This window comes from Stegodyphus dumicola, chromosome 8 (assembly GCF_044657685.1).
Source record: "Stegodyphus dumicola isolate Sdum_Otavi_A_Nest chromosome 8, ASM4465768v1".
In the NCBI taxonomy this organism is placed as follows: domain Eukaryota; kingdom Metazoa; phylum Arthropoda; class Arachnida; order Araneae; family Eresidae; genus Stegodyphus; species Stegodyphus dumicola.
Window position 1 is genome coordinate 5,517,947 of NC_140775.1, and position 142,263 is coordinate 5,660,209.

General features: G+C 33.2%; 1 protein-coding gene, 1 long non-coding RNA gene, 1 other non-coding gene and 2 pseudogenes across 5 annotated transcripts; 1 reads left to right on the top strand and 4 right to left on the bottom strand.

Annotated features, from left to right (window-relative positions):
* Nucleotides 1–2,632: 2,632 nt before the first annotated feature.
* LOC146995621 (insulin-like growth factor-binding protein-related protein 1 pseudogene) lies at nucleotides 2,633–13,314 on the bottom strand (annotated as a pseudogene). Its single transcript, XR_015042466.1, has 3 exons — nucleotides 13,164–13,314; nucleotides 11,595–11,771; nucleotides 2,633–3,223 (listed from the first exon to the last, which is right to left on the bottom strand). The product of XR_015042466.1 is annotated as an insulin-like growth factor-binding protein-related protein 1 pseudogene (transcript).
* A 6,582-nt stretch (nucleotides 13,315–19,896) lies between these two features.
* Nucleotides 19,897–30,587, bottom strand: LOC146995622 (insulin-like growth factor-binding protein-related protein 1 pseudogene; annotated as a pseudogene). Its single transcript, XR_015042467.1, has 3 exons — nucleotides 30,437–30,587; nucleotides 28,864–29,040; nucleotides 19,897–20,487 (listed from the first exon to the last, which is right to left on the bottom strand). The product of XR_015042467.1 is annotated as an insulin-like growth factor-binding protein-related protein 1 pseudogene (transcript).
* Nucleotides 30,588–37,158: 6,571 nt separating this feature from the next.
* On the bottom strand, nucleotides 37,159–77,902 carry LOC146995623 (insulin-like growth factor-binding protein-related protein 1). The gene is made up of 4 exons (XM_085821530.1): nucleotides 77,391–77,902; nucleotides 47,697–47,840; nucleotides 46,124–46,300; nucleotides 37,159–37,749 (listed from the first exon to the last, which is right to left on the bottom strand). The coding sequence occupies exons 1-4, from the start codon at nucleotides 77,818–77,820 to the stop codon at nucleotides 37,709–37,711; spliced, it is 792 nt and encodes a 263-aa protein (XP_085677656.1). The 5' UTR covers nucleotides 77,821–77,902; the 3' UTR covers nucleotides 37,159–37,708.
* A 42,283-nt stretch (nucleotides 77,903–120,185) lies between these two features.
* LOC146995624 (U6 spliceosomal RNA) lies at nucleotides 120,186–120,292 on the top strand. The gene has a single exon (XR_015042910.1). It is a non-coding gene; the product is annotated as a U6 spliceosomal RNA (small nuclear RNA).
* Nucleotides 120,293–129,884: 9,592 nt separating this feature from the next.
* On the bottom strand, nucleotides 129,885–135,751 carry LOC146995625 (uncharacterized). Its single transcript, XR_015042468.1, has 4 exons — nucleotides 135,622–135,751; nucleotides 134,436–134,545; nucleotides 132,214–132,256; nucleotides 129,885–130,109 (listed from the first exon to the last, which is right to left on the bottom strand). It is a non-coding gene; the product is annotated as an uncharacterized LOC146995625 (long non-coding RNA).
* Nucleotides 135,752–142,263: the final 6,512 nt, after the last annotated feature.

Below are 142,263 nucleotides of genomic sequence, written 5' to 3' on the forward strand. Positions count from 1 at the left end.
TTTAGATCATAATTGTTCTTTATTTCGTAAATTACGGTTTCGTATTTTTAATTTTATAATTTCTGCATGCCATTTTACCAGATTTAAACTGATGATCTATAATCCGGAAAAATCGATAATCCGGAATCGCCGAAGTCCCGACGAGTCCGGATTAACGACTTTTGACTGTAATTTTTTCTGGATGCTTTATAAATAAATATCTCATGTATAATTTTTTTTTTCAGATGCAAATGGTGGATTACAACATTAAAAAACTAAAACAAATGATAGAGTATACACATTCACCTCAGCAATTTTATGAATTATTTCATGTGAGTTTGCCTGCATTTTTGAGGATGAGAGATATTCTTTATAAGCAAGATTTAGAACCCAGTGGATGGATACCAGAAATAGAACTTCTTTTATTTCTTTTTTGGTTGTCCAGTGGATCATCATTCAGGAAAACTTCTTCATTTTGTGGCATTTCTGTACCATCCCTTAACAAAATATTTCAAGATATATTTAATAAATTTCTTGCAAATTTATCCAATGTTATTCAATTTCAAAAGACAGACACAGAGTATCTATGTGCAGGCTTTCAGAAACTGACATCATGTCATATTTTTGGACTTGTTATGGGCTGTTTGGATACATATCATGTTCCAATAAATCTTAAAAGTAAGGACAAACATTACATTAATAACACACAGAACACATCAATTCAGGTTCAAGTTGTGTGTGATTATAATGGAGCTTTTATAGATATTGCAATTGGTTTTCCTGGTGGCATGTTGAAATCTCATGTGTTACAGTGTACTCCTTTGTATTTGGAAGCTTTAATGCCAGCCAAAGGATTTGTTCTTCTAAGTGGCTCTGGTTTTCCTTGTTTACAACAACCCATTTGTCTAATACCACCCTTTAGTAATGCTGATGATCCTGTTAAAGAAAGATTTAATTCCTGCCAACAGAAAGTTCATTCAGTTATCAAAAAAAGTATAGGTCAGATGCATGAAAGATGGAATAAGTTATTTTCTAAACCATTAATTCTTAGTTTACCTCTTGTAACAAAAGTGGTTATTGCTTGCTCTATGATTCATAACATATGCATAGAAATGGAAGATATTTGGCCAAAAGAAGCTTTTGTTGATTTTAATGTTAATGAGGAAGATACAAACATTTATGAAGGCCAAATTAGTGGTGAAAATACGCAAAAACAGATGGCAGTTTCTTTACTTTCTGAACATGAAATGCAGAAAATTATGAATGATTATTCTGTGTATGAAATATAAGTATGTCAAATTATAGAAGCTTGAATAAAATTATCCGATATAATTTTTATTTTATGTGTCTTATTTCAAAATATTTTAATATAAAAAGGAACTTGTGATACTGCAAAAGCATTATCTGGCAAAAAAATGCATTAGTAATATGATTTAGGACAGGCTGTATTTAATTTAAACAATCATACTCAATTTTATTATTTATTATTCTTTTCAAATACAAAATAAGATCAGTTAATATTTTATAAAACTTTACATACATCATGATTATTTAGTCTGATATCAAATAGGTGCAACATCTGGAAGATTTCTTAATGACTATGTTAATAATGTGTTGCGTAGAACTGTAATGTAAAAAAGAATGACTTTAAATTTTATTATAGAACACATAGTAAATGACAGAAAAATTATTTTTAAACTGTGAAAGTAATTGTATCAATAGTTGCATTATACTTATTTAGACTTTTTATATGTTCACATAGAAAAAAGTGCAATCTCTTCATAAAATTATATGTGTTTTCTTTATATAAAAATTAAATCATTTAGATAAAATGCATAATTTTAAATTTAATGCTATTAAATAGTATTTTACCATCAGCTTCATGCATAGAATAGTTTCTAGTTTAAAACGAAAACTCATATGTATATACATTTGGGAATTCAGATTTTTTAGTTTTACGTTTACAAATGACAGTGAAAGTTCTGTACTTAAAGTAATAAATTTTAAAAATCAAATCAGAATTTAAAGTCATATTCAGCTATGTTGCCATAACATGAAAGATATTTAACACAATTTAAAAGTCATGTAGTGTGTTCAGTTAAATAAACTTCATCACTTCACTATTAAACAAAGTTGCATCTAAACGAAACTTGCTGTAGACTGTAGCAGAACCTGTACTTTTAATTTCAATACTGTGTGCATCAACCACCATGGAAACAATTCAGAAATATATTTCCAAATTTATATTTTGTTTTCATAGGCTTCATAAATGTATCTGTGAAACATTTATGAATGTATAATAAATGCTAAAGCAAGATTAATCATAACAGCATAAATGTGTCAGTATTTGATTTAGATTAATAAAGCAGGGCATTGGCCACTCCTAAGGCCAGAAGTGGTGGCCATTTCATTGTGCATGGTAATTTAGATAGAACTAACAGGTGGCCACCATAACCTCCTATGAACGGACAGACAATTTTACATACTTGCCTTCCCCGGGATTCGAACCCATGCCCTTCGGCACCGCAGTCAGGTTCCCCTAACTACTATACTGTCTGGTGGCTCATTGTTTATAATTTAGTACAAATAAAATTATGTATCTGAGATGTAAGTATTCCATAAAAATAAAACTGAAGCACACACACAGTGAAAATATTGGCACTAAAACATTTATATTTATTAAAATTATAAAGTTTTCTAAAAGTAAATCATAATGAATAAAAAAGTAAGCGCTTATAATATAAAAGTCACATATTTTGGGGCTTTATTTTAATCATAAAATCAATTTTCCTTTCTCCTACATATGAACTGTTAATAAAGTTCATATTTTATCAATCCATTTCCCCATAAATATATAAAATAGCTTTGCAAGAAATAGTTAATTCCTTTTATGGCTTTATTAATTACTGCCAATATAAATCTTATATGGCACTTGAAGATTATTAAATCATTATTTGTAAAAAGAATTAATTAAAAAAGGCCTTTTCTATAAGAATATGATATATAAAGCAATCTGAAGGCAGTATTATTGCACAGTGTTACAAACAGTACATAATTACACAAATTATGCCCTATATTTCAAAAACTAATATATCTTCTCATTGTAGGCATCAACAATGAAGTATGTGAAAGACCTATTACTTGTCATCATGAATAATAAAAAATGGCAGTAAGGAGGCACTAGTAATTTCAGCTCTTCGTTTTCACAAATCATTCAGCCTCTCAGAACCTAACGCATGATCCCCTGCAAGAAAAATAGTAATGTAATAATATAATATCAACAAAATAAGAAATAAAGGATATTTGTTTTATTTATGCATCATACAAAAAATAAGAATTTAAATCTCTAAACCAAAATAAGTGAGGTTATTAAAAAAGATTTTCACATAGCAAAAAATTACGTGGATGCTGGAAATGCTTGTAAAAATGTTGCCAATGCAGGTTTTTTTTTTTTTTTTTAAGGGTAATAAATAATGTTCAATCAACTGTTTCTCATTCAATCCTATTAAACTTCTTCTCTGTTGAGTTTTTTTAAAAGGTGAGTGAAAAAACATTATGAACACTTTGTATATGTACACTGTGCAAAAAAAAAAGGTGGGACAGTCTAAATCTCTTATTCTACTGGGCCGATTGACGAAATTCGAATTGTGTTTTTCATGTCTCGAAAGCATGACTTAGGATATGCATTAATGCATTAGCTTTATATATAGCATTGTTATAATATATGTATTTTGACAAAAAATCAGACTTTTCTGAAATGACATGCAATTTTTTTTCCATATTTCGATTCTACGATTCAAATTATGCCGAACTGCCATGTTTTGTAAAAATCGCACGCGTAGTTTTTAAAAAATTAGCTCTCAAAATTTTAACTCTTCGGTGTTAATTGAATTTGATATATATTTATTAATATCTCTTTTTCTAGTAAACTTACTTGATTCCTTCTTCCAGAATTCATAATTTAGGCTTAATCCAAATATAATTTGCACATTTTTTATGATTTATTTTTAAAATTTGTATTTTTAAATACTTTTTATAAATTTCTCGGAAAAAATTTGTATTATAACCTATACAGTTTTTAATATTATCTTAAAGAAGATGTATTTATAGGCGCACCTGCAAAAAATTAGAGTTTTTTATTCAATTTTCTTTTAAGATATACATGAATTTACATATTGGAGCATTTTGAAATTTGGCATCTTTTGTTTTTAGCGATAGTAACGCCAAACGATAATACGCACTTTGTTAAAATTATTTGAAAGTATAAACGATGACTTTTTCCCCCACTCGTCTACAATGAAAAAAAGAAAAGGAAAATAGGTTGTAAAATGAAGAAGTTCGCCAAGTAAATTATTCTTGGCAAAAACTGAAAAAGCCAAGATAAATTTTTGAATTTCTCCTTAAATTTCGCATTAAAATTTAATATTTAGGCATAATTTGAGTCGTAAAATCAAAATATGTAAAAAAATTCGCATGTTATTTCAGAAAAAGTCCGATTTTGTGTCAAAATACCTATGCTAGAATGATGCTATATATAAATCTAATATATATCCTAAGTCGTGCTTTCGAGACATGTCAAAAGCAATTTGGATTTTGTTAATTGGTCCAGTAGAACAGGAGATACAGAGCTGTCTCCATCCCCCGGTAGTGTACATTCTTTTTTTAGGTGACTAGTTAAGAATTTCTAGTAATTATCACCAAAATATGACTTTGCTAATACAAAAAATCTTTAAAAAACAGAGTATGATAATATTCATTCACAAATATTCATTGAATTTCATTTTCATTCTGATCTTAAAGTATAGGATTAAATGCAATGTAAAAGGGTGACTATAATTTTTTTGGCTAATTAAGCTCAGTACAGAGAGAACATAAGTATAAGAAAGCAGTAGGCAACTCTGTTATTTTAAAAGATTTCTACCTTTGGGACTGTGGTGATTTATCAGTAAGCTTCATATACTTCTGTTGTTTAAAATTCAGTCTGTACTTCATTTCTCTGCTAAATTTGGATTATGAACACTGCGTTTTTCATTATACAGTCAAAAGTCATTAATTCGGACACCCATAATCTGGAATTATCTATAATCCGGACCTCAAAGCTACAAACTTTCTGCGATTGCGTCGCGTTGATGCATGCGCGTAAGACCTTTACGGCTGCAAATATGCGTGTTCGCATGCGCAAAATACGTTTACGAATGCCCGTTTAATGTATAACGGACGGTATAAGCTAAGCTAAAATTATCTAATTCATTTAATGTTGCAGATTGCGTTGTTCCTTAATCTTCGAATTGGATCCGGCTTATTATTTTTTTCAGACTGTTAGAGCAATTTTACAAAAGTAAGCTTGAACTTTCGATTATGTCAAATAGAATTTCTGATATACAGTGTTATCCAAATTAAACTTCCCTAACTCAGAGGACTGTGCAGAGTGTTGTATGGGTCATAATGTGATGAAATTTTAAAAACAGACACTTCAGATCATGCGCTCGAGATTTATTACACAAAAAAAATTAGTACAAGAAGTTGTCGATAGGTGGCGCAGTAAAACTACCAATGTGCATATTGCAGCAACGTGATTTGCAGAAAAAAAGCTTCTGCGCAACGTATCCAAAAGACGAGCCCTACAAAAGTGGAAGACAGGCCTTGCACAGGCAGTTGTTTCCAGCTATAAATATTCAGTACATTTACACTGTCAATGCCTTTACCCGAGCACTGGCATTCTAGCTACGCCATTGCTTGTATGTTTTGAAAGTATGTTTCGAAGTCCATTAAACAAAAAGTGGAATTGCTGCAAAAAATGGATAAAGGCATATCCTTTGTTTATCTAACCATTCCGAAATCTGTTTATCAATTTCACGCTGCTCTGCAGCGGGGGGCAATGAATTGGAAGTTGATCTGTCAGCACAATCCTTATCTTCAGGGCAGATGTTTTTATTTTATTTGGCTTATAATTCCTTACTAAATGTAGTATTTCATCTCGATGTACTCCGTCTTTGATATGATTTAAATCAAATTCCTCGTCATTAATTCGCTTCTGATAGCGAAGAAAGTGACACAGAGTTTATTGAAAACGAAAAAATTTCGATTGAAAATTAGTCGGTATTCTCGACACAGCAATTATAGGACTTGAACAGCAGAACTTTGTAACTGAACAAGAAATTATGTCTGTTTATAGAATTAAGGAGAAAGTATTAGCACATAAAAAACGAAGCAATCTAAACAACTTACATTGAAAGAAATGTTTAACAAAGTAAACAAATAAATATTAAGCTTTTTTTTTTTTTTTTTTTTTTTTTGGTGTAAATTTTGATACTCTTTAGATCATAATTGTTCTTTATTTCATAAATTACGGTTTCGTATTTTTAATTTTATAATTTCTGCATGCCATCTTACCAGATTTAAACTGATGATCTATAATCCGGAATCGCCGAAGTCCCGACGAGTCCGGATTAATGACTTTTAACTGTAATTGTCATTTTTATCTATATGCTTTGGACGCTGGGAATGCTTGTAACAATGTTGCCTAGTACAGGGGGGGAGACTGAGTTATTAAATAATGTACAGTCTTTTTCAATAATTTCTTCTCTACTGCTTTTTTTAATATAATGAATAACGAAACATTATGGACACTTTGTACATTTACACTGTCAATGAACATATTGGCTACTACATAAAGTTGATTAATGAAAAGTTATTCTTATTATGCCTTTTAAAAATTCTAAATGTAGGTTTGCAACCAAACAGTATTTTGAAAAGAAAGTCAAAAGAGTGATTTACATATTACCAAACTCCATATTATGTATTACTACATTAATATTCTAAATCTTGTTTTGACAATGCATTAATTACAGTAAATATTTATAACTGAACTGAAATGAAGTTTAAATGAAACTACGAATTAGTTTTAAAAATTATATAAAATACATATTATCTGCTGAAATGTACCTTTTGTAATTATATGACTTTCTTACAGCAATTTTTAATTATTAATTTATTTACAATCTTTTATTTTCATGGAAAATCTTTTAGAATTTTAAGAAAAACTGTTCAATGCTTTACTATTTCACTCAATGCAAATATAGATAGTTACTGTGCCATAGGTTAATGAAGGCACTTAAAGTATAAATATTATACAATGAGAACAACTGAAATTAATTAATTTTCTTAATAAAAAATCTATGTATACAGCAGTGTGATTTTAAACTAAAGTACTAGATGATTTAAATTTAACTTACTTGGTTCATCAATTTCTGTTGCTATAATGAGAAAAACACCATCAGACTTGGCACGAATGTATTTTAGGTTATGGGGGAATTCAAAATAACTCCTATACATTACAATCTAGTGAAATTGAATATGAAAATTTGTACAACCCTAGACTCTGGTAAACAATGGCCTAATAAGTGATAGCTCAAGTATTCATTTTTACAATCAAGCATAACATTTGAAATTGATAATATAGCTATCGTACTTCATACATGCAATATCTAGACGTTTCCTGAAGAATCTCTGCGCCAGAATCAGTATATGTGTTTCACTACTTTATATGTGTTTCACTACGTTAGAGGGAAGACAAAGAACATTATAAATATTCAGCTAGGACATGCATGTGATTATTTAATAAATCGTAAATTGTGAAACAAACCGAAACAGGTTAGAATGCTGTACATTCATACACTAATGTATACTGTATCGTGATGGTCACAAATGCCATGTTCATAGGGGTAGACTTGTTGGCAGTCGTGTAGCTGGGGGGAGGGGGCAATCTATCCCCGGGTACAGCATCCAGGCGGCGCTAAATTCATGCTACAAAGTTTTTTAATGAAATGTTTTCCATTCTTGTCACACAGAAAGGGGCGCAAATTCGTCAGTTGTACCCGAGCGCTGACATTCTAGCTACGCCACTGCTTGTTGGCTATATTTCCAAACAATCCATTTTTGTAGAACAGTCACGAAGCTGACCACCTATCAAGACTTAATCACCACTCAGCCCGCAAGGCTCAAACTAGGAAGCCCCGAATCATCATATAATTCTTAATAATAATTTTTTCTTCATGAAATTAGGAAAAATGGGAACTACGGACTTCTGAGAGGGTGCTGGGCACAAGGTACCCAACTCGTCTAAATGATATTCTGGCAGTTACTAGTAGGATATATTGGAACACATTGGGTTGTTCCAAAAGTAATTTCGTTTTTGCCTAACAGAGGGCTTAATTGTATTTTTTCACAGCCAACTTCACACTTAAGCCGCATAATCATTATACATTTTGAAACAAAGGCACTAAATGATGCAAACTGGCGAATAACAACTCGTGAGATTGCTGACAGATTAAATTTATTGAATTCGACTGTTCATGGTCATTTGAAACGCCTAGGTTTAATGTCAAAGCTCAACGTATGGGTTCCTCGTGTTCTTAAAAAATAAAAGCTCTCCATCTTCAAGATCGTAATTTTGTAAACCCGTTTTGGCACTGCCGTTCTGTCATTACATCTTTTCCATAAACATTGTTTAATTTTTTTCTTGTTTGAATAGCATTTTTATCTTTTCGTTAGTAAAAAAGCAAAATATGCCGAAAATGCTGCTTTTCATTTTCCATATTTGAAATTGCACCAATCAAAAACTGCTGCGTAGAATCAATCGGAACTTTTTCACAAACAAGCCTTGCTATATCAGCTATCAAAATATGTAATGATTTTGCAGCTTAAATGTGAAATTGGTAGTGAAAAAATACAATTAAGCCCTCTGTTGAGAAAAAACGAAATTACTTTCCGAACAACCCAATATATGTATTCTGTTAACTGCAATTGCATGTACTTCTTGAAATATGGCTCAGTTCACAAGGATGGAACATCCTTCAATATCGAATAAACTGTGGCACAATTTCTAAAAGAGTAGTTCATTGAGGATACACTGACATATCATACAATTCATTGAGGTTCATACAATCATACAATTCATTGAGTTCATTGAGGATACACTGACATATTATACAATTGCTCCTTCAGCTGTCATTGCATTAATGGACTTAAACTAGTGTTTTACTTTTACTCTAAGATCATATAAAGAAACTTGGTATTAACTGTCAACAGAAACTTTGTATGATTCCTATCAATAACCCATAAAAGCATTGTTTTAACAGAAGATTTCACTTAGGAGTAACCATCTGTGCTGACAAATTCTGAAGTTGTTTTGAGCCTACTAGGTATCTCTAAAAGCAGCGAACACAACTTTGATCAATCGATTTGTAAATATATAAGTTCTGAATATTACAAATATTTAAGAACTTTATTCATTTACAAATGTTAATAGATAAGACACTGCATTCCAAAGAGAAAGTTTAAACACATACCCCCCCCCCCAAAAAAAAATAAAATGGAGGTTAGATTATTTTGCTTGCCTTATTTTTATACAGAAAATGTTAGTGAATAGAAAATCAGAATATGAATGAACAGAGTTTAAGACACTACTACACAATATACGTATGTTAATTCTTATAGAAATAAAATTTTAAGAAATTACAAATAACGCATATCCAGTGACGTAGCGAGAGGAGGTGGCACTTTTCGTGTGAAACTTATAGGGGTTAGTTACATGGAACTTCAAGAGCAGAAAATACTAATTGAGATTTATTAGATTATAGAGAAGTTAACTTCTGTTATCTGTATAAACTGTGGAAAACTAAAATTCTCTCTGCAGGTCTTTAAAAAAATCGGAATTGGTTCATATTTCAGTTATGAAACGAGTACTGTCTTATATTCACATCAATTTATATACCGTACGTTACACATAAAGTAAACTACATAAGGCAGCCAGCTCGTCGTTTGGAATTGAGCCACAGGCCGAACTACCAGTATTCGGACATCTTCCCATTCAGTCATTGGTGAAGTAAAGAATCACGAGATGCTGAACTGTTACATGAAAGTGAACTGAGTAGAGAATTGTTTTATACTGTACAGCTTACACTAAGAAATTACACTGGCTTACTTGCTAAAACCACCCTCACTTTGTAGAGAATATGCCTATAATTAAATGTAACTTGTGGCAAACCCTCGAACAGACGTGTAAGCGCTATGTCTAAGATGTAACAGAACTCAAGAAAGGTGTAAAAGACCATTTTACTACAGTAAACTGAAAAGAAGTCATACCTGGTGCTTACAAATCAGCAAGGATTAATGGCATGAGCTCAAAAGTATAATTTTAAACTAAAATTAAGCATCTATTGCCAAGGGCTGCACAGAGATATTTAAGAGCGAAAGTGGCTCTTAAGCCTACGCCAGCTTGACAAGCACTATCGGCAAGAATAAAGGAACGCTTCCTTATAATAATGAGTGTTAACGTGGTCTTCAACAGGCAGAAAATGTCTGCAGAAAATGTCTGACAAAAACAATCTCAAACTCTCACTTAAATACACACGAGCTAATTTGTATTCCGGCAGGAAAATGGAAAGAGAGAAGTGACAGTAGAGATTTGGAATATAAAATAACTGGTTAATTAACATAAATAAACCTCACGACTTCATATAACGTTTCGAATGGTGTAAGGATCCATTTAGTTTCATTAAGCAATTATTTTATGTTAATTTGCTTTCCTGTACTTCTCTTTTCTCGTTTTCCTGCGAGAATGTAAATTTCTAGCTTGCGCATATTCAAATGAGGTAGAAATGGGATAGTATTTAAACGAAGGTTTTAGAAGGTAGAATTAGAGCGTGTTCTGCCTACTGAAGACCACATTGCTAATTTGATTCTCATGACAGTAGTATTCTGCAGCATTGCGTTAGTTTCGCCATTAGGCTTGTCACGCTGACTTTAGGTCAGAGCCAACTTGCGTGTTACTCTATTTGTGTAGCCGTTAGGCTAACTTACTGTTACTTAGTTAAGTCAAACTCGATACCTTTGATTCAAGCCATAAATGCTGTCTATTCTGTAAGCATGGGTGATGCCTTCTGTTCAACTTTTATTGCAGTTAATAAAGCGGTCCTTTACACCCTTTCCCAGTCTCTGTGATATTTTACAAGATATAGTGATAATTTACTTAAGGTTGTTAGAGGTTTCGTACACTTGATGCTACCAACGAATAGCAGAAATGGAAAATACGAAAGATAATTAAATTATAATTCTAATGACAGAAATAAAGAGAAGTTCCTCACTGAAAGAGAAATATTTCAGAAATTTGTTTTTTTCTGTTACTGCCTGAGAAGACATAACCCAAAGGTGGAAAGACACTCGCTTTGAATAATTTATTCTAAAATATAGATTCCAAAACAAAATTCTAAATGTCGTACGTATTTATATTTCGAATTTTCGTCAGAGAAGAGCAACTGGAGTAATGAAGCAAATTTCTAGAATATCATCAACAATTCCATTAAAAGAAACGCAAGCAAAATAGAACTCTGAAACGCCGGAATGAAAAGTTTTATTTCAAAAATTAATACAGAGAATTTATTTATTTCTCTATATGTTATTTCAATATCTTATAGATTTGATTTTTTAGTGTGATTTTTTTAGTGTGCCCTCAAAAGCTCTAGCTACACCACTGCTCGCATCTGAAATTCAGTTACTTAAAAAGAATCTCACGTACATTAATGCCTGAAAATATTACCAGGGATTTCATTTACCTTTCAAATTAGTGACCTTTACTGTAGCTGATGCAGACGATTCGCCTAGTTCATTTTTAGCTATGCACCAATAAGTAGCCTGATTTTCTGGAATAATGTTTAAAAATTGCAACCAAGATGTTACTTCATATCTGCTTGGACCGCCACGAGACTGAACTGCTACTTTAGGATCGTCACCTGTAAAAATATCAGATGTTTGATTAGAAATTTACAAATAAAAATGCCATAAATTATACAATCGTCAAAATTACAGATGTTCTTTACACGTTTATTGAACCATTTCCGGGCCGTTTAGTTCATGTTTAAAATGTAAAAAGTATTTTATTAAATGTTCGATCGAATGGCATTTCTTCTGGGCTATAAATCTGCATCGTGACTCGCGTGATAGAATACCTTTTTGTAAAATTTCCAGGGGTATTGATTTCCATTCCCATTCCACTCCTTTCCAGAGTCCATCGATCGTGGTGGATTTGCGCTTAAAAAGAGTACTTTTCATAGGTGAAACAGGTCACCACAGTCCATGTGTGAAACGTCAGGGGACTTCGAGGGAATACACAGAAAAGGTACGTATGCAGTACTTGTATCAGTCTTCATTTTTTCAAGGAATGCAGGCGTACTTTCCGACGTGTGACTTGTTACTTAGGCTTGATGAAGTTTCACTCTTTGAAAGTCATTAGAAGATATAAAGAAATAGAATTTCTTCTGTAAATACCAGACGTTAATCTTTCTCTTGATAGCACGATGAATTGATTTCAACATTTTTTTTTTCCCTCTTCGTACTGTTTATTTCACATTGTAAGAGAAACCTGGAGCAATCATAAATTCTTTACTGACACTTTCTTTGCATTGGCGGAACCAGATGTGCTAATTTTTTTCTCTTGGTTCTTGATAATAAATAGACATTTTATTGTTGCAATTATTTAGGTAAACCCATGCTTCATCACAGATCATAGTATATTTTTATTTATCTCCTGCTAAATAGGTTTCATACAGGGTTTTGCAAATTATTTTGCATTGAGCCACATGCCTCGGTGAAGGCTAGTGAACATTATTATTATTTTTTTAAGCGTTTATAAATTGTAAATCTTGGTTTCTTATTTTACTTACATTGTCGTTATAGATGTATTTAAAGATTTTGCGATTGATTTCTGCATCGGCGAATTCTCTTGTTACTAACGGTTTCACTTTAGAAACATTAGAAGCAATGCGTACCTTTTTCGGGTATTTCCTTGGAGTCTTCTTTTCATGTAGAAGGAACGATTCATGGTTTCTCCCTTTCCGATTGATAATATTGCTTATTTTGCACTAAGAAATTTTAATAACATGTCTTTGACAATGTTTTTGAATCATGGAATAGGAATATTTCTCTTTGAAAAGCTCAAAAACGCATCCTTCAATCCACAGCTTGTTTGCACGCGACATTTTCAGACAAGAATAAATTTAAAAGTAGCAGACGATATTTCTCGTTTCCAGTACTTCTGGCATCAATAATTCATTTTTAATTATTCACATTCTATATGTTCAGAATAAATGCAGATAAAAAAGTACACAGGTATTTAACTTGCTTACTAGGTAGGGGTTCTGTGTCACCATTGCCTTTATCAACTCTCCACTCTACGACGGGAATCGGCCAACCCATAGCTTCACAGGATAAAGCTACATGACCTCCAGTGTAGTTGGCAACGTCTTCCGGTGGGCTGACAATCTTTGGAGCTAAAATAATAATATGAATTAATTAAAGAATGCTATTAAACATTAAACAAACACTGGGTTACGTACCCTAATGTCTGTCTACAAGGCAGGTGAAAATGACAGTAAGAATTTATTAATTTCTTTATTAGTGTATAAACAAGATCACTAAAGTGGCATGTTTGAATCATTATAACATGCCACCCATACGTACGTACAACAATCAGATATACGGTAGTGTTATTTAAATAAAATACGATCCAGATACAAACTATAATGTGTTAGGATGAATACTTTCTTTTTAACATAGCATTTCATAAAGACGTTATATTTTAAGTTGTAAATTTGTGTAAATATTTAAACTCATTTGAATACACTGTTTTTGTTGTTTTTATTTATATATTTGTTTTTTTAAGGTTTGTTTTGTGTTTATTTGAATCTGTGGCCACACGTTCTGTGTATAAGTGTTTAATTCTTATATAGAATTGTAGATCTTTCAGTTATTCGAAGACTCATTTTCATCGTATGTAGCCGCGACACCAGATCTTTGGTAACTATCCACCTGAATAAGCGAACCAGTCGGATTTTCCAAGTCTCGATTCCGACTCTGTCACGTTGATAGTAGACTTAGAATTCAGTTAAAAGGTCATAACAACTCAGTCATAGTCTGTGGTGTCTTCTTTTGGCGATGTTTTGGACTTAGTACTTGCACCAAGCACCCTCACTACATCTAAACACGAAGATCTGCTGTGTGTGTGTGTGTGTGTGATTATGGCAAAGCCTCGAGGGCTATCTGCCTAAAGGGAGGGATGCTTTCGTGGAGGACTTTCTAAGAGAAACTGGCTCGTATACACGTTACACATGGGGAAAACCACGGAAACGCCTATGCAGCCAGCCCGTTCGCGGGATTCGAACCTCGGACCGAACTACCAGTGTTCAGCGACTTTACCGCTCGGCCGCTGGTGGGCCGAAGATCTGCTGAGAGACCACTTCCATCCCTTCAAGAATTTTCTACCATCCAGATGGAAATGGAATATTCTAGCCAAAGTCTGCTTTTGTCACAAATCCCAGTTAACTACTACCGAGTTCGAGGGATATTCCACTTAACTCTTCCACTTGAAATGGCCACCAAGAAGTCCAAACTTAAATTTCATCGAACATTTTTGGTATATTCCGGAAGGTGTGCAAGCAAATCATCCACCACCAGCGTCCTCAGCTTGATTTATGAGAAATTCGATGTTTGGGAGGCTATACTTCTGGCATACCTCCGTAGACTTAGTGAATCCATGCCTCGTCGTGTAGCAGCCGTTATCAAGGCCAAATGAGCAGTAACGCTTTTTTAATTATATTATTACCCATTCAACGGCATTTTAATGTAGTATGATCAAGCAAATGCATTGGATAGAATGAAAACCACCTGATATTCTTTATGTTGGTGTTTCAGTGGTTCTTGCCAGAGCTTAAATTGCGCCAGAGCCCACTGGAATCCATCTCCGGTGCTTCTTAGTTTTGGGGATAAATCAATTCTAGCCGGAGCGCACCGGAGCCCTAAATCAGAAGGCTTCGGATTTTTTTAAATGTAACTAAAGAACAATTTCAGCAGACATTTGATCTCGAAAATTTTATTTTTAATTATAAAATTATATTTAAAAAAATCGATTTTAACTTCTGAATGCATGCTTCTCTTTCCTTGGGAAACAAACCTTTGGATGGAGATCGAGACCTTTAAGGAAAGAAAAGCCCCCCACCCACAATTCAAAGGCTTATTCTCCAGAAAGCATATTATGACAGCGGGTAAATTTTTCGTTCCAACACTAGTGTCTTCCCGCGGCGCAGAGCACTTGCAGACTTTTTAAACAATTTAACCAAAGACGGGTTATGATTGTCACTTGTTACTTTTTTTTCAGCTAAACCTCGAATTCGGTGAAAATTTTTTCCCTTTAGCTAGTGTTATAGTGAGAGGAGATCGTGGTCAGAAAATGTTGGACTTTTCTCTTTTTGTTTTTAAACCTACAGGTCATCGTTAAAATTTACTCCTTGTCCTCTTACTGTTTATAGCATTCTCTGTAGTTTAGTGACGCTTTAACCAAACATTTTTTATTGGTGTGCTGGAAAAAGAATGGTCTTTATTTCTATCATCCCTTGAAGTAGTACATTATATTCAGAGCCTAAATTAAATCGGAAATTTAGAGCTTAATTAGCACCTTTGAGCTGTTTCTTATTTCTTGCGTTAAATCTCATTCGAAGCCCCAACTAAAGGTATGTCCAGTACTTTATTTTAATATCTAATAACTTACTATATTTTTATTTATCTCTTTACATTTTATTAAATTTAAATATTAATTATTTACTTATTCCAATCATTATTAATTATTTTACTAGCCCTTTTATTTATTTATACATTTTTGTTCTTTCTTGACAGTCTTCCATAGGGTACCGGCACTTCTAATTTTAGAAATTAAGTTCTGGTTCATGGATATTTTAGAGAAATAACAGAAACTTACCACAGTTTGGTTTAAATATTTCTGTATTTTGATAAAAATTATAATTATCGACATTACTTTGTTATAAAGTTGAATCTGACAGGAATGTTCGATGCGGAGCGGAGCTCATTTAATAAAGTCCCAAATTAGAGAAGCTGCCCAAAATCTTTATCATGAAACTAATATACTGTTTTCATTTATTATAATTATCAATAGGAAATTATTTGTTAAAGATTTCTTTCAGCATTTGGGTTGATTGACGTTGATATTGTGCCGGTCCGCGAGCCAAGATTTAACTTCTTGCTCCCCGGTGTACCGTGCTTTTGGTGTGCTCGTGGCGACATCTATGGGTTGAATCAGAAGTGTAATGCGAGCTTTGAGTGGCTCTGTGGACGCTGCAATATTATCCGCCGAATTTATGCAATATTTTCTCTGGGTTGAGTTAGAAGTTTCAGATGTCAGTAGCTTTAGCGTAAGAAACGAGCGAAACGTCTGACACAAAAACTGTGTTATTGAATTAAATAGTGCTAATTTTTTTCTAATATATTTGTGCATGCCTCCCAAGAGTTGAAGTTTTCACCCGTCCTAACTGGAACACTTGTTCTATGTTCTGGTGTTGCGTTAACTTCTAATTTTTCCGGCACTGATGCAAAACATTGAAAAGCTATCAAAAAATGCACTTACCTGTATGTGAAAGCAGAAAAAAAAAAATACACATTTATTGTCAGAATATGTGTAACTCTTGCATAATGAAACTCGGCAACGTCAAAAACAAAAGAGTGTATAGATGCCCTGGAAGATCAGCTCAAGTAGGCTGACCGCAAATAGGATGAGGCTGCCCGCAAGATGGTCATGGTCGAAGCTGATTTAGGACGTGCTGAGACTGCGTGAATAAAATCGTAGAGCTTTGAGGAAGAGTAAAAAGTTGTTGGTAACAATCTGAAATCTCTAAAAGTCAGCGAAGAGAAGAATCAACAAAGGGAAGAAGCTTACGAATCCCAGATTTGCACTAGTGGCTGCAAAATGCAAGATTGAAGGTCGTGAGTTCGATCTTCAACCGGGGCACCACATTTTTAAGTTTTTAGCATAGCTTCAAACTTGTTTCCTTTCACACGTCTTAACCCAAACTAATCGGAGCCTTTTCTGAAATATTCACTTGATATTTTATTAGACTTACTTATGGCAGCATTCGAACTTTTCAAGATTAGGTTATGTGAATATGGCAATGATTTCCATAATGACTATCTGCCTAATATAAGGCATGCCTCTGCAAAAAACTTTCTAGAAACTAGTTACGTTATATGTCAAGAGAACACCGATGCAGGCAGCCCGTTCACCCAGGTCCAAAACTAGATCAAACTACCAGTGTTCAGCCACAGATGAGAGGGCAAACGTTTCAAGAAACTGAATTAATTCTTAAAAAAAGAAAAGAAAAGAAAGAATTTCAACTGCAGAGGAATTTGAAATATTAAAAAAACTTATGAAGTAAATTTTGTGATTAAAAACAATCTGTAGGAGAGTTCGTGCTTCCAGGAAGGGGGAGATCAGAACAGTATAATTAAAAATTAATAAATCTATCTCACAGTTGCCTTTACCGACAGTTTTGTCTGTACTTTCAAAAAAATACAGTAAACTTTCTCCCTAGCTTTTTCGCCATTTGATTGTGTCCTGTCTGCCATATTGTACAACACAGATTTTACATCTTTAATTATCTCTTTAATCTGTATTTGTAATCTGGACACTGCTATGATTCAACTCATTTTAAATTTGCTGCTACAGCCTGGTTAAAGTAAAGGACCTAGGTAAGTGTTCTTCCAAAAGCCCTTAAAGTCGATCTTCCGAACAAATAGCATTATGAGAAGGTATACGGCTATATGGAATTCCCTAAAATTCGAGGTCCTAATCTTGTAAAAGCCTAGTTGGTAATCAGGCCTTGTCTGTCATTATTAGTGTACGGATCTGTTACAAGGGAGAAGGTTAGTAAGATTCCAGACTTAAAATTGAAGACCATAGTTTATTGGAATTTTTTAAAATAAATGTTTTAGAATTTTTATTCATTTATTTAATTTTTTATTTATTTATTTATTGTGGTTAACTAAAGTTAAATGTAATGAACAGCAAAATGCTCTCTCAAGCAAGCGGATTCAGCTTTCAAATTCCGAGTGAAAAATTCGCCTCGCTGAAAGAAAAGGCACTTTTCTTGTTAAGAATATTATATAGTATTTTGCTATATTATTTGACATTTTAAGCAATTACAAGAAACAAAATTCTTTCATATTTTAAATTTAAGTAGAAAAATTCTAATTAATATAATGGCATTCGATAGGATTCTCTAAATTTACGTGATACTCTGGTTTTCCTTGTTTACAACAACCCATTTGTCTAATACCACCCTTTAGTAATGCTGATGATCCTGTTAAAGAAAGATTTAATTCCTGCCAACAGAAAGTTCATTCAGTTATCAAAAAAAGTATAGGTCAGATGCATGAAAGATGGAATAAGTTATTTTCTAAACCATTAATTCTTAGTTTACCTCTTGTAACAAAAGTGGTTATTGCTTGCTCTATGATTCATAACATATGCATAGAAATGGAAGATATTTGGCCAAAAGAAGCTTTTGTTGATTTTAATGTTAATGAGGAAGATACAAACATTTATGAAGGCCAAATTAGTGGTGAAAATACGCAAAAACAGATGGCAGTTTCTTTACTTTCTGAACATGAAATGCAGAAAATTATGAATGATTATTCTGTGTATGAAATATAAGTATGTCAAATTATAGAAGCTTGAATAAAATTATCCGATATAATTTTTATTTTATGTGTCTTATTTCAAAATATTTTAATATAAAAAGGAACTTGTGATACTGCAAAAGCATTATCTGGCAAAAAAATGCATTAGTAATATGATTTAGGACAGGCTGTATTTAATTTAAACAATCATACTCAATTTTATTATTTATTATTCTTTTCAAATACAAAATAAGATCAGTTAATATTTTATAAAACTTTACATACATCATGATTATTTAGTCTGATATCAAATAGGTGCAACATCTGGAAGATTTCTTAATGACTATGTTAATAATGTGTTGCGTAGAACTGTAATGTAAAAAAGAATGACTTTAAATTTTATTATAGAACACATAGTAAATGACAGAAAAATTATTTTTAAACTGTGAAAGTAATTGTATCAATAGTTGCATTATACTTATTTAGACTTTTTATATGTTCACATAGAAAAAAGTGCAATCTCTTCATAAAATTATATGTGTTTTCTTTATATAAAAATTAAATCATTTAGATAAAATGCATAATTTTAAATTTAATGCTATTAAATAGTATTTTACCATCAGCTTCATGCATAGAATAGTTTCTAGTTTAAAACGAAAACTCATATGTATATACATTTGGGAATTCAGATTTTTTAGTTTTACGTTTACAAATGACAGTGAAAGTTCTGTACTTAAAGTAATAAATTTTAAAAATCAAATCAGAATTTAAAGTCATATTCAGCTATGTTGCCATAACATGAAAGATATTTAACACAATTTAAAAGTCATGTAGTGTGTTCAGTTAAATAAACTTCATCACTTCACTATTAAACAAAGTTGCATCTAAACGAAACTTGCTGTAGACTGTAGCAGAACCTGTACTTTTAATTTCAATACTGTGTGCATCAACCACCATGGAAACAATTCAGAAATATATTTCCAAATTTATATTTTGTTTTCATAGGCTTCATAAATGTATCTGTGAAACATTTATGAATGTATAATAAATGCTAAAGCAAGATTAATCATAACAGCATAAATGTGTCAGTATTTGATTTAGATTAATAAAGCAGGGCATTGGCCACTCCTAAGGCCAGAAGTGGTGGCCATTTCATTGTGCATGGTAATTTAGATAGAACTAACAGGTGGCCACCATAACCTCCTATGAACGGACAGACAATTTTACATACTTGCCTTCCCCGGGATTCGAACCCATGCCCTTCGGCACCGCAGTCAGGTTCCCCTAACTACTATACTGTCTGGTGGCTCATTGTTTATAATTTAGTACAAATAAAATTATGTATCTGAGATGTAAGTATTCCATAAAAATAAAACTGAAGCACACACACAGTGAAAATATTGGCACTAAAACATTTATATTTATTAAAATTATAAAGTTTTCTAAAAGTAAATCATAATGAATAAAAAAGTAAGCGCTTATAATATAAAAGTCACATATTTTGGGGCTTTATTTTAATCATAAAATCAATTTTCCTTTCTCCTACATATGAACTGTTAATAAAGTTCATATTTTATCAATCCATTTCCCCATAAATATATAAAATAGCTTTGCAAGAAATAGTTAATTCCTTTTATGGCTTTATTAATTACTGCCAATATAAATCTTATATGGCACTTGAAGATTATTAAATCATTATTTGTAAAAAGAATTAATTAAAAAAGGCCTTTTCTATAAGAATATGATATATAAAGCAATCTGAAGGCAGTATTATTGCACAGTGTTACAAACAGTACATAATTACACAAATTATGCCCTATATTTCAAAAACTAATATATCTTCTCATTGTAGGCATCAACAATGAAGTATGTGAAAGACCTATTACTTGTCATCATGAATAATAAAAAATGGCAGTAAGGAGGCACTAGTAATTTCAGCTCTTCGTTTTCACAAATCATTCAGCCTCTCAGAACCTAACGCATGATCCCCTGCAAGAAAAATAGTAATGTAATAATATAATATCAACAAAATAAGAAATAAAGGATATTTGTTTTATTTATGCATCATACAAAAAATAAGAATTTAAATCTCTAAACCAAAATAAGTGAGGTTATTAAAAAAGATTTTCACATAGCAAAAAATTACGTGGATGCTGGAAATGCTTGTAAAAATGTTGCCAATGCAGGTTTTTTTTTTTTTTTTTAAGGGTAATAAATAATGTTCAATCAACTGTTTCTCATTCAATCCTATTAAACTTCTTCTCTGTTGAGTTTTTTTAAAAGGTGAGTGAAAAAACATTATGAACACTTTGTATATGTACACTGTGCAAAAAAAAAAGGTGGGACAGTCTAAATCTCTTATTCTACTGGGCCGATTGACGAAATTCGAATTGTGTTTTTCATGTCTCGAAAGCATGACTTAGGATATGCATTAATGCATTAGCTTTATATATAGCATTGTTATAATATATGTATTTTGACAAAAAATCAGACTTTTCTGAAATGACATGCAATTTTTTTTCCATATTTCGATTCTACGATTCAAATTATGCCGAACTGCCATGTTTTGTAAAAATCGCACGCGTAGTTTTTAAAAAATTAGCTCTCAAAATTTTAACTCTTCGGTGTTAATTGAATTTGATATATATTTATTAATATCTCTTTTTCTAGTAAACTTACTTGATTCCTTCTTCCAGAATTCATAATTTAGGCTTAATCCAAATATAATTTGCACATTTTTTATGATTTATTTTTAAAATTTGTATTTTTAAATACTTTTTATAAATTTCTCGGAAAAAATTTGTATTATAACCTATACAGTTTTTAATATTATCTTAAAGAAGATGTATTTATAGGCGCACCTGCAAAAAATTAGAGTTTTTTATTCAATTTTCTTTTAAGATATACATGAATTTACATATTGGAGCATTTTGAAATTTGGCATCTTTTGTTTTTAGCGATAGTAACGCCAAACGATAATACGCACTTTGTTAAAATTATTTGAAAGTATAAACGATGACTTTTTCCCCCACTCGTCTACAATGAAAAAAAGAAAAGGAAAATAGGTTGTAAAATGAAGAAGTTCGCCAAGTAAATTATTCTTGGCAAAAACTGAAAAAGCCAAGATAAATTTTTGAATTTCTCCTTAAATTTCGCATTAAAATTTAATATTTAGGCATAATTTGAGTCGTAAAATCAAAATATGTAAAAAAATTCGCATGTTATTTCAGAAAAAGTCCGATTTTGTGTCAAAATACCTATGCTAGAATGATGCTATATATAAATCTAATATATATCCTAAGTCGTGCTTTCGAGACATGTCAAAAGCAATTTGGATTTTGTTAATTGGTCCAGTAGAACAGGAGATACAGAGCTGTCTCCATCCCCCGGTAGTGTACATTCTTTTTTTAGGTGACTAGTTAAGAATTTCTAGTAATTATCACCAAAATATGACTTTGCTAATACAAAAAATCTTTAAAAAACAGAGTATGATAATATTCATTCACAAATATTCATTGAATTTCATTTTCATTCTGATCTTAAAGTATAGGATTAAATGCAATGTAAAAGGGTGACTATAATTTTTTTGGCTAATTAAGCTCAGTACAGAGAGAACATAAGTATAAGAAAGCAGTAGGCAACTCTGTTATTTTAAAAGATTTCTACCTTTGGGACTGTGGTGATTTATCAGTAAGCTTCATATACTTCTGTTGTTTAAAATTCAGTCTGTACTTCATTTCTCTGCTAAATTTGGATTATGAACACTGCGTTTTTCATTATACAGTCAAAAGTCATTAATTCGGACACCCATAATCTGGAATTATCTATAATCCGGACCTCAAAGCTACAAACTTTCTGCGATTGCGTCGCGTTGATGCATGCGCGTAAGACCTTTACGGCTGCAAATATGCGTGTTCGCATGCGCAAAATACGTTTACGAATGCCCGTTTAATGTATAACGGACGGTATAAGCTAAGCTAAAATTATCTAATTCATTTAATGTTGCAGATTGCGTTGTTCCTTAATCTTCGAATTGGATCCGGCTTATTATTTTTTTCAGACTGTTAGAGCAATTTTACAAAAGTAAGCTTGAACTTTCGATTATGTCAAATAGAATTTCTGATATACAGTGTTATCCAAATTAAACTTCCCTAACTCAGAGGACTGTGCAGAGTGTTGTATGGGTCATAATGTGATGAAATTTTAAAAACAGACACTTCAGATCATGCGCTCGAGATTTATTACACAAAAAAAATTAGTACAAGAAGTTGTCGATAGGTGGCGCAGTAAAACTACCAATGTGCATATTGCAGCAACGTGATTTGCAGAAAAAAAGCTTCTGCGCAACGTATCCAAAAGACGAGCCCTACAAAAGTGGAAGACAGGCCTTGCACAGGCAGTTGTTTCCAGCTATAAATATTCAGTACATTTACACTGTCAATGCCTTTACCCGAGCACTGGCATTCTAGCTACGCCATTGCTTGTATGTTTTGAAAGTATGTTTCGAAGTCCATTAAACAAAAAGTGGAATTGCTGCAAAAAATGGATAAAGGCATATCCTTTGTTTATCTAACCATTCCGAAATCTGTTTATCAATTTCACGCTGCTCTGCAGCGGGGGGCAATGAATTGGAAGTTGATCTGTCAGCACAATCCTTATCTTCAGGGCAGATGTTTTTATTTTATTTGGCTTATAATTCCTTACTAAATGTAGTATTTCATCTCGATGTACTCCGTCTTTGATATGATTTAAATCAAATTCCTCGTCATTAATTCGCTTCTGATAGCGAAGAAAGTGACACAGAGTTTATTGAAAACGAAAAAATTTCGATTGAAAATTAGTCGGTATTCTCGACACAGCAATTATAGGACTTGAACAGCAGAACTTTGTAACTGAACAAGAAATTATGTCTGTTTATAGAATTAAGGAGAAAGTATTAGCACATAAAAAACGAAGCAATCTAAACAACTTACATTGAAAGAAATGTTTAACAAAGTAAACAAATAAATATTAAGCTTTTTTTTTTTTTTTTTTTTTTTTTTTTTGGTGTAAATTTTGATACTCTTTAGATCATAATTGTTCTTTATTTCATAAATTACGGTTTCGTATTTTTAATTTTATAATTTCTGCATGCCATCTTACCAGATTTAAACTGATGATCTATAATCCGGAATCGCCGAAGTCCCGACGAGTCCGGATTAATGACTTTTAACTGTAATTGTCATTTTTATCTATATGCTTTGGACGCTGGGAATGCTTGTAACAATGTTGCCTAGTACAGGGGGGGAGACTGAGTTATTAAATAATGTACAGTCTTTTTCAATAATTTCTTCTCTACTGCTTTTTTTAATATAATGAATAACGAAACATTATGGACACTTTGTACATTTACACTGTCAATGAACATATTGGCTACTACATAAAGTTGATTAATGAAAAGTTATTCTTATTATGCCTTTTAAAAATTCTAAATGTAGGTTTGCAACCAAACAGTATTTTGAAAAGAAAGTCAAAAGAGTGATTTACATATTACCAAACTCCATATTATGTATTACTACATTAATATTCTAAATCTTGTTTTGACAATGCATTAATTACAGTAAATATTTATAACTGAACTGAAATGAAGTTTAAATGAAACTACGAATTAGTTTTAAAAATTATATAAAATACATATTATCTGCTGAAATGTACCTTTTGTAATTATATGACTTTCTTACAGCAATTTTTAATTATTAATTTATTTACAATCTTTTATTTTCATGGAAAATCTTTTAGAATTTTAAGAAAAACTGTTCAATGCTTTACTATTTCACTCAATGCAAATATAGATAGTTACTGTGCCATAGGTTAATGAAGGCACTTAAAGTATAAATATTATACAATGAGAACAACTGAAATTAATTAATTTTCTTAATAAAAAATCTATGTATACAGCAGTGTGATTTTAAACTAAAGTACTAGATGATTTAAATTTAACTTACTTGGTTCATCAATTTCTGTTGCTATAATGAGAAAAACACCATCAGACTTGGCACGAATGTATTTTAGGTTATGGGGGAATTCAAAATAACTCCTATACATTACAATCTAGTGAAATTGAATATGAAAATTTGTACAACCCTAGACTCTGGTAAACAATGGCCTAATAAGTGATAGCTCAAGTATTCATTTTTACAATCAAGCATAACATTTGAAATTGATAATATAGCTATCGTACTTCATACATGCAATATCTAGACGTTTCCTGAAGAATCTCTGCGCCAGAATCAGTATATGTGTTTCACTACTTTATATGTGTTTCACTACGTTAGAGGGAAGACAAAGAACATTATAAATATTCAGCTAGGACATGCATGTGATTATTTAATAAATCGTAAATTGTGAAACAAACCGAAACAGGTTAGAATGCTGTACATTCATACACTAATGTATACTGTATCGTGATGGTCACAAATGCCATGTTCATAGGGGTAGACTTGTTGGTAGTCGTGTAGCTGGGGGGAGGGGGCAATCTATCCCCGGGTACAGCATCCAGGCGGCGCTAAATTCATGCTACAAAGTTTTTTAATGAAATGTTTTCCATTCTTGTCACACAGAAAGGGGCGCAAATTCGTCAGTTGTACCCGAGCGCTGACATTCTAGCTACGCCACTGCTTGTTGGCTATATTTCCAAACAATCCATTTTTGTAGAACAGTCACGAAGCTGACCACCTATCAAGACTTAATCACCACTCAGCCCGCAAGGCTCAAACTAGGAAGCCCCGAATCATCATATAATTCTTAATAATAATTTTTTCTTCATGAAATTAGGAAAAATGGGAACTACGGACTTCTGAGAGGGTGCTGGGCACAAGGTACCCAACTCGTCTAAATGATATTCTGGCAGTTACTAGTAGGATATATTGGAACACATTGGGTTGTTCCAAAAGTAATTTCGTTTTTGCCTAACAGAGGGCTTAATTGTATTTTTTCACAGCCAACTTCACACTTAAGCCGCATAATCATTATACATTTTGAAACAAAGGCACTAAATGATGCAAACTGGCGAATAACAACTCGTGAGATTGCTGACAGATTAAATTTATTGAATTCGACTGTTCATGGTCATTTGAAACGCCTAGGTTTAATGTCAAAGCTCAACGTATGGGTTCCTCGTGTTCTTAAAAAATAAAAGCTCTCCATCTTCAAGATCGTAATTTTGTAAACCCGTTTTGGCACTGCCGTTCTGTCATTACATCTTTTCCATAAACATTGTTTAATTTTTTTCTTGTTTGAATAGCATTTTTATCTTTTCGTTAGTAAAAAAGCAAAATATGCCGAAAATGCTGCTTTTCATTTTCCATATTTGAAATTGCACCAATCAAAAACTGCTGCGTAGAATCAATCGGAACTTTTTCACAAACAAGCCTTGCTATATCAGCTATCAAAATATGTAATGATTTTGCAGCTTAAATGTGAAATTGGTAGTGAAAAAATACAATTAAGCCCTCTGTTGAGAAAAAACGAAATTACTTTCCGAACAACCCAATATATGTATTCTGTTAACTGCAATTGCATGTACTTCTTGAAATATGGCTCAGTTCACAAGGATGGAACATCCTTCAATATCGAATAAACTGTGGCACAATTTCTAAAAGAGTAGTTCATTGAGGATACACTGACATATCATACAATTCATTGAGGTTCATACAATCATACAATTCATTGAGTTCATTGAGGATACACTGACATATTATACAATTGCTCCTTCAGCTGTCATTGCATTAATGGACTTAAACTAGTGTTTTACTTTTACTCTAAGATCATATAAAGAAACTTGGTATTAACTGTCAACAGAAACTTTGTATGATTCCTATCAATAACCCATAAAAGCATTGTTTTAACAGAAGATTTCACTTAGGAGTAACCATCTGTGCTGACAAATTCTGAAGTTGTTTTGAGCCTACTAGGTATCTCTAAAAGCAGCGAACACAACTTTGATCAATCGATTTGTAAATATATAAGTTCTGAATATTACAAATATTTAAGAACTTTATTCATTTACAAATGTTAATAGATAAGACACTGCATTCCAAAGAGAAAGTTTAAACACATACCCCCCCCCCAAAAAAAAAAATAAAATGGAGGTTAGATTATTTTGCTTGCCTTATTTTTATACAGAAAATGTTAGTGAATAGAAAATCAGAATATGAATGAACAGAGTTTAAGACACTACTACACAATATACGTATGTTAATTCTTATAGAAATAAAATTTTAAGAAATTACAAATAACGCATATCCAGTGACGTAGCGAGAGGAGGTGGCACTTTTCGTGTGAAACTTATAGGGGTTAGTTACATGGAACTTCAAGAGCAGAAAATACTAATTGAGATTTATTAGATTATAGAGAAGTTAACTTCTGTTATCTGTATAAACTGTGGAAAACTAAAATTCTCTCTGCAGGTCTTTTAAAAAATCGGAATTGGTTCATATTTCAGTTATGAAACGAGTACTGTCTTATATTCACATCAATTTATATACCGTACGTTACATATAAAGTAAACTACATAAGGCAGCCAGCTCGTCGTTTGGAATTGAGCCACAGGCCGAACTACCAGTATTCGGACATCTTCCCATTCAGTCATTGGTGAAGTAAAGAATCACGAGATGCTGAACTGTTACATGAAAGTGAACTGAGTAGAGAATTGTTTTATACTGTACAGCTTACACTAAGAAATTACACTGGCTTACTTGCTAAAACCACCCTCACTTTGTAGAGAATATGCCTATAATTAAATGTAACTTGTGGCAAACCCTCGAACAGACGTGTAAGCGCTATGTCTAAGATGTAACAGAACTCAAGAAAGGTGTAAAAGACCATTTTACTACAGTAAACTGAAAAGAAGTCATACCTGGTGCTTACAAATCAGCAAGGATTAATGGCATGAGCTCAAAAGTATAATTTTAAACTAAAATTAAGCATCTATTGCCAAGGGCTGCACAGAGATATTTAAGAGCGAAAGTGGCTCTTAAGCCTACGCCAGCTTGACAAGCACTATCGGCAAGAATAAAGGAACGCTTCCTTATAATAATGAGTGTTAACGTGGTCTTCAACAGGCAGAAAATGTCTGCAGAAAATGTCTGACAAAAACAATCTCAAACTCTCACTTAAATACACACGAGCTAATTTGTATTCCGGCAGGAAAATGGAAAGAGAGAAGTGACAGTAGAGATTTGGAATATAAAATAACTGGTTAATTAACATAAATAAACCTCACGACTTCATATAACGTTTCGAATGGTGTAAGGATCCATTTAGTTTCATTAAGCAATTATTTTATGTTAATTTGCTTTCCTGTACTTCTCTTTTCTCGTTTTCCTGCGAGAATGTAAATTTCTAGCTTGCGCATATTCAAATGAGGTAGAAATGGGATAGTATTTAAACGAAGGTTTTAGAAGGTAGAATTAGAGCGTGTTCTGCCTACTGAAGACCACATTGCTAATTTGATTCTCATGACAGTAGTATTCTGCAGCATTGCGTTAGTTTCGCCATTAGGCTTGTCACGCTGACTTTAGGTCAGAGCCAACTTGCGTGTTACTCTATTTGTGTAGCCGTTAGGCTAACTTACTGTTACTTAGTTAAGTCAAACTCGATACCTTTGATTCAAGCCATAAATGCTGTCTATTCTGTAAGCATGGGTGATGCCTTCTGTTCAACTTTTATTGCAGTTAATAAAGCGGTCCTTTACACCCTTTCCCAGTCTCTGTGATATTTTACAAGATATAGTGATAATTTACTTAAGGTTGTTAGAGGTTTCGTACACTTGATGCTACCAACGAATAGCAGAAATGGAAAATACGAAAGATAATTAAATTATAATTCTAATGACAGAAATAAAGAGAAGTTCCTCACTGAAAGAGAAATATTTCAGAAATTTGTTTTTTTCTGTTACTGCCTGAGAAGACATAACCCAAAGGTGGAAAGACACTCGCTTTGAATAATTTATTCTAAAATATAGATTCCAAAACAAAATTCTAAATGTCGTACGTATTTATATTTCGAATTTTCGTCAGAGAAGAGCAACTGGAGTAATGAAGCAAATTTCTAGAATATCATCAACAATTCCATTAAAAGAAACGCAAGCAAAATAGAACTCTGAAACGCCGGAATGAAAAGTTTTATTTCAAAAATTAATACAGAGAATTTATTTATTTCTCTATATGTTATTTCAATATCTTATAGATTTGATTTTTTAGTGTGATTTTTTTAGTGTGCCCTCAAAAGCTCTAGCTACACCACTGCTCGCATCTGAAATTCAGTTACTTAAAAAGAATCTCACGTACATTAATGCCTGAAAATATTACCAGGGATTTCATTTACCTTTCAAATTAGTGACCTTTACTGTAGCTGATGCAGACGATTCGCCTAGTTCATTTTTAGCTATGCACCAATAAGTAGCCTGATTTTCTGGAATAATGTTTAAAAATTGCAACCAAGATGTTACTTCATATCTGCTTGGACCGCCACGAGACTGAACTGCTACTTTAGGATCGTCACCTGTAAAAATATCAGATGTTTGATTAGAAATTTACAAATAAAAATGCCATAAATTATACAATCATCAAAATTACAGATGTTCTTTACACGTTTATTGAACCATTTCCGGGCCGTTTAGTTCATGTTTAAAATGTAAAAAGTATTTTATTAAATGTTCGATCGAATGGCATTTCTTCTGGGCTATAAATCTGCATCGTGACTCGCGTGATAGAATACCTTTTTGTAAAATTTCCAGGGGTATTGATTTCCATTCCCATTCCACTCCTTTCCAGAGTCCATCGATCGTGGTGGATTTGCGCTTAAAAAGAGTACTTTTCATAGGTGAAACAGGTCACCACAGTCCATAGGTGAAACGTCAGGGGACTTCGAGGGAATACACAGAAAAGGTACGTATGCAGTACTTGTATCAGTCTTCATTTTTTCAAGGAATGCAGGGGTACTTTCCGACGTGTGACTTGTTACTTAGGCTTGATGAAGTTTCACTCTTTGAAAGTCATTAGAAGATATAAAGAAATAGAATTTCTTCTGTAAATACCAGACGTTAATCTTTCTCTTGATAGCACGATGAATTGATTTCAACATTTTTTTTTTCCCTCTTCGTACTGTTTATTTCACATTGTAAGAGAAACCTGGAGCAATCATAAATTCTTTACTGACACTTTCTTTGCATTGGCGGAACCAGATGTGCTAATTTTTTTCTCTTGGTTCTTGATAATTAATAAATAGACATTTTATTGTTGCAATTATTTAGGTAAACCCATGCTTCATCACAGGTCATAGTATATTTTTATTTATCTCCTGCTAAATAGGTTTCATACAGGGTTTTGCAAATTATTTTGCATTGAGCCACATGCCTCGGTGAAGGCTAGTGAACATTATTATTATTTTTTTAAGCGTTTATAAATTGTAAATCTTGGTTTCTTATTTTACTTACATTGTCGTTATAGATGTATTTAAAGATTTTGCGATTGATTTCTGCATCGGCGAATTCTCTTGTTACTAACGGTTTCACTTTAGAAACATTAGAAGCAATGCGTACCTTTTTCGGGTATTTCCTTGGAGTCTTCTTTTCATGTAGAAGGAACGATTCATGGTTTCTCCCTTTCCGATTGATAATATTGCTTATTTTGCACTAAGAAATTTTAATAACATGTCTTTGACAATGTTTTTGAATCATGGAATAGGAATATTTCTCTTTGAAAAGCTCAAAAACGCATCCTTCAATCCACAGCTTGTTTGCACGCGACATTTTCAGACAAGAATAAATTTAAAAGTAGCAGACGATATTTCTCGTTTCTAGTACTTCTGGCATCAATAATTCATTTTTAATTATTCACATTCTATATGTTCAGAATAAATGCAGATAAAAAAGTACACAGGTATTTAACTTGCTTACTAGGTAGGGGTTCTGTGTCACCATTGCCTTTATCAACTCTCCACTCTACGACGGGAATCGGCCAACCCATAGCTTCACAGGATAAAGCTACATGACCTCCAGTGTAGTTGGCAACGTCTTCCGGTGGGCTGACAATCTTTGGAGCTAAAATAATAATATGAATTAATTAAAGAATGCTATTAAACATTAAACAAACACTGGGTTACGTACCCTAATGTCTGTCTACAAGGCAGGTGAAAATGACAGTAAGAATTTATTAATTTCTTTATTAGTGTATAAACAAGATCACTAAAGTGGCATGTTTGAATCATTATAACATGCCACCCATACGTACGTACAACAATCAGATATACGGTAGTGTTATTTAAATAAAATACGATCCAGATACAAACTATAATGTGTTAGGATGAATACTTTCTTTTTAACATAGCATTTCATAAAGACGTTATATTTTAAGTTGTAAATTTGTGTAAATATTTAAACTCATTTGAATACACTGTTTTTGTTGTTTTTATTTATATATTTGTTTTTTTAAGGTTTGTTTTGTGTTTATTTGAATCTGTGGCCACACGTTCTGTGTATAAGTGTTTAATTCTTATATAGAATTGTAGATCTTTCAGTTATTCGAAGACTCATTTTCATCGTATGTAGCCGCGACACCAGATCTTTGGTAACTATCCACCTGAATAAGCGAACCAGTCGGATTTTCCAAGTCTCGATTCCGACTCTGTCACGTTGATAGTAGACTTAGAATTCAGTTAAAAGGTCATAACAACTCAGTCATAGTCTGTGGTGTCTTCTTTTGGCGATGTTTTGGACTTAGTACTTGCACCAAGCACCCTCACTACATCTAAACACGAAGATCTGCTGTGTGTGTGATTATGGCAAAGCCTCGAGGGCTATCTGCCTAAAGGGAGGGATGCTTTCGTGGAGGACTTTCTAAGAGAAACTGGCTCGTATACACGTTACACATGGGGAAAACCACGGAAACGCCTATGCAGCCAGCCCGTTCGCGGGATTCGAACCTCGGACCGAACTACCAGTGTTCAGCGACTTTACCGCTCGGCCGCTGGTGGGCCGAAGATCTGCTGAGAGACCACTTCCATCCCTTCAAGAATTTTCTACCATCCAGATGGAAATGGAATATTCTAGCCAAAGTCTGCTTTTGTCACAAATCCCAGTTAACTACTACCGAGTTCGAGGGATATTCCACTTAACTCTTCCACTTGAAATGGCCACCAAGAAGTCCAAACTTAAATTTCATCGAACATTTTTGGTATATTCCGGAAGGTGTGCAAGCAAATCATCCACCACCAGCGTCCTCAGCTTGATTTATGAGAAATTCGATGTTTGGGAGGCTATACTTCTGGCATACCTCCGTAGACTTAGTGAATCCATGCCTCATCGTGTAGCAGCCGTTATCAAGGCCAAATGAGCAGTAACGCTTTTTTAATTATATTATTACCCATTCAACGGCATTTTAATGTAGTATGATCAAGCAAATGCATTGGATAGAATGAAAACCACCTGATATTCTTTATGTTGGTGTTTCAGTGGTTCTTGCCAGAGCTTAAATTGCGCCAGAGCCCACTGGAATCCATCTCCGGTGCTTCTTAGTTTTGGGGATAAATCAATTCTAGCCGGAGCGCACCGGAGCCCTAAATCAGAAGGCTTCGGATTTTTTTAAATGTAACTAAAGAACAATTTCAGCAGACATTTGATCTCGAAAATTTTATTTTTAATTATAAAATTATATTTAAAAAAATCGATTTTAACTTCTGAATGCATGCTTCTCTTTCCTTGGGAAACAAACCTTTGGATGGAGATCGAGACCTTTAAGGAAAGAAAAGCCCCCCACCCACAAGTCAAAGGCTTATTCTCCAGAAAGCATATTATGACAGCGGGTAAATTTTTCGTTCCAACACTAGTGTCTTCCCGCGGCGCAGAGCACTTGCAGACTTTTTAAACAATTTAACCAAAGACGGGTTATGATTGTCACTTGTTACTTTTTTTTCAGCTAAACCTCGAATTCGGTGAAAATTTTTTCCCTTTAGCTAGTGTTATAGTGAGAGGAGATCGTGGTCAGAAAATGTTGGACTTTTCTCTTTTTGTTTTTAAACCTACAGGTCATCGTTAAAATTTACTCCTTGTCCTCTTACTGTTTATAGCATTCTCTGTAGTTTAGTGACGCTTTAACCAAACATTTTTTATTGGTGTGCTGGAAAAAGAATGGTCTTTATTTCTATCATCCCTTGAAGTAGTACATTATATTCAGAGCCTAAATTAAATCGGAAATTTAGAGCTTAATTAGCACCTTTGAGCTGTTTCTTATTTCTTGCGTTAAATCTCATTCGAAGCCCCAACTAAAGGTATGTCCAGTACTTTATTTTAATATCTAATAACTTACTATATTTTTATTTATCTCTTTACATTTTATTAAATTTAAATATTAATTATTTACTTATTCCAATCATTATTAATTATTTTACTAGCCCTTTTATTTATTTATACATTTTTGTTCTTTCTTGACAGTCTTCCATAGGGTACCGGCACTTCTAATTTTAGAAATTAAGTTCTGGTTCATGGATATTTTAGAGAAATAACAGAAACTTACCACAGTTTGGTTTAAATATTTCTGTATTTTGATAAAAATTATAATTATCGACATTACTTTGTTATAAAGTTGAATCTGACAGGAATGTTCGATGCGGAGCGGAGCTCATTTAATAAAGTCCCAAATTAGAGAAGCTGCCCAAAATCTTTATCATGAAACTAATATACTGTTTTCATTTATTATAATTATCAATAGGAAATTATTTGTTAAAGATTTCTTTCAGCATTTGGGTTGATTGACGTTGATATTGTGCCGGTCCGCGAGCCAAGATTTAACTTCTTGCTCCCCGGTGTACCGTGCTTTTGGTGTGCTCGTGGCGACATCTATGGGTTGAATCAGAAGTGTAATGCGAGCTTTGAGTGGCTCTGTGGACGCTGCAATATTATCCGCCGAATTTATGCAATATTTTCTCTGGGTTGAGTTAGAAGTTTCAGATGTCAGTAGCTTTAGCGTAAGAAACGAGCGAAACGTCTGACACAAAAACTGTGTTATTGAATTAAATAGTGCTAATTTTTTTCTAATATATTTGTGCATGCCTCCCAAGAGTTGAAGTTTTCACCCGTCCTAACTGGAACACTTGTTCTATGTTCTGGTGTTGCGTTAACTTCTAATTTTTCCGGCACTGATGCAAAACATTGAAAAGCTATCAAAAATGCACTTACCTGTATGTGAAAGCAGAAAAAAAAAAATACACATTTATTGTCAGAATATGTGTAACTCTTGCATAATGAAACTCGGCAACGTCAAAAACAAAAGAGTGTATAGATGCCCTGGAAGATCAGCTCAAGTAGGCTGACCGCAAATAGGATGAGGCTGCCCGCAAGATGGTCATGGTCGAAGCTGATTTAGGACGTGCTGAGACTGCGTGAATAAAATCGTAGAGCTTTGAGGAAGAGTAAAAAGTTGTTGGTAACAATCTGAAATCTCTAAAAGTCAGCGAAGAGAAGAATCAACAAAGGGAAGAAGCTTACGAATCCCAGATTTGCACTAGTGGCTGCAAAATGCAAGATTGAAGGTCGTGAGTTCGATCTTCAACCGGGGCACCACATTTTTAAGTTTTTAGCATAGCTTCAAACTTGTTTCCTTTCACACGTCTTAACCCAAACTAATCGGAGCCTTTTCTGAAATATTCACTTGATATTTTATTAGACTTACTTATGGCAGCATTCGAACTTTTCAAGATTAGGTTATGTGAATATGGCAATGATTTCCATAATGACTATCTGCCTAATATAAGGCATGCCTCTGCAAAAAACTTTCTAGAAACTAGTTACGTTATATGTCAAGAGAACACCGATGCAGGCAGCCCGTTCACCCAGGTCCAAAACTAGATCAAACTACCAGTGTTCAGCCACAGATGAGAGGGCAAACGTTTCAAGAAACTGAATTAATTCTTAAAAAAAGAAAAGAAAAGAAAGAATTTCAACTGCAGAGGAATTTGAAATATTAAAAAAACTTATGAAGTAAATTTTGTGATTAAAAACAATCTGTAGGAGAGTTCGTGCTTCCAGGAAGGGGGAGATCAGAACAGTATAATTAAAAATTAATAAATCTATCTCACAGTTGCCTTTACCGACAGTTTTGTCTGTACTTTCAAAAAAATACAGTAAACTTTCTCCCTAGCTTTTTCGCCATTTGATTGTGTCCTGTCTGCCATATTGTACAACACAGATTTTACATCTTTAATTATCTCTTTAATCTGTATTTGTAATCTGGACACTGCTATGATTCAACTCATTTTAAATTTGCTGCTACAGCCTGGTTAAAGTAAAGGACCTAGGTAAGTGTTCTTCCAAAAGCCCTTAAAGTCGATCTTCCGAACAAATAGCATTATGAGAAGGTATACGGCTATATGGAATTCCCTAAAATTCGAGGTCCTAATCTTGTAAAAGCCTAGTTGGTAATCAGGCCTTGTCTGTCATTATTAGTGTACGGATCTGTTACAAGGGAGAAGGTTAGTAAGATTCCAGACTTAAAATTGAAGACCATAGTTTATTGGAATTTTTTAAAATAAATGTTTTAGAATTTTTATTCATTTATTTAATTTTTTATTTATTTATTTATTGTGGTTAACTAAAGTTAAATGTAATGAACAGCAAAATGCTCTCTCAAGCAAGCGGATTCAGCTTTCAAATTCCGAGTGAAAAATTCGCCTCGCTGAAAGAAAAGGCACTTTTCTTGTTAAGAATATTATATAGTATTTTGCTATATTATTTGACATTTTAAGCAATTACAAGAAACAAAATTCTTTCATATTTTAAATTTAAGTAGAAAAATTCTAATTAATATAATGGCATTCGATAGGATTCTCTAAATTTACGTGATACTCTGGTTTTCCTTGTTTACAACAACCCATTTGTCTAATACCACCCTTTAGTAATGCTGATGATCCTGTTAAAGAAAGATTTAATTCCTGCCAACAGAAAGTTCATTCAGTTATCAAAAAAAGTATAGGTCAGATGCATGAAAGATGGAATAAGTTATTTTCTAAACCATTAATTCTTAGTTTACCTCTTGTAACAAAAGTGGTTATTGCTTGCTCTATGATTCATAACATATGCATAGAAATGGAAGATATTTGGCCAAAAGAAGCTTTTGTTGATTTTAATGTTAATGAGGAAGATACAAACATTTATGAAGGCCAAATTAGTGGTGAAAATACGCAAAAACAGATGGCAGTTTCTTTACTTTCTGAACATGAAATGCAGAAAATTATGAATGATTATTCTGTGTATGAAATATAAGTATGTCAAATTATAGAAGCTTGAATAAAATTATCCGATATAATTTTTATTTTATGTGTCTTATTTCAAAATATTTTAATATAAAAAGGAACTTGTGATACTGCAAAAGCATTATCTGGCAAAAAAATGCATTAGTAATATGATTTAGGACAGGCTGTATTTAATTTAAACAATCATACTCAATTTTATTATTTATTATTCTTTTCAAATACAAAATAAGATCAGTTAATATTTTATAAAACTTTACATACATCATGATTATTTAGTCTGATATCAAATAGGTGCAACATCTGGAAGATTTCTTAATGACTATGTTAATAATGTGTTGCGTAGAACTGTAATGTAAAAAAGAATGACTTTAAATTTTATTATAGAACACATAGTAAATGACAGAAAAATTATTTTTAAACTGTGAAAGTAATTGTATCAATAGTTGCATTATACTTATTTAGACTTTTTATATGTTCACATAGAAAAAAGTGCAATCTCTTCATAAAATTATATGTGTTTTCTTTATATAAAAATTAAATCATTTAGATAAAATGCATAATTTTAAATTTAATGCTATTAAATAGTATTTTACCATCAGCTTCATGCATAGAATAGTTTCTAGTTTAAAACGAAAACTCATATGTATATACATTTGGGAATTCAGATTTTTTAGTTTTACGTTTACAAATGACAGTGAAAGTTCTGTACTTAAAGTAATAAATTTTAAAAATCAAATCAGAATTTAAAGTCATATTCAGCTATGTTGCCATAACATGAAAGATATTTAACACAATTTAAAAGTCATGTAGTGTGTTCAGTTAAATAAACTTCATCACTTCACTATTAAACAAAGTTGCATCTAAACGAAACTTGCTGTAGACTGTAGCAGAACCTGTACTTTTAATTTCAATACTGTGTGCATCAACCACCATGGAAACAATTCAGAAATATATTTCCAAATTTATATTTTGTTTTCATAGGCTTCATAAATGTATCTGTGAAACATTTATGAATGTATAATAAATGCTAAAGCAAGATTAATCATAACAGCATAAATGTGTCAGTATTTGATTTAGATTAATAAAGCAGGGCATTGGCCACTCCTAAGGCCAGAAGTGGTGGCCATTTCATTGTGCATGGTAATTTAGATAGAACTAACAGGTGGCCACCATAACCTCCTATGAACGGACAGACAATTTTACATACTTGCCTTCCCCGGGATTCGAACCCATGCCCTTCGGCACCGCAGTCAGGTTCCCCTAACTACTATACTGTCTGGTGGCTCATTGTTTATAATTTAGTACAAATAAAATTATGTATCTGAGATGTAAGTATTCCATAAAAATAAAACTGAAGCACACACACAGTGAAAATATTGGCACTAAAACATTTATATTTATTAAAATTATAAAGTTTTCTAAAAGTAAATCATAATGAATAAAAAAGTAAGCGCTTATAATATAAAAGTCACATATTTTGGGGCTTTATTTTAATCATAAAATCAATTTTCCTTTCTCCTACATATGAACTGTTAATAAAGTTCATATTTTATCAATCCATTTCCCCATAAATATATAAAATAGCTTTGCAAGAAATAGTTAATTCCTTTTATGGCTTTATTAATTACTGCCAATATAAATCTTATATGGCACTTGAAGATTATTAAATCATTATTTGTAAAAAGAATTAATTAAAAAAGGCCTTTTCTATAAGAATATGATATATAAAGCAATCTGAAGGCAGTATTATTGCACAGTGTTACAAACAGTACATAATTACACAAATTATGCCCTATATTTCAAAAACTAATATATCTTCTCATTGTAGGCATCAACAATGAAGTATGTGAAAGACCTATTACTTGTCATCATGAATAATAAAAAATGGCAGTAAGGAGGCACTAGTAATTTCAGCTCTTCGTTTTCACAAATCATTCAGCCTCTCAGAACCTAACGCATGATCCCCTGCAAGAAAAATAGTAATGTAATAATATAATATCAACAAAATAAGAAATAAAGGATATTTGTTTTATTTATGCATCATACAAAAAATAAGAATTTAAATCTCTAAACCAAAATAAGTGAGGTTATTAAAAAAGATTTTCACATAGCAAAAAATTACGTGGATGCTGGAAATGCTTGTAAAAATGTTGCCAATGCAGGTTTTTTTTTTTTTTTTTAAGGGTAATAAATAATGTTCAATCAACTGTTTCTCATTCAATCCTATTAAACTTCTTCTCTGTTGAGTTTTTTTAAAAGGTGAGTGAAAAAACATTATGAACACTTTGTATATGTACACTGTGCAAAAAAAAAAGGTGGGACAGTCTAAATCTCTTATTCTACTGGGCCGATTGACGAAATTCGAATTGTGTTTTTCATGTCTCGAAAGCATGACTTAGGATATGCATTAATGCATTAGCTTTATATATAGCATTGTTATAATATATGTATTTTGACAAAAAATCAGACTTTTCTGAAATGACATGCAATTTTTTTTCCATATTTCGATTCTACGATTCAAATTATGCCGAACTGCCATGTTTTGTAAAAATCGCACGCGTAGTTTTTAAAAAATTAGCTCTCAAAATTTTAACTCTTCGGTGTTAATTGAATTTGATATATATTTATTAATATCTCTTTTTCTAGTAAACTTACTTGATTCCTTCTTCCAGAATTCATAATTTAGGCTTAATCCAAATATAATTTGCACATTTTTTATGATTTATTTTTAAAATTTGTATTTTTAAATACTTTTTATAAATTTCTCGGAAAAAATTTGTATTATAACCTATACAGTTTTTAATATTATCTTAAAGAAGATGTATTTATAGGCGCACCTGCAAAAAATTAGAGTTTTTTATTCAATTTTCTTTTAAGATATACATGAATTTACATATTGGAGCATTTTGAAATTTGGCATCTTTTGTTTTTAGCGATAGTAACGCCAAACGATAATACGCACTTTGTTAAAATTATTTGAAAGTATAAACGATGACTTTTTCCCCCACTCGTCTACAATGAAAAAAAGAAAAGGAAAATAGGTTGTAAAATGAAGAAGTTCGCCAAGTAAATTATTCTTGGCAAAAACTGAAAAAGCCAAGATAAATTTTTGAATTTCTCCTTAAATTTCGCATTAAAATTTAATATTTAGGCATAATTTGAGTCGTAAAATCAAAATATGTAAAAAAATTCGCATGTTATTTCAGAAAAAGTCCGATTTTGTGTCAAAATACCTATGCTAGAATGATGCTATATATAAATCTAATATATATCCTAAGTCGTGCTTTCGAGACATGTCAAAAGCAATTTGGATTTTGTTAATTGGTCCAGTAGAACAGGAGATACAGAGCTGTCTCCATCCCCCGGTAGTGTACATTCTTTTTTTAGGTGACTAGTTAAGAATTTCTAGTAATTATCACCAAAATATGACTTTGCTAATACAAAAAATCTTTAAAAAACAGAGTATGATAATATTCATTCACAAATATTCATTGAATTTCATTTTCATTCTGATCTTAAAGTATAGGATTAAATGCAATGTAAAAGGGTGACTATAATTTTTTTGGCTAATTAAGCTCAGTACAGAGAGAACATAAGTATAAGAAAGCAGTAGGCAACTCTGTTATTTTAAAAGATTTCTACCTTTGGGACTGTGGTGATTTATCAGTAAGCTTCATATACTTCTGTTGTTTAAAATTCAGTCTGTACTTCATTTCTCTGCTAAATTTGGATTATGAACACTGCGTTTTTCATTATACAGTCAAAAGTCATTAATTCGGACACCCATAATCTGGAATTATCTATAATCCGGACCTCAAAGCTACAAACTTTCTGCGATTGCGTCGCGTTGATGCATGCGCGTAAGACCTTTACGGCTGCAAATATGCGTGTTCGCATGCGCAAAATACGTTTACGAATGCCCGTTTAATGTATAACGGACGGTATAAGCTAAGCTAAAATTATCTAATTCATTTAATGTTGCAGATTGCGTTGTTCCTTAATCTTCGAATTGGATCCGGCTTATTATTTTTTTCAGACTGTTAGAGCAATTTTACAAAAGTAAGCTTGAACTTTCGATTATGTCAAATAGAATTTCTGATATACAGTGTTATCCAAATTAAACTTCCCTAACTCAGAGGACTGTGCAGAGTGTTGTATGGGTCATAATGTGATGAAATTTTAAAAACAGACACTTCAGATCATGCGCTCGAGATTTATTACACAAAAAAAATTAGTACAAGAAGTTGTCGATAGGTGGCGCAGTAAAACTACCAATGTGCATATTGCAGCAACGTGATTTGCAGAAAAAAAGCTTCTGCGCAACGTATCCAAAAGACGAGCCCTACAAAAGTGGAAGACAGGCCTTGCACAGGCAGTTGTTTCCAGCTATAAATATTCAGTACATTTACACTGTCAATGCCTTTACCCGAGCACTGGCATTCTAGCTACGCCATTGCTTGTATGTTTTGAAAGTATGTTTCGAAGTCCATTAAACAAAAAGTGGAATTGCTGCAAAAAAGGGATAAAGGCATATCCTTTGTTTATCTAACCATTCCGAAATCTGTTTATCAATTTCACGCTGCTCTGCAGCGGGGGGCAATGAATTGGAAGTTGATCTGTCAGCACAATCCTTATCTTCAGGGCAGATGTTTTTATTTTATTTGGCTTATAATTCCTTACTAAATGTAGTATTTCATCTCGATGTACTCCGTCTTTGATATGATTTAAATCAAATTCCTCGTCATTAATTCGCTTCTGATAGCGAAGAAAGTGACACAGAGTTTATTGAAAACGAAAAAATTTCGATTGAAAATTAGTCGGTATTCTCGACACAGCAATTATAGGACTTGAACAGCAGAACTTTGTAACTGAACAAGAAATTATGTCTGTTTATAGAATTAAGGAGAAAGTATTAGCACATAAAAAACGAAGCAATCTAAACAACTTACATTGAAAGAAATGTTTAACAAAGTAAACAAATAAATATTAAGCTTTTTTTTTTTTTTTTTTTTTTTTTTTTTTGGTGTAAATTTTGATACTCTTTAGATCATAATTGTTCTTTATTTCATAAATTACGGTTTCGTATTTTTAATTTTATAATTTCTGCATGCCATCTTACCAGATTTAAACTGATGATCTATAATCCGGAATCGCCGAAGTCCCGACGAGTCCGGATTAATGACTTTTAACTGTAATTGTCATTTTTATCTATATGCTTTGGACGCTGGGAATGCTTGTAACAATGTTGCCTAGTACAGGGGGGGAGACTGAGTTATTAAATAATGTACAGTCTTTTTCAATAATTTCTTCTCTACTGCTTTTTTTAATATAATGAATAACGAAACATTATGGACACTTTGTACATTTACACTGTCAATGAACATATTGGCTACTACATAAAGTTGATTAATGAAAAGTTATTCTTATTATGCCTTTTAAAAATTCTAAATGTAGGTTTGCAACCAAACAGTATTTTGAAAAGAAAGTCAAAAGAGTGATTTACATATTACCAAACTCCATATTATGTATTACTACATTAATATTCTAAATCTTGTTTTGACAATGCATTAATTACAGTAAATATTTATAACTGAACTGAAATGAAGTTTAAATGAAACTACGAATTAGTTTTAAAAATTATATAAAATACATATTATCTGCTGAAATGTACCTTTTGTAATTATATGACTTTCTTAGAGCAATTTTTAATTATTAATTTATTTACAATCTTTTATTTTCATGGAAAATCTTTTAGAATTTTAAGAAAAACTGTTCAATGCTTTACTATTTCACTCAATGCAAATATAGATAGTTACTGTGCCATAGGTTAATGAAGGCACTTAAAGTATAAATATTATACAATGAGAACAACTGAAATTAATTAATTTTCTTAATAAAAAATCTATGTATACAGCAGTGTGATTTTAAACTAAAGTACTAGATGATTTAAATTTAACTTACTTGGTTCATCAATTTCTGTTGCTATAATGAGAAAAACACCATCAGACTTGGCACGAATGTATTTTAGGTTATGGGGGAATTCAAAATAACTCCTATACATTACAATCTAGTGAAATTGAATATGAAAATTTGTACAACCCTAGACTCTGGTAAACAATGGCCTAATAAGTGATAGCTCAAGTATTCATTTTTACAATCAAGCATAACATTTGAAATTGATAATATAGCTATCGTACTTCATACATGCAATATCTAGACGTTTCCTGAAGAATCTCTGCGCCAGAATCAGTATATGTGTTTCACTACTTTATATGTGTTTCACTACGTTAGAGGGAAGACAAAGAACATTATAAATATTCAGCTAGGACATGCATGTGATTATTTAATAAATCGTAAATTGTGAAACAAACCGAAACAGGTTAGAATGCTGTACATTCATACACTAATGTATACTGTATCGTGATGGTCACAAATGCCATGTTCATAGGGGTAGACTTGTTGGCAGTCGTGTAGCTGGGGGGAGGGGGCAATCTATCCCCGGGTACAGCATCCAGGCGGCGCTAAATTCATGCTACAAAGTTTTTTAATGAAATGTTTTCCATTCTTGTCACACAGAAAGGGGCGCAAATTCGTCAGTTGTACCCGAGCGCTGACATTCTAGCTACGCCACTGCTTGTTGGCTATATTTCCAAACAATCCATTTTTGTAGAACAGTCACGAAGCTGACCACCTATCAAGACTTAATCACCACTCAGCCCGCAAGGCTCAAACTAGGAAGCCCCGAATCATCATATAATTCTTAATAATAATTTTTTCTTCATGAAATTAGGAAAAATGGGAACTACGGACTTCTGAGAGGGTGCTGGGCACAAGGTACCCAACTCGTCTAAATGATATTCTGGCAGTTACTAGTAGGATATATTGGAACACATTGGGTTGTTCCAAAAGTAATTTCGTTTTTGCCTAACAGAGGGCTTAATTGTATTTTTTCACAGCCAACTTCACACTTAAGCCGCATAATCATTATACATTTTGAAACAAAGGCACTAAATGATGCAAACTGGCGAATAACAACTCGTGAGATTGCTGACAGATTAAATTTATTGAATTCGACTGTTCATGGTCATAGGTTTAATGTCAAAGCCTAGGTTTAATGTCAAAGCTCAACGTATGGGTTCCTCGTGTTCTTAAAAAATAAAAGCTCTCCATCTTCAAGATCGTAATTTTGTAAACCCGTTTTGGCACTGCCGTTCTGTCATTACATCTTTTCCATAAACATTGTTTAATTTTTTTCTTGTTTGAATAGCATTTTTATCTTTTCGTTAGTAAAAAAGCAAAATATGCCGAAAATGCTGCTTTTCATTTTCCATATTTGAAATTGCACCAATCAAAAACTGCTGCGTAGAATCAATCGGAACTTTTTCACAAACAAGCCTTGCTATATCAGCTATCAAAATATGTAATGATTTTGCAGCTTAAATGTGAAATTGGTAGTGAAAAAATACAATTAAGCCCTCTGTTGAGAAAAAACGAAATTACTTTCCGAACAACCCAATATATGTATTCTGTTAACTGCAATTGCATGTACTTCTTGAAATATGGCTCAGTTCACAAGGATGGAACATCCTTCAATATCGAATAAACTGTGGCACAATTTCTAAAAGAGTAGTTCATTGAGGATACACTGACATATCATACAATTCATTGAGGTTCATACAATCATACAATTCATTGAGTTCATTGAGGATACACTGACATATTATACAATTGCTCCTTCAGCTGTCATTGCATTAATGGACTTAAACTAGTGTTTTACTTTTACTCTAAGATCATATAAAGAAACTTGGTATTAACTGTCAACAGAAACTTTGTATGATTCCTATCAATAACCCATAAAAGCATTGTTTTAACAGAAGATTTCACTTAGGAGTAACCATCTGTGCTGACAAATTCTGAAGTTGTTTTGAGCCTACTAGGTATCTCTAAAAGCAGCGAACACAACTTTGATCAATCGATTTGTAAATATATAAGTTCTGAATATTACAAATATTTAAGAACTTTATTCATTTACAAATGTTAATAGATAAGACACTGCATTCCAAAGAGAAAGTTTAAACACATACCCCCCCCCCCAAAAAAAAAAAATAAAATGGAGGTTAGATTATTTTGCTTGCCTTATTTTTATACAGAAAATGTTAGTGAATAGAAAATCAGAATATGAATGAACAGAGTTTAAGACACTACTACACAATATACATATGTTAATTCTTATAGAAATAAAATTTTAAGAAATTACAAATAACGCATATCCAGTGACGTAGCGAGAGGAGGTGGCACTTTTCGTGTGAAACTTATAGGGGTTAGTTACATGGAACTTCAAGAGCAGAAAATACTAATTGAGATTTATTAGATTATAGAGAAGTTAACTTCTGTTATCTGTATAAACTGTGGAAAACTAAAATTCTCTCTGCAGGTCTTTTAAAAAATCGGAATTGGTTCATATTTCAGTTATGAAACGAGTACTGTCTTATATTCACATCAATTTATATACCGTACGTTACATATAAAGTAAACTACATAAGGCAGCCAGCTCGTCGTTTGGAATTGAGCCACAGGCCGAACTACCAGTATTCGGACATCTTCCCATTCAGTCATTGGTGAAGTAAAGAATCACGAGATGCTGAACTGTTACATGAAAGTGAACTGAGTAGAGAATTGTTTTATACTGTACAGCTTACACTAAGAAATTACACTGGCTTACTTGCTAAAACCACCCTCACTTTGTAGAGAATATGCCTATAATTAAATGTAACTTGTGGCAAACCCTCGAACAGACGTGTAAGCGCTATGTCTAAGATGTAACAGAACTCAAGAAAGGTGTAAAAGACCATTTTACTACAGTAAACTGAAAAGAAGTCATACCTGGTGCTTACAAATCAGCAAGGATTAATGGCATGAGCTCAAAAGTATAATTTTAAACTAAAATTAAGCATCTATTGCCAAGGGCTGCACAGAGATATTTAAGAGCGAAAGTGGCTCTTAAGCCTACGCCAGCTTGACAAGCACTATCGGCAAGAATAAAGGAACGCTTCCTTATAATAATGAGTGTTAACGTGGTCTTCAACAGGCAGAAAATGTCTGACAAAAACAATCTCAAACTCTCACTTAAATACACACGAGCTAATTTGTATTCCGGCAGGAAAATGGAAAGAGAGAAGTGACAGTAGAGATTTGGAATATAAAATAACTGGTTAATTAACATAAATAAACCTCACGACTTCATATAACGTTTCGAATGGTGTAAGGATCCATTTAGTTTCATTAAGCAATTATTTTATGTTAATTTGCTTTCCTGTACTTCTCTTTTCTCGTTTTCCTGCGAGAATGTAAATTTCTAGCTTGCGCATATTCAAATGAGGTAGAAATGGGATAGTATTTAAACGAAGGTTTTAGAAGGTAGAATTAGAGCGTGTTCTGCCTACTGAAGACCACATTGCTAATTTGATTCTCATGACAGTAGTATTCTGCAGCATTGCGTTAGTTTCGCCATTAGGCTTGTCACGCTGACTTTAGGTCAGAGCCAACTTGCGTGTTACTCTATTTGTGTAGCCGTTAGGCTAACTTACTGTTACTTAGTTAAGTCAAACTCGATACCTTTGATTCAAGCCATAAATGCTGTCTATTCTGTAAGCATGGGTGATGCCTTCTGTTCAACTTTTATTGCAGTTAATAAAGCGGTCCTTTACACCCTTTCCCAGTCTCTGTGATATTTTACAAGATATAGTGATAATTTACTTAAGGTTGTTAGAGGTTTCGTACACTTGATGCTACCAACGAATAGCAGAAATGGAAAATACGAAAGATAATTAAATTATAATTCTAATGACAGAAATAAAGAGAAGTTCCTCACTGAAAGAGAAATATTTCAGAAATTTGTTTTTTTCTGTTACTGCCTGAGAAGACATAACCCAAAGGTGGAAAGACACTCGCTTTGAATAATTTATTCTAAAATATAGATTCCAAAACAAAATTCTAAATGTCGTACGTATTTATATTTCGAATTTTCGTCAGAGAAGAGCAACTGGAGTAATGAAGCAAATTTCTAGAATATCATCAACAATTCCATTAAAAGAAACGCAAGCAAAATAGAACTCTGAAACGCCGGAATGAAAAGTTTTATTTCAAAAATTAATACAGAGAATTTATTTATTTCTCTATATGTTATTTCAATATCTTATAGATTTGATTTTTTAGTGTGATTTTTTTAGTGTGCCCTCAAAAGCTCTAGCTACACCACTGCTCGCATCTGAAATTCAGTTACTTAAAAAGAATCTCACGTACATTAATGCCTGAAAATATTACCAGGGATTTCATTTACCTTTCAAATTAGTGACCTTTACTGTAGCTGATGCAGACGATTCGCCTAGTTCATTTTTAGCTATGCACCAATAAGTAGCCTGATTTTCTGGAATAATGTTTAAAAATTGCAACCAAGATGTTACTTCATATCTGCTTGGACCGCCACGAGACTGAACTGCTACTTTAGGATCGTCACCTGTAAAAATATCAGATGTTTGATTAGAAATTTACAAATAAAAATGCCATAAATTATACAATCATCAAAATTACAGATGTTCTTTACACGTTTATTGAACCATTTCCGGGCCGTTTAGTTCATGTTTAAAATGTAAAAAGTATTTTATTAAATGTTCGATCGAATGGCATTTCTTCTGGGCTATAAATCTGCATCGTGACTCGCGTGATAGAATACCTTTTTGTAAAATTTCCAGGGGTATTGATTTCCATTCCCATTCCACTCCTTTCCAGAGTCCATCGATCGTGGTGGATTTGCGCTTAAAAAGAGTACTTTTCATAGGTGAAACAGGTCACCACAGTCCATAGGTGAAACGTCAGGGGACTTCGAGGGAATACACAGAAAAGGTACGTATGCAGTACTTGTATCAGTCTTCATTTTTTCAAGGAATGCAGGGGTACTTTCCGACGTGTGACTTGTTACTTAGGCTTGATGAAGTTTCACTCTTTGAAAGTCATTAGAAGATATAAAGAAATAGAATTTCTTCTGTAAATACCAGACGTTAATCTTTCTCTTGATAGCACGATGAATTGATTTCAACATTTTTTTTTTCCCTCTTCGTACTGTTTATTTCACATTGTAAGAGAAACCTGGAGCAATCATAAATTCTTTACTGACACTTTCTTTGCATTGGCGGAACCAGATGTGCTAATTTTTTTCTCTTGGTTCTTGATAATTAATAAATAGACATTTTATTGTTGCAATTATTTAGGTAAACCCATGCTTCATCACAGGTCATAGTATATTTTTATTTATCTCCTGCTAAATAGGTTTCATACAGGGTTTTGCAAATTATTTTGCATTGAGCCACATGCCTCGGTGAAGGCTAGTGAACATTATTATTATTTTTTTAAGCGTTTATAAATTGTAAATCTTGGTTTCTTATTTTACTTACATTGTCGTTATAGATGTATTTAAAGATTTTGCGATTGATTTCTGCATCGGCGAATTCTCTTGTTACTAACGGTTTCACTTTAGAAACATTAGAAGCAATGCGTACCTTTTTCGGGTATTTCCTTGGAGTCTTCTTTTCATGTAGAAGGAACGATTCATGGTTTCTCCCTTTCCGATTGATAATATTGCTTATTTCGCACTAAGAAATTTTAATAACATGTCTTTGACAATGTTTTTGAATCATGGAATAGGAATATTTCTCTTTGAAAAGCTCAAAAACGCATCCTTCAATCCACAGCTTGTTTGCACGCGACATTTTCAGACAAGAATAAATTTAAAAGTAGCAGACGATATTTCTCGTTTCTAGTACTTCTGGCATCAATAATTCATTTTTAATTATTCACATTCTATATGTTCAGAATAAATGCAGATAAAAAAGTACACAGGTATTTAACTTGCTTACTAGGTAGGGGTTCTGTGTCACCATTGCCTTTATCAACTCTCCACTCTACGACGGGAATCGGCCAACCCATAGCTTCACAGGATAAAGCTACATGACCTCCAGTGTAGTTGGCAACGTCTTCCGGTGGGCTGACAATCTTTGGAGCTAAAATAATAATATGAATTAATTAAAGAATGCTATTAAACATTAAACAAACACTGGGTTACGTACCCTAATGTCTGTCTACAAGGCAGGTGAAAATGACAGTAAGAATTTATTAATTTCTTTATTAGTGTATAAACAAGATCACTAAAGTGGCATGTTTGAATCATTATAACATGCCACCCATACGTACGTACAACAATCAGATATACGGTAGTGTTATTTAAATAAAATACGATCCAGATACAAACTATAATGTGTTAGGATGAATACTTTCTTTTTAACATAGCATTTCATAAAGACGTTATATTTTAAGTTGTAAATTTGTGTAAATATTTAAACTCATTTGAATACACTGTTTTTGTTGTTTTTATTTATATATTTGTTTTTTTAAGGTTTGTTTTGTGTTTATTTGAATCTGTGGCCACACGTTCTGTGTATAAGTGTTTAATTCTTATATAGAATTGTAGATCTTTCAGTTATTCGAAGACTCATTTTCATCGTATGTAGCCGCGACACCAGATCTTTGGTAACTATCCACCTGAATAAGCGAACCAGTCGGATTTTCCAAGTCTCGATTCCGACTCTGTCACGTTGATAGTAGACTTAGAATTCAGTTAAAAGGTCATAACAACTCAGTCATAGTCTGTGGTGTCTTCTTTTGGCGATGTTTTGGACTTAGTACTTGCACCAAGCACCCTCACTACATCTAAACACGAAGATCTGCTGTGTGTGTGATTATGGCAAAGCCTCGAGGGCTATCTGCCTAAAGGGAGGGATGCTTTCGTGGAGGACTTTCTAAGAGAAACTGGCTCGTATACACGTTACACATGGGGAAAACCACGGAAACGCCTATGCAGCCAGCCCGTTCGCGGGATTCGAACCTCGGACCGAACTACCAGTGTTCAGCGACTTTACCGCTCGGCCGCTGGTGGGCCGAAGATCTGCTGAGAGACCACTTCCATCCCTTCAAGAATTTTCTACCATCCAGATGGAAATGGAATATTCTAGCCAAAGTCTGCTTTTGTCACAAATCCCAGTTAACTACTACCGAGTTCGAGGGATATTCCACTTAACTCTTCCACTTGAAATGGCCACCAAGAAGTCCAAACTTAAATTTCATCGAACATTTTTGGTATATTCCGGAAGGTGTGCAAGCAAATCATCCACCACCAGCGTCCTCAGCTTGATTTATGAGAAATTCGATGTTTGGGAGGCTATACTTCTGGCATACCTCCGTAGACTTAGTGAATCCATGCCTCGTCGTGTAGCAGCCGTTATCAAGGCCAAATGAGCAGTAACGCTTTTTTAATTATATTATTACCCATTCAACGGCATTTTAATGTAGTATGATCAAGCAAATGCATTGGATAGAATGAAAACCACCTGATATTCTTTATGTTGGTGTTTCAGTGGTTCTTGCCAGAGCTTAAATTGCGCCAGAGCCCACTGGAATCCATCTCCGGTGCTTCTTAGTTTTGGGGATAAATCAATTCTAGCCGGAGCGCACCGGAGCCCTAAATCAGAAGGCTTCGGATTTTTTTAAATGTAACTAAAGAACAATTTCAGCAGACATTTGATCTCGAAAATTTTATTTTTAATTATAAAATTATATTTAAAAAAATCGATTTTAACTTCTGAATGCATGCTTCTCTTTCCTTGGGAAACAAACCTTTGGATGGAGATCGAGACCTTTAAGGAAAGAAAAGCCCCCCACCCACAAGTCAAAGGCTTATTCTCCAGAAAGCATATTATGACAGCGGGTAAATTTTTCGTTCCAACACTAGTGTCTTCCCGCGGCGCAGAGCACTTGCAGACTTTTTAAACAATTTAACCAAAGACGGGTTATGATTGTCACTTGTTACTTTTTTTTCAGCTAAACCTCGAATTCGGTGAAAATTTTTTCCCTTTAGCTAGTGTTATAGTGAGAGGAGATCGTGGTCAGAAAATGTTGGACTTTTCTCTTTTTGTTTTTAAACCTACAGGTCATCGTTAAAATTTACTCCTTGTCCTCTTACTGTTTATAGCATTCTCTGTAGTTTAGTGACGCTTTAACCAAACATTTTTTATTGGTGTGCTGGAAAAAGAATGGTCTTTATTTCTATCATCCCTTGAAGTAGTACATTATATTCAGAGCCTAAATTAAATCGGAAATTTAGAGCTTAATTAGCACCTTTGAGCTGTTTCTTATTTCTTGCGTTAAATCTCATTCGAAGCCCCAACTAAAGGTATGTCCAGTACTTTATTTTAATATCTAATAACTTACTATATTTTTATTTATCTCTTTACATTTTATTAAATTTAAATATTAATTATTTACTTATTCCAATCATTATTAATTATTTTACTAGCCCTTTTATTTATTTATACATTTTTGTTCTTTCTTGACAGTCTTCCATAGGGTACCGGCACTTCTAATTTTAGAAATTAAGTTCTGGTTCATGGATATTTTAGAGAAATAACAGAAACTTACCACAGTTTGGTTTAAATATTTCTGTATTTTGATAAAAATTATAATTATCGACATTACTTTGTTATAAAGTTGAATCTGACAGGAATGTTCGATGCGGAGCGGAGCTCATTTAATAAAGTCCCAAATTAGAGAAGCTGCCCAAAATCTTTATCATGAAACTAATATACTGTTTTCATTTATTATAATTATCAATAGGAAATTATTTGTTAAAGATTTCTTTCAGCATTTGGGTTGATTGACGTTGATATTGTGCCGGTCCGCGAGCCAAGATTTAACTTCTTGCTCCCCGGTGTACCGTGCTTTTGGTGTGCTCGTGGCGACATCTATGGGTTGAATCAGAAGTGTAATGCGAGCTTTGAGTGGCTCTGTGGACGCTGCAATATTATCCGCCGAATTTATGCAATATTTTCTCTGGGTTGAGTTAGAAGTTTCAGATGTCAGTAGCTTTAGCGTAAGAAACGAGCGAAACGTCTGACACAAAAACTGTGTTATTGAATTAAATAGTGCTAATTTTTTTCTAATATATTTGTGCATGCCTCCCAAGAGTTGAAGTTTTCACCCGTCCTAACTGGAACACTTGTTCTATGTTCTGGTGTTGCGTTAACTTCTAATTTTTCCGGCACTGATGCAAAACATTGAAAAGCTATCAAAAAATGCACTTACCTGTATGTGAAAGCAGAAAAAAAAAAAATACACATTTATTGTCAGAATATGTGTAACTCTTGCATAATGAAACTCGGCAACGTCAAAAACAAAAGAGTGTATAGATGCCCTGGAAGATCAGCTCAAGTAGGCTGACCGCAAATAGGATGAGGCTGCCCGCAAGATGGTCATGGTCGAAGCTGATTTAGGACGTGCTGAGACTGCGTGAATAAAATCGTAGAGCTTTGAGGAAGAGTAAAAAGTTGTTGGTAACAATCTGAAATCTCTAAAAGTCAGCGAAGAGAAGAATCAACAAAGGGAAGAAGCTTACGAATCCCAGATTTGCACTAGTGGCTGCAAAATGCAAGATTGAAGGTCGTGAGTTCGATCTTCAACCGGGGCACCACATTTTTAAGTTTTTAGCATAGCTTCAAACTTGTTTCCTTTCACACGTCTTAACCCAAACTAATCGGAGCCTTTTCTGAAATATTCACTTGATATTTTATTAGACTTACTTATGGCAGCATTCGAACTTTTCAAGATTAGGTTATGTGAATATGGCAATGATTTCCATAATGACTATCTGCCTAATATAAGGCATGCCTCTGCAAAAAACTTTCTAGAAACTAGTTACGTTATATGTCAAGAGAACACCGATGCAGGCAGCCCGTTCACCCAGGTCCAAAACTAGATCAAACTACCAGTGTTCAGCCACAGATGAGAGGGCAAACGTTTCAAGAAACTGAATTAATTCTTAAAAAAAGAAAAGAAAAGAAAGAATTTCAACTGCAGAGGAATTTGAAATATTAAAAAAACTTATGAAGTAAATTTTGTGATTAAAAACAATCTGTAGGAGAGTTCGTGCTTCCAGGAAGGGGGAGATCAGAACAGTATAATTAAAAATTAATAAATCTATCTCACAGTTGCCTTTACCGACAGTTTTGTCTGTACTTTCAAAAAAATACAGTAAACTTTCTCCCTAGCTTTTTCGCCATTTGATTGTGTCCTGTCTGCCATATTGTACAACACAGATTTTACATCTTTAATTATCTCTTTAATCTGTATTTGTAATCTGGACACTGCTATGATTCAACTCATTTTAAATTTGCTGCTACAGCCTGGTTAAAGTAAAGGACCTAGGTAAGTGTTCTTCCAAAAGCCCTTAAAGTCGATCTTCCGAACAAATAGCATTATGAGAAGGTATACGGCTATATGGAATTCCCTAAAATTCGAGGTCCTAATCTTGTAAAAGCCTAGTTGGTAATCAGGCCTTGTCTGTCATTATTAGTGTACGGATCTGTTACAAGGGAGAAGGTTAGTAAGATTCCAGACTTAAAATTGAAGACCATAGTTTATTGGAATTTTTTAAAATAAATGTTTTAGAATTTTTATTCATTTATTTAATTTTTTATTTATTTATTTATTGTGGTTAACTAAAGTTAAATGTAATGAACAGCAAAATGCTCTCTCAAGCAAGCGGATTCAGCTTTCAAATTCCGAGTGAAAAATTCGCCTCGCTGAAAGAAAAGGCACTTTTCTTGTTAAGAATATTATATAGTATTTTGCTATATTATTTGACATTTTAAGCAATTACAAGAAACAAAATTCTTTCATATTTTAAATTTAAGTAGAAAAATTCTAATTAATATAATGGCATTCGATAGGATTCTCTAAATTTACGTGATAGTACTTCAGTAGTGAACAGAATTTTCACGCGCGCCGGTAAGTGATAAACGTTTGCTCGAACTAGATTTTAATCAACAAAATGGCGATAAAGAACGATTTTTAGTACCCCGAGGCATCGCGGTCGTTCGTCGGATCAAAGGTTGCTTCGCCGAGATACAGAAGAAGCGGAGGAGACGAAAAAAGTTTTGTTTACGATGGCATTGGGCGAACAGGAAGTGAGCGGGAATTTAGGAGAAAAAAAAAATCCGATCTCTTCCCACGCAAAGTTCGTTGCAGCTGACGTTACCAAGGCATTAACGATTAGAAGAAATCCTCGCAGAGTTTTCTTGCATTTTTTATCATACAGAGGAAGTCGACGGAATCGTTCTTGACCGCATCGTTGTTTATTTTAGGGAGATATAAGATGAGGAAGAGCTCCTCTTTGCTCTTATTAATTTAACGTATAGGTACAGTCAATATATAGGTAGGCAGGTACCCCCGGATTCCGAAAATTCGTAGGAAACTATTTCGACCATTTTGATCTTCGTACGATTTTAATCAGCCGACATAGTAATTAAAAACTCTTAAAATACTAATTTTCGCCCTCATTTTTTTCGATTCGCAACAGTCTCGCACGCTGAAGATAGAAATCTGCTTTAATTTGAAAAGTGTTGCCACTGCTCGCTTTTAAATCGTAGAGTTTGTTAATAAAAAACTTGTAAGTTTTACAAAATATGAAATAAAAATAGCATTGCCAAATATTAAATGTATTGTTATTATATAAGGCCATGATCTGACGTTGAAGAAAGCACTCGATTTCATGTGACGTCATTGTATGTCGAAAATGTTTCGTTAATGTCAGTATTTTAAATAAATAGCTGCTGTTGAGGACTTTTTTGTTTCAGATTAAGATAACTAACAGAGTTATTGCCAAGTTAATTCTTATATTGATATTGAGAAAAGTTGTTATATTACATTAAATTTAAATCATGACGTCATACGTATGCATATTAACCTTAACTGTCCAAAGTTTTTTTATTCCCCCCTGCTCTGACAACAAAACAAAAAAAACAAAAAAAACAAAAAAAAAATTACGAATCACTGTTGCTTTGAAAGAATGAACTGGCTTCGTTCATATATATATATATAGATAGATAGATATAATATATAATATATATACTCGTATTATATGTATATACTTATTACGTGCTTCGCCCTTAGGCACTACGTGGAAGGGATGCCCCTTGGAGGTCTTTTTAAGGGAAACTAGCTCGTATCCATGTTAAACATCGGAAACGGGAAAACTACGAAAACGCCCAAGCAGCCAGTTCACCGGGACTCGAATCCACACTGAACTACCAGTGTCCAGCAGTTTTTACCGCTCGGACTCATCCATATTGAAATGTTTTTATGCACGTACTTTTTCAGGTGTGCATAGAACTAGCAACTTTTTATACAGCATATTAAATTAATAGTACATTTTATTTTCAATTTTTCAGAACACAGAAATTACAAATATTGCTTTGGCCATAGCCCGCTAGTATATTCTTTAAAAAAAAAAAAAAAAAAAAAAAAAAAAAAAAAAAAAAACGATAACGGGGCCTTGATAATATTGATACGAAAGTTAGATTTATGCATCATAAAATCATAAAATGTTTCAAAATTTCCTGACATAATAAAATTTAATGCTTTTCATTCAATGTTATTTATGAAAAAAAGTATATTTTATCTTTCTTGTACATTTTGTTTTTATGGTTTTAGTTTAATATGTATTGCATAAAATATAAATTTACACACGCATAAAAAAAATCTTTTTTTTGTTGTTTTGTTTTGCTTTTCGGGAAGAAACAGGAAAAAAGGGGAACTTTTAAGGAAGTCTTTGGGCTTTTGAAAGTGTACTCCTCTATTTTCAGGATAGGATTCAGGAACGTAAATGTGAGTATATGTGTGCATATATACAGACACATACGTACGTACATATTATATGCATCCATACATGAACACATACATTTATACATACGAATATATGCAAACATACATACATTTCTGAGTCCGGTCTCAATAACAGAAGAGAACCTTTTTTTCTCAAAAAAACAGAGTTTCTATAGAGACTTTTACAGAATTCTATATGTAGCTTTTATAGAGATTTCTATAGAATTTTATATTTTTTCTATAGATGCTATAGATATGTAGTTATATTCTACAGAGATTTCTATAGAATTCCGTAAATTTTATATATAGCTTCTATAGAGATATATGCTGATATTCTGAAAAGATTTATGTAGATTAATAAAATTCTAGCTGTAGTTTTTATATAAAATATATAATTCTATATTAAGAAAAATTCTATAGATAGTGTTAATTATAGAGATTCTATAATGATTTGTACAAAGTTTAGGATTCTACTCAAAATATCCGATCAAGTTGACAGGAAATTGGACACACATCTAAAAGAATTTAGGGGGGGAAAATCGAAACTACAAAGAAAAAATATGAAAGCTTTCAGATTTTATATTATGCCCAAAGTGGCGTTTTTAACTTTTTGTCCGTTACCTTTATTTACTAAATATCATGTTCTTTGCACTTAAACCATCAAATTCAATTCAGCAGCAATATCACAAAATATTTAAAAGAACATATCTTTAGAATTTCAGTGTTGGAATTTCAGTGTTTCCGTTTTGGAAAAAGTGCCCTTTATTCTGTCCTCACGCACAGATGTCAAGCAAGAAATAGTCAAGATGGATTCGGGAACGGTCAAAACGGATATTTCCGTTGAAATATGATACTCAAATTTTTTCACGTTTACAATATTTACTTCGTACGCAAGGAAGTAGAAACGACATATCAATCAGCATCTACAATCCGCGAAAAAGCTAACTGCCGACAATTTCTCTTTGGCCGACAAGCGGCCGAGCGGTAAAGTTGCTGAACACTGTAATTCGGTCGGGGGTCAAATCCCGACGAATGGGCCTACTGGATGGGCGTTTTCGTGTTTTTCCGCCTGTGTAACGTGTATACGAGGCAGTCCTCCACGAAAGCATCCCCCCCCCCACCTTAGGCAAATATCCCTCGAGTACGTGTTGGCGTAAATTAAATTAGCCAAACCAAACCAATCAACAACTTCTTTCTGAGGCTACAAACTCTATCAAAATGGAAATGTCATCAAGTGTCAAGCCGTAGTAAGCAATAACAGATGTTTATAATTATTTACACAGCAAGCACATTTTTTTTAAGAAAAATTTAACAAATGAAAGAATTAGAGTATGTAGTCATTATTTTTTCACAAGTTTTGTCCCACTTCGAAAATTTTTTTGAAAATTTAGATTGTTCGGCTAGTTTCTTTACTTTTATTTTAATGTCAGCTTTTTAAAAAAGTAACTTTGGATAAATAACGAAATCTAACTTTTAATACTCTCGGTTCTTATACTAATCTTTGAAAACGTTTTATACTCGTTATGAAAAAAATAAAACACAAGTTTGACTCCTCTACGACAAAAGTTTACCGGGATATTTAATTTCACTATTTCCAATTTTTGATGTCATTTTCAATTTGCTTTCAGAGATCGATTAATTAAGTTAAAATAATTCGAGGGAATAAGTTTAAATGAACTCCAGGGAAAAAAAAAAAAAAATTGTATAATTTTATAGGCCGTAAAAGGAAGTGATGTTGCGTCCGCATCCGATTTTTGTCTATTTAATGTCGTACTCCTGCCGCTCGGACAGTATAGTGGTTAGGAAAGCCGACTCCGATACCCAAGGGCGTGGGCTCGAATCTCGAAGAAGGCATGGTTGTAACTGTCCGTCCCTTCATAGAAGGCAAACCTGACCCACCTATAGGTGCCTTCATAATAAAGTAACTATCATTTCTCGCCTTAGTTGTGGCCAAGCCGAACAGTACGGGAACTACAGACAGTCATGGAATAAATAATAGCATTTTTTAGAATATGTGCTTTATATTGTTGGAATACCAGTCAATTTCTATACACTATAAATTGTATAACAAATCTGTAGTTTTGCACAATTTAGAATTGTATTGAAAAAATTTAAGAATTAGTTTTCTTTCCTTCTTTTTTTAATCATCTGGGAGCCAAGTTATTATTTACAAAACATTTGCTTCTGTGGATAATAGTAAATTAGCGTACATATTACAATGAACTTCCCAACTGCAATTTCGTGATTGCTTTGTGGATAACTGCGACACAGTATGCAAATTGCTATAGACACACATATTGAGGTGTGCAAACAGTTAAAGACACGAAGCTATGATGTATCGAACTGAACAAGTAATAGTATTTATATGAGCATTGAATTTAACAAAAGTGTACTTCGAATTTATAAGAATTTAACAAAAGTGTACTTCGAATTACATAAGTTAACTTAGAATCCAGTTTATATGAACATAGAATAGTCTACACAACATCATATACTTTGGGCTATGGAACTATCAACTGCCTGAATTGATGTGATTGGCCTACTCTGTGGATAACTGCAACAATAATACGGACACACATCATTAGGTGTGTAACTGATGCTTGCTTGTGTCGAATGAAAAGAGAGTGACAGCGCGCTTTTCCTCTGTATCAGATAAAAGTTAAGTACATGAAGTTATGACGTATTGAAGAAGACGTATTTAAAAACTGGTTAATATATAAGTTCCACTCTCCACAATATAGATCCTATCCATGGCAATGTAATGATTAATTGATTGTATATTTATTTTTCATACGGATTATTATGTAACAATTATTGTATAAATGACATTGTCAATTTAGCATTGTAATATTACTATCATTGATTCAATGAATGCCGCCGGCGGCGGATGGTAGATTCTTTTATGTCGCATGGAACATAACTCTGACCTGGTGTAGAACCTTAGGTCGGAGGTCCATGCGACGGCGTTTCAGTCACTATAGTACGGAAGCAATTATCTTTTGCTCATAAATTATTTAATCCATTTTGTATTAATTTCCATGGGGAAAGTTGTTTCTGTTTACGTTTTGGTTTACGAACGGCCTCCAGGAATGAACTAAGTTTGTGAACCGAGGTTTCACTGTACAATGAAGCACAGTTTACTGTGCAAGGAGTTTATTGTACAATGAATCGTTCACAATAAATTGTATTCATTGCACAATTGATCCATTGTAATGAATACAATTCAGTGTACAACTGCATTCATTGTAAAGTTGTCATATTGTATTCATTGTACAATGAAGAAAGATATTGCACGGTCACCTTAACTATTTTTCTAATGTCGAATCAATACACCTTTCACTCACGATCATACATGAAAGAAAGTTTTGTCACTATGAATTTTTGGCCACCAGCGGCCAAGCAGTAAAAGCTGCTGAACACCGGTCTTTGTTCGGTCTGGAGTTCGAAACCCAGCGAAATTGCTGTCTGAACTTACGTTTTCGTGATTTTCCCGGTGTGTAAGTGTATATGAGCAATTTGCCAGGTTCCCTTAAACAGACCTCCACTGGGCATCCGTCCCTTTCCGTGTGGTGTCTTACGGTGGAGTACGTAATAAATAAAATATTAGGAATTTTAAAATGCTAAAGTTGCATAAATAGTGTGATGATTACATCGGGAAATGCAGTTCTGCGGATGATCGACATTTTAATGTCGAATGCACGATAGCTTATCGTGGTTAAAAATGGTGTCCATACATCCTTTACAAGAGGGTACAGAAGCAACAGAAAAAAGGTGAATGAAACATAGATAATGCTGTTCTAAGATAATAACCCTCCAAACTTTTATCGATTTTTTTTTTCTTTTTTCTTTTTTTCTTTTTTTTTTTTTTTTTTCCATATACTGTTCTCTGTTTATTTAGAATACTTTTATGATCAGCGACGCTTGCTGATAAGATAAGAAGGTCAGTTTACATCTCAAAAGCAAATTAGCTGCAACTTGAATGAGATTTTTCCTATCCATTATAACTCAATTATTCCCTGTCCATTGTCTCCAGGAATTGCATTCCTTTTCATCGCAAGAATCTTCCTACCCATTATATCTCACGAAAAACATTAAAAAATTTATAAAACTAATAATTAAAAATAGTTGTCAGAAAATGTTTTTCTTTCAATTTTTTTGTTGATTTTAATATATATTGGTTAAAGTGGGATTTCGGTGAATGTTGAATAATTCGACACATGTAAAAAATGCCGTAATATCCTAAACAACTATTTCGCAATTTTTTTTTAAATATTCTTTTCCTTTCTTTGTAAAGAACTATTTAAGTGTAGCTGAACTATTTTATTCAACGCCATGAACTCATGAACTGTAACCGAACTATTTTATTTAAATGCCATCTCCTGGCGATATGAAAAAACGTCAGTCGAACTCCAGCCGCCATGATGTTAGTTTACTATGTCTCTGTTATTCAACTGTTTGATGTTCCATTTGGTATATGTTTCATTTTTATGTATATTTCTTTTGTTTGTAACCGTTCCTGTGTGCTCTGTTAATAAATCCTTTTAAAGCTAGCCGGCATTAGTGTCTATTGAGGAACGGCTACATCACATTGGCGCCCAACTAAATTTGAATCCAAAATGGCGCAACAAAATGTTTAGAATTTCTGTTTGGCTTTAACAAGCTCTTACTCCCGAATTTAACTTTTAGTTGCTGGAGATCGGCTCAGTTTCTTTTCAGGTGTGGACTGCTGGTCAAAAATTCTGGAAACCAATTCTGGAATTAAAATTGTCATACCGTGCTGCTAGCACATCGAATCATCAACGGGACACTTTCAACGGAAAAGATAAGTTTCGTTTACATTATCGTTTAATCTGTGTTTAAAGTTCTTTTAAACTGATTATTTATTATAAGCTGCTTCTTAAAGCAAATGTAAATTCTTTACCGAAATCTCATTTATTGATACTACATAAGAGTATTAAACGAAAGCAAACGGCTTTCTGTTAACCAAACGTTATTTCTTGAATTGTAATTTGTTATTTTAAAATGTTAATGAGCATATTAAATTAATTTGTGAATAATACTGTTTCACTGAATACATGTTTTGATGTTAAAGTTTGAATATATTCATGGACGTTGTTCATTAGAATTTATTAGTTTCGATTCTGACATACAGCAGCAGATGTTTTCCCCCCGCGGAAATGTTTAGACTAGCGATGATTTATGATGTGTTTACGTCAAATCTTTTATTATTTTATTTCCTTTGAGTGCTGTTTTTCCTTATTAAATGTTTTATTCTACATAAAATAAAATATTGTACTTGTTGATTTATCTTTCGACGAACATTTTGAGAAAATGATTATAGTATAATACTTTAAGAAAATACGATTGTTTTCCTTTAATGAATGCATGTCTTGAAAATATTTTTTAAGCGAAAGAAAATAATTATGAATAAAATCGAATGACTATTTAAATAAAGTAAAGAGTTACTGTGTGTTGCTTAATCAGCTTAATATTTTGTTAAGATTAAGATTTCGAAGAATTCAGCTTAAATATAAAAGCTTATGGTAAGACATTTATGTATGTTTTGCTAAGTAGTAAACAATTTTTGAGCAATTTTTTATATGTTATTTTCTTGATACAAGTTGAATTTATGAGGGCATTTTATGATATTTTTACGACTCCGAAATAATAAACTTTGCGAGTATTATTGTTTACATTTATAAATACTGTTTAATAGTGGTATATAAATGTACGAGTAACATTGTTTACATTCATACATGCTGTTTAATAGGGGTATATACATTTTACTTAAAGGTATAATTATTAATTCTAAAATACTGTATTGTGAATAAAATCGAAATAACAACAAATTCAACTTCATTTTTTCCCTCCCCCCTGACCTCTCATATAATTATGGCTTACCTTGCCAAAGCACGAAAAGAGGATTTAAAAACTCTCGCTGCAGAACTGGGTTTCACTGTAAACGACACTATGCGAGTAATAGATCTTAAAGATCTTATTGTCAATTCTGACACTTATGATAAGGCTTTTACCAGGAATCTTCTGGAAACTTTAATCGAAACTAGACAACAAAAACAACGTGAAAGCAACGATCTGGAGACACGTCAAAGAAAAGAACAAGAACTTTTATTAGAATTGGAACGTTTAAAATTAAACCTGGCAGCTGCTAGCTCAAACCCTAACTATGCCGCCTTTGCTTCAAATGCAGCTATTGGAACAAATATTCAACACCTAATCCCTAAATTTACAGGAACTTCTGACATTGCAACCTACCTGCAAATTTTTGAAAGACAATGTGAGAAAGTTAATATAAAACAAATAGATTACATCACTCATCTCCTACCTCTTCTGCCTATAGACATTTCGCAAATTATTTTAAGAGAACCAAAAGACAAATTAGAAGATTATTCTTACATCAAGAAGATTCTGCTACAAAGATTCAAATTAAATGCTGAATCATTTCGAATTAAACTTACTACACACCAAAAACACCCTGGGTCCTTATGAAAAGATTTTGCTTACGAATTAAACAATTATCTCGAAGAGTGGCTTCATAGTCTCGATGTTACAGACTCTGAATCACTCAAAGACTTGGTCCTGACGGATCAGCTTAAAAAAAGAGTCAGTAGTGACGTTAAGGAGCATTTTATTGATACTTGGAGAAAAATAAAGAGTTCATTTGAATTAGTACAGAAATTGGATGATTATGAAGCTGTACGTGTTAAAAATACGAACTACAAAACTGAATTTCCTGGCAGGCGGAATTATTCTTATAAACCGACTAATCCATCCAAACACAAAGTAGAAAATCGAACAAGTGACATACAGGGAACTCATAAAACCTTTTTAAATCGTGGTCAGCAACAAACAGAAGGAACGCGACCTCCTTTAACATGCTATGGGTGCGGAAAAATTGGTTTTATCAAGTCTAAATGTCCAGACTGTAACCCCCCCAAAGACTTCAAATTCATCAAATTTTGGCACTATCCAAATCCGATCCTGTTTATCTTCCCCTCGAACTGCTGTATTTCGAATTAGTATTGGTGGTGTTTCCGGTACAGTTTTCGCCGACACTGGTGCTAGTCACTCAATTGCAAGTGAATCCCTCTATCATATTCTGCAAAAACAAGATGCAGTATTTGAAAAGACAACACTACAGGTGTCTTTCGCTGATGGTTTGGTATCTGAAAAAGAGGTACTTCGCACCGAACAAATCATTCTTCTCGAAGGCAGAGAGTTCAAAACTCCGCTCCTTGTGTTGCCTGATGCCAAAAATAACTCGACTCTGTTAGGAACTGACTTTCTTCAAAAAGCTAAAATTGTTTTAAATCTTGCTGAAAATAAGTGGAACTTTTCTGATGAACCTCGAAGAAAACATAGCTTCGTGAAACCTCATCAATCCCAAGTACTGGAAGAAACCCCAGTTGTTGTAAACAACTACCGACTACGAGAAAATGAAGGACAGCAATTAACTACAGCCCAACGGCTTGCAACTGATGCATTGCTTAACAAATATCACACTGTCTTCAAAGTAGGGGGAGAAGCCACTAATCAAAAGCGATCTGGCTTACTTCAAACTCCAGTCTATGCTCAACGTTTTGAGACCTTGTCAATTGATCTTTTCGGTCCCCTTCCTGAAACACCGTCTGGTGAAAAATGTATTTTTATTGTGCAGGACTGTGCTACGAAGTGGACAGAACTATTAGCTTTAAAGGAAGCCACGGCCAGAGAATGTGCCACTATTCTTTTGGAGGAAGTCGCCCTTCGATTTGGGTTACCCAGGAAAATAATAAGTGATAATGGTACCCAGTTTACTAGTGCTGTTATGCAACAACTATGCTATATCTTGAACATTGACCAAAGTCTTACTCCTGTCTATCACCCACAATCTAACCCGGTTGAAAGGAAGAATAGAGATCTGAAACCACGTTTAGCAATACTTGTTGGTAACGACCATCAGTCATGGAAGGATAAACTGCCATTAATAAGGTTTGCTTTGAATACAGCCAAATGTGATTAAACTGGACATTCTGCTTCTTTTCTTCAATTTGCACGAGAGTTACGAACCTTAGATGATGTAAAGCATGATATAAAAGCCGTAATTGAGAACGATAATTTTGTTCCCGAAATTACTCCATATTTGAAACGTTTTACAAGAAATGTACAACAGGTACGAGAAAGAATTGAAATGCATCAAGATAAGCAGAAACGATATGCTGACAAAAAAACGAAGAGAAACACCGAAATTCGTTCCTGGAGATAAAGTTTGGGTCACCCTCCACCCAATCAGCAAAGGTCCACTGAAGAAAACTGCTAAATTCATGCCCAAGAGAGATGGTCCTTATGTGATAGTGACTACAAGATCTCCAACCACTTATGATATTGCTGATCCTCATGAACCAGACAAAATTCTCGGCAAGTATCATGTTTCAGCCTTGAAACCATATCAAGATCGAAATAAGCAAAACTCAGCTCGTGTAATTCCAGTGGTTCCCTTAAAGAAAAGAGGACGCCCGAAACGTGTAATACCATCCGAATCTGCACCTGTTGCACAAGGTGCTGGTGACGCAAAATCTACTCCTCGTCAAACTGGAGCCCGTCCATCTGATTCTCCGCCCACTGCACAAAGTAGGCAAATATCAGTTCCTGACTTCTTGCCGAGACGTCTACGAAGTCAGAGGAGGAATATGTAACAGAACTATTTAAGTGTAGTTGAACTATTTTATTCAACACCATGAACTCATGAACTGTAACCGAACTATTTTATTTAAATGCCATCTCGTGGCGATATGAAAAAACGTCAGTCGAACTCCAGCCGCCATGATGTTAGTTTACTATGTCTTTGTTATTCAACTGTTTGATGTTCCATTTGGTATATGTTTCATTTTTATGTATATTTCTTTTGTTTGTAACCGTTCCTGTGTGCTCTGTTAATAAATCCTTTTAAAGCTAGCCGGCATTAGTGTCTATTGAGGAACGGCTACATCACATCTTAATTTTTTTAGTCATATAACGTATGCCTACTAGTAAAATTATTTTAACTCATTTTATCAGCAGTTGAAATATCCGAATATTTACATAAGGCTCACCCAATATTTACATAGAAAGTCTAAAAATACTAATTTTTCACGAGAAAACTGGATTTATTTACTTAGTCAATTAGAAATTAGTAGCTATTAATTATTTTCACTTATCTGGCAGACGAAGATAGATCGTAAAATTGAGATGATTTCTAAAATACTTAAAAGAATATCTTCTCCAAATAGATAATTTCATGGCCTGAAGAGCTACTTAAAATCCAGTCTTCGCAAGCTAAGAACTAAATTACTTCTTTACAAGAGTCTTATAAGATCTGTCCAGATTTTTGCATCGGAAGCTTGGACACTGACTTTATGTGATGTCTTCGAGGATTTTTGAGAGAAGGATTTTAAGTTGCACACTTGGTGAGTTTCGTGTGGATGGATCACGGAGAAGAAGATTTAATTTAAGGCTACATAAGATATCTATAGACAACCTGATGCAGTAAAATACTTAAAACTACAGAGATCTAAATCTGCTGGTCATCTTGCCAGAATGCATGAAGATCGGTGTTTAAGAAAATCTTTCTGCAAAGCCAACGGGAAGCAGTCAGGCTCACTGCTAGATTCCGTGCCTGAAAGTGCTCAGTCCCCTCGCTCGTGCATTCTCTTTGCTACTGCTTATATACTTGCTGTTTTATGAACTCTGAATTGTTACTCAGTGCTTCATTTATTGCATGGACATTTGTGCTTAGCACGATTCTATTTCCTCTCCTGCCTACTGGTTGTTAACGCCAGTTTAGCTATGGATAAATTTCATTAGTTTATTAGTACTGAAATCACGAACTTGGAGCTTAGAAGGAAAAACGATTTCTGACTCCAAAAGAAGAGAGAGACCTTGATTTCTTCCTCCTTCGGTTCCGTGAATTTGCCAATAGGAATTCATCAGTAATCAAGCGATGGTTATCGTACTCCAATCAATCATGTTAGCCATGACGATTTTCTTCCCTGAGATGCCAGTGTTAACAAAAACCGACATCCGCGCAGTACAGATAACTCTGATGATGAATCCTCTAAATACAAGGCCCTGGATCAGAGCTCCGATTCAGATGGAGAGTCACGAGGTGATAAAACTATCCAGAGATGTAAGCCGACCAGAGTTGCCGTCGGCCCAGGCGAGAATCTCATACAAACCGATCAGAATTGCAAGGACGATGCAATACTGTCAACATTCGATGCAGCACTAAATGCTGATGATAACCCTTCAACATCTGCTGTAGCAACCAACGCAGATGAAAGAAAAAGAGAAAACTTCACCTATCCCAGCAGAACGATTATGATCCCTCTTATCACCATAATCGATCAGCGATTCACCTAGAAAGAAATTTGCTTTATGATTTTTGAAGCAGGAGTCACAAGGTCTTCCTACAAAGCACAATCTATTTCGGATGATCATTACATCCTGAATGTACAAGACCCAAGGTGCTCGTCAATATATTCAATGACTCATTCGTGTTTCCTCATCCATAACTCTTGCCTACATGGATGATATGAAGTTTGGGAGCAACTTCCCCTTGATAAAGTCTGTCTCCTGCCTGCTCAATAATCATTCACTTATGCATTTTTCTAAATAATTTATTAGGATTAAATAATTTTTAGAATTTTATATTTATTCATGACTTTGATACTTGCACTTGATTTACATATGCTCTCAGTATTTAAATGATACTGTAGAATAGTTCGCAACAACATTAATTATTTATTTTTTTGCATTAAATTTAATTTAAATGAACTTTAAAATTTGCTTTTTAGGAATAGAAAATGTTTGTTAAATTCAAATTTCATTCCTTGCAGCAATGGCGCAAGAGAATTTTTTAAAATTAAATTTCACTTTATTATATATATATATATATATATACTTTTGGTGCGGGCGATTGCAACCGAAAAGGGAGGGGCACAACTACATATTATAGCAGTCCTAAATACAAAATTTCAACATTCTGAGGCTACTTGTTTTTCAGTTATGCGAGATACATACATACGTACGTATGTACAGATGCCACGAAAAAAATCTCTTCCGATTTCATTTTAAATCTGTTTTATAATTCGTTTGGGAAAAAAAGAGTCCTTTACTCTGTCCCTTACGTTAAGATGCCACGGGAAAACATTCGTTAAATTGCATTCGATAGCGGTCAAAATGGATATTTTCGTTGAAATTCAGAATTTTTTATGATTGCAATACTTCCTTTATTTCGTACAAGGAAGTAAAAAGTGTGTACTAGAAAAAATATTTGGTGTAACATTATATCGTCTTTTTGACATGGGGCTACTAATGTGAAGATTACAAAATCCAAACTTAAAAATATATATATAAAAAAATCATTAAAATATTGTGACTAACAGTAATATCAAACGTCCTATAATTTCTAAACATTAAAATTACAACAGTTTGAAGAAAATTTTTTAAATGGTGTAAAGAAACTGGCAACGGAGTTATACTAATTCCGGTGTAAATGATGATTAATTCCTGAGGATTAATTATGCATCAAAGGTTACATCAAAATGCCTTTTTTGAAAGTCATATGCTACCCTGGGTATTCGTATCTCCAGACACCGTTCGTCATGGGGCCCACAAGCGGCCGGGTAAAGTCGCTGATTATTTATGATTATTTATTTTACATTTAAAAAAAAAAAAAAAAAACCTCTCAATTTTTTTTTAAATAATGATTTGTAATTTATTCAGATAATAATATTTTTTATGTAATTGTAGACCAATGAATATACTTCCGGTTCATATTGCTTATACTAAAATAAAACAACAGCAATTATAAACGGAGAAGTATAAAGGAAATCAGAAGAAAATTTTTTTGGTTTCTCTACCTTGAAAAAAAAAAAAAAAAACTCAGTTTCCCAGTACAAGAGTTACGAATTTTTATTTTCTTGGGACTTAACTTTTCTGAACTCAAAACAGTAGAAATAAGATGCACTTATTCATATTTATACATAATCATGTTAATCACATATTCATTAATTTACTTCAAAAGCTTTTTATAGTCAAAACCAGTCTCATTATTTTTCAAACGATATAAATTTGGACTTGCGGCTCCCGAACATTCAGAAAATCTATCATGTGACTCCCATCGTCTTGAAGTTTGGTGTTACGGCACTTCTGGGCTAACGCCCTTTTAGGCTAAAAATCTGAAAGCTTGCGGATTTTATATTACGCCCAAAGGGCCGCTTTTTTTTTTTCATTTACACATACATATACGTATCGAGAGCATTTGGGGTAACGCCTCTTTCGGCTAAAAATATTTAAAAACAGCATAGTTTTAGAATTTTCGACAGACAGTTTCGCGCGCCGGAGTTAAAATTATTTTATTCTGTACTGTGCGTTGCCACTGTGCTCGCTTTCAAATCGTAAAATTTCTCATTCAAAAATTCGTTAAAGTTTAAAAAATATGAAATAGATAATAAATCAAATTCGAAATTCAAGATTCGGGCTTCCAAGTGCCCATGTTCGGTGAAGGACTAGGTTATTCAAAATTTGATGGCTTTAGATATTTCTTTTTCTTTTTCGCAATGCAAGAAAAATACATACATTCATGCACATTCTTCATTATTTCTTTAAATATAATATAGAGGAATAATATTCGGTGGCAACAGTTTGAAAAGTCACACAGCCGTTTATAGCGATTCGACGCAAAATGCCGTTTCGAGACTAATACGCGTTTGGAGCTAAAAATTTGGAGTGTCCGAATTATTATGTGAGTTACTGATTAACAACGCTTGGAACAAATATTATTTTATTACAAGGAACATTTTGATGATATTTATCCTAGAACGCGAAAGGATTAAAATAGAGAGAAAATAATATATTAGTAAAAAAATTTCTACTTTCAGTATTTAGAACAAGATCTAGCCAAATAAAATTCAGTAAATTTTCCTAAGTTATCTATAACAGTTAATTAAATATGTTGAATTTTAATTAATTTTTAAACATTTTTAAAAACATTTAATAAAAAAAACGATAAACCCGTTTATTTTTCCTGAAATTGTTGAGAATTTTGAGAAAAAAATGGCTTTTGAAAACTCGAAAGACGTTCAAAAATTGTTCCAGTCAAAATAAAGGCAGATCCGCCAGAGCAAAAAAGATGTGCATCCGACGGTTTTACGAATATAGAACACTGGCACTGTGCCAAACTTGAAACAAGCGTCGGTGAAAGTTCATATTTGGTTTGAGTTTGAGGTTCTCATAATTAGAGGCCGGTTTCATAGCTGAATGATCGATTAGCGATCTTGGAATTTATTTATTCACCTTGGTAGTTTCGCTAAATGAAGGTGAATTTTCTTTATAAATATATAACGCTGTTAAGCTGTTAATTTAGTAGAATTATAATTGCAACTGAATTCAGGTGAAAAATGGTTAAATAACTCCTGACTGAATGGTAAATAACTCCTGAGTGATAATTTTTACATATAGTTACTGACTCATAATTGTTTTGTTAAAGCTCTTTCTTTTTTCTTCTCTTTTTTTCTTTTATTATTATTATTATAATCGTTCGTGCGGCCAGCTTCCAAAAATAATTATTATAGAAAATTAAAATACATGAACTAAACCCTCCTTAACTCGTACTCGCTCAAGTCGAGTTTACACGAATAAAATTTCGGTCCTGGCAGCGATGTGTATGATCTTATACGAAGTTTTATCGGTTATCGCATATTTCGATTAGCAAGAATTAGGAACTGTTTTTAGTTGCGTTATTACATTTGTTAATTTAACACAAACTTTCAAAGATTTTCCTCTTGTTTCTCTGCTAGGGCTACGTTCAAAAATGTTCCGTCCCATTTACTTGAAAACCTCACAGAATAAATACATTGATTTCTTGAAATCATAGCTAACACGAGTAACATTGTTCGACAATCAAATAAGCAACAATAATAAGTCACCTTGAAAAACTTTCCTTAGATTCTTTGAACCATCTTTTAAGATTTTTTTTTCCTCTTTGATGGAACTAAATGCATATCTTTTTATTTCAGCTATTTAAATACACTGAAGATTCATCTATGGTGACAACATTTTTCCATTTTTGTCCGGATAAATGTTTCTCATAAAGAATTCTGCAGCGCGTTCTGCGTTTGGCGATATGTCTTGGAGAAAGACGATGCAGATTGCGTTTACGCTTTTTCAAGATTCAAATCAACATTAATTACTTTGTTTATGGTTGACACTGAGCACTTTAATGATATTGCATCAGTCCTTTGACTTCGAGGATTCTTTTTTAACATCAAAGATCTTGCCTTTGTCACATTCGGAATATTTCGTTTCTTTTGGATACGCATTTGAAACAATTTTCCACTTGAAGCCAAAATTTCACTTTTTTCCCTTTCTTGGTGGCAATATTCTATCTTAGCTTTAGATAGCGAAAAACTATGGCTTTCTCAGCATTTTTAATAATTAAATAAGAATAATTTTCTTCGGAAAGAGCACAAACATGGCCTTTCATCCATTCCTTTGTAGAGACATTAGGATTTTTTTTTTTTTTTTTTTTTTTTGAAGCAGGAGTTATGAGCAACGCTGGGAATCGAACCACGGACACTGGAATACGCGTAAAAAGCGTAGTGTAGCGTGCAGACCACTACACTACGAAAGTACGCTAAGACTGTGGGAGAAATACCTTATATACTCCCACTTTTAAAGAGCGACTGGGGTTTAGGGGACCCAATCGCCAAATCCTGTGTGTGGGGATTCATCATCCACCACCCTTTTAGTTCGGGCGCCACTGTACAGTCATTAGGTACTTTGGAAGCAGGGGAAGTGAAAAATGAGCAACGACTTTGCAGAAAATCGATCTGCGAACCTCTGGAATACGCGCCCAGAGTGCAGACCACTACACTACGAAGGCGCGCTAAAAAGGCAGGAGAAATACCTTATGCCTTCTTTAAGACCATCATTTCGTAAGGAAACAAAAATTATCAAGCTGCAGAGCATAATTTTAAATTTCAAAAATAAAGTTGCAGTTTTAAAAAAAAATTTTTCAAGTAGAAATGTTTTTTAAACTGCAACTATATTTTTGAATTCCATTTTTCCAAGTAGAAATCGTCTAAAAAATGTGCGAATAGCCTTTATATTTAGTTTTAGTTCAAAAGTAAAAAACTACTTTTTGGTATTTATCAACGTTTTGTACACTTGCTTTGCTTAATTTATAAAACACATTGGAAAGTCATCTAAATCTAGAAGATATTTATTTATTTTTCATGTATACATTCATTTTTTCCAGTTTTGAAGAGAAGGGATGACCTTCTAGAAATGTAGAGAAAGCCTGCATTAGACTATATATATTTCTGATGTAAACTGGTGAAGATATTAGAGTTTATTCAGAATATCTTATAAAAATGGTTATTGCTTGGAATTGTAAATAAGATTTCAAAACTTTCGGTTAATTTTTTTGTTTGTTCACAAAGTTCGCACGAACTGTCAACATAGAAAAGTACTAACTGAGTGTTTTCAAACGATAGAAAATACTCGTATCAAAATGTTTAATTTAATTAGTCTTTGTTTTGAAGCTGAGAATGGCAATGACTAGAAAGCAATTTAATATAGAATACTACGTTTTGAAGGCTTTTTGGGGAAACAGATAAGATGCTGTTTTTATAGAATTAAAATTGTTAATTTTAGACTGCAACAATCGAATTAATAGGATTTTAGAAAACTTATTTTTATTTTATAGTTTCATGAATTACATTCTTCGAACTGCTTTGACATTAAATGAGTTTTTAAAAGTTATTATTGTTACTTTAGCAGTCATTTTCAGAGCTAGAAGTACCATCAGCATCTTGGCAGCACGTATGAACGTACTCCCAAAAAATGCGATTATTCCCATTGCAAAAATTCCTTACTGAGGATCTTTATCTTTGGATTTGTACTGTCAAAGCTAATCTAATCTATATCTTCAGATCTTTGAATAAAATTTTAACAGTGCAAAATAATTAGCTCCATTTGTACAATACCTAGTGTGTTACTGACGTTGGTTTACAATGATAATGAAAGTCATGTAAAATTTGATTCAGAAACATTAAATTCATAAATATTTGTTCAAATTCTTTTCATTATAAATAATGTAATAATACCGCTAATTAATTTACAGGAAATGTATACACAGGTCGCAAAAAATTGCTTGTAGGCCGCCAGTTTGAGATTGCTGTTCTATAAGATCTTTTATAGAAAATTAAAGAAAGAAAATTGTGTTAAATTCTTTGGAATTGTGGCCCAGTTTTCTGTAACGGGGGTCTGATATTTTCAGTAGAATTCTATTGCTAGATTCTATGTATAATGTATAAGATACTGTACGTGAAGCCTTTCGAAATTATACAAATTTTCATAGAATCTCTGCACAAATCTGAATTATTCACTCATACACGAGGGTCACTCTGAAATTTTTGAGATACACATAAATTTTTAAAGTTATACTTACGAAATTTTAGGAATGTTCAAAGTAATCCTCTCCAGCATCAATGCATTTCTGTAGGCGAATTTTCCAAATATTAAATGCCTCAAGCCATTCATTTCTTGGAATCAATGACAATATGCATTTATAGCCTCATCAATCTCATCTTCGGAAAGCAAACGATGTCCACGTAAGTTCTTTTTAGACTAAAAAATAGCCAAAAGTCACACATAGCTAGATGGTATGAACACGGCGGATATTCTATCACTTTGATGTGGGTTTGTTTAAGAAACTCATCTGTCCATTTTGCTCAATGAGAAGATGCATCGTCGTGGTGAAGCGTGAATCCTCTAACATTCACCTCTTGAAGAATTTCTGGAAGACACTTAGTGGTGTACCAGTTAGCTGTGACTGTCTTCTGCCCTTCTAGCTTGATGACGTTGACCAGTCTTATACTTCTGAAGAAAACAGCATGCATTACTGTTTTCATGGCACGTTGTGTTTTCACCATTATAGTCATCTTCAAAGACCCATAGTTCACTTTCTTGACGTGTCGGAACGTCAGATATTGTATGTACGTTACATCACCAGGTACGATTTTAGAAATAACGGGATGGCCACCAACCACCTCTAAGTAATTTAAGGGTTTCTTTACTGATTCTGATACGACCCTCTTTTTGGTGCTCAGTTAAATCATGGTGAATCCAACAGCAAACTAATTTTATGTACAATTCTTCATGAATCATTTTATGTATGGCGGCGGATTTAATGTTAAGTTCCTTTTTTATCAATTTGGTAGGTGCAGCCATTATCATCGATTCACATTTTCCGTCTGGCAGACACATTATCCCGGATTACTGCTGATGACAGCCTTCCTGTGTGTTTGTTCTTCATCCTGAAGAGGGTCCCGCATTCTTTTGTGGACGAGGCGGGAGTTCAAAATATAGACAGATACATCCTGAAAAGAGTTTCAATCTCTGTGAAATTCTGTAAACCATCTGAATACAATAGCACGAGATGGATCTTCATTTCTAAATGCTAATTGTAGACGTTGAACGCATTCTTTTTGATTTAATCCCACTTTAAAATCGTAGAAAATCATTGAGGGATAAAGTTCTTGTGTCAACTCCATTTTTCCTTCTGCCCAAAATTTAATCTACTCTAAACTACTTTCAATTGGCCAGCAAAAATTGCCTGCTTGGCAATATTAGGTCATATTTTCAAACGTAATCATTCATTTTTTTCTGCCATTTATCGTCTGCGCGTATCTCAAAAATTTCAGAGTGACCTCCGTATCTATAGATTCTTTATGCATAACTTGTAGAAGCTTTATGTAAATTAACAGTCAGAACAAGGGGCAGGTGAACAGCTAGGAGAAGCGCTAAATCAGCTAAGGAATAAAACATTTGAACATTATGACATATCGCATATAATTTTCAATTCATTAATGTTATTTTATATTTATACAGATTTAAAGCTTTCCTAAGTAAATGAAGCTTAGCAATTAAAATTTTTAAGCATACATAAAGCGTAGGGAATTAACTTAAAACCAAATGCCAGCAGATGCGTTGGCTGCATGCGCGTTTTCGATGTTTTCCTCTCGTGAAATGTAAATACAGAGGCTGTTCAGACATTTTTTAGACGATTTTGCTCTGTTAAAAAAAAAAAAAAAACCTTCTGCTTGGAATTTTTTTTAACTACAACAATATTTTTCTAAACTATTTTTTTCTGAAAGTACAAATTTTCGTCTGCTAAATAACATTGAAAAACGCCCTGAAAGCCATCGTTTTTCGATATTTACAGCTACGGTAGGTAATATTGTCAACAAGAACGTCAAAACACCTTAGAATTTGGCTTCAAGTGAAAATATTGTTCCAAATACATATACAAAGAAAAAACAGAGTGTAGTCCCCGACTCAAAGGACAGTTGCAAAATCATTCAAATGTTCTGTACCAATACTAAACGAAGTGGTTAATGCTGATTTGAATCTTGAAAAGGCTCAAAAAACGTAATGCGCATTGTATTTCTACAAGATATATCGCGGAACGCTGAATTCTATATGAGAAACATTTATCCGGACAAAAATGGAAAAATGTTGTCGCAATAGATGAATCTTGGGTGTGTTTAAATAACTGAAATAAAAAGAGCTCCATTTATTTCCATCAAAGAGGAGGAAAAATATCTCAAAAGATGGTTCAAAGAATTTAAAGTTTTTCAAAGGCATTTATGACTGTTGCTGGTTTTTCATATAATGGGCTACAGAGAGTGGAGAAAAATGTTAAGAATAGCTCCCCATATTATCAGGAACATATTTTATACCCCATTTTCAAATAGGAAATACTTTCTCTTTATCCACAATGCCATAAACCAAGAAGAACTGCATCAAGACAAAGCAAGCTGCGACTCGTCAAAATCTACCGTTAATTTACGGGAAAAAAATGGAACAAAAAACGGGTATGAAGGACATACATTTCAGTCATATCCCTATTAAATCTCCTGATTTATCACCCGTGGATTTTTACGTGTTTTGACTTTTAAAAAAGCGGATTGTCCAAACGTCATCCTACAATCCTCCTTGGAGTTTGGAAAGCTCTTCAAGAGGAATCGGATAAAATACCTTTTCCGATACTTCACAAGACTTTATTAGCTTGAAAATTACAGTATACAAAGTGTGTGTGTGTGTGTATTTAATTATGGCAAAGCACACGAGGGCTATCTGCCTAAGGGAAAGGATGCCTTCGTGGAGGAATTTCTAAGGGAAACTGGCTCGTATACACGTTACACTTGGAGAAAACCACGCAAACGCCCATGCAGCCAGCCCGTTCGCGGGATTCGAACCTCGTACCGAACTACCAGTGTTCAGCGACTTTACCGCTCGGCCGCTGGTGGGCTTACAGTATACAAAGATAATTAAGAATAAGGGTTATCAAACACTGCAGAAATAAAAATTTTAGATAAAATATCTCTGTAAATACAATGAAAATCGTCTAAAAAGCATGCGAACAGCCTCTGCGCAAGCCTGTTTCCCTTAGAAAGTCATTCACGATGGTATCCCCCCTTAGGTAAATAGCTCACGTAACTTTGCCATACTTTGAATAAACAAACAAACATAGCAGAAGCATTATCTCTTTTCCTACAAAAAATGAGAGAAAACGTTTTTTCAGAAATGTGAAATTTAGCTTTAAAAATAAATGTGTATACATATGGAAGACAAAAAATATGTAAATCAGCTTTGTAATTTAATTTAATAATAGCTTCTTAATTCCTCATTTTTCGTTTCTCTATTCTAAAAATAATAACATTTGTAGACTGCATCATTGCTAGATTAATCTATGCCATAAGGCTTGCGTAACGCTGATGACGTAATTAATTGGGAACTTAACTCTGAGAACTGAAACCTTTCTAACTTAAACCAAAACTTTTCTATTAACAGACTGCCATATTGGATAAATGCGTACTTTTAGCTTAATTCTCTGCGCTCATTGGACGTCGCTGTGTTCTTTTCCTATTGTAATAGTATTTAAAAAAATTTAAGTGTTCTTGAATAGGCACGATTAGAGTGCCAAATAAATTGTGTCCACAAATGTGAATTTAAATAAAAATAGAATTTAATCAGGATCGTGAAGAGGAAGAAGTCGAGCCTGATTGAATTTCGCATGGGTCGACGCTCTAAGCATCAAGTATCTACGCCAAACAGCATTGCTAAGCTTCTACCCCTCAGTGTTCCTACACAGTACTCCAAACTGTGCTTTCACTACATATACTAGGTTGATTCCGGCAGAATATATGAAGGTTATCAGCCTAAGAGGAGCGATGTTTAGTTATTTGAAAACGAATCAGCTTTCAGTTTAACACATAAATATCCAAACGATATCCCAATGCTCCAGATATTTCGTCAGAAATATATAGTTTTAAACAAGCACGTTATTTCAGCAATGCCGGTCGTTAAAGCAAAATTACATATTTTATGGATATTTCAGGAATATGGTTTCAATCATATATGAACTCGAAAATTACGTTCAAAATATTTTTAACATTGCTGGTTGCTATTATTAAGGTGAAAGATGCAGGGAAGTTAAAATAAAAAATAAAAATAAAGAATCAGGAGGAAAATTTGAAAGCTTTTTCACATTTTATATTACGCCATAAAGGCCTTTTTTTTAACGTGTTGTGTGTTACCTTTATGTATTAAATATCATGTTCTTCGCATTTAAACCACATAAAATTCAATTCAATAGCAGTATCGCAAAATATTTAAAAACAGCATATCTTTAGAATTTTCGATTCACATTCTGGCACGCTGGAGATAAAAATACTTTTTTCCGTACAGTGTTGCAATTGCTCGCTTAGAAATTGTTGAGTTTGTTAATCAAAAATTCGTGAAGTTTTACAAAATTTGAAATAGGTAATAAAACAAATTCAAAATTCGGGCTTCCAAGTGCCCGTGTTCGTTGGAGGACTACCTTATTCAAAACTGGATGGCTCTGGGTACCGTTGTTTTTTCACAGTACGAGAAATATTCATGCAGATTCTTCATTTTTTAGTTTCTTTAAATATAATACATGGCAATAATATTTGGTGACAACAGTGTTAAAAATGAACTAACGCAGAAACTGAAACGACGCGAAATGCCGTTTTGAGAATAATAGGCCTTTGCGTCTTACACCCCTTTACGCTCATAATTTTTTTTTAAATAACGTAAAATTTCTTTTATAGATTTTGAAAAAGGATATCGAATTTACATCATTAAAAGCAAGAAAAACTAAACTGCATAAAAAGCTTGACTATTAATGCAGCATCTCCATATTATTTCAATGTTATTTGCTATTTCTCAAAAATGATTGTTTAATGTTTTCATTTAAAAATTATAATTTATTATAGGTATTAATTCTCGGATTCCATAAAGTTATGATAAGAATTATTAAAAGCGTTATTGTATGATTTAGTATAGTTAAATTTGTTAAATATTAAAGTCTAGAGATTTAATTAATTAATAGATAATTTGTTTGTAGGTAAGGGCGGGCTTTTTGCCTCAGGTAAAAAAAAATACCTAAGCACGGCTCTGTTTAAAATCATAGAATTTTTACGAAGATCTCTGACTTCTAAGAGTTATAAAATTCTAAAGAATTCCAAACAAGTTTCCTTACCAAAATTTCTTATAGAGGTTGACAAAGCTTTACGTTACTTCATAGAACCTAATAGGTAATCATTTACAGAAATGCTTGTCTATAAAATTCTATAGAAATTTCATAAAACTTTTACAGTACAGAATTCTACAGAAATACCGCTTTGCAAAACTATATAAAATTTTATAAAACCTTTAAACAATGGTGTTCTATAGAAATCTGAAAATTTTTCAAACTGCAATCAGAGCAAATTATATATGCAGAAGAGGAAAATGAAGCCCATTTTTATTCTTAAGTACTGAATACTTTTTGATTAAAATTTTTTCCTTTCCCCCATCTAGCTAAACGTATTTTTAGCTTCTAAATTTATGTAATATTTTGTACAATTCTGTCTACAGTATTGCTTATATAATACAAAAATTAAATCTTGTAAAAGCGTTAAATCAATTGAAATCAAATTTAAAGATCAAGTCTATTCTGTTAATTATAAAATTGTAATGCTGTTAATTATTGCATGTGTAACTGATAAAAGAAATAGTTTTTAATTTTTATTAAACTTCACTATTATTTAAAATAAATTAATTTTATTTAAATATCTTTGGAATGAAAATGATATTAAATTTTCTTTATTAGAAAAAAAATCATTATCTGTTCCGAAAGTTTTTATTCTCTCCCCCTCTATGCCATTGATTATTTCAAAATTTAGAAAGGATTACAGAATTATCTTCCAGGATGAAAATTTAATTTATTCTTTTCAATTCCAAAAAAATTTTTGTTGATTTTTTAATGCCTTTAAAATCTCAAAAGTCTCTATAAGGTTTTTTCTTAATAAAAAAATTAAAGGAACTATGTTTAGAATTCTTTAAAATTAAAAAACAGTTTATAGTAGTCCATCAAAAGTTCCAATTTTCAAAAAAAAAAAAAAAAAAAAAAAAAAAAACTTTAGAAACGCTGTAAAATGTTTTAAAAAAATCTCTGCGCAGATCTCTTTAGAATCTTTAGCATAACTTTATAAAATTCTTTAGATCTTTGACTCAGGTTACAGAAAACTGGGCTACAATTCTAAAGGATTTTAGAGAATTTTTATTCATTTTTTTTTCCTTAGAATTCTATAAGATATTTTTGTAAGGGTTAATAATGGATTTTCCTTTTTACAGAATTCTAAAGAATAGATTTTACGCTGTGGCCTTTTTTTTTTTTTTTTTTTTCCCTGCGTGCTAAAATAAGATTTAATGAAATTTATTTATCATACCGCTCTTGCAGGGTCCTCTGTGTGCAGCTTGCAGCCCATTTCTGTATCTGTACCGTGCCTCAGTCAATTGGCACTCGTTCTTGTACGTTACGCCATCATTGCCACAAAGTGCTTCGGTTTTGATGCAGACGCACAGAGCTTCAGGTAAATCTCCAGGAGCTAAATCTGTTCGGGGCCTGCATTCCAGGTGCTCTCCACACGGGCCGTGGCCTCTGTTAAGATACGGGATAGGTAAGAGATCTCCATCGCAGAGCTCACCTTCCCGCCGGCCACACACATAGCAGCAACCGCAGAGATCACGTACCAATCCTGCAAGACATTCTTCGGCAGGTGGCTTACATTTCTCGGGTTCGCACTCTCCGCACTTATCGTCGAGTTCGGATCGAACCTGTATAAACGCGAACGCGAGAATTAGTAATTTAAAATACATTTTAATCTGAAATTCGGAACCGGAAACGTGCTCTTGCCGGAGATCGCAGTTTTCCGACCCAACCCAGTTTTTCGCTCCGAAGTTGCGTTGCAGGGTTGCAACAATTTCGTATTTCATCGCCAACTGAAACTTTTCTCTCGCCAAGAGTTAACAAAGAAAGCATTGATAAATAGTTCCCTGTATGTATGTGCAAGGACGATTTCTATCGGTATTAAATTTCCAGCTGTAATGCGATTTTCATTGAAAAGATATACGAGATTGCGAGCAAGAAATTACAAATGGCTCTCTTAGAAAACAATTTTTTTTAACTGAACGAAAAATATATACGAGTGTGAACTATGCTGTTCCAGTTGTATATGCAGATATTTTTATATCTTACACAAAAAATATTTTGAAGATATTTTTATATTTTACCCAGAAAATATTTATAGCAATTTGGGGAAAAAATATGTTTTAAAAAAATTATAATTTTCAGATATTTGAAAAAGGTTTTTAAAAATTTAAGGATGTTATAAATATACATAAAATGTATGCTACACGCCCGCGCCGACAATAGGTGCCAGGTCGTGCGGCACACAACGGCGCCGAGTCAAAGAAGGTGCCGTGCAATCATTAAAACAAGCAGCTTGTCTCACTGCCTGTCTGAGCAGAAAAATTCTTGTCTTATTTGAACGCCTCTCCAGGAATCGACTGAGGTAAAGCCTGGGAAGCTACTGATTAAGATCTGTACCTAGGCAGTCTCGGCCACGGATATTTAAAATCAGTCTTCCCAGGCCTGGAGTCATTGCTAGCGATGGCTGCTTCAGGCTCGGCAGGGGCTATATGGCGTTCTCGTCCGGTTATGGTTGAGCTATATAGTCAGATATTCGTGGTTGTCCGGGGCAAAACACTCCCGTCAATGGAGTTGGCAAATTCAGAGAGCCTTTAAACTGCTTGAGGTTTTCAGTGGGCACCTGGAGCCTCAAAACTGTATATTCATATCCTTGCATTGTTTCCCCCTGGGTGCGCCTAAAGCCGACATCTGCGTACCATGACGTAGGGTTAGCAGGCCGGATGGGTGGCCCGGTCGCATAATGGTAAACCGCACATTGAGTTGATCAGTGTTAACGAATTTCGCTTACTGCGCATGCTCAGTGGTGTACCTTTGGCGTGGGAGGAAATACTAGCGACTAAGCATAAGTAACCCTATACAAGCCTGTTAAGTCATGTTGGTTTTATTGTTTTAAAAAATTGCAAATCTACGGAAATTTGTTGCATGCTTATTGCATGTGCTTGTGTTTCATTTCATTTTCGTTTATTTTAATTTTATTTAATATCAGTTACTTAAATTCAGTAATTCAAACTGGATTTATTCCTTAATTTGTGAAAGTATATACGAATGGCATATTTTGTATCATTTAGCTAATATATCTTGTAAAGCTTCCTGTTTTGTTATCCTTCTTAAAGGAAAATTTGCGTAGTTTACAATCGACATTTGCACTCTAAGTAATGAAGCAACTTACAGCCTAACAAGTTTTAAAACCCCGAAATGTATACACCCAGATAACACAATATCAACCATATACCGTATTTCTCTTCATTTAAAATTGTGCTAACGTTGTAATTGCCCAAAATTCTATTCTGGACATGCGCAGTAAGCGAAATTCGTTTAACATTGATCAACTCAATGTGCGGTTTGCCTTTACGCGGCCCGGTCTCTCTGACAGTGTTTAAGTGACTTCGTTCTGCTGTCCAGCGTTGAGGGTCCCGGGTAGAGTAGACTTTAAGCTACCCCTTGTATTATGGCGAAGTTGTTGTTTCATTTATGGTAGCCTGAATATTTGAATGTTATGGAAACCCTATCGTGACGTAATCGGGTGCATGATTCTGGGAAATTTTGAATCATGGGATGTTTTGTAAGCGTTTTTGTGGTGTGTGTTAAAACCGTTTAGTTGGATTTGAATGTGTTTGTAGGAAGAAAGGCTCAGATAGTCACTATGTGAAGCGTTCGATCAGAAAGTGTACTTGGTTTGAAAAAAGTCATTTGAGTATGATTGATATTTTGATTTTTACGTGGCTCTGGATGTACGAAGCGAACTCGAAAATCATAGTAAGTGAATATTTGCTTTTGGTAGTGCTTAAAATGTATAACATGTTTTTCGTTTTTTATGTTATTTTATTGTTTGGTTTAAAATGTATTTTATTGAGATTATGTATTTTTTGTTTGCCGATGTTGTAGACTTTGGTGCTCCTTTGACTTTTTAAGTGAAAATATATCGATGTGTACATGGACAAAGTAAAGGCAGTGCGCAATGCAAGTTTGTGCAATTCTGGGATTTTTTAAGTGAAAATAGGTCGACGTGTACATGGATAAAGTCAAAGGAGTGCGCAATGTCCGCTTCGCAAGCCAAAATAACAAGTCAAAGAATTGCACAAAATCGGTATCCATGTACCGCCAAAAATCGCCAAGTTTCGCCAAGGGGTACCCTAAACTATACTTTTACCGGGGGTCCTTGTTGACGGCAGATGTTTTTACCATTCCTTTAGAACGGGGACGTGGAATGTGAGTTGCTCATTTAAACTGTGTTAAGGCAGCCTCGAGCTTGCCAGTCTGAAAGCCCCTTCCTGCTAGCATAATGTCTTATTTCACTGAAAGTTATAACCAGGCCAGGAGTTCGTCTCGTGTTATTGTTTTTCTACATTAAAAAAAGTTAAGTGCAGTTACATATTATGTTAAACTTAGGTAATCTTTTTAGTTAATCTTTAGAATATGGTAACAGGTAGTTTGGCGACATTTTGGTAAGGCGATAAAGGTTACTAGCTAGGACTTTAGCAATAATCTGAGAAGTAAACAGTTTGAATCACAAATTATTTTGTCTCAGAGAAATGAAAGATTGTGAGACAGGTAATGTGACATTTTCCGGATTTTTTTAAATAACGTAAAATTTCTTTTATAGATTTTGAAAAAGGATATCGAATTTACATCATTAAAAGCAAGAAAAACTAAACTGCATAAAAAGCTTGACTATTAATGCAGCATCTCCATATTATTTCAATGTTATTTGCTATTTCTCAAAAATGATTGTTTAATGTTTTCATTTAAAAATTATAATTTATTATAGGTATTAATTCTCGGATTCCATAAAGTTATGATAAGAATTATTAAAAGCGTTATTGTATGATTTAGTATAGTTAAATTTGTTAAATATTAAAGTCTAGAGATTTAATTAATTAATAGATAATTTGTTTGTAGGTAAGGGCGGGCTTTTTGCCTCAGGTAAAAAAAAATACCTAAGCACGGCTCTGTTTAAAATCATAGAATTTTTACGAAGATCTCTGACTTCTAAGAGTTATAAAATTCTAAAGAATTCCAAACAAGTTTCCTTACCAAAATTTCTTATAGAGGTTGACAAAGCTTTACGTTACTTCATAGAACCTAATAGGTAATCATTTACAGAAATGCTTGTCTATAAAATTCTATAGAAATTTCATAAAACTTTTACAGTACAGAATTCTACAGAAATACCGCTTTGCAAAACTATATAAAATTTTATAAAACCTTTAAACAATGGTGTTCTATAGAAATCTGAAAATTTTTCAAACTGCAATCAGAGCAAATTATATATGCAGAAGAGGAAAATGAAGCCCATTTTTATTCTTAAGTACTGAATACTTTTTGATTAAAATTTTTTCCTTTCCCCCATCTAGCTAAACGTATTTTTAGCTTCTAAATTTATGTAATATTTTGTACAATTCTGTCTACAGTATTGCTTATATAATACAAAAATTAAATCTTGTAAAAGCGTTAAATCAATTGAAATCAAATTTAAAGATCAAGTCTATTCTGTTAATTATAAAATTGTAATGCTGTTAATTATTGCATGTGTAACTGATAAAAGAAATAGTTTTTAATTTTTATTAAACTTCACTATTATTTAAAATAAATTAATTTTATTTAAATATCTTTGGAATGAAAATGATATTAAATTTTCTTTATTAGAAAAAAAATCATTATCTGTTCCGAAAGTTTTTATTCTCTCCCCCTCTATGCCATTGATTATTTCAAAATTTAGAAAGGATTACAGAATTATCTTCCAGGATGAAAATTTAATTTATAGAGTCAAATTTTGTGATCATTTCTATACACATTAAAAAATTATGATTTCTTTCGAATAACTTGTTACTGGAACCAGGGGAAGGCTAAGATTTGTTTCGCTAAAAAACTGAATGGCAGAGATAATTCTTTTAATAACATCGCGTCAATGCTTCTTTAAATGCAATTTTTTAAATAAATTTTGAAATTCCGAATCAACAGGTTTATTCTTTCGTAATTGTTCTAAGAAATCGGACCAAAGATGTAGATTCCAGAAATGCATTTATTTGTTTCAGGAATTTTTAAGTGCTCATTTAAGTGGCTTCAGTCGTTAAATTCAGAACTACTCAGTTTTACGTTGCTGAAACTGTTAAAAAATTTGCAACAAAAACATAATTTTTTTCAGCAGAATTTAGCAACTAATCCCTTTTAACTCTTTCGTTGTTCGACAAGATTCGACGAAAGTACATCTAAAAAAATTACGTCCATTTTTGTCTTTTGGGAAATTGAAATTCGAAACCAGGTTATCCAGGACCATTTTCTGTTAAGGCTTGAAATTGGGATCACAGTAATAGACTTGGGCATAATCCGGAAGCATAATGTAGAGTTGCCAACTCTCCCGATTTAGGCGGGAGACTCCCGATTTTCGACCGCTCTCCCGCCAACCCGATTTACAATATATTTCTCCCGACTTTTTCTTATTCTTAAAATTTCTCACGATTTTTATGCAACTTGACTTAATACTTTGTTATATGAATAAAAAAAGTGCTTTTGGACGTCTGAAAGCAATTGAATTTTCTCTACATTATATCTAAAACAAAACCTTGCGAATCAGATAGCTTCTGCTTTGTGAGTGAGAGCATTATACGTATCCAGAAACGTCATTCTCCAGTTCTCCAATGGGCTTCGAGCTCCACTGCGTGTCAGCTGGCATATATTAGCCAATGAGGACAAAGCAAGTTGTTATTTGGACGTTCTTTTTAGTTATTTCGTTCATTTTGTCCTGAGTTGTGTGAGTACACGTGCCTTAGGGAAATAGTTTTAGAAATTATCATCTTTTGTTACGTCTGCGAGAAAGGTGAAATACTCGTGTACGTTTCAAAAATCGTACACAGTCGACTTTCCTTCCATCATTTCCTCAAGGAAATGTAATAAATTTGCGATGTGTACCGCCTGTCGTTGCGATTTTTCGACTTCGTATGTTGGAAGGCCGGATGTTCTCAAACATGTGCGTACACAAAAACACAAGGATAACATGAGTTGTTTTGAAAAAAACGAAAAATTAAATTTTTCTTCGGAAACAAAGGACCAAAAAGTTATTAATGCAGAATGTCTGTTTTCTGCCTTTTTACTGGAGCACAACCTGCCACTGAATGCATCGGATCACGCTGCAGCTTTATTTAGAAAAATGTTTCCCGATAGTGAAATCGCTAAGAAATACTCAAGGTGCAAGAATCAAAACAGGTGCAATTGTTAAAGAAATGGGTTTGAAAAATAAATCTTCAGTTATTGATTGCATTAAAACAGCTCAGTTCTGCCTCTCAACGGATGGAAGCAATAATACCGATTCAAAACTGTATCCAATTGTTGTTTCTTTTTTTGATCCAGAGGCTTCAGAAATTGAGTGCAGTTTACTTTATGTTCCCACTTTAGAAGGACATTTGACAGGCTTTAATATAGCACAGCTAATTATTAAAACTTTAAAAGAAAACTGCAGGCACTCTGGATAATTGCTTAGCACTTGGTGCCGATAATGCACCAGTATTTGTAGGCTCGGAAGGCTGGTGTTGCAGGCATCTTAAGAAAGGAAAATTCTGATTTGCAGATTATGAGGTGCACCTGTCACCTCTTAAATTTAGCAGCTGAAAAAGGGGGCAACTTCTTTACCAATAAATGTGGATGGACACATTGTTGATATTTATTATTATCTTGAAAGGAGTTCTAAAAGGAAGGAAAAATTGAAACAGTTCCAACAGCTGCATAACAGCAGTTTACAATTAGAAAACTTGGATGAAGTTATGAAATCAGCTACGATTGACACCCAGTGGAGTTTAATTGCAAAACTGAAAGGTGCTGATGGAATTTTAAAATATAGTGAACTGTCTAGAATTGTGTTGGCCATCTTGACAGTTCCCTATAGTAATGCAGAGTGTGAGAGGATTCTCAGTGTTGTTGCGAAAACGAGGACTAAATTTAGATCTAATATTAGAGATGGCACATTAGAAAAACTTTTATTAGCGAAAGCAGGCCTACGTGGCAATTGCTGTGAACACAATGATGAAGTTTCTTTCTTAAAGAAAGCAAAATCTGCCACTGTTTATAACATTTGTACGAAAACTGATTAAAGTGTCTTTTTTTTTTTTTTTTTTTTTTTTTTTTTCTTAAACGATGCATGTAATAAAATTTTTTTTATGTGTAAGGTATTTTTGTGTTGCTTTCATTTAAGAATTAGTTACTACTTAAAGTTAATTCATTATTAAAAACTATATTTTTATCATTTAAAAAGTCTTTTTAACATTGTGAAAAATCTCCTGATTTCTTAAAAAAATCTCCTGATTTTTGAGTGTCATAGGTTGGCAAGTATGATAATGGCAAACCGTACATTCAGTTGATCAATGTTAACGAATTTCGTTTACTGCGCATGCTCAGTGGTGTACCGTTGGCGTGGCAGGAAATACTAGCGACTAAGCATAAGCAACCGTTACACAAGCCTGTTCATTATGTGGGTCTTATCGACTATTTACAATTAATTACAATACTACCGAAATTTATTTGTGCTTAATGCATTTGCTTCTGTTTCATCTCATTTTGGTTTATTTTGTTTATAAACGTTATATTTAATATCAGTTATTTATAATAATTTCCTTGACTTTAATTCAGTAATTTAAACTGGATTTATTCTTTAATTTGTTAAAGTATATACGAATGGAACATATAGTTACTTACCATACGCAGTAGCTTTTATTCCTCAGAAGTATATTCAATAACGATTCAGCTAATATATTCTGTAATGTTTCCTGTTTTGTAATCATTCTAAAACGAAAATTTGAGTAGTTTACAATCGATAGTTACCCTCTAAGTAATAAATAATTGTACAACCTAACAAGTTTTAAAACTCCGAACTGTTTACGCCCAGATAACAGAATATCAACCAAACACCGTATTTATCCTGTTTTAAAATTGTGCCAAAGTCGTAATTACGCAGAATGAGAAATTCGTTTAACATTAATCAACCGAATGTGCAGTTTGCCATTACGCAATCCGGAATCATCAGGCACAGGCAAATGCGTATATCTACTGCAGAAAATGTAGGTTCCACTAGCATTTCTTCAGTTTTTTCACCAGCTGCATTGAAATTAAATGTTATTCTCGGGTGAAAACACTTTCTAACTCTTTCTGATTTCAATGGTAGCTGAGACGCCTGATGGACAACTAGTGCTAGTAGCGTCAGCTTAGGTATTCCCTGGTTTTTGGAAAAACTGCGTAATTTACTGGTTTCTTAGTCTTCCTCTCACTTTCTTTTTCTTCATTGCATTCTGATACTCAGATAATTTTTTCTGTTTTTCTTCCGACATCGGAGGAAAAATGAAAACAGAAAAAGCGGAAGTAAAAATAAAAGTAGAAAATAACTACAGTGAAAAATCGTTTAACACAAAACTCAGGGGGGACTGAAATATTTATTCCTGTTAAAAGAATTTCGTGTTAAAGGATATTTGAATATATATATATATATATATATATATATATATATAATTAGTCAACAAAATTAGGTTTAATAGAGTACATTCTATTTAAATAGATACGTATACTGTCCGACCACGTATTCCAGATTTATGTAAACATCCGTTTTGGGGTGGAAGTGGGCATATATATCAGTGATGTAGGGGTGAGTGCAGTATTGTAGAAAAAGGTCCTAAATGACCCTCGACCTCCGAGAGCAAAAAATACCCGCGCTTTTCACCCACACCCGTTCAGTTACACTGACCCATCGTAGCTCTCAGCCAAACTGCTGTCGCTAATGTGGTTAGACAGTATAAGCATGTATTTAATAAAAATCAATGAAACAAAAACATCTACGAGAACTTGATGAAATTTAATACAAAATTTTCACGTTTTGGGAAAAACAAAACATTTATTGAGTTTTTGAAAAATAATCTGACATTTTTTCTTTGCACTGTCTTTTTTAGCATCAAAATGTTAACAAATTGTTCAATGTCGTCCATTTTGTTATTTATTTCACCATTGGAATGTGCGTCTAAATAACTGAGCATACATTTTATGATGTTCCCCATTTCCGATCACGTAGGAACAGGAGCGGCATTATCATTTCATTTTCGTCGTCGGCACTACGCTGCATCAATGATATTTTTTGTGCTTTGGACAAACTCCAAAATGTCTTTGTCTGCCATAATTGGGGCTGTATACACATTGTCATCAACTATTCCAACGAATTCTTCCGATAATACAGTAGGACAGTCCACTAATACAGAAACTTTCTCAAACATTTCATTAAGTGTCGGCTCAGTTTCAATATCCTCCTTCTCCATTTCTTTTGGCGCCAAAAAATCTCGTACTTTTGAGAATCGCGCATAACGAAAACAATTTTCATTCGTCCTTGGAGTCACTGAATTCCATGCAAAGTGCAACATACGAAGAGACAGAGACATGCAGAGTGCAACACATGAGCCAAACTCACAGATTTTACTCAAACTGCGATGTACTCGTCACCGAATTCCAAAGCCAACTGATGAGAGATGAGATGTTTGTGTGCGGTTTGTAGGGGTGGAAGGTGAAAGTAGCTTAGATAAACAAAACTGGCTCGTGTCAGAGCCTATTCCGAGGGTATTTCAAAGCTAAGTTAGTCTCCTTTATACGAAACATGTGAAACCACCTCTCTTTTATTTCACATCCCTCCTAAATCTCGCCTGCGAGGCCGGTATCTTCCGCATTTTGTTCATTTCCAGAAAGGATATCTTTTCGTTTTTTGTTTCATGTTGAGAGAGGCAAAATGTATGAAAATATATAGTAGTTTGTCGGAACCCTTATATTATTTCGTGCTAACCGATATTTCGTCTTAAGCTTTTTGGAGTTAAACGTATTTCACTGTATTATAATAACTATTGCGTAAAGCACTTCTTCTTAAAAACACTCGGAAAGTCATTGTTTGAAATATTTTACCTTACTTTATAAGGTATTTCTCTCTCTTTCCTAGCGTGCCTTCGTGGTGTAGTGGTTCTGCACACTGGGCCGGTATTCCAGAGGTCCGTGGTTCGATTCCCGGCGAAGGCGGTTGCTAATTTTTCTTCTTCCCTGCTTCCAAAAAAATCCTAATGTCTCTACAATAGCGCCCGAACTAAAAAGGGTGTTGGATGATGATTCTCCTCACCCAGGATTTAGCGATTGGGTTCCCTAAAGGCCCCAGTCGTCCTTTGAAAAGGAGAGTATATAAGGTATTTCTCCCTCTTTCCTAGCGTGCCTTCGTGGTGTAGTGGTTCTGCAAGCTGGGCCGGTACTCCAGAGGTCAGTGGTTCGATTTCTGGAGAAGGCGGTTGCTAATTTTTCTACTTCCCTGCTTCCAAAAAAAAATCCTAATGTCTCTAGAACTTCTGAAAAACGGAGTATATCTTAAACCATTGCTTGGAAAATATATGAACTATTAGATCAATATAAAATAATTCACGGAGGTGGTACTACTCTTTTGTTTATTAAAGTAAATAAATCAAATTTAAAGTAAGCATTAAGACGTAATGAAATAACGAAACATTTTCCTTCGGTTTTGCATATAGCTAAAAATCGGAGAATGGCCAGTTTTTGACTTCGGAATACCTTGTATATTTTTACTTCTTCAAATCTCAAATAGGTATATTTTAAATTCAGTGATACTTTGTAAACATGTCAATCCTTTCTTCTCGAAAGATAATAATTTTTAGTTTAATAAACAAATGGTTCATGTAAAAAAAAAAAAAAAAAAAAAAAAACATTTTTCGAGTAATTATGCTCAAATCGCCGCTTATTTGAATAAAAAAGCTAGCCTAAGTTTAACATAATATGTAATTGCACTTACCTTTTTTTATGTATAATTTTAATAACAACAAGCAATCAGGAAAAAAAAAAAAAAATATCACGAAAAAGATAAATGTTGCACAAATTACTACCATTGCAACAGTAGACACAAGGACTAAGCAAATTGTCGATCGCGTGTATGGCGCCGGCCTTACATACGCAACGGCATCACGTATTTTCGCTCACATAGATTTACAAGATCAACTCAACTTATGTCAAAAACTGTAAAAGTATTAACTGATAAAAATCAAAGCCATATAAATAGTATATAGATCTTATGCAGGAACTGCAGTTTTTGTAAACATTTGGAGGAAATTGCCGGTTGAAACTCTAAGCTATATCGTTGTTAACATAGCGGCGTGCAAAAGAGTATTTTGGATATATCCCTAGATATCAACCCTAGAGCATTTTTTGTGCCCTTTTGCAATCACAGTTTGAACCTCAGTTGTTAATCACAGTTTGTCGTAAACAACGCTGCGAACACCAGTTTATTCCGTGGAAACTTATTAGATATTTAAATTAATTTGTTTTTAATTTTAAGATAATAGAATTAATGTTCAGCAATATATTTGGTATCCAATTGCGCTTCGCTTGCAGTTTTTATAACATGTTGTTGACTAATGCTTATTTATCTGGCCTACAGGCAGCCCAAGTCCATGAAATTCCTCGTGGCAAAGGAGCGCAAGATACGCCTGTCGTTGGCAACAGCCTTGAGCACCTTACAGGTGACAGTGCACTTTAGCTCAGTTTCGCCCCCCAATTTTGATGGAGAGCATCCAAGGGGTACGAGTCAGAGCGTCTCTCACCCCTGTACCCCTACCACCAACCTTTCGATAAGACTTTCGCCTCACATATTTAGAGTGCCCCATGCCACACGGACACTTTACATTTACAAACATCCATGCCTTCTCGGAGATTCGAACTCGACCCCTTAAGCACCGCAGTCACCACTATGCCCGTTGGTGGCTTTTTTATAACATAAATATATATATAATTCTTAAATAAAGAATTTTGTGCTTTGTTAAAACCCACACTCAAACATATTTATTGAAGTATTCACCGTAATTCTTCAATAAATATGTTTGAGTGTGGATTTTAACAAAGCACAACATTTTTGCACATTTAGACAAATTAAAAGATAAAGTGTAATTTTTTTGGTTTTCCATATTATTATGTTAATAATACATCATTTTAAATGTTAACCATAAACAAAAGGCATCACTGCATAAAGGCGCTTGCTAGACATTTGCACGACGGCGCCGATTAGGCTTGACGCGGGCCTGTGTATGCACATATTAATCTACTCTGGAAAATTTTATTTTTTGCAAAAATATTATATTATAAATCGCTTATTAAATTGTAATTTATCTCTTTACATTTTCTTTTAATTTTAATTATTTAATTATTTTAACACTAATAGTTAATTAATTTTATTTAATTAAATAACTAAAAAATCTTAATTATTAGTATTAATTGACAAATAGCAATTATTAATATTAATTAAATAATAATTAGTTTCGTAATAATTAACCAGTTAATTTTTAAATTATTAATGCTTTTAATAGTCATTTTATTTATTTCTTTACTTTTATTCCTCTTTGCTGACGGTCTTCAATAGGGCTCCGGCACTTCTAGTTTTATAAATTAAGCCCTGAGCATAGGAATAATGTATTTCTGGATGCAGAAAATAGGCAGAACTGGCTTTGCATGGTCAGTGGGAGGAGCTGTGATGATGTAGCATGGACCTTGTGTTTTCAAGTGTGAATTCTACATTTTCACTTTATTATTTGACTGTGCTTACCTGCAAGTACTGTTTCTTTTTCCACCGGTGTGTTAACTTTCAAGAAGCATTGGCCGAGGTCAGTTTACGGGAGGGTGACTCCTCTCGTAACTGCCGCCGACCTACGACGTTTCAAGCCACACCCACTGTGTAGAACTCATTGCAATTCAGCTTGGCAAGTGCCATTTGATCTAAATCATGAAATTCAAAGTATTAGTGATTTAATTATGATTGTTCATCACTAGTTTACTACATAACTTAATATATTTTCATATTTTGTTGCCAACTCTAACAGTTTTCCCAGATGTACTTCCAAATTCTAAATTTCATTGTGTACTCATGTACTATTCTAGTTCCGCCTATAGTGGGCTGCTAAATGCTGTCTAAATCAGATAACTGAACTGAAACTGAACTGCCTGTGACGTCAGACGGAAAAGGGAGGGCATTATTGCTCTTCAACTCACAGGAGGCAGGGCAATGAGAGATGGTTTTAAGTTCATTCAAGTACAAGGATAAAATACTAGATGCATCGTTAAGAAATGCCAGATATAGATGAATATGGGTAGCAATTGTAGAGAAATAAACAATAAAAATAGCGTAATATAAAAAAAATTGACAATATAAGCAATCGGTCTCCACATGTCGGGCAGCTCTACTGTACATTGAAACCTATGGTGTTAACATTAAGAATTTTTAATTATTAAAATTTAGATGTTGTGAGTGTCATGAGATCATGAAATTCGCTTCTTTAAAAAGATTAAATATATCTTATAAAATCACTCTTTACTGCATTTTGTGCATTTGTTCATCAGTAATTCTTATTTGTGTATAATCTTCATTTTACTAAGGCAGTGAAAGGATTTATTTTTAAAAATTACATTATTCTAAATAATTGAAATTTTGAGGGCATTATTAAAAATCGGAAAGACCTGAGCGTTTGTTCGGATGAATTTCGAATAAAAAGTTTTCGTGTGTTTCGAGTGACTACGAAATAGTAATTATTTTCAAACTAACAAATGTGGTTTATAAGCAAAAAGTTAAAAAATTGATTAGCTAAGGTAGTAGTTTTAAGACATAAATAAGACGCATTTTTTGCAAATACAATTAAAGCAATTTAAACAATTCGTAACATTTATTTTGGGGCGTTTATGAAAGGAACTTTCACATATTTTCAAAAGGCAAATTAGATAGATATGTTAGATTTGAAATAAACTTCTAAATTAGGGGTTTTCATCCGCAGAGAACCCGTTGGCGCTCCGGGAAAGAATCCGTTGGCGCCGTTGCATTTTTACTCGCCAAGCTCGCGGTTCATCGACGATGAGCCGAGCCGTAAACGTCAAATTTTGTAAGCGTGATTTTTAGTGCATGTAAATTCAAGTTTGCAGACAAAACAATATATTAAGCATATGGTAGTAAAAATTCACAGATAATAAGCATGTAGATGTAAAACTAACCGGTTAAACGTGATAAACGAAAAAAATTTGTCTTAAATTCCAGTTAACACAGAAAACAATATATTCCTTACACCAGCAGTGGTTTGCTAATTTTGATGGCCATGGTGATGCATCAAACTATTCTGCCATCTTAGATAATCAATCAAATTTTTTATTTCAATTTAATCATCTATTTATGTCACACCTGCCATTCTCTGAAAGGTTACTGTTAGAAAAGCATTAACAATATATTATCTTGTTAAAATTTTACGCCATAAAAATTGATTTATTCTCATAATATTAGATGACAATAACCAATAATAAAAATAAAAGCATTACTTAATTATTTAAAATGCACATGCATATTTTTGCGGCCTACGAAAACAAATTATTTTAGGGGTTGGAAACCTCATAGTTCTGCATGCTTACAGCTGTTAATAATTAAGAACACAATGTGAACAGCCGTGTTACAAATTAGCATTCACCCTTCCCGCCGTATTTTCTTCCTTTCATATCGAACCGAGAACCGGCATCTATCTACGAAAATATTTCTATCTATTCGTTGTTAAAGAATTCAGAAAATAATAATAATAATAATAATAAATAAGAGAAGAATAATATAAATCTGCAAATGCGAACGACAGTGATAATTCAATAAAGTGAACGCAAGAAGAATGGTTGCAAACTTCGAACAAGCGAATAGCATAAATCCGCTGGGTTACCAGGTTTGAACTATTATCGCCAAAGTTAGCGATGTTTACATTTACCGGGTTCTCTGCGGAAGTGCTTCCTAAATTAGTTTCCTATCCATAATAACGCTCATTTGCAAGGTGCATTTTAATCTCTAAATGTCTATGTCCCGGGGCCGACCTAAAGGGGGTGCAGCGCGTAAAAGTACGCGGCCGGACTCTCGCGATACCATGACTAAATATTTTAAATTCCTTAAATTTATTGTAAGTACTTGTTCATACTTACGTACTTTTCATACAATTTTGTCACCGTGAGTATTTAGTGAGTATGAATTAAAAATTTTATTAGTCATTGAGCACTTTTTTTTTTTTTTTTTAATTTGGGGGCTGCCAATCTTAGGAAAGTAGCGGGCAGCCAATAGCCTAGGAAAGGTCCCTAACGGTACATAAGTTTATAAAGATCAGAATCTGTAACACTAAATTAATTTTATTATTGAATTTGATATTCAATGCCAATGATTAAAAGTTACGGGGTGCCTATGGTTCAAAACCATGTACACTGCTCAAAATAAAAAATGGGACAGTGCTATATCTCCCGTTCTACTGGGGCGATTCACGAAATTGAAATTGCGTTCTTCATGTCTCGAAAGCGCGACTTAGGATATATATTAGATTTATATATAGTACTATTCTAACATAGGTATTTTGACACAAAATCGGACTTTTTCTGAAATAACATACCAATTTTTTTACATATTTTGATTCTACGACTCAAATTATGCCAGAATACCAAGCTTTGTAAAAATCGTACGAGTAGTTTTTGAAATATTAGCTCTCAAAATTTTAGCTCCTCAATGTTAATTGAATTTGGCAAATATTTATTTATATCTTTTTTTATTAAACTTTTTTGATTTTTTCCTTACATTTCGAAATTTAGGTTCATTCCAAATAAAATTTACCCATTTTTTGTGTTTTATTTTTTTAATTTCTATTTTTAAATAATTTTTATAAATTTTTCGAAAAAAATTTTGAATTATAACCTATAAAATTTTTACCATCATCTTAAAGTAGGTATATTTTTAAGCATATCTGCAAAAAAATTAGACTTTTTTATTCAAAATTTTCGAAGATATACACAAATTTACATATTTTCGCGTTTTGAAATTTAGCATCTTTTTTTTTTGAGCGATAATAACGCCAAATGTGGTCTATGGATTTTTGTTACACTGTATTGTCACATTGTTAACCTTAAATTTCAAGTAAAATTTTACGGAGAATTAATTATATGACATTTTTCCCTCAATGATGCGTAATAAATATTTATTAATACTATATGAAAAGCTATTTTTTTAAATAAATTTTTTAATATATTTTTTTTAATTTCTCTCTCTCTTTTTTTTTTTTTTTTTTTTTTTTAATAAGAGTAAATTTTTATCTTCGGCGTTTTATCGTCTGCTACTTTACTTCGTTTAAATCGAATTGTCTAAAACTGAGAATTTTCGTTTGATGTTTATTTGAATTTTATGACATTAACTGCACAATTTATTTCTAAACAAACTGATGCTTTTGAAGTGGCTGAAAGAGCGGCTGGTACTATCATCCATATTTTTACAGTATATTTTTATAGAAACATAAGATTTAGAATAATCATTTTTATAAAAGTCAAATTATGATATAAATATACAACCCTCTAGAGACTGAATTAATGGAAGTTCAATGGTTATGTAGAAATGATCTGCAGCTACTTAATCGCTGGATAAGTCAGCAGATTCCGTGGACAAGTAAGAATAATTATATAAACAACACCCAACATTCTGAATTCAATTAATAACGAGGATACGATGTTTATTTAATGAATTCAAGAAGTTTTAAAACATAAAAAATCAACTCATTTTTTATCCTAAAATGTATTTTTGTGCGTAGCGTATTTTCATTATTCTAATTTAAAATTCTAATAATTCTTAAAATTCTAATTTAGAATGTAATTGTCAAGAACTGATTCCTAATCATCAGTAATATAATAAGTAATTATTACGGTTATTAATAAATCCTTCTTATAAAGTAATTGCAAATATTTCAAAAAACTTTTTTTCTGAATGCAAATATTTTTAATTTTACATTAATCAAGATTGCACACGATATTATTTATTTGCACTTCAATTCTTAACGTCAGTTCTAGTAGAAGTTACAAATCAATTATATTTAATTAAGGATTGGATTGGATTATTTAATTATGGCAAAGCACACGAGGGCTATCTGCCTAAAGGGAGGGATGCCTTCGTGGAGGACTTTCTAAGGGAAACTGGCCTAGTATACACGTTACACATCGGGAAAACCACGAAAACACCCATACAACCAGCCCATTCGCGGGATTCGAACCTCGGACCGAACTACCAGTGATCAGTGTCTTTACCGCTCGGCCGTTTGTGGGCCTTTATGAAATGGAAGGCGATAACTTTATTTAAAATGATTGTCAGAAATACCAAAATGTTTCGAAAAGTTGGATACTTTTTAATATACTTTCAGAATGCTTAAAGAAAAAGAAAAACAAAATAAATTTTTTCGTAAAATTTAGTATTTGTATTTTTTTAAATTTAAAACTTTTCAATGTTATGATATTTGATTCTTGCGATTTCAAAAATAAAATATTTGACTAAAATATGAATAACATTTTAAGAAACCAAATGTAGGATAAAATTGTGTAAAGCAATGGGCACAATGATAAAACTGTTTAAAGCAGTGTATGCAAGTCATCCTAAGTTAAAATGTCGGTTATACATCTCTCTTATTTATATATATCTTTTCTGAACGGAACATTGAAAGGCGTGTAAAACAGTGCTTTACTGTATTTTCTTTTTTAATATAGTATGCAGTTTTCAAACTCATCGTAGTTTGGGTTACAAAGTATTCTTCCGAAAGAAACGTAATTCAAATAAATAAAATCAAATTCTGGAAAATTGATATTAATAAATATATTTAAAATGCTCAGTTCGAAGGAATAAATAGAAAATTTTAAAACAATTATCTGAAGAGACAATGCAACACAAACAATTAAAATAAAAGTATAAAAATTTAAAAATTACCTAAAATAATAACTATGACGAAAAATATATATAAAGAAAACTATTTGAAAAAAAAAAATAAACGCTGCACCTTTATTTACGCAGTTCGAATAGGTAAATAGAAATTTTTAAAACAGTTATTCGAAAAAAAAAAAAAAAAAAAAAGTGCAACGTAAACAATTAAAATGAAATTCGAAAAAGAAAAAATTACTTAATATAATAAGTTATAATTAAAAATATAATATAAAGAATATTATTTGGAAAAAAGGAACGATGGTGACTTTTTTCCCTCTCACGGGAAAGGAAACTAGGTTGCCATATATTAAGAAGTTCGCCAAGTGAAGTATTCTTGGCGCAAACTGACAAAAAAGTGCCAAAATAAATTTGTGAATTTCTCCGTAAATTTCGCTCCAAATTTTACAAAATTTCATATTTAGGCGTAATTTGAGTCGTAGAATCGAAATATGTAAAAAAATTGGTATGTTATTTCAGAAAAAGTCCGATTTTGTGTCAAAATACCTATGTTAGAATAGTGCTATATATAAATCTAATATATATCCTAAGTCGCGCTTTCAAGACATGAAGAACGCAATTTGAATTTTGTCAATCGGCCCATCGGCCCAGTAGATCGGGAGATATAGGACTGTCCTTTTTTTTTTTTTTTTTTTTTTTTTTTTTGAGCAGTGTACCTCCTTATAATAATTAAGTAAAAGTGAGTAGAAATAAGAAAATTGCATAAGTATTAAACTTGATGCTCACTAGAGGAAGCCACATGGCTGGAGAAAAGTTAGGGATAGCGAGAAATTATAAAACTTCAGAATACATAAAATTTTTTTATAAGTTTCTAGATTTTTAATCTTTTTTTTTTGGGGGGGGGGTTATTTTATATTTTTTATAAACATGATTCTACACTAAAGCAAAAAGTGGAGAGGAAAGATTTTAGGATTAATAGGCTCATTGGCATGTGGCGTGAAATGGGAATGCAAATAATTAAGGTACCGCGAGAAAATATTCAAAGCAGAATTAAATTCTGCAAGAGGTGTGATTCTATAGTGAACAAACAGAAGGATGATAACTTTGCAAGATGATCAAAATTTATATGTTATGTTTTGCTGACGATACAGTTATCTTAACCAGTTCTAGAAATCCACAAAATGCTCTTATTACGAAGCGATTAAGGATACGAATGCGAAATTCGAAAGGCGAGTATAACACTTGACGATTCTTGTTCGAACGCTATTTTTGTTTCGACGAGTTTGCATCAGTTTAAATTTGATCTTGATTTGGTATACAAAAATACATGACGATATCTTTCATTTATATTTAATGAAAACACCAAAATATATCACAGTAATACAGAGACATCGCAACGGCGAACCTACTGTTACATAAACACACAGAATTCTTTTAGCGCAACAGCGCCCTCTATACTATGAAAAGTTAGAACACACCCCACCTGTGCTCTTTTAAGAGCACACTAAATTTACACATCAATAATATATGTAGATATAATCACAAATCATACTGCCTCTTTTGAGAATTTCTACACTTTCAGTCGTAAATTTCAAAGCCGCTTGCAAGTCTTCTTCGCCTCCAATCAAATCGTCGACATAAAACCATTCTGATAGTAATTTGCAAGTATCAGGAAATTCTTGTTTACATTTATCAAAATGATATTTCAGAGTTGCAGCTAATAAATATGGACTTGGTTTTAATCCAAATAAAACTCTACTAAAGTTCGTTTCTTGATATGAATTAGAGCCGATATCATCAGTCCAGAAGAATCTAGTAAATTTTCTATTACTAGGATCGATCAAAATTTGTAGATACGCTTGCTTTATATCCGCTGTGAAGGCGATTGTATTTTGTCGAAACTTTAAAAATCATTTCAAATAGATTTGGATACAAGTTTAGTCCTTTAAATAAACAGTCATTAATCGAAAGTTGTCCTCTTTCATGAGAAGAACCATCAAACACAATTCGAAGTCGACTAGTAGATTCGTCCTCGCGAATGACCGCATGGTGGAATAAGTAGAATGACAGCTCAGAACATGACACTTCAATATCTGACGACGAATTCTCAATGATACCTTCCTTACGATAATCATCAATTACCCTTTTATAATCCTCATAAAAATCTGTATCATTTCTAAATCTCCTAACCAGACCATCGAAACGTTTCCGAGCCACTTCTCCATTATTTGCTAATTTCTCCTGCATACCTGGTTTCCACGGCAACTTTACACAATACCTTCCATCTACGAACCCAACAGAATTATTATATTCATCAAGTATCTCCGGTTCCACTAAAGTCAAACACTCCGCTTCCTTGTTTTCAATACCTAAACTTTCCTGTTCTCAGAAACGCCTGAGTTCAGCTGACACAGTGCTTTGATCATCCAAAACTAAGTTTACAGCAGCCGTTTTACTCATATCACCACAATTTCCTTGCAAGGACCATCCAAGTTCTGTGTTTACAGCTACCAAAGACGTATTTAACCTTTCAAAACCTTTTGTCAAATTCCAATAAAAATCTATACCTATTAACAATGAAATTTCATTATCATCTGACGCTTGATTATATCCCCATGTTAAAGTTAATCCCTTGGTTTCCATTTCAGCTCTTGTACTCTCATTCGGCAAATTAATCGCAGCCCTCGAAATTTCATCTGTTTCCAACGCCTGTATTACGACTTCTGTTCCATCTAAAATATTTCGCTGTCTCACTTCAACTCTGCGATATGTTTGCAACCAAGGATCCTTTGCTCCAAATGAATAAATCTTTAATCTTTCTGACCCTAGACATTTTAATCCCAACTTCATAGATACGTTTCTTTTAATAAAACTTATCAAACATTGCAAACCTGACGATTTACGGCCAACAATTTCTGTCCTAACACACTGCAATAAAATCACATTCCTATCATTTACAACTGAATTCGAAATAGTAGGCTGAATTTCCATTTCCTTTGGTTTTTCTTCTTCCGGTTTTGAATTAGATTTACACTTGCTAGAATTTTCAAATTTAAAACAAATAGCTTTGGCGTGTCTACCAGAGCAGAATGAACACTGTTTAGCATTACATGTTTTCACAAAACGGTTTATGTTACAACACAACAGACATCTCCTTTCCTTAATTAATTTATCCCTTTTTTGCTGTACAGTCACGGTTTCACATTCAGTCTTGCAGTGACCTTGACCGCAGAATAAACAAACTTGGGAAGTTTTCGCCATAAATTCTGTTACTGACGCGTGTTGATTATTGCGACTCGGAGGGAAGTTTCTGATTTCGTTGTTTTGTTTGTGTTGGTTAGAGTGAAAATTATTATATGATGATACATTATTAGAATTAATACGGAATGCTTTTTCTCTTGCACTAATAGCATTATGTAAAAACTTCATTAATTCCTGTAAATCATGACAATTATTTATATTTTGCTTAGAAAATTCAAGAGTCAATTCTCCTGGCAGATTTTTTTGTATTATGTTAGTCAGTATTGTTGTGTATGTTTCCGATTTGACATTTAATTCTTCTAAACATCTAATTTGAGTTTGGGCTTCAAAATAAAGGTTACGAAGAGAAACATTTTTTACAGGATTAGACACGTGAGCATTTATTAAAATGTCTCTTTCGCCAAATGTTTCAGAAATTAATTTAACAGCCTGTTTACAATTCTCTGGAGTAATTGAGAATCCTTTAATGCTAGATAAGGCTTTACCACCTAATCACAACTTTAAATAGCAAAATTTATCAACCTCAGTTAAATTAGAATTATTATGCACAGAATTCTCAAACTGATTCCACAAATCTAAATATTCTGAAGGTTCACCATAGAATCGAGGAAGCGAAAGTTTAGGAAGTTTAGTTCTGTTTTCTAAATGCAAAGTTTTATTTTCTACGTGAACATTTTCTGGATTTACTGTGTGTTCACCTGACTGATATGGAACTTTTCCAATTGATTTAATTTTGTTTTGCAACTTTACTTTAACAGGTATTATTTTTTCGTTATATTCATCTACTGTGTTAATTTCATCCTTAATTTCTTGTTCTTCTTTCAGCAATTCATCAATGTCACTATTTAGTATGTTAATAATTTCAATTTTAATATTCAACTGTTCTAAATATGAATCACATACATATATGTCAATATCTGATTCATCCAAATATCTGTTTATCTTTTCTACTAACTTTAAAGTTTGTTCACGATGTGTGTCACGCTTAGTTCGAAGTTTTAACAATTTAGCCATTTTCACAATTTCTAGCAACAAATTTTACCCCTCAAATACTTTAACAATAAATTCTAATTCTAGAATTCTAAGAAAACAAACTGTAATTTTCAACAACAAATCAGACTTCAAAGCATTAACAACAAATTCTAATTCTAAGAAAACACAACATTTTCTTACTTGCAAATACATTCGAACTCCCAAATATCAATGCAAACATTCAGTAAATGCGAAACCGAAAGTTGTAAACTTTTACCAAACAAGATCAACGACATCAAACAACTTTACTACGTCAACAATTACAAAATATTCTATTCAAACAAATTTTCAACAAAACTATTTACTCGCCCCACCATTCAATGTTTCCCGGCGACAGCACCACATATTACGAAGCGATTAAGGGTACGAATGCGAAATTCGAAAGGCGAGTATAACACTTGACGATTCTTGTTCGAACGCTATTTTTGTTTCGACGAGTTTGCATCAGTCTAAACTTGATCTTGATTTGGTATACAAAAATACATGACGATATCTTTCATTTATATTTAATGAAAACACCAAAATATATCACAATAATACAGAGACATCGCAACGGCGAATCTAGTGTTACATAATGTAAACACACAGAAGAATTCTTTTAGCGCAACAGCGCCCTCTATACTATGAAAAGTTCGAACAGCTCTTGACAAACTCCAAATGCAAGCTAATCTAATCAACAAATACTGTGAAGATTGGAAAATTAAACTTAACGCAGCTAAATGTTGGGTTGTTTTATACCGCAGATACAGGGAAAATTATCCTGTTAACTACAATATAAAAATAGATAATTCACCAGTTCCTATAGCAAGCTCATATAAATACTTAGGAGTGTACGTCGACAAAGCTCATCGTTAGAATCTCATTTTATCTCAACATCTCACTGTCCCCTCGTCTCGTGGAGTTACTAGGACTAACACGTGGCAGCTTTGGTATCGACGAAACAATTGTGCCATATATGCTTATCGCACGGAATTACTCTGTGCAAATAATTTCTTGTGATTAACAAGAAAAAACTTAGAATTTTGGTCGTTCTGTAACCAGAGTACCCTCCAAGCTTGCGTGTCGGCGCTTGACAGAGGCACTGGTTGTATTCATCGGAGATTCCACCTATTGCACACCCGGCGCGGTGCGGGCAAAGTGGCTCTTCGATTTTTTGTTTTTTTCTCCTGTTCCTGCGGTCGATACTCTTTTTGAGTATTACATGATACACAATGACAGATCATTTTAAGGATTCTGCTGCAATTCCACCAGATATCAGCCCAGAAAAGAATAGAGATAAAATATCGCACTCACCACCTAGCTCACCAATTTCAAAGATCATTGCTTATCCGGAGGAAAGAAAAAAGCTTTTCCAAAATGAAGCGGAAACTGACCAGTTTATCACGTACCTGGAAAAACAATTACACATCCTCTCCACTGTTGAGGAATGCGCTAGACTCTCTGCACTAGCCCAAGACATATTAACTAGTGAAACAATTACTTATCATGCTTCACATAGACTTCAACACTTTCTAATATGCATCTTAAACAAAACACGCGTATTAGAAGATAACCAAGCAATTACTGAAATTGAATATCGTGACCAAAAAATTAAAGAATTGGAACAAAAAGTCAATCACTTAATGAACGCCTTACATGGAGAACCATTTAAGGAGCAACGTAAAAGACATAGGCGCCGTTCTTCGGCTTCTACAAACTCCGACACAGAACAACTTGAACCTGCCATTAAAACAGCTAACAGATACAGTGTACTTGAAACAGAAATGAGTGAAATTAATATAGACAATAATGAGGAAAAAATGGATAGTGAAAGTGAGGGTACACATAATCCGGCGGCCCCTGAGCCCTCGAACAGTAGAACAATCAGAGTTCCGCCAATTATTATAGATGATGTCCCTCAAGCTGATAAATTCCTGGCTGAGCTTAGTGTTCAGACAGGGAAAACAATTACAGGCCAATTAAAAGGTAACAAATTGCATGTGACTCTCCCTGATGCAGATGCTCACAGATATGTGAGAGGAGTCATTAAGGAGAAAAAGTTAAAATCTCATACTTACCAACTTCAAGATGAAAAGGTTTTAAAAATTGTCATACGAGGACTGCCTGTCACTCTGGACCATCAGTACACAGTACAAGAATTAAGAAATCAAGGGTATGGAGCTACCTACATAACTAATCTTAGAAATAGACGCGAAAACAAACCAATGCCGCTCTTTCTAGTGCATTTGCCAAAAAACGAACAAAACAAAACCATTTACAACCTCACTTACATCGGCTATCTCAGAGTTACCGTGGAGGCACTTAAAAGAAAACCAGGACCTCCACAGTGTTATAGGTGCCAGGGGTTCTTCCACAACTCATTATTATGCACAAGAGAATGGGTGTGTGTCAGATGTGGGGGCCCACATCGTTCGACGTCCGGCGAATGTCAATTAAAACCAGAAGAACCAGCAAGGTGCTGTCACTGCGGGGGGCCGCATCCTGTGTCCTTTTCCGGATGCCCGGCCATACCAAAGACAAAAAGGAAAACTGACAATTTCATCCCAAGCCAGGCGCCTGCCAATAACCCCTGGATAAACACTACAGAAGATTTCCCGCCACTCACAGAACCAGCTGCTGCAGCCCAGACAGAAACCTCAGAGACAATGCAAAACTCAGACGATTTCCTCAGTCTCAAGTCGCTAAAAGTCATACGGAATGACATCAAAAACGGAATAAAAACAATCAAACAAAAAAACTTCAATATTTAACAAAATAGAAATAATAGTGGACATTATTGAAAAATTCACTAGTCACATTTAACACTCCTGCAGCAAATAATAGCAGATACTACAGCATTCTGACTTGGAATGCAAATGGACTTTTCTCCAGAAAAGTCCATTTGCATTAAGCGACCTCATATTAGAGCTCGAGCCGGATGTAATTTTAGTGCAGGAAACTTATCTCAAGCCAGCCAGGACGGTCCTCTTTCCAAATTACTTTGCCTACAGATGTGATAGACTCTCAGGACGATTCGGCGGGGTCATCACGTATGTTAAAAGCAGTATATCACACTTCCACAAGCCAGTGCTCACAAACAGGTTTGAAAATGTCAATGTCATTATCACAATTGACAATACCTCATTTTCAATTACCAGTATTTACATACCACCCACAAATCACCTAAACATCACAGAACTCAATAGCCTGATCACTATACACCCCAAGTCAATAGTAGGAGGTGACTATAATGCAAAGCACCCTAGCTGGAATCCTGGACGAGCAAACAGAAATGGCAACTTACTTTTTGATCTCATTAATCAAAATCATTACTCACTGCTAGCACCAGAAGAACCCACGCATTTCTCCCTAAACAGATCGACAATTATTGATTTCTTCATCGCAAGGAATTTTCTTACCAGCATGAAATTACCTCAATCCCAGCACTCTCTTCAGAGTGCTTCATCCAGTTTTAATGAAAATTTTTACAAATGCTAGCCCCCCTCACTACTACGCTCAGTTGGTGTTACAAACTGGCCCAAATTTACCAATATTATTTCCAGTACAGTCTCAGGCAACCCTCACATTAATAGTAAAGAGGATATTGATAAGGAAGTTGAACACTTCACCAATCAGATCAAAACAGCTATTAATGACGCTACAAATACATTATTTGTCAACAGACGTTTCCAACCCCTTCCACGCAACATAAGGGAGCAGATTATCATAAAAAATAGAGTACGCAAATTCTGGCAAAACACCCGAAACCCTCAGGCCAAACGCAGACTAAATTCACTCCAAAATAGCATCAAAAGAGCAATCAAGGAATACAAAAGCAGCAAATGGACAAATTTTCTAAATACACTATCCACCGAAGATAACTCACTGTACGATATCTCTCGTAAACTCAAAAATTCCTATAAGCAAATCCCCCCTTACATGGACCGTCGGGAATGGTTTACTCTGATCTTGACAAAGCCAACACAATAGAAGATGTCATTCAAGACTCTTTTACTCCAAATCCAGCCCCTTATGACAATGATCAAATATTGATCACGTCAACACAGTGGTTGATAGCTATCTTGGCATTCCGGCTCCACTAAATTTCACCTTTCTTGCCACACCAACACTTGTTGCTCAATTTATCAAGTGCACTTAAAAATAAGAACGCTTCTGGCCAAGACAGGATACCAAATCATCTAAAATAAGAAGGGGTAGTTTTATTATCTTAAACTGGTAAACAAGCGATTAGGGAAGTGAGGCCTTGTTAAACAAGTAGTAGTGGTAAGTTTAACAGGCTGTCACTTTCCTAATCGCTTGTTTACCAGTTTAAGATAATAAAACTACCCCTTCTTATTTTAGGGGCCCACCAGCGGTCGAGCGGTAAAGTCGCTGAACACTGGTAGTTCGGTCTGAGGTTCGAATCCCGCGAACGGGCTGGCTGCATGGGTGTTTTCGTGGTTTTCCCCATGTGTAACGTGTATACGAGCCAGTTTCCCTTAGAAAGTCCTCCACGGAAGGCATCCCTCCTCTTAGGCAGATAGCCTTAGTGTGCTTTGCCATAATTAAATACACCAACACCACCTTCTTATTTTAGATGATTCCTTTTCATAAGGTTGGATGTATTGGCGATTGTCTTAGAAAACGTAATGCTACATTTCTAAAAACGTGAAATGTGCTTAATATATGAAATATGCATAGAATTATATAAAATGTGATTAATTTTTTTAACAGTTTAATGTATTCTTTAATTAGGTCCTTGAGTATTGTAGTCTATGTTCTGTGTGTAATATAGATTATCCAGCTTTTCTTATAATTTGCACTGTGTAACTGTAGTATTATGTGAAATTTATGGATACTGAGCTTCGAACATGGAACTTACAATAGTTTTGTGCAGTAAAAAATGGTAAGTAATATGGGAATAAAATGTCAGTAATTCGTTGTAATAGTTTGCGTATGAAAAATATAAACTTCTATTTTCGGAAAAAATACGAGAAATGTATCAAATCATGTAATAAATCTGGTTGGTCTTCAAGTTCGACTGAAGTGATATAACTTCGGATATAACTTTACATAAGAATATCTAAAATTTCCAATGGGAATTCATATTTTGGAAAATAGTTTTCTATTTTTGATACAGTTTCATTGCACTAAGTCTTCTAGCTCTTATGAAATATTGTTATTCACAAATTTTCATGAAAGATGAAAAATATTTGATTTTTTCCTTGAAAGGTTTAGCGTCATTCAGTAAGCACCTGCAATTAAACTCGTATGGCACTCTCTAATTAATGTGAAATGATATATATATTCTTTGAAAAAGATTGGGCTATGTTCTTAGAATCTACGAAATAGTGAAATGTTTGGTATGAAACGATAAAAATCTTGCATGAAGTTCGGTATATGTTCACTCTCATTATTGAAGATCTCTTCCTAAATTCTAAAATAATGATGTTTTTACTCTTATTATTTTCAAAATTTGGTACTTCATGAATTAAATAACTGTATAGATGTACTAAACTTTATCGAAAATTCAAATATTTTATTAATTGTTTGGTTTTATTTAAATGGTTTAGAAGTAAATGAGCGTTGTGTTAGGTAGTTTCTTTCAGAAATATATCCGTGTTTGAAAACTCTGTAGATAATTTGCCTTACTGAAATTGTTCTAAATTTTTAAAAATATATGGGTGATATGATGCTATGTTATCATCTAGAGTGTATTTTCTCTTTGCAAATAGTGTATAGAGTTACAATAGGAATTGAATCTTCTTTCTATAGCAGAATTTATTAGCATTTCTAGAAGAGGAATTAGAAAAAAAATTTCATGTTTTTGTAAAAAATAATGTAGTATCTGGTTGTCGTTATGGTGGAAAGTGTTGTTCAAAAGTTTCAGAGTCGTAAAATATGATTGTGAAATGGCGTTTTCTGAAAATAATCAATGTATTTCTCAATATTAAAAATTAAAATAGTCAAAACTAGAAGTCTTTTACACAATTTGAGTATGAAAAAGCCACTGAAATAGCTGTTGCAGTCGTATACAGTTTAACTCGGAGATGAAAATCGTTACTTGTATGATTAAAAAATATCAAAATTTGGTTTGAAACTAAATCACTGAGTGCTACATATAGATGTGATCGTGATTGTTTCAAGGTCTTTTAGTAGAAGATATCCTGTTTTTTAAGTAAAATTATTTTCCTTTTCCTATGAAAGTAAGTCTAAAGCTAAATCTTTGGAAAAGTGAGATATCTGGATTTTCGTCTGTTAGGAGAAATGCGCATGCTACATAAAAATAAAATAGGGGTATCACTGAATTTTCTCGTTACTACAAAAGGGTGAGTTTAAAAAAATAAAGGAAAATTTCTAAAAACGTTGGTTCATTACCTTACTCTTTCTTCTTAAAAGTTGATAAGTTATAAGAAAACTCTTTTTAACCGTATACTGCTTATAGGAAATGATTTGTTACTCAGGTTTTATATTAATGCATTACAAAATTTTACATTTCATTTAAGTATTGGTAATTTAAGTATTGGTATTCATTGGAACATTATACTGTTCCTAATGAGAGGGATTTTCTTAGCGTGGATATTAATTGCGTTTTCCACAACAACGCTTGGGAGTAATTTAATAATGTATCGCATAAATATTCTTTTCCTTTAAAAATCCTAATTGAAAGTTAATTAAATTTAGTATTAGTATTAAATGTATGTAAAGTGCTAATTGTACTACAGAATGATTCATGAATTTTCTGTCTATACTGAAAAGGGGGAGATAAAGTGAACTTCATGTTTTTCCCACTGATAGTAAATCTGGAGCTGATAAAAATCTGTTAAGACTCATTTTTAGGATAAATATATTGCTTTCTATGACACATTTTCTAAACATTTGTTGGGAATTCTGGGTAAATAACTTAAATTGGGTAAAGGTTATATCCTCATTTGGGTAAAACCTTAAATATTCTATAGTAAAAAATGCTTATTTCATACGTATTTAGTTCTTAATATTAAGAAAATAGTTCTAAGGTATTTATTCTGTATTGTGGGAATACTGCAGGAAAAGTTAAATGATTTATATGATCTTTGGAGTTTTTCTCTCAGAAAGAGGTAATATTTAGCAATTTACAGTTCTCGAAAATGGATAGAAAGTTCCTATAATGCAAACATAGATGTACTTTTATAAGAAAACGTAACACTTATTTGGGTGTAATTTTGTATTGAAAAGTAGTTATTCCTCATTAAGTGTGTATTAGTAAGGAATATTTAACTGCTATGATGAGTATTGTACGAAGAAATTTCTGTGTTTGTGATGAAGAAGGTTCAAATATTCGAAATTATAGTGGAGATTTGTGTAAAATGTCTCTTACTCTTTCTCTCTTTGGTTCCTTCTGTAAATATAGGTATATTGGTAATGATATATGTTGTGTAAAGTACTTCACAAGATTTCGTTCATAAGAAAATAAATTGGTAAATAAATTAATGCAAACTGACATTTGCGAAAAGAACATTTTAGTCTAAGAAATTAAAAAATAGTCTATATATGAAATTGTCTAGTGAATTAAGTTGGAACTGGACTAAGTTAAAAAAAATGTGTTAACATTATGTGTTAGAAATAAATGCATATCAATAAAACAAACTTTCAAGAGATGAAATTGTTACCAATGGGTAAAATCGATGGTCATTCATCTCTTATTCAATATGGAAATGTTTATCTTAGAAATTTCTTTTATACATATGACGTCAAATATCATCAATTTCGCATGAAAGTCATTTATGAAGGCAGAAATATCCATACTGAATGTAGGAAAAGGTGATAAAGTGAAAAATTTGCATAGTCGACACATTTAAAGTGATGTAGAATGCATTCAATTAGTACAAATTATTGAATTAAAAGGTACTGAGCGTTCAAAATAATAAGAAAGAATTTTGTATGAGCACATGAAAGAATGAACATGGTTCTAAAATTATGGATGAAAGTTGAGATTTCATTCTAAAAATTCGTAATCTATCAAACTAGCTTAATGAGAATCAGGATTCAAAACTGAACATTGGTAACATTGAAAAGCTCAAAAACATATATTCAGATAAATAGGGTATTAAGAATTAAAAGGAAATACCAGAATATGCAGGAAATGTTAAAGTTTGAAAATGCAAATGAAGCTAATAATGAAGTAAAATAGTAGGATACGTCATGGTAAGAGTACTACAGAATGATAAATTGTAGAATTGGCAAATTAAAATAGTACTATAAAATATGGACTAAGTAAGGGCTATTCAACGAATTGGATATGAATAACAGTTAAAGGTTGTAAAATAAAATGCTTAATTGAAATCGATCTCTATTTTTAAGAAATTTAAGCGTGTTAATTTAGCTGAAATAGTAAAATCACAAGCGCAATTACAATCCAGAAAAGTATGAAAATTACATCTAAAATTAACTAAAGTTCATTTGTATAGTAGGAAAATGTAATAAACAAGTTCAAAATTAGAGTACTTTAAAAATTACGAAGGTATAAAATTTACGACACATGTCAAAAATAATATCTAAAATTGAATAAAGCTCATATACATGGCAAGAAAATAAGGGAATTAAGCTAAAATTAAGAGCCTGTTTGAAATTAGAAGTGTTAAAACGTATGAAAATCGTTACAAATTAAATGAAAGTCATGTGAAAATATAAGAAATTAGTTAAAATTCTTAGTATGTTGGAAACTAAAAACAATAAAAAACAGAAAAGGAGTTAAAATTTACATCTATAATTAAATAAGTTAGGTATATGGTAGAAAAATGTAATAAGCAAGTTCAAAATTAGAGTACTTTAAAAATTACGAAGGTTTAAAATGTACGAAACAAGTTAAAAATTACATATAAAATTAAACAAAATTCATATATATGGTCAGAAAATATAGGAATTAAACTGAAATGTAAAGTATATTTGAAATTACGGAGTTTAAAACGTATGAAAGTAGCTATAAATTAAATGAAAGTCATGTACATAGTGTGAAAATATAGCAAATTAGTTAAAACTCAGAGTATGTTGGAAACTAAAAACGTTAAAAAATAGAAAATAAGTTAAAATTTACACATAAAATTAAATAAGCGTCAGGTATATGATATGAAAATGCAGGAATTATGTTAAAATTAGGACTATATTGGAAATCATGGAGGTTAAAATGTATGAGAGAAATCAAGTAAAAGTCATGTATACAGTGTGAAAATATAAACTGGTTAAAAATTTGAGTATATTAAATAGTGTGAAGCTTAAAATGTACAAAACAAGCTAGAAATGTTACATCTAAAATTAAATACAAGTCATCTATATGATTAGAAAATTTATGAAATATGTTAAAAAAACAGAATATGTTGAAGATCGCTAACGTTTAAAAGAACGAAAAAAGTTAAAAATTACATCTAACATTAAATGATATAATACACGAAAATGCGTGTTTTAGTAATTACACTCATAAAATATATCGAATAAGTTAAAAGTATTGCCTAACAAGTCTGAAAAATTTCTGGGTAAAATGAATTTAAGAATAAAAATGAGTAATGTAATGAAGATTACGGAAAGTATATGTGATATTATGAACAGAAGATTTAAGAAATAAGGTAAAATTCTGAGTGTATAGGATCACTCATTCATTAAATTCGAAAATTATCCTCGTTCAGGGTAACTAGGAGATAATCATCATATACAGTGTCTCACAAAAGTGATGGGACACTTGTGCTTTACGAAAGGAAACTGTAGTAAAATAAATTAAAAAACATGTAAACATTTTTTGTGGGTGTATTTTATACTTAAATTTAGTAACAATTATTACATGACATACATTTTCTCAAAATATTAAAATAGTAATGTAATAAAAATACAATTGTTTAGAACGGAGCAAAAAATGGCTCACGTAAGTTGTAGGGTTTATATTTATTTTAACTAACATTTATTTTAAGTTTAAACTATCTTTCCTGTCAAGCCTTACTTTACCCTGGAATTGCCAATGCCAGAGTATGTAAATTTTAGTAGAACGCGCAAGAATTCAAATTGTCAGCGGAAGTATTCTGAGTTAAATAGAAGGGAAACGAGTTCGAAAGTGTGCTTTCTTGCTTCACGAGCGTGGAGGTGGCTAGTTAGAAATTGAAGAACCACGCGTTTCGGCCTGTGTGCTTGCCTCGACAGATTGTTGAATCTTTCAACGTAATATTCAGAAGTTTGCTGAATTGTCAGCGGTATATCAGAAAGCGGTTAGGTTAAGTTACGTGTAGAGAGCCTCGTAGTTAGTCACTTGTTATTATTCTCTTTTTAGTTTCTTATTTTTATTTTACCGCCAGGTCGGCGTAGTTTGTGAGCGTCAAGAGCACGCATTTGTAATTTCTAAAGTTGAATAAAAAGGGATTTAAACCCTTCTCAAGACTTTGTCTACTTTCCAGTTCTTAGCAGTCACCACTATTGTTGCGTGCAGGTTGGAAGCGCGCAACATTGCAAAGTGATGAGACACTTACTTTTCCATCAAATATTTATCCAAAAATTTTACTTCTTAAAATGTTTTAATATTTTGTTGGATTTCCTTTTACTTTTAAAACGTGATTTAATCTTCTTGGGATGGATTTGACTAATTTTTTCGTGATTTCTGGAGTGATTTTACCCCATTTTTCTTGAAGCAATGATTTTAATTGTTGTTTTGAAGAAATGGTGTGTTTGCTAATTCTTGATTCCAATTCTTGCCAAATATTCTCTATGGGGTTTAAGTCTGGAGATTGTGGTGGTGTTTTTATTATTTCAGGACAGTTATACAGCAGCCAGAGTCTAACGTTCAAAGCAGTGTGCTTGGGGTCATTGTCCTGGTAGAATTTAAAATCGTTATGAAGGGTCAATTTTCGTGCTGAAGATTTCAAATTTTGATTTAAAATATCAATATACTTGTCCTGATCCATTATACTGTCAATAAAAACAAGATTACCAACTCCAGCGGACGACATACACCCCCATACCATAACTCCTCCTCCACCATGTTTTACTGTTGGCAGCAAGTTCTGTTTGCGAAATTCTTTCCTGGGTTTTCTCTACACCAAGATTCTACCGTCAGAACCAAATATATTAAATTTACTCTCATCAGCAAATATAATTTCATTCCAGTAATCAGACTTCTTATTTATGTCGGATTTTGCGAAAGCCAGTCTGAGTTTTCTATTCTTTTCACTTACAAAGAATTTTTTCCTGGCTGCTCTACCGTGATATCCAACAGATCGAATTACTCTTCTAATAGTCTCAGGATTAACAATTACTCCATATAATGCTTGTAAATCAGCAGCAACTTTAGGAGCACTCATTCTTGGATTTTTTTAAATATTTTGAATAATAATTCGCTTTATTCCATTGGATAGCTTTGATGGTCGGCCAGGTCTTCTTTTATTCTGAATCATATGATTCTTTTTATATCGTTTAATGATATTGAAAACTGTTGAATGACTCATATTAACTGTTTCAGCAGTTTCTCTAATAGATTTTTCATGTTCAATATGCAAATTAATAACTAATTTTCGAATTTCAGGCAAAGTTTCTTTTCGTTTAGCATTCATGGCTGCACAGAGCTAAAAAACACAAAAATTCCAAAACAAACTGGAGAGAAAGACTGCAGACGATTTTATAAATTATTGCTAATTGCTTTTGAGTAAAAATAAAAACCAAAAAAAAATATTTTATTGTAGTACGTTGTAGTATCTAATGGTGTCCCATCACTTATGTGAGCCATTTTTTGCTCCGTTCTAAACAATTGTATTTTTATTAAATTATTATTTTAATATTTTGAGAAAATGTATGTTATGTAATAATTGTTACTAAATTTAAGTATGAAACACACCCACAAAAAATTTTTACATGTTTTTTAATTTATTTTATTACAGTTTCCTTTTGTAAAGCACAAGTGTCCCATCACTTTTGTGAGACACTGTACGTAGTAAAACAGTTGGAATACGAAAAAACACAAAGGCTAAAAATTTATTAACGAAGGGAAATCACCTCCGATAAATCAGTAAAATATAATCTCTTATTAAATTGTGATGACATGTAGCAGTTTTGCAGATATTCAGTCATAGGATAAATAAAAGTAAGAAAATAATTACCTTCGGAAGAGGTTATACTGTGAAGGAAACATTTTATATGCTAATATCTGTATCAGTCACTTAAAACACCTACTTGATATACGTTTTTAAAAACTCAATATAAATAAGCAAGTTCGAAATTATCATATAACTACTAAATACCTAAATCACCAAATTAAAAAAAAAAAGAAAAGAAAAAAAAGAAAATAATCTAAGCACACGTCCTTTTTCTGTGACGTAGCAACTACTCTACTCGCATCCACTTCCTAATAAGGCTCCCTGTCTCCATTTTCAGATAAGCCTCCCTTTCACGGCTCAACCTTCCTTCTCGGGATCTCCCTCAACTCCCGCTCCCTGTGCTCCCGGTCCAGAACTGTCATTTTTCCTATACTCACGAAGGCAATACATGCAAATCACATTCGACTTCAATTACAGCATTACCTCATAGCACTCGAGCACTGGTTCACACTTTGGAGAATAGCAATCAACACTAACAAATCAAAAGCAATCATCTTTCGTAAAGGTACCTCCAATTACACCCCAGCACCACCTCAAATTTTTGATGACGATATAGAATGTTTCTCCGAGGCGAAATACCTAGGGATCACTCTGGACAGCAAACTCACCTTTAGGCAACACTTCAATGCTGTCACAGAAAAATTTAAAATGACAGCGGCCACTATGCGGCCACTCTTAGGCAGACACAGTGTACTTTCCATATCCAACAAAGTCATACTTTACAAAATGATACTCAGACCTGCTCTTCTCTATGCCTGCCCTATATGGGGACAAGCGGCAAAAATGCACATAAAAAAACTACAAATTCTTCAAAACAAAATGCTTCGTGAAATTGTAAATGCACCTTGGTTTATCCCAAATAACACCATTCACACTGATCTCAAAATCAATACCATAGCAGAATATATACGCATACTCTCCACCAACTTCTTTCAATCAATCCAATTTCATCATAATCCAGAAATATCAAACCTACGATATACTCCAATCCCTGTTGAAAAACACAGGTACCCAGCACACATACTTGCCCCATAACGCAGGCATTAATACAGACACCGTCACTACAGCTTCCACTCAACAAATACACTACATTACCTTTCACTTCACTGCTAAATAGTGTGGCCCCGCCACCACCGCCTCGCCGATTGAAGAACGGCTCACCTCAATTCTATACTCAACCACCAGTCTCGGACAGCTTATCAACGAACTCTAACTCCTGATATTTATAATATGACACATAGTAAAAGAGCGCTTCGCGCTCTGACACTATAACAAAGCATACGATCTTCGTCGTCGACAAAACTTAAAATTTCAAGGATCATATCCAGTATACCATCAATAAGGCTAATGCAACATTCATGTCTCTTTACTCCCTGCTTGGAAGGAAATCTAAATTAAATCTAAACATCAAGAGGAAACTTTACATCACCCTCATCAGACCAATTCTACTTTATGCAGTTCCTGCATGGGCGACTGCTGGAAAAACTGAACGCCAGAAAATAAACGTCTTACAGAATAAGGATTACCAAAGCACCTTGATTTGTGCGTAACGCGCAAATTCATAAGGGTTTAAAGATTCTGCCGATTCACGATCAAATACCAACTACTGCATACAACTTCTTTGAAAAAATGAAAAACTCGCAGTACCCGGCTATTAAAGAACTCACAAACTATGATCCCACAGAGGAACATGTAGTAAAAAGACCGCGAACTATCCATCATAATGCATTATAGTGGTAGTGTACAGTATATATATTTTATTCTACTTATTTCACGTATTTTAATACTCTTCATTTAACAAGTTTTGCTTATGTTTTGGACTATGCTCTGACAAAGCTTATGGACTTTGATTGCAACTTATATTACTTATTTTACTTATTATTTCTATTTAACCAAGAATTTATTTAGTACTGTATAGTGTTTTATAACAAAGACTTTGCTTACAGTGAAAAATTTTAGTTCGCGGTCTTATGACTCCTTCACTCACTACTGGCCATCTCGCATCACGTGGTGTTTACTCGGAGAAATAAATTTTCTTGCATGATTAATTAATTGCACTGTACCCGAATTGTGTTTCTGAAGAATAAGGACATTATTATCTCTTCAAATTCGCCTTTTTGAACTTCTGCAGTCTTATTTTACGTTTTATTCAGCAATTTTATGAAACTTAGGACATATTTTGCACCGACCACTGCTAATGACATGCCATTTAATTGCATTTAAAAATTATTATTTACTGAGTCTCGCCTTCGGGTGTGCACCTCTCATTTTATTATGATTGCTAAGGGACTTTGGTAAAATGTTTAACTACTGGTTAGAACTCTTAGAAGTTAATGTCAGAAGAAAAGATACACCAATATTCCGCCCTTAAACGGCCAACAGAATATTGTCCTCACAGAAATTGAGAAAGCTGAGTCACTAGCTGATCACTATGCTTCTCAATTTGGCACAAACAACATTTCTCACCCTCAAACAGAACACCTTGTTAACACCACACTAACAGAATTCCTCTCAAAACCACACACGAACAACATTACTCCTGTCAAACCCTCAGAGGTCTACGGCTACATCGAAAAACTTCTGGTCAAGAAAAGCCCAGGCATTGACAAAATATCAAACAAGATGATCAAGTGTATGGGGACTCTCATGCTACTGAAACTGGTTGCTATCATTAACGACATGCTTAGACTGGGCCATTTTCCAACGCCCTGGAAGACAGCCATTATTATACCCATACTCAAGCCTGGAAAGCCTCCTGCAGAACCAGCCTCCTACCGACCAATTAGTCTTCTGTCCTCGCTCAGCAAGGTGGCGGAGCACATCCTCCTGAAGAGACTCCATGGATACATGGATCAGAATAACCTCATCATCCCACAACAACATGGTTTCAGGAAGAAACACTCTTCTGTCCACCAGCTGTACCGGGTGACGGAATACATCTCGCAAGGACTGCAGGAGCGGCAGACTACAGGTGCCATCTTCCTTGATGTAGCTAAAGCCTTTGATCGTGTTTGGCTAGTGGGCCTCATGCACAAAATTATCTCTCTGGGTTTCCCAGACTACATTACAGCCATCACATACTCCTATCTTAAGGATAGACACTTTATCGTTCGTGTAAACAACACATACTCAACCCCACGGGCTATCAGGGCTGGGGTCCCGCAAGGGAGCCTCCTTGAGCACATCTACTATAATATCTACACGAACGATATCCCACAATCACCACACACACCCTGGCTATGTACGCCGACGACACGGCAATCCTCTCGAAAAATGCATCTCCTGGTCCAGTTATACAAGCACTCCAAGCACACATCCATACACTCGAGTCCTGGCTCACTGCCTGGAAATTCAAGATCAACGTGGACAAGTCGGAGGCGATCTGGTTCACAAAAACAGTCACAATAGACTCGGAAGACTCGATCTGGATGTACAACACCCCTCTGCAGTGGACTAGGCAGGCCCGATACCTAGGCATTACCTTAGATAGGCGACTCACTTGGACCCCACACATTACACAGCTTATTGCCAAGTTCCGTGCTCGTAAACGAACACTTAGCCCTTTAATTAGCCGGAACTCCGTTTTCTCTATTGATAATAAGTTGCTCATTTACAAAACCCTTTTGCGTCCCATACTTTCTTATGCCTGCCCTGTTTGGGGATATACCAGCCGCACAAATATCAACAAACTGCAAGTCTTGCAGAATGTAACGCTTAGACAACTTACCAGAAGCCCTTGGTTCATCAGAAATACGGCCATACATGAGGAGTTGGAAATTCCAACTATCTCAAATTATTTCGCACTCCTTGCTGACAAATTCTTCTATAATATTCCAAATGTCAATAATAGTTCCATACCTGTGCCTCAATATGATTATACACTTGATGTTAACAGCAAACGGCCGCTTGCGGTTCTAAGATACCTAAATTAATGCAACCTTTAAAATTTACTTAATTAAACACTCTCCCTTACTAAGTGTTTTGATTTGACTCGCCGCCTGCTTAAATGTCTGTATATAGTGTACATATATCTCTCTTTATGTTTTTATGTATTTTTCTCTTATAATGTATTTTTTAATTATGGAAATGTTATGTATTTATGTTTGTATATTTGTACTTATGCTGAGTGGTCACATAGACTCCAATTCAGATTAGCGATAGGCAATTTCTTTTCACTTATGCCATTGCACACTTATCTCCGTCTAAGGCATATCAGCTACTGGTGTTTCTTCTGGACTTAATCATCGGTTCTTGTTACGAACTCATTGTGCTTTCGAATTTTCTATCCAACTGTTCGATTGTTCGATGTTCAAAGACTCGAAAATCGCACACCTCTTATGCCGGGATAGCGTCGTAACGCGGGGACCCTCTTTGCGATAAACTCATCGAGTTTGCCTGAGCCGAAGAAAAGATACGATCCTAGATCCTTGGCTAAATAAGTTGTTGAAGACGGCTGCTGCAGACAGACGATTACGTAACGGCTCGGCGAAGGTCGACAGAAGGAGCTCGGCATTTGATTGGACTATTTTTCATTATTATTATTTTTCTTTAAACTGCGAACTAAGCGGGGAAATTCCCTTTTCACCCCTTTTATTAACAAATCGGGCCTTTTCATTTTTCATAGTAGCTTGACCGCCCTCTAGCTTGAAGGATGACGACTTTATTAACAAATGACGTTTTTCCAATTTACTCTTTCTTTTGTGGCCAAAAATAAGTAATTTTAGCTGAATTAGCCATTTTCACTTATTTTTAACAGTTTTGTTCTTCTAACAACTTGACTGACGCCATTTTGAGTTCTTTCTGTGTCTTTTCTCATCTGTCACACCCTCTGTAAAAAAAAGGGGGGACAAGAATTCCCGCCAACCTACAATCTCAGCCCATTGGCTTCTACAGATTTTATTGTTTCGCCCAACGACGTCAGTAGACGATAAGGAAGGTTGGTTTGGGCACGGAGGGGTTTTTGCACCCTTTTCCTAAAAATTTTTGGATGCAAAGGACGGAAACTCTCAGGTCAGTTTTTTCGTTTCTATTGTCTATGTTTTTTTGGTCCTAATAAGACCGTGCGACGTTTGTTTTCTTACAAATTTAATTACATTTTTATTTGTTTACAGCAACATTCTCTTTATAAAAGTTCCATCTTCTTTAAGGTTTAAAGGATTAGCCCGTACGTTGTTGTAATATTTGACTAATAGCAGACCGCTATTTATTTTATTCTATTTTGATTTTGATTTTAATTTTACGTTGCTCGGAGTTGCAATTGCTTTTGACACCCTAATGTGTATTTTAGCGGACGCGTCGGGAAAAAGGAACAGAGCAGTGAAGCTCCAAAAAAGGATTTATTCCAAAAAAGATATATTCGGGAATACTAATGTTCTTTTATAAAAATTTTTTCGCATTAAACAAGAGCTTCAATGGTCTGTTTCAGCGAAACGCGTAATGGTATTTAACCTAGTTCGACAATCAGTTTTTTTCCCTTGAAAAGCCAATTGAGAGTACGAGTGGGTTAATTTACCATTTTCCGCTATTTAATTATTGTATATTGGTATTGTTGCAATTTGTATCTTCATTTAAATTTTTATTTTTATTTTTATGTATTGGCATTTTTTCAATCTATGTTTTTATTTGTACTTTCCTTATATATTTTTTACCGTCGCTCTATTTTTCATGTGAGTTAACTTTTCACATATCACAACGGTCAGATTAATTTTTTCGTGCATTAGCAAGTCTTCCAGCATTAATTTTGGCTGTTTTTTCGCGTGATTACAGTTTTTTTCCAGTTTCTCCAGACAAATTTCTTCTTAGTTTTTATTTTTGTATTACTGCGTTAAAATATTTCGTGGAGCTACAGCTCCTGGTAACTTTTTAGCAAGATCGCTGCAATGTTTCTACCTACTACTATTATATATATATATATATATATATATGAATTTAATGCAATTAAAATTTAAGAATGAATTCACGTATATATTTTATATACGATGTTAATTGCGTTAGCTTTTTTACGAAATTTATTAATTTTTAGATCTCGTATTTGTTATGTTTGATCCAGAAACATTTGAATGCTGTCTGTACTAGCTTCAAAAATTTAAAGCGCATATCTCATTGTTATTAGTGTGATGTATCAGTATGCTGTGTATGAATTTATGTCTTCCTGGTCGAGTGTTTTGTGGTAACATTTGAAGTAATAAAGATTCATGTCGAATCCGTTAATCCATATATCCTCTATTAATCCATATATGTAATTAATAGAGCTAAGACTTTTTGTTTTAGGGAATATGGCTTTATTTTTAAAATATGCTGTCAATGATATTGAAATACTTGGTATTCAACACTAGCAGTCTCAAAATTTTATATTCCCTCCCTCCCAAACTAGTTGCTACACTTAGGTCCAAAGTTTTGTCCCAAATTAGGTGCTACATTTCAAGTAGGTGGAGTCATAAATAACTTTCGATGCAGTTTAGTAGATGGACATCAGTAAAATTATAATGTGTACTACAAGGACTGTAACGCTGCGTTACTAGGTTTTCATTATCAGTTTTTACATTCCACAAATGTAGCACTTATTTTGGGACAACTCCAACTCCAACTTGCTTTATTTGCCGCGATTAACCTGCGAAATCGCAGGTTGTGTTCCGGCTATCGAACTTTGGTGCTTCTAGGAGCGCTGCAGGTAAGGAAATGCCGAACGTAGTTCTCGTGGAGACAGGATAGCAGATGCAGGGGGTGTGACCAATGTCACGTGATGAGCGATAAGACATCATTTTGGGACAATTTAATCGACGCAAATTTAAACCGTTCATACGCTCTTAAGACACGCCCCATTTTGCAAGGACTATACCGCCCCTATTTCAGAAAGATCGTGTTTATGTGATCCAGGGCTGTCTGCCTAAACTGAGAGGAATTTCTAAGGCGAACTGGATCCTATAGACAAGACAGATCATTGAATTTACACTTAATTAGCCTGAAGATTTTAAGCGATTACTGATGGAAAAATCCTTACAAAAAGGGGCGTGGCTTGAGGGTGTGCGAAAGCTGTATTTTTGAAACTACTTTGGTACTGATTTAAGGACGGAATGCATTGTACTAAAGTTGTTCTTGATTGATAACGTAGCGCCTGAAATTTCTGGAAAATGTGCAAACAAACTCAAATCTTCAGTATAAATAATCAGTACTCGAATGTAGCAACTAATTTGGGACAGAGGGAGTAGATGATTCACTGTGAATTAATGTCATACATGTTATTATTATATGCCGTAGGTGATATTGAAATACTTGGTATTCATCACTAACAGGCTTAAAATTTTATATAAGATTCATTGTGATTAATGCCATGTTAATCATTATTATATGCTGTCGGTGATATTGAAATATTTGGTGTTATTTTGAATATCTGTAGTGTTGCGTTTACTCTTCAGAGCTCTAAATCTGCATTATTTAAAATTTTATTTTTAATATTTCCTAAAAAAGTATTGTATATTAATGAAATAATCTTCAGTACCTAAAACCAAATCTCTTTTATAAATACTTCTTCTCTTATGTACTAACAAATTTTGGTTCATCATTTATTAATTTCTTAATAACGTACTTAATAGTGGCTCTAAATTATTTTGTTGCCCAGGACAACTTATATTAATACGATGAAAATTTTGCACTGAATTAGTTTATGTTCTGAAGCTACCTGCTAAAAGTAATTTAAAAGTAATTTACTAATATTATAAAAGTAATTCGTAATTTAAAAGTAAAACATATGCTTTAAATCACCCTTAAATTGGAATAGATAACTCTAGACACAAGCAGAAATTAAAATCAGAATCAATTCTTGTACACATATGAAAAAAAAAAAAAAAAAAAAAAAAAAAAGGATAACTTGGAAATTTCATGCTTTCTTTCTAAATAAAAATATTTTTGTTAAAAAGAAATGTATAATTTCTGACTAGTACAGATTAATCGTTTTTAAATTTTACATGTAAGAAGATAATTATTTGTCTCGAGTATCATTCTGCTCATTGTAACGTCGCAAAGCGTAGCGGAATAGTAGCGCCCTCTTGCGGTCAGTAGAAATTTAACGGAGGCCACCGAAAACACAAAAGAATATTTTCACCTTGAGTATAAGTTGGCCTTGCTAAGAAACAGCCCGGTAATTCTTGTTGTAAGCGTGGGGTAGAAACAAAGTATATATTTAATTAATATATAAAATTGTGATCAGATAAAATAAACCAAGGCCAACTTATTCTCAGCTGAGTATAATAAGCAAACACAAAAGTTAATAAAGACCAAGCCCGCTTGCGCCATCTATCGGTAGGATGAACAATTATTAGCCACTGAATTTCTATTTAGAAATCTCTAAATTATTTCTACTTAAAAATCTGAATTTCTATTTAGAAATTTATATTTTTTTTAGAAATATTGGGTTAAAGAAGCATTTTTTGCATCAAATGGAAGCTAGTAGTTTTACTGTACGTCTTATGTATCTTAATACAGAAGAAAATACATGCAAGGAAAGTGAAGACATTTATTATTTAATAATGTAAACGGACTTTGTCGCAATAAATTTAAATATTAAATATGAAAGGAAATTTAATTATTAACAATAACGATCACTTATTAATAAGCATTCAGTTTGTCTTCGAAAGATATCAAAACATAATGCACATGAATCTTCTTTCAATCTTGCCCCCCCCAAAAAAAAATTGTTTTCAAACACAACGTCAGGTAAAAATGCAAAAAATTAATTTCAGTTAAAAGCATAATCTCAGTGTTATTCAAAAAGCTTTAAATGTTGTAACTTACCTATGAAAAGCATTATAATACACGAAAATTACATAAAAAATACGATTCATGAAATAAAGTGCCCACCGGTATGTTAGTTTTCCTAATATAAGATTGTATATATATCTAAAAGAAACTCAATGCAGTTGTACTTGCTTCGGCAGTACATATACTAAAATTGGAACGATACAGAGAAGATTAGCATGGCCCCTGCGCAAGGATGACACGCAAAATCGTGAAGCGTTCCACATTTTTTGTCCATCCAAGTTAAAATTTATGTTAACAGGAAGTAAAAATATTTCATTTCAGAGAATTGCTAAAGTTAATAAACTTATTATACCTCTTCCAAAAATACTACAAGCACAGAAATTTAAAAATCTTACGTGTGATGTCTGAATGGAAGCAGAAACTGTTATTTTGGCATGACATGTCTTGAAAGACTTTCTTTAGAATCTTTAAAGTAAATGTATTTCAAGGTTTAGCTTGGGCTAGTTGAAAGTGTTACTTCTATCCTGTTTAGTCCCATACAAATTTCTTTCGATTTAGACACTATGCGCAGAAGCACTCCAATTTGTAAGTAACTTAACATTTTTCGAAATGAAAAATATTACTCGATTGTTTGTATGCATTTAAAACCAGCGAGTCATCTTCTAATGACATCGTAACTTGCACTTAGCAAAGACCCAAATTAGACGAGCTTCGATGATTTAATTTATTATTTAACGATATGTCATTAACTTAATCTATGAATTTTTTATTTGTTTCTTTGTGTTTCTATTCTATTTAATTTTATTATTAGTCCAAAGGGCGTCAGTTCAGAAGGACTATTAATTTCAGTTTGGTATTTTGATTCGAAAACTTTAAATGTCCGTTTAACTTTTCAAATTGACGCCACCAAATATTATCACCTTGCGTTATATTTAAAGAAATTAAATAATGAAGAATCTTGTGTCTCGCATTGTGATAAAACAACGCTATCCAATTTTGAATAACGTAATCATGCACTGAATATGGGCATCTGAAAGCCCTTTGATTAACAAACTCAACGATTTCAAACCGAGCAATGGCAACACTGTACAGGAAGGGGGAAAAAAAAGAAAGAAAACATTCTTAAAGATATGCCCATTTTAAAATTATTTTGTGATATTACTTTTGAATTGAATTTTATGGTTTAAATGCGAAGAGCATGATATTTAATAAATAAAAATAACACAGAAAAAGCTCTCAGATTTTTTTTGTTTATTTTATTCTGTTAATCCTTCATGGTGGTATATAATGCTATAGGTCTGGTGATGTTTCAGGTCAGGTCAGGTCACAACTTTAATCTTCAAGTTTCGTACTAATAAAAGTACATTACTTGACCTGTTGAATTATCCATTAAAGACTTTAGAAATGTGTTGATGTATGTCTCATAAGGATGCATGTGAGTAGTAAATGGATTCTTGAATTACAATTAATTCGAGATGTTTTTTCCAATAGTGACATTCTATATCAATTTACTGACGTAAGTCAGTGGTGCAGGTCACGTGTGCGATTTCCGTGATGTTGATTGGTAAATCGTTCATGGTGGCATATAATGCTTTAGGCCTGGTGATGTTTCATGATGCTATCGTGTCCCAGCACTTCTAATTTTAGAATTTAAGCCCTAGCTAGTATAAATGACAAAATGATGGCTCTCATAGTTACCTTAAAAGTAAGATTAAAATATCATTATATCTAAGTAATTTTTAAAGCCTTGTAAAATTCCTGAGGAACAATAGAATTAGAGAAAATTCCGAGAGACATAATTTCAAGAATTTGCATTTGATTACTGTGACATCTGGTAATCCCTACTATTAAGGTATCTGCCTACGTTCAGACCAGTTAAAAAGAAAAAAAAAAAAAAAAAAAAGTAGAATATTGATTAAATATATATTTATTTAGTCAAAATGTGATATCAGATCATGAAAATAAGTAAATTTTTAGGAACATTTTCATAAATTTTTGAAATAGACGCAATTTTATACAAATTTTTAGGAAAATTTGGTACTTACGTTATTAACGTATTAACAGCAACCCAAGACCAACCACGCCTCTGAAAGTTGAACATACTGCTCTAAGATCTCCTCTCTATATCTCAAAACAGTCAAGCAAGCCTTCTCAAACACATGCAATGGTGTGTGGCAATTCAACGTAATGCCTATCCAAACCATTACACTTCTACCACCGTAATGATCCTTTTGGCTGATGAGGGGGAATGATATCGTGTTTAGGCTCTCACCAGATAAAGATACGCCGAGAATCATTGACTAGGCTGAATCTCGACTCATCTGTAAAACGCATGGTGCTCCCCTGAAAATGGTGCAAGGAGCATGTTGTCTGCACCATGCTAAAAGCGCTCTCTTGTGTGATGCAGTAAACGGGACGCAAATAGCGGGTCTTCTGGCATACAACCCTATTTCGTGAAGCTTTAGGGCAACCGTAGACCGTGAAACTGGAGTTTCAGTGGCAGTATACAACTCACATGAGAGCTGTGAAGTTGTAGCAATTCTATGATACTTTGATACGAACGTGATTATGCAGGGTTTCTACTGCGACAGCAGTACTTCCCTGCAACCTGAGATGTTTCCACAATGGGCATGGTGAGAGGTTTACATGAGTAGATCCCAAGATGGGATATCAGCATTCAAAAGAAACAAAAGGACCCAAAAACATGGCTTGGGGAAGTGAAGAATCTGCTGAAGATCTTGGAGAAGACCAGTACTTCGAAAAGTCGTTACCCACTGAATATCGAACTGACGATCTGCGGATCTGTAGGTCTATGCTGTATCCGTTCGGTACTCTATTGATGCTCGATGCTTGAGCAGTCCTATGTCGCCGCGCTGAAAGGGCGACATAGCGATCCTCATTTTCATTGTGGATCTTCTCCAGGTCTCCAATGAATGAAGTGTCCTGAGGCACTTTCCAGAAACTGCAAATGACATTAGGCGTTACATCGAGCTCTGTAGCCACCTGCGCTTGTGATTGGCCTGTTTCCAGTGCACCGCGAAATCTTCATCCCATTCCGTCATCCATACGTTCGTGAATACTCATTTTACCTGATACCTTATAAAATTTTCCAACACTTGAGAGAAACACAGCGAATATCGGAAAGGAGTACGAGCACATAAATCGTCCAAAACTCCTCGTGAATTTATATACCATGCATAATGCCAGATCTAGAGAAAGGCACGAGTACGCTTACATATTCCCCTTTCAATGCCTGCATAAATTCTTCGGCGGCATAATTAGCACCTTTGGTTCAATAAGATATAATTTGTAAATTCTCTTAATTTTGCACACGGATATGTTTGCGTTTCAAATTTAATTATAAAACTCAGTGAAATAAAGGAAGTGTGTTGCCAATGACAAAAACGCAATATATTTGTCTTTACAATATAATTACATGGTAGAAAGATGAAGGCATCTAGAGCCACCAAATTTTAAACACAGCAGTCCTCCACTACAACATATGCAACTCAAAGCTGGAAGTTTGAATTTCGATTTGATTTATTTTATATTATGTGTGAACTTAAGGAAATGTTTATATAAAACTCAGACATTTAATAGCCGCTTCGCAAAGCGTAAGATATTTATGTTTCAAATTTAATCAGAAAACTCGGTGATATAAAGGAAGTATGTTGCCGCTCAGCAAACCGTAAAATATTTGCCTTTATCTAAATAAATCTAAATAAAAGAAAGTATTTAATTTTTCTTCCAAATTTGTTCTCTTATCAATTAATAGTCAAAGAGACTTAAAATCAATAAACACAAGTTCATTACAGTTTTATTAATTACTAACGGGACTCGCAAAATTGCATCACCTGGATTCATTAAAATCATTACATATTTTTCCTTAGTACACAAGATTATTTTAATGCATAAGTAAGCGATTTTTCTCATTATGTAATTTACTCCTTTTAATGAGATTTTAAAATAATACAATATGATGCATATTTCACTTCCCCCTCCGAAGGTTCCCAATTGTTTATACAAGGACATACCAATGCTCAGGCCGTTCGTTCTTAAATTCTGACAGTTATTGCTGGACAGTAGTTAAACAATTATCATTATTATCACTAACTATATTAACAGTTGGAAGTTTTTTAGAACATATTACAGTTTTTTTTTTTTTTTTTTTTTTTTTTTTTTGTGTGTGTGTGTGTGTGTGTGTGTGATTAGCCAGACTATGCGAGGTATTGCTTTGTTTTAGTTTTAAGTAAATCGGTGTAAAAGATTTTTGTTTTCAATTTAAGTTTGAATTACAATTTATTTTTAATCAATCTCAAATCCATATGAATTATGGTAAAGAGTTGGATGCAATGTAAAAACTGATAGGTAATAGTTTAGCAAAACTAAAAGTTTTTTTTTTTTTTTTTTCATTTTAATTTTCATTTTATATTATAATTTATTTTAAACATGATCAAACTCATATGAGTTGTATTCGCCAGTGCTGAGTAATTTCATTTAAGATAAAATTAAGAAAATATGGATAGACTGTTATGTGGAGGAAAGAAGTGTTGCAATTAATTCACCAACTTTTTCAGGTTATCACCGAATATGTAAACCAAACTGAGGCAATCGGACATTCGGGAACAATTAGAGTATGGATCACTTGGAAAAGAGGAAAACTGCAAGGTGTTCAGTTATTCCTACCTGCTTCTTTAAGTTGAGAGGAGAATTTTCACTGAACTTCTACCGAGTGAAATCAGGCATCACCGCTAAAGAAAGGCAAAACATTCGAGGGCTATTTGCCTAAGGGAAAGAATGCCTTCGTGTGGGAATTTCTAAGGGAAACTGGCTCGTATACACATTACACGTGGGAAAAACAATAAAAACGGCCACGTAGCCAGCCCGTTTGCCGGAATTCGAACCCCTGACCGAACCGTGTTTAGTGACTTTACCCCAAAGCTGCTGATGGATTCAATTTTTTTCTCCTTTTTTTTCCCCCCTCTCTCTTATTTTTATTTATTTTTTTTTCCACATCCGAATCTATGGTGACCATTTAGCAAAATTATTTCGTACTAATTTATGATAGAAAAAGAAATTACATCCGAAAAAAAAGTACTTAATTTTTATTTGTACTTATTTATTCTCGTTAATTACTTATTACCACAGATAAATTCAACTTAAAATTTCTAACTTACCATATGTTCAACAAGTATTAAAATAAAATGTCAAAAACTCCCCAAGCTCTACTTATCTATGAAGCTGATACTTTTAGTTATTTAATTTTTCTATTTATATACATAGTTATTTAATGGACAATTTACGCACAGATATTTCATTCATTTATGAGCTTAATTACATGCATTCTTACTTGCAAGAAAATCACTGGAAGTACTTATACTTATTTTTAGCAGATTTGCTAAAATTAATTAACTCTTAAACTATATAATATATATATATAATATATAATATTTTAATATATTAATATTAATTTATATATATAATATTTTAATTTTTTTCTTATTTCTGCTTTCCTTAAAGAATTTCCCAAAAAAGACCCACCAGAGGCCAAGCGGTAAAATCGTTGAACACTGGTAGCTCGTTCTTCGTAGTTTGCCCTATGTGTAACGTGTATACGGCCCAGTTTACCTTAGAAAGTCCTTCACGAAGGCATCCCTTGCCTTAGACAGATAGCACTTGCGTGCTTTGCTATAATGAAACAAACCAACCAAACCATCTTTCTATACTTTGGTTTAGCTGAACAATTTCGTCCTAAATCCAACAATAGACATTTTTTTTGGGATCCGTGACACTTAGCCGAGGGGACACTTAACCGACAGGACATTTAGCCGACACGGACAGTTAGCCGACAAGACATTTAGCTGACAAGGACACTTAGCCGACACGAACAGGACATTTAGACGACAAGAACACTTAGCCGACAGGACATTTGGCCGACACAGAGAGTTAGCCGTCAGGACATTTAGCTATGGGACACTTCAACTGTCAAGACATTTAGTCAATAGGATACTAAGCCGACAGTGACGTTTAACTGGCACGTACCCAATAATTACTTAAACTTAATATCAAGTACAAAATTACTCGACTTCTCCATAAGTTCAATATTTAAGTTATTTTGTCACCTATGAGTAAAATTCATTTTTCATTTCTTATAGATCTCATATGTGCTTTTAATTTATTGTGTTAATTTAGCATTGTTTGATATGTATCGTGCTGTTTGGTGTATATTGGTCAAACTGAAAAAGCGCTGAAATTTCTCGTCAGGGAATATGAATTAAATTTCGAAAGGAAAAAGAATATTTTTAGCTAAATACGGCGGTCACTTAATTACATTTGGGAATCTTCAAAAATTATCCGTAAAGCTTCTTCATTTAATCAACTGGGTTCTTTTGAACACTTTCACATCATTAATAATTTTTCTTGTTTACTTAACGATATTAATTTTCCAATCTCGCTCTTCCAAATGCTTTCAAATTTCTAATACCTTTACGTTTCATTACTATTTTACTCAATACATCATGTTACATTCTTTTACTTACAAAATCGTTTCGCTCCTCCCACAAATAAAATTTCCTTTCCCTGTCATGAGAAATCTAAATAATGCAATAAAAATTATTGTTATTCTTGAATTATACTTTCTCTAGAAACATATAGTGGTAAAGGGTTAGTTTCGAAATATATATTATTTTGTTATTAGAAACAATTTAAAAAAAGTGCATCAAGACAAGCAAAGGTATAAATTATTGATCTCTATAATGGGCTGTTCATGACACTATACTTGAAATAAAAATTCTGTAACATTTTATTGACCACTCCTCTCTCTTAAAATACTTAGGTTGATGTTTATAGCACTAAACTGGTGCATTATGTTTAATTTAGAAGTAAAATATTCTTTGAGGTTTTATTTCATTCATAACTAAATTCTATTCTCAAAAACTACATTTTTCACTCATCATATATCGAAAACGTTGCTGATATGAAATTCCGGACGTTGAAAAATCTCCGAAGAGAAATCGGAGGAATCTACAGAAGGAGGAGCACCAAGCAGGGTGGAGCAAAGCGAGACATCCTGAAAACTCACCGTAATGTGGTGTCATCTATTACAGCTAGATTTAATTAGATCAGTCACGTAAGTAGATAATATTATGTACTCTGTTTTGAAAGTCGCGATGTGTAATTTTCAATATAATATGTTATATTGTTTCATGTTTTTCTCATAAAATGTAACTTTCTCAATATCTGTTAAAAATGTATAAATTTTCATTAACTTTTTTTTTTTCTCTTTCTCGTTTCTGTTGTAGTTACAGGCAGCATAGCATTCGTAAATTGCACGAGAAAAATACGTGCAATTTACGAATGGCCTTTCGTATAAAAAACGTTCAAGTTGAACGTAAAAATATCATAAAAAGTGTCCAGTGGCAATTACTAAATATTTACGTTATACTATACGTAACTTTTACGTAAAATTTAGGTATATTTACGCGAGAGACTACTGTTCATTCGCTACTTTTACGTATAATATACGTAAATTTCAGGGATTTACGTATATTTTTAGTAAAAATTTACGTATATTTATCCTATATACGTAAATCTCAATTTTTTTCTTCACGTATGCGTATATATTTAGTAAACATTTACGTAAATTTCCCCGATTTTTTACTGTATATAAACGTATACGTATATATTAGGTAAAAATTAAGGTAGATATTCCCCGTATTTTACGGTACAAAAACGTATATATTTGATAGTAATTGACCTAAATCTTCCCTATGTTTTCTTTGCATATGCGAATGACTGGTAAAAATTTAATCCGATGTATTCTCCACTTTACTGTGTATAAATGCACATTTTTTGGTAAAAAATTTGCATAAATCTCCAATTACCTTTTCACTGCATTTTTCATAAAATGTACTTATTTTAATCTCATATTTTTTATATAAATCTATGCAAAAACTTTCTGTATGCTATGATTAAAAGGTAAAATAATTTTTATATCAAATTCTTACATATCTGCCTTTTAGTTATGTACAAGCAATATGGAATATATATAACTGGAAAATTTAAATGCAAAAAAAAAAAAAAAAAAAAAAAAAAAATTCTATTAAAAAATTACGTAACACTTAAAGGCTGAAAATTACTTTTAATATTTCATTTCAAAGTGACTACAAAATATGCAATAAATTTTGTAAACATCAATTCTGTGTTTTAAATCAATTAATGCTATCGTTCATTTGCATTTTTGTTTACTAAATTCATTTCATAAATTTAAATTTAGTAAACAACTGTACCAAACAGTTGTTTACTAAATAACACTTTAAATAAATTATTTGCTTTTCCGAAGGACATTTTCTTATGCCATGTAAATGAACGATAGCATTAATTGATTTAAAACATAGAACTCAGGTTTACAAAATTTATTGCATATATTGTAGTCACTTTTAAATGAAATATTAAAAGTGATTTTCAGCCTTTTAGTGTTATGTAATTTTTGAATAGAAATTAATTTTTTTGCATTTAAATTTTCCAGTTATAGATATTCCATATTGCTGTACATACCTAAAAGGTGGATATGTAAAAATTTGATATTAAATTAATTTTATCTTTTAATCATAATATGCAGAACATTTTTGCATAGATTTATATAAAAAATAAGAGATTAAAATAAGCACATTTTACGAAAAATGCAGTAAATAGGTAATTGGAGATTTATGCAAATTTTTTACCAAAAATGTGCACTTTACACAGTAAAGAGGAGAAGACATTGGACTAAATTTTTACCAAAGTCATTCGTATATGCAAAGAAAACATAGGGAAGATTTAGGTCAATTATTATCAAATATATAAGTTTTTATACCGTAAAATACAAGGAATATCTACGTTAATTTCTATCTAAAGTACAATATAGTTAATTAACAAATTCAGTAAACGAATGTAGCACAAAAGGAAACATACGTTTAGATTACTTGAATGAGTGTGCTAAATTTTAAAATTGTTAAATATAGACCAGGAAATTGTATAAAACTTACCTTTTCCAATAGTTTACCAAGTTGACTTTATTTTCCTTGAAGATAAATGTTTAATGTCACAAATATTTCATTCATATCTTCAGATAATACACAAATATATACATATTTATTTATTAAAATTCAGTTTATCCCAAACATGTTAAAGAAAATATTAATTTGCATGCAAGTTAATCAAGTAGCTTCTGTTTTAATTACACACATAATTATGATATGTAAAAATTTTACATTTATCAGTCAATCTTGCAATGTATTGTAATCTATTATTGTTGTCTTTTTCAGTTTAAAATCTTATAAATATATTAGATCAGTACTAAAAGTTCACCTCTACAAAAGAAATGCTTTATTGAGGTATTTTTAAAAAGTTCCCTTTTACAAGGTAACTGTTAATTTCACAAATAAGTTCATAAAATTATGTAAATTCAAAATTACCTAAATATGTTCTTTATTTTATCTTATATACCAGATAAAATTTCAAAAAGTTAATTTGTTTAGGAATATTGAATTTTTTAATATTTATCTCATGTGACTTTTTCTATAACATCATTATAAATGTGCATGTTGATGTGGACATACCAATTATTTTTTTCATCAAATAGCTTTATGGTATTAAATGATTTAAAAAGAGGCAACTGGACAAAAGAAAGCAATTAGAAGTTGGCTAATTTTTTATTAATTTGTTGTCAAACGCTGTGCATTTTAGATTATGCTCATATGATGACAATGAGTTATTTAAAATTATTATGAACATATCCCACATAAATTAACAAGTATAAAATTTCAAGTTGTTTGAAGTATTATGAACTGTAATACTTGCAAAAGAAATACACATGAAATTAATTTAAGAATTCGGTTTATTTTACAGGTATTCAAAAACTGCAATTACTGTTAAACAATAAAAACTAACATTAAATCTGAAGAACATATTTTTTTCAATAATAAAATTCAACATAGACTTCATGCAGCTTCGCCATATTTGTTCTATAGTTCGCTGTCTTTAATATCCTGCTCGATTTTTGTAAAAGTGAATTCTTTGTCACCCAATGTTTTGAGAACAGCTCCTAAACAAGAAAAAGAAGAATTTGTAATAATTTCACACTTCAGATGTTTTCAGTTTTTAAATATAGTTAAAGTATTAAAAGATGCATATAAAATGCACTGAGTATTTCATATTTAAAAATTTACATTTCAGTAATTAAAAATTTAATTTCACACTATCACACAGTAAGCTTCAATTATATACCTTACACAATGCCTATAATTTCAAGTGAAAAATACTTAAGATTTGTTTAGAACTGCAAGGTTGAGAAAGTCTTTAATGGCTATGTTTGTATTTAAGTACATGAGAAAAAACTTAATTTTGTATTAATTATATTGCATTAGCCTTTTCAATTTTACTCCTACATATAGTAAAGAATATTCGCTTTCTTACAGATAACGTTTTCTTAAATAAAGAGTAAGCAGAAAACTAATCACAACACTATATACATATATGCATTAACAGGCTATTTTACACATTTCAATAAACCAGAAACCAATACACAATCAAAAGTATTATCAGTAAATTCCTCCAAAATCAGAGCAAAAATCTTTAATTATGATAACAATGGCATCTCAGTTTGCAATATAAAATATTTCAAGTCTACATTCATGTGCATTCTAAGCAAACAGAATGCTGAATAACAATAAAATTATAAATACCATAAAAAAGTTAAGAGCCACGTAGAATGATAGTAAGACTAAGTCTTCCTTCAAAAATCAATTTAAATTCAAAAATTTGCCTTCCTGTTTAACATCTCAAAATAGGGTTACTGCTTTCACTAACTAAATTTCCTGTCTTGGCAAAATAAAAGTTGTCACTTCTGTTGCAGGAAATATTTCCTGCAAACTTTGTATGCAAATAATCCAGTGAAAAAATTTTAATTGTGGCTTGAATATTTTCTTTATTAAATAAATGAAAAATTGCCACATAATATTAATTTATGATCCACATGAAGCTTTTTACCTCTACCATATCATGCAGCTATTTTAAAATATATACTCTCATATAAAAGCCACAGAATTTTTTTACCAATATTAATATAGTATAAATCATTAATAAATCTTCTAAAAACAGCTCCAAATTTTCTGAATTTGATACCCAAAACATAATTCTACGTAACTGTTACTGTATGCATTTGCTTGCACATACTTAAAATGAATTATACACACAAAAACTTAACATATTAACTTTAATAAATTCTTAATTAGCAGGATGACTCAATTAAGGCAAAATATGAAAGAAATCTACCTGATGGAATAGTTGTAAAAGATATATTTAAAAAAAGCTAATATTGTTTACCTAACACAAGAGAAATTGAATTGATGGCAGAAATTGAGTAAACTGTATGCAGCTGGATTATTTATTAGGAACAGAAGTTAGATCAAAGTACCAAAGTCACACTAGGGCTTTAACCATTTGGGTGCAAAGAAGCACCTGAATTTCAAAAAGAATAATTTAAAAAAGCTAATAGAATTATATAACTTTTACAATCTAGTACAAATATTAGACACATAAACAACACTAAATGCCATTATTTACTTGCATATTTTCCTTTTTTGTGTACTTTACTCCTTAATTTTTCAGGATATGATTTAGAAACAGAATTATGGTAAAAATGTATACTGGTAAAAAAAAATATTGCTGAAACTGATAAGTCCTTTGAATTATATACTATATTGCAAAGAGGGATGGAATATGTGACTAAATATGATAAATCAGATTACAATAACATTAAACAAATAACATGAAAAACTGAAAAAAAGAAATTTTATTTGAAATTATTTTTTAACTCATGGAAAGACAGACAGTATTTCCAACTTATTAAATTCAATTATATTTTACCTTCGTCAAACCAACATTGGTAAGAGAGTTGTATTTAAAATCGGTGCTAAGCTAAAACTGCTTTCTTGCCTAATTTTATACTATTGAAAATACCGGTAATTGTCAAAGTTATTCGTACTCAATATGTGTAAGATTATTAATGAGTTGCCAAACCTCAGTTAACCATCTAATATACTACATTCAACATTATTATTTTTCTTTTTGAATGTCAGGTTTTCATTATTTCTGCCAATATATCTGTAACAGGACAAAGATTGAGTTAATGTAGAATAGAAAATTACCTTGCAAGTTAGCACCTTTACCTTAGTGGCAGTACTTCATTCTCTAGAAAAAACATTTTAAATTATTATACTTAAAACAAAAAATTCATATTTGTTACAGCAAAACATCATTAATACAATAAACCAGAGTTGAATGCAAATCTAGTTTAACTCCATTCTTGAAAACTAGTTTATTACTTTCAATTTAATTTAAAAATAATAAAAAATAAGGTACGTATTATGATGACTACCTAGATATCTCTCCTAAACTGGCAATCCTTGTAGGTTATACAGGTTAACCCTAACATAGGTTATAGAAGGCACTAAGATAGAGAGTATTAATCCCACACTAAGGACTCTAACATTTGGTAGGAACAGTTTGAAAAGTGAAACAGATATTTATAGTGAACCAATGCAAAACAAAAACAATAGTTCTTTAGGGACAAAGCCCCTTTGGACTAATAAATCCGAGTAAATTAACAGCTTTTAGCTATTTTTTCTTCTTGTAAAAAATAGACATACATAATATTTTTAGAAAATAACAGTACTTTAAGCATGCAATTTGCACATATTTAACACAATAATTCATTCTAGCTCTGTTGCAATACTGGCAAAGGTACTCCTCCCTTATTAGGACGGGATTCAGAAATGTACAATGAAACCTCGAGATACGAGGAAAGTATGAGCAAAATACGAGATTAATTCGAGTAATGAGCAATGAGCCAGGCTGTTGGTATGGGTGGCGCCATTTCCCTATCCGGCTCAACTCGGGGAATCCCCTCGTCAGATCACTCAGTGTTCTTTTATATACGCGTTTGTGCACTTGCAAGTTAATTGTTTTGACATTTAACGTGAAAATAATTATTTCAAGATGCCTCGCAAGAAGATTGTTGCCTCAGATAGTGCTGCAAAGAAAAATAAGGAGGCCATGGCCGTCGATATCAAGAAAGAAATCGTAGATAAACATAAGCATGGTGACGGAATTGGCGAAGACTTGTGGCCTTTCAACATCGAAAATCTATACTATTCTGAAGAAGCAGGAAGAAATTAAGAAACCTGATGTAGCCAAAGGAATTATCGTTGCTTCCAAGCACCATAAAAGTATTCCTAGATGTTGAGAAGCTGTTGTTGGTGTGGATTAATGAGAATGAGTTAAAATGTTGGCAACAAGGTTAAACTATTGTTATATTATTTACCAGTGTTATTTATTAGGAAAAATTGACTTGATATTAAAATGTTGATATTTTTTGGGGTGTGGAACGGGTTAACTGAATTTCTATTATTTTCAATGGGGAAGCTTGTTTCTAGATACGAGAAATTCGCTATACCAGTTGAATGCTGGAACGAATTAAACTCGTATCTCGGGGTTCCACTGTAGATATGTAAGCATGTGTATATGCATGTATGCGCATATACACATACATATATAAAGAATATACACATGCACACACGAGCACCTAAATTTAAAAATGCATGCATATAAACACACATTTCTGAATCTCCTGATAACAGAAGAATACCTACATGAATCACAGGATTTACATTATTCAGTTTCATTAGAATTCTTAAATGCAGAGGATTTACATTAATCAGTTTTATTAGAATTCTTAAATGCAGAGGATTTACATTAATCAGTTTTATTAGAATTTTTAAATGCAGAGGATTTACATTAATCAGTTTTATCAGAATTCTTAAATGAAATCTTCACTATCCGAAAATTCAGTTTCATTTCCAGCTGAAACTGTATCAGGACAATCTCATTTATATTATTTCCCTCTAACAACTGAACATTTTGAAAACCTTTTCTATTCCATGGAAAACTAATGCTACATTAAACATATATTTTCTAAATCTGAAAATTTTAAGTTAGCTTAGAAACTGTAATCATTCTTAAAAAAGTTTGATTTATGCATATGTTAGATCAATAAAATTACTTTCCTGTGAAAAAGTAATATGGCATTGAACAACACGATTTTACACATCAAGATATACTGAGTGAAAATTCCTGAAATGTTTTATTTCTTGGTATCTCTGCAAGAATTATATAAATAAGACTACCTCCCTTTTATATATATATATATATATATATATATATATATATATAAAAAGTTTAGTAAATATACTATGAAGAAAATTGGTTACATTATTTACAGTTCATAATTAACAGAAAATAAATAATTTCTTATCTTATCAGAATTTATTTTTATCACATTCATAAACAGTACTAATTTAAACAAACATACCATTATGATTTCAATAACTATGAAATAGAAAATCCAAATCTGCATCTTTGATGGTCTAGTAGATTGGACATCTCGTTTACTACAATTCAGCAGGGTGCTGACTCCCCAGACTGTAATATAAATATATATAATTAATTTACAAGGGAAAAAGCAACAAAAATATAAACAATTTCTTGGTTTTATATAAGCATTTCTGCACATTTACAATTTAAATTTTTTTAACTATCTAGTTATATCAAAATACATGATTTAGTAAAATATAATTCAAATAATTTAAGGTATTTTAGATCAAATACTAATTTTCAATAAATTTTTTCATGCAAGTCTAATAATCAACATAACTATCAAGTTTTGACTTCGAAAATTATGTTTAGAGAAACTTGAAGCTGCAGTAAATAGTAATAAATTTATTCAAAACTGAAAGTAAAGCATTCTTACTTTATTTTCTTTCTTTAACTATGGCAGATCTTTTAAAACAACAAAATCAAACAAACAAAAAAGAAATGCATTCATGAAAGGACTTAGGACTTACTTATTATTCATGAAAGGATATACGTATTTCAGTAATTACTAGTGCATAAAAATTCAGTATATATATATATAAAAAAAAAATTAACACAGATTTGGAACAAAGTACCTGCGTTTCTATGGCATAAAGTTTCCTTTTTTAATAGCACAATATCTTTGAGTTAAAGATTATATATTAAAGCAAATTTATAAAACTAAATTCAAAAATAAGAAATTAAATTATTTTTAGGGAAAACACTAAGCAAATAAAAAATTTTGAATTTCATAAATAAATGAAAGTTACATGCTTTATTTTTTGGCATAAGGTAGATAACATTTCCATAATAGATTTCTGAACAATTAGTCATGTTAATATTGCCTTTCTTTTTCCATTAAAAGCTATTTCCTGCTTAATTACAGTATGCTTTAAGATAAATATTAAAACGTTTGAGTAAAAATAATATAACTATAAAAAGGTGAGACACATACAAAAAGGAGTGACACAAACAGTAAGAAACAGACTAGTGCAAAATTTAACAGTACCAAATCCTGAAAATGAATCATTAGGCACGTACACAAAAGAAAAATCACATTTCCTACACAGACGCTATTTATAAAATTTTATATAGGTGAAAAAAGTACGAGTATTAAACACTGAAAATATAAAATATTCACTTACTTTCTTCAAATAATTAGTAACTTCGATGGATTCTGTCACAAACGCCAATCCACGAACAAACAGTATTCTTTGCGACTTTACCATTCTTTTCGACCGCCATTGCTGAGTGCTGACTTCACAAATATCCCGCCACAACCGGAAGTAGAAAGCGTCTGCTTTGCCATTGGTCAGTGAACAAGAATTGCAACGCTTTTTTTTTCTTTATAATGAAACATATTAAGAAAGCCTCTAAATTAGCATATGAAATAAACTTACTTTTGCATTACATAAATTTATATTCACAGCATCTCTGTATTAAGGTAATAATTAAATTTTTCTACGAAAAATAGAAATGTCTGTATATGCGCATGCTCAGTGTATAATCGTAAATCCGGTTAATTTTTATAGCGTAAAATTAACTATGCAAATTTTGAGTTCATTTAACTGGACCCTTGTACTTATTCTGTAGATTTCCATATTAAGAATGTCTTTAACTGTTTCAGGAAAAATAGAAAATATAATATAATTATTTATTTACATTATTTATTAATTTTTTCCTCATATAAAAATTATTAAAATCGCTATATCATTTTTTCCGTACATTAAACAAAATTTAAAAAAATTAGCCTCATATGATTTTTATAACAAAGATTAAAGGAACTGAAATATATGTAAAATATCAGGATTCAGCTTGCAATTTCGTAGAGTTATTATTATTATTATTAAATAAAAATATTAGTATATCTTTGATTAATTAATGATCCTTTGGTCTACATTAAACTATTGTTCAAGAAGTTAAACGTTTTCGAGCATCTTCTGCTGTATTTATTATTCTATTCCTCGACATGAAAGATTTGCTAGTCTTATTCCAATTCAATTGCCCACATTTGCTAAATAAAATAAGGAGAGTATTGTACCAAACTCAGTAAGTACACAAATTTAATATACAGTTAAATTAATTAATTATTCCAGTTAAATGGGTAATAGGATTTTCATAAAAGAAATTAAATTGTGTAAATTAATATAAGTGTCGATATGAATAAAAATAACAAATTTGATATAAGAAAATAAATAAGTTATTTTGAAGATGTTTGAATTAAGAAAATATAATTTTTTGCAAAAATGCACGTAAAGATTTAGCTCACATGTTAAAATTTATAGAAAAATTTTAGCCTCATATATGAATGCCCCTTTTTTCATGTTCGTGGACAAGGAAAACAAAGTGAAATGCCAGAAATACACTAAATATTTTGAATTAATAAACTTCATTTTCAATCTTTTTAGACTTCGTATAATATCCGTAAAAGTGACGAATGAAATACACCATAAAGGCAGTAGTTTCTTTCAGAACATTCGGATTCGTATAATATGCGTAAAAGTGACGAATAAAATATACCATCATGGCGGTAGTTTTATCAGTACATTCGGATTCGTATAATTTTCGTAAAAATAACGTGTGGAAAATAACGATCAAGAGTTAACAGTAACTTCAGCCTTTTTCATTCGTATAAATTTCGTAAAAGTAACGTGCAAAAAATACCATACCCTTATTTCACCAAAATTATACGTATATTTTTGGAGACGTGCTGCCTGGGATATGGTAATAGGGGAATTTTTGGTGTCCATTTTCCTGAATGCATTTATAAAGTTCTAGTCTAAAAAGGTAATTTTATTGGAAGAGACTGGTTATATATTAAGTAAAACGGTCACTCTATTTCTGTTAGGCCCAGCAGCGACCGAACACTGGCAGTTCGGTCCGAATTTCGAATCCCGCGAACGGACAAGCTGCATGGATGTTTTTCCCCCATGTGTAACATGTATACGAGCCAGAGAAAGTCCTTCACGAAGGTATCCCTCCCATTAGGCAGATAGCCCTCTGACTTTGCCGTAATTACATAAACCAAACCTACTTCTCGTCGCAGGCCACGAGGTACGAATTCCCGTGACGGAGTACTATCCCATATTAATAAATATGCGATGCCTAACCTGCAGAGTCGTAGCTATGGTTTTCGTAGCGCCCAGGGACAACTGAAGATTTCGCGTCCCTTACTGCTTGCCAAGGATGGAAAACATTTAATTCTAAAATGTCGTAACATCAGTTGGGCGCCCCTTGGATTCTCCGCTTGCCCCCTTCTAGCTACGCCCCTGCTAGCCTGTAATTGTAGTAACCTGTAATAAATATGCGATGCCTAACCTGTAATTGTATAGGGTGTAAATAGCATTTTAGATAAAATACTAGTTCCAGTATTGCGAGGAGTAGGGCGAATCACTCTACTTCCTGACAGGGAAAGGAAATTTCATTAGTGGGAGGAGCGAAACGACTTTATACGGGAATGAATGTAGTGTGATGTGTTGAGCCAAGTAGTAATGAAATGTGAAAGTATTAGAAATTTAAAACCATTGGTCAGAGCGAGACTCATTGTCGGCGTAATGTCATGTCGGCTGTGTCCGTGTCTGCTAAATGTCCTGTCGGGTAAGTGCCGATGTCGGCTAAGTGTCTTGTCGGCTAAGTGGTTGTCGGCTAAGTTTTCGCGACCGATTTTTTGGCTATGCCCTCCTTCCTTGATGCCCTCAACATGGGCATATTTTGCTTAGTGTTTAAACCAGATAGTCCTCGAGTGCTTTAACGTAATTAAACAAACCAAAACAAAAGTTTCAACATGACATTGCATATATGTTTGAGTGGAAGTTTTAAATTGTTTACAAGGTTCCAAATTCAGTATTCGCCTATTTTCTCAAAACGCCACTAGATGGCGTCGTCATGGCACGTACTAAGCAGACTCCTAGAAGCGAAGCAGTTCCACCGGATAAATTCACGGATCCGGCATCGGACACCTCGAATACGGCGACCACTGAAATGGACCTGGACAACGATCATGTTTTACCGATGAAGAAATCGCTGCGATACGATTGGAAATTCAGCAACTAGAAGCTCGTTTAGATGTTAATATAGAGATGTGCAAGGAACTTTCGGCTGGCAGACCCGTCACTGATCGAGACTACCATACGGATCTTATGAGAAAAGAAACAGACAAAAAGAAGAGGAAGTTGGAAATGCTGAGGGGTAAGTTAAATTTTGCTCTATCTCATGCAAGCTCCACACACCCAAGCACTAATTTAAAACGCAAACCAGATGATAATACAGATAGTGAAAAGACCCAGATGCATTCCAGAAACCTCTTAAGCCAGCTAAAGTTTCCAAAAATCTACAAACAAATGCAATTCCTACTCAAAATAGCTTTAACGCATTATCTCAGTCCAGCACACATTCAGACACTAGTAATAACACCACTCAACCACCACAAACAATTAATAGCACACAAACACCCTATGATAGACTTGCAAATTACAATAATCCCACACCAGTCATGGTTAAGCCGGAAGATGGCGCCACTCACAACCAATACATCAAAAACTCTCCACTCTCACAGAAGCTAATTTCTACGGAAAAATCAGCGGTGAATACATTAAATTACTCCCATGCACAACAGATGATCACAGACAATTAACGTTAGATTTACAAACACACAACATAGAACACTATGTCTTTACACCCAAACACAAAAGACCAATCAAAGTCGTTATCAGAGGCTTACCCATTACAACAGATACACAAGAAATTTCTTCAGAACTCACAAACTTAGGCTACACAATATACAAAGTTGTACAATTAACACGATTTAAAACCAAACAACCTATGCCACTCTTCCAAGTACAACTCATGCAAACAGACAACATAGACAAAATCTACAGTGAAACACACCTAGGCATGTTCATAATTACAGTTGAAAAATACATTAACAAAAACATTACACCACAATGCCACAACTGTCAACTTTTCAACCACTCTTCAAACAATTGTTTCTTCATGCCTAAGTGCGTCAAATGTGCTAAAAATCACAAAACTTCAGATTGCCCCACACAAGGAAAAATAGAAAACCCAGTTTGTGCAAATTGTTCCAAGAATCATCCAGCATCTTATCGCGGTTGCGAGAAATTCCTCCAAAACACACCCAAAAACACTAACAGCTCACCAAACTACACTTTCACCCCAAAAAATACTACTTCACAAACAGCAACATTTACACAAGGTAAAACTTATGCACAAGCTACATCCAATAACATTTAAAACACCAGAAACCAGAACAGCAACACCCCACCAAGTCTCAACAATTTTACAGACATATTTTCCACATTAAAAGAACTAAACACTATTTTTGGTAATAGCAACATATTTAAATTCTTTACACTCCTCAAAACCAACATTCGACGCGAGACCTTCGAAGGAAGCACACGTTCCGTCATGAGCTCCTCACCCTCTCAGTCGCCGACGCCGGACGCACGGGCCGGCCCCGTAGTTTCGTCTATTATGGACACTACGGATATCAACGATTCTCCTCCTGTTATTCCTACTGATCCTGTTGATGCAAATCTCCAATCTGTTTCTAATAAGGACGAAATGATTGTTGACAATCTGTTACTTCAGATCAAACAACTCTACTCATTGAAATCGAGATTCTCTGAGCTTGAAGCAACTCTGACCAGATCCAAGCGAGCAACACCTATGGACAACTTCGACATGAAGCAAGTGGAGGCCGAGTCGCAGGTAATACTGTTTTCACTTACCACGCTTGCCAAACGTCTGAATCTCCCCCTTTTTGCTATCCGAAGCACAGAAGACGAGTGCTTCCAACAATTGTTTCGCGCATGCGAAAACCCCAATGATAATGACAAAGAAATGGATGTTATCTCAAAATCTGTCAAAAAATTACCAATCTCAGATAAAAATAATAGCCAAACCAATAGTTCTGCCAAAAAGCAAATCTTAAAGCCAGCTAAACTTGTTTTTGACCAAAAGAATAATCAAAAATCTCCCAAAAAATCAACCAGCAATACTCCTAAAATCACCCCAACCAAAATTAAATCTGCAGTCAAACAACCGCCTCAGAAAAAACCCAAAGTTATCGACTCTGAAGGCTTTGCAATACCATCGAAACATCTGATAGCTAGAAAGTCAGAAAAAGCAATTGTAAAAGACTTTGATAAAGCGCCCGATAAGGGTATCACAAAAGAAGGCACTTCTCCCTCGCTTCCATCTTGGAGCGAACGGAGCGACGAAACAAGTTCTGCCACCACCCCTCTCTAGCATGGAGGTAGGAAAGGGGTTACTTCCTACCTCCATGCTCTCTAGAGGAGGGAGAACTCAGCGAACGTGAATCGGAGCGGAGCGATAGCGGGCCACCCCACCCCCTCCCGCTAAGAATATTCCGCATTTCTTCGTCGTTCCCAACGACTGGAAATTCTTGGTCAAAGTAGTACAGAGAACTGTACCTAATGCTCAATGCCGTATGAAAGGGCATTACCTTAGAATCACTGTTAGCTCAGAAGAGGAGTACAGGTCTGTAGACCACGTCCTGAGAAATCAGGGCGCGGAATACAAGTCTTTCCATCTAAAACAAGACCGTCCTCTGAAAGTGATTATCCGGGGTTTCCCGGTGAAAACTGAGGCAGATGATATTAAATCTGAACTCTCTCTAATGGGCTACAGCGTAATTAGTGTAACGCAATTACGCCGTTACAAATCCCGGCACCCAATGCCTCTGTTTCTCGTACAGCTCAACCCAACAATCAGCGTGTACGACATTTTCGCGGAAAATCAACTCTTTGGAATTGACATACAGGTTGAGAAACACCGTGGAAGGAAAGGAAAAGTATCCCAGTGCTGAAGATACCAGGGTTTCATTCAAGCGCTGTATGCACCTTCCCGGTGTCTGCGATGTGCCGGACCTCACTTTGCCCGGGACTGCCCCAAGCCATTTGAGGAGCCCAACACATGTGCCAACTGTTTCGGAGGACACGCAGCGAATTGGAATCACTGCCCGAGAAATCTAGCAAATAAAGATCAGAAACAGAGGATCTCATCTAACCCTGTTTCGAAATTCCCAGGTGCCGGGAAACAAAATTTTGTACCCGCTCCCGCTCCAACTCCATTTAGCAGCACGGCCCCCTTATTCTCTACCGTAGTAGCAAAAGAACGAACAAATCCCGGAAGAACGTCCGTTCCTGCTAGTAACTTAGCAAAGACAACTTCCACCAGTGCTCCTGTGACTGTTCCTGCGCCGGAGAAGCCACCAGCCCAGGTTCTAGCCCAACCTGCGGTTCCGGACGACAACTCTTGCACAGATACTCTAAGGAGTGTCTTCCAAATCTTCAGAGAGTTCGGCATAGACCGGAATTTGTTACTAGCAGCATTCCGGAAGGCCCTTCCTCAACTAAGAACTGCCTCTTCAGGACCGGAGAGGGCATTTTTCATATTTGAGAGTTTACTGCGCTCTCACTTCATAAGACGCTGCATTCAACGCTCCCAATAGAGAAAATCTACACATCGGCTTCTGGAATGCGAACGGCGTTCTTCCAAAAATTCATGAATTACGGGATTATATCAGTGAGCATGCTGTGGACCTCTTCCTTGTTCAGGAAACTTATCTGGTCGAGGAACGTAGCGCCAATATTCCTAATTATTACTGCTACCGCAATGATAGAGCGGCTAGCAACAGTGACGCTATTCGCGCTAGTGGTGGCACTGCTATTTATATAAAACGCACTGTCAAACACAGTAGAATACCAACTTCGCATATGGAGGCTCTTGAAGCAACTATTGTT

Bases quoted from the DNA above. Each gene is read 5' to 3' on its own strand.
- LOC146995623 (XM_085821530.1), bottom strand. From the start codon at position 77,820: ATGTATTTTAAATTACTAATTCTCGCGTTCGCGTTTATACAGGTTCGA. The intron at 47,841-77,390 runs GTATGATAAATA...TTATTATTTTAG, and splicing joins CAGAGGACCCTGCAAGAGCG to CTCCAAAGATTGTCAGCCCA. The intron at 46,301-47,696 runs GTAAGCAAGTTA...ATATTTTTACAG, and splicing joins TGACACAGAACCCCTACCTA to GTGACGATCCTAAAGTAGCA.